The 144,179-nt window shown below is 36.0% G+C and overlaps 9 protein-coding genes across 13 annotated transcripts in view; 3 read left to right on the top strand and 6 right to left on the bottom strand.

Moving 5' to 3' along the window:
• The window catches only part of LOC129748223 (uncharacterized), a 26,687-nt gene extending 25,804 nt beyond the window's left edge, over positions 1-883 (bottom strand). Inside the window, exon 1 of the mRNA XM_055742747.1 lies at positions 167-883. Within this exon, the coding sequence (XP_055598722.1) occupies positions 167-843 (677 nt within the window). The 5' untranslated portion in view covers positions 844-883. The remainder of the gene's footprint in view (positions 1-166) is intronic.
• Positions 884-7,235: 6,352 nt separating this feature from the next.
• LOC129747900 (plasmanylethanolamine desaturase) lies at positions 7,236-97,401 on the bottom strand. Of its 5 annotated transcripts, none has more exons than XR_008737601.1 (8): positions 62,987-63,664; positions 35,087-36,059; positions 27,986-28,244; positions 16,149-16,360; positions 15,870-16,088; positions 8,385-8,554; positions 7,963-8,289; positions 7,236-7,903 (listed from the first exon to the last, which is right to left on the bottom strand). XR_008737601.1 is itself a non-coding variant. In XM_055742297.1 (8 exons), exons 3-8 carry the CDS (start codon positions 35,273-35,275, stop codon positions 8,199-8,201), a joined length of 1,140 nt encoding a protein of 379 aa, XP_055598272.1. In that variant the 5' UTR covers positions 35,276-36,059; positions 75,330-75,380; positions 97,152-97,401; the 3' UTR covers positions 7,236-8,198. The 5 variants fall into 5 exon arrangements, 4 of the variants coding, with proteins under 4 accessions (XP_055598272.1, XP_055598273.1, XP_055598271.1 ...); XM_055742297.1 differs by lacking the exon at positions 62,987-63,664 and adding exons at positions 75,330-75,380; positions 97,152-97,401 and having other exon boundaries at positions 7,236-8,289; XM_055742298.1 differs by lacking the exon at positions 62,987-63,664 and adding an exon at positions 97,152-97,401 and having other exon boundaries at positions 7,236-8,289.
• On the top strand, positions 49,369-50,001 carry LOC129741416 (tigger transposable element-derived protein 2-like). Its single transcript, XM_055733139.1, has one exon. It carries the CDS (start codon positions 49,369-49,371, stop codon positions 49,999-50,001), a length of 633 nt encoding a protein of 210 aa, XP_055589114.1.
• Positions 66,338-67,388, bottom strand: LOC129741417 (protein FAM200C-like). The gene is given in 2 exon segments (XM_055733141.1): positions 66,338-66,910; positions 66,912-67,388. Coding segments are annotated over 2 exon segments (1,050 nt in total).
• Positions 97,402-107,649: 10,248 nt separating the features above from the next.
• LOC129744954 (aspartate--tRNA ligase, mitochondrial) lies at positions 107,650-123,650 on the bottom strand. The gene is made up of 7 exons (XM_055737748.1): positions 123,427-123,650; positions 123,246-123,330; positions 111,475-111,545; positions 110,774-111,406; positions 110,164-110,712; positions 109,988-110,107; positions 107,650-109,923 (listed from the first exon to the last, which is right to left on the bottom strand). The coding sequence occupies exons 1-7, from the start codon at positions 123,499-123,501 to the stop codon at positions 109,315-109,317; spliced, it is 2,142 nt and encodes a 713-aa protein (XP_055593723.1). The 5' UTR covers positions 123,502-123,650; the 3' UTR covers positions 107,650-109,314.
• A 447-nt stretch (positions 123,651-124,097) lies between these two features.
• On the top strand, positions 124,098-127,743 carry LOC129744243 (alanine--tRNA ligase, cytoplasmic). Its single transcript, XM_055736669.1, has 3 exons — positions 124,098-124,329; positions 124,559-126,226; positions 126,303-127,743. The coding sequence occupies exons 2-3, from the start codon at positions 124,571-124,573 to the stop codon at positions 127,545-127,547; spliced, it is 2,901 nt and encodes a 966-aa protein (XP_055592644.1). The 5' UTR covers positions 124,098-124,329; positions 124,559-124,570; the 3' UTR covers positions 127,548-127,743.
• A 1,279-nt stretch (positions 127,744-129,022) lies between these two features.
• LOC129746316 (WD repeat-containing protein 82) lies at positions 129,023-130,350 on the bottom strand. The gene is made up of 2 exons (XM_055739917.1): positions 129,476-130,350; positions 129,023-129,417 (listed from the first exon to the last, which is right to left on the bottom strand). The coding sequence occupies exons 1-2, from the start codon at positions 130,173-130,175 to the stop codon at positions 129,173-129,175; spliced, it is 945 nt and encodes a 314-aa protein (XP_055595892.1). The 5' UTR covers positions 130,176-130,350; the 3' UTR covers positions 129,023-129,172.
• Positions 130,351-132,730: 2,380 nt separating this feature from the next.
• Positions 132,731-134,290, top strand: LOC129747138 (mitochondrial ribosome-associated GTPase 2). The gene is made up of 3 exons (XM_055741179.1): positions 132,731-133,031; positions 133,111-133,257; positions 133,315-134,290. The coding sequence occupies exons 1-3, from the start codon at positions 132,891-132,893 to the stop codon at positions 134,203-134,205; spliced, it is 1,179 nt and encodes a 392-aa protein (XP_055597154.1). The 5' UTR covers positions 132,731-132,890; the 3' UTR covers positions 134,206-134,290.
• Positions 134,291-142,304: 8,014 nt separating this feature from the next.
• The window catches only part of LOC129745271 (diacylglycerol O-acyltransferase 1), a 24,881-nt gene continuing 23,006 nt past the window's right edge, over positions 142,305-144,179 (bottom strand). The window contains exons 5-9 of the mRNA XM_055738242.1: positions 143,972-144,133; positions 143,623-143,769; positions 143,076-143,422; positions 142,848-143,014; positions 142,305-142,783 (exon numbers count right to left, since the gene is read on the bottom strand). Of these exons, the coding sequence (XP_055594217.1) occupies positions 142,459-142,783; positions 142,848-143,014; positions 143,076-143,422; positions 143,623-143,769; positions 143,972-144,133 (1,148 nt within the window). The 3' untranslated portion in view covers positions 142,305-142,458. The remainder of the gene's footprint in view (positions 142,784-142,847; positions 143,015-143,075; positions 143,423-143,622; positions 143,770-143,971; positions 144,134-144,179) is intronic.

The following is a 144,179-nucleotide window of genomic DNA, read 5'->3' on the forward strand; positions in this document are numbered from 1 at the left end:
TAAAAACTTTAAACACTATTTGAATTTAAGGAATTTAGAAAAAAAAAATCAACTAAGCAATAACAAAATTTAAACTGAAGTAAAAATATTTAAAAAAAATCACTACAAAGGATAGTTATCCAATTATCTACAGCACATGTCAAAAAACGAAGGATCAGCCACGTACAGTATTTCATCGAACTTGAGCTGCGATTTTTTGTCGTAAAACTTGTTCAGATCCATGAAATCCTGGTCCTCGCTGAACATTGGCATCAGAATTCTTTTCGGGATATCATACATTCCGGTCACTTCCGGCAGCGGCTTTGGCTGGTCCATTAGCAATTGCCTCTCCAGGTCAAACTGATTGTTGTACAAAGAATTCCTGCGGAGGCTCGATTTGCGAACCACGCCCTTGCCATCGACCAGACAGATGCTTCCCGCGGAGCTCGATTTTCGCGTATCGCAGACCAGCTCGAATCCGGTCATGTTCCCCAATTTTGCCGGTGTCAAATTGAACGTCAGTTTGCCATTGTTGTTCTTCAGCAGCAGAGCATCCATGCTGCCTCCGGTTCCGGTTGGTTCCTCCCCGCGGAATTCATTTTTCAAAATCACAACCGCCTCCACATGTTCTTCGCTGAGCCGCACGTAGCGCTCCAAATCCGGAACATTTTCTGCTCCATCGTCACTATCGTCCGACTCGCAGGATTGCGTCTGCCTTTGCTGATTCTGCTGCTGCTTTTGGTAGATTGCCGTTGATGATGATGCATTCAAGGGCTCACAGTTGTTAGGGCTGTCCCTGCCATACGAATGAGAACGAACACTTGAAGAAAAACGAGAAGGATTGCCGACTTCCGAGGGATTCATTCTGCACCGGCAGCTCTTGCGATGGCCGAGCTGGGCAAAATACTACTGTCCCGATGGCCACTTTCTGTTTTCTTTCTACTGGGATTATTGGAATTCTGTAATTCAATTAGCGGCTCGCTCAATGCAAAACGCATTTTTTTTCTGTTCCAACTGTTCGGAAGAGTATCGACTTTGGAAGAACAATTGAGTGCATACATATTTCTTCAATGAAATGTATTTTTCTATCTATTTCTTGAATTTTTAAATTTTAGCATAGCGGCATTTTAACTGGATTTGATTTGAAGTGCCTTTTTTTAAGAAAGGGTGTTTTGTGCAATCCGGATTAGGCACCCTTATTTCAACTAAGCGTTGGATAGCTTGGGAATGCAAATAATTATCATGGCGAAAAAACCAAAATTTTCAAAAATGACAAAATCGACAAAAATGACAAAAATGACAAAAATGACAAAAATGACAAAAATGACAAAAATGACAAAAATGACAAAAATGACAAAAATGACAAAAATGACAAAAATGACAAAAATGACAAAAATGACAAAAATGACAAAAATGACAAAAATGACAAAAATGACAAAAATGACAAAAATGACAAAAATGACAAAAATGACAAAAATGACAAAAATGACAAAAATGACAAAAATGACAAAAATGACAAAAATGACAAAAATGACAAAAATGACAAAAATGACAAAAATGACAAAAATGACAAAAATGACAAAAATGACAAAAATGACAAAAATGACAAAAATGACAAAAATGACAAAAATGAGAAAAATGACAAAAATGACAAAAATGACAAAAATGACAAAAATGACAAAAATGACAAAAATGACAAAAATGACAAAAATGACAAAAATGACAAAAATGACAAAAATGACAAAAATGACAAAAATGACAAAAATGACAAAAATGACAAAAATGACAAAAATGACAAAAATGACAAAAATGACAAAAATGACAAAAATGACAAAAATGACAAAAATGACAAAAATGACAAAAATGACAAAAATGACAAAAATGACAAAAATGACAAAAATGACAAAAATGACAAAAATGACAAAAATGACAAAAATGACAAAAATGACAAAAATGACCAAATGACAAAAATGACAAAAATGACAAAAATGACAAAAATGACAAACAAAGTTTAGCTTATTTGAAGCTTAATTGGCAAACGTGGAAAACAGTTTTCAGAATTTTTTTTTACTTCAGACTTAGTGAATGATGATTAACTGCAAAAATTTCATGTTGATCTAAGTAACCCCGTTGATCAAAATTCCCCCAGTTTACGGTGAATGAAAAAGAACTGCTTGCTATCTCAGTTGGATTCAATAACAATTGTTTCCGATATTTATACAGCAAAAAAGAGTTTTTTGTTTTATTGTCGTCAATTTTTCCGATACTTCAAGTAAGAAAATCCTAAAGCATTGTTCAAATAAAATATTCTTGACAGTGAATTTTGAATTCCATAGGCACTAATTGCTTCCTATTACTAAAACGATTTACACTAAATCGCTTTTGTTCTAGGAATTTCAATGCACTGATTATTCTCTGAACCACTCAAATATTTCGAACATCTTGATGCGTTTGTTGGGGTGTTAATTGAAATTTGAATTTGAAAGTTGATCGATTAATATGAAAAATCGTTCAAAAATTTCCAATAAAAAGGATTTTGTCAATTCAGATAAAAAAAAACAATGTAATGTAAGTTTTCGTGTAACAAACTCGAAATCATGAATACAAGTATTTTATTTTAAGTATTATTTTTTTTTTTTCAATAGAAAAAATTATAATTCATTTTCTCTTTTCAAAGGTAGCAATTAAATTCATCTTTCAACAAAAAAAAATTTCTTTCCAGAATCACATTTTTTTTATCTTAAATCGCAAATCCATAATGTAAGAGAATTTAAGTTACAAAAGACGAAAACTTTATTTTTTTTATGAAAAATATGCTGGAATTTTAGTTATGTTTATAGTAGTTCAAAAACCAGTAAAATTTATTGCATAAACAAAAATACCTAAGAAACAGTTTTAATAGGAAAACTTTGAAGTTTGGGAGCACAAGTTCAAAGTATCCGCGTGAAATAAATTGATAAAATTTTAGAGGTTCAAGCGAAGTTTTAAACAGAAAGGCAAACATTAAATTCAACAGAATCACTTACGTTAGTTGAGTGAACCAACATGCCGGGATTTAATTTTTGATAAAGAGATTCAAGAAAAAATGTTTTCTATGAGTTCAAATAATTCAGTCACTAGAAGTTCAGAGATTAGAAGAGTGTTCACGAAGCATGAAAAGATATGTAGCAATAATCAAGGGTTTAACTTTTAGAAGATTAGAACCTTTCATCAAATAATTTCGAGAATAGGATGAAAAAAAAATCGCACTGGTTAAAAGTGTTTCTTAATCATATACTTTAAACCAGGGTTGAGCAATCTTTTCAACTAACGGGCAACTTTGAAATTGAAATCACTAGCTAATATTTTGCAGAGCTTTATTGATTTCAATCACTTGAATTAAAAGGTATCAAAATAAAACGTCATTGTTTTATACCTTCATTAGTTTATACCGTTTTCTTAATTTAAGTCGATAAATACCAGCCGAAATTGATGAGGTATATTACTTAATCTTAGTCAGTGGTTATTTATTTCAATGATTTTTTATCATTAATTTAAACTTCTTTGCCAACATAAGATTTTCTGTGTATTAATATAAATCATTTGCCTAATTTTTTTTCTCATAAATTAAAATTATACTAAACCTTTCCACGGTTTATAAGACGTTAGAACTTTTTTGTGAGAAATATCCTTTTTTTGGTTCTTCGTGGTTCTATTTTTTGTCACTCCCTTTCAAAAGTCTTTTGGAGCTTTACCACAGTAATAACTAAAAATGAGAAAAAAAAATATGTTTTTGAAAGCGCTGTCTTTTCAAAGTTAGATGGTAAATCGATATTGAAATTCACTGATAAAGTTATGTTGTTTTTTTTTGTCAATGCGTGTTTTCGAGATGGTTTCCCACAATTTTAATTCACCCTGGAAGCCGTGATTTTCCCCCCTTTAGAAATAAAATGGTCTTAAAAACTACAACCTAAAATTATGCACATAATTAGAGAAATTTAACGAAAAAAAAATTAGGTTACAATGTACATTAACGAGTCTTTAAATGTGTATAGATTTCAAAGAATTTCAAATTTAGTTTGAATACTCATGAGGTATGATTTTAACGCTGGTTAATGAAAACTTATGATAATCATAAAGTTAATAAATTGACTGTGAATAAAATGACTCAATTTGTAGATGTTTGGTATTATATTTTCCGATTAAATTTATGGAAATAGTATCACGAAGAACCATGACAAGTTTTAGGAGTCAAATAACAGAATTTCAAGTATAGTTTTTGTCAAGAAATCAGAAGTTCTTTTTCGGCTTCTTTGAAGCTGTGTTAAGTCAATAAGGCATCTTAAATCGCTCACCAAAATGGCTTACCAAAATGTGGAAAGTTTTATCGAAAATATTCAAAAAAAAAGACTTGAAAATTGTCTCATTTTTCACACTACCAATTTGGAAGCCAACGAAACTAGCTTTTTTGCCCATTTATCAGCCAACTTTATCTTTGACAAAAGTCAAAATAGTAATCACTTTTCCACTATACATAATAATGCCTGTGCTCATCGGTAGTCTTCTGATATTAGATTGCCTTTGCCGACCTGATTAAAGATTTTGAATTCAAATGTAGTTAAAAAACATTCGGAAAATATATTCTGAAGAAACACCAATATTACGTTTTTGACAATCTTATGCCTGTAATAGAACATAATAAATGCTGAAATTGCCAAAAAAAAAAGGTGACTAATCCGATTTTTTCATCAAATTTAATCAAATTGAATTACTTTCGGATGAGTATGGACTGTTATTTCATGGTAATTGGCAACCTGTCGTAGGAAAAGCGGAGAAATAAATTCAATTTTAAAAAAGCTTCACGGGCGCAAAAACATGCCTCGAGAGCCACATGCGTCCTGCGGGCCGCGGCTTGCTCATCCCTGCTTTAAACCAAACCTCCAAACCAAAATGGATTTGCTAGGATGCAGAGGTAACTTCGGGCCTAAAGCACAAAATTTATCTTTCACTCCTTTCTACATTTTCCAATCTATTCACTAGGACGTGGCCGGCGTCATTATTGATGGTCTAAGAGAGAGTATCAGTTTTGCGCATTGAGAATGAGTTGCTAATCCCAAGCACCATTCTTTTGACCTTTGATCACGGTTTTCAAAATGCATTTATTTTGAAATAATAGGGAGAAACAAATCACTAATCGACAATGAAAGAATAATAAGATTGTTTATTAATAATCTTATTTTAAATATTGATTGTGAAGCATTTTGGGTTCAATGATTAAGGTGGATGTGAATAGTCAATCAAGCTACGCTTAGCTAATTTCAAACATTTTTTTTTTTAATATTAAACTGCTAAGCAGTACATTGAGTTTAAAAAAAACGGTTTTTTTCTTGCCATTAAAAACACGCTTGTGTTTTGTTAAGCAAAGCAAAAAATTTAAAGGTATTGTCTAGAATTAACGGAGTAATTGAGCTGTTCATTGTATTGGATAAAAGATTTAAAATTATTTAGATTATTATAGTTTGTAAAAAATCAAACGTTTTTCTGTCGGTGTGACAAAGACAAAGATAACAAAGATAACAAAGATTCTCATAACAAAATAATTAATAAAAAATAACATCAGGAGCTAATTTCCTTTTTTTAATATGCTTGTTCCTAAAAGTTTCCCTAATGCTTTAAACGCTGTGCTACTGTTTGATATTATTTCCCTTTGGCTTCAGTCTGCTCTTCAAGTAACAGTTCGGATTGACTCCCATCACCTTATCGTCTTTGCGAGACACCTACACCCAGAAATGCCAGTGTGCCTGATTTTTCAGGGTTTGCTTGATTTTTCAAGGCTCATCCTGACAATTAAGCCTTTGTATTTCCCTCATTTTTGAAAATAAGTCTGATTTTGCTTGCTTTTTATGAATGTGATGAAAAATGAAACTGCAGTAGATACCATTGCTGAAGTAAAAGTGTGAAGCGACGACCAAATAAAGGTCATCACTTCAAGCGAAATTTCTGTTACTTTGATGTGTCCTGATTTTTATTTCACCAGCCCCTGATTTTTGAAAAAAAAATTTGGCAACCCTGCCTACACCAATAACAATCAAACAATCGTTTTGAATAGAAAAGGGATGGAAAAAACTAGCCTTATAATCAGGGTTGCCAATGTGCCTGATTTTTTCAGGATTTGGCTGACCTTTGGAGGCTTAACCTGATAGCCTGATAACTTGATAAGCCTTCGTTTTTCCCTGATTTTTAAAAATATGCCTGATTTTGCCTGATTTTTGTGAATATGATGAAAAATGAGTAGTACGGCACTGCTTAATGAAGGTCAAAATATGAATTGATGACCTCTCTTCGACCGAAATTTCCGTTAAACTAAACCATGTATCCTGATTTTTATTTCTCATGTTCTCGAATTTTGAAAAAAAAATGTTGGCAACCCTGCTTAGAGCTTAAACCTCGAGACGAATTAGTAGCATTTGTCAGGTATGTTTCATTCAATTTGCTTCCACGAACGGAATTCTCTCCTGTCGTTCGTGCTCAGGAAAAAGCTTCCTGAGCCCGAACGGCATGTGAGAGAGATGAGATGGTGTGCCTTGCGAGGTATTGCATGACTACTTTTCATGCAATACTTCGCGGGGCACAAGCAGTTGTGTCAATTGAATTTATTGTTTATCAATGCCTAAAGACATACCCATGTTGAACAGCTAATAACCTTTTTCTAATTTCTAATTTTCTAATAAAATACGAAATTACGGTCTTCGACGAAGTTGTTCAGCGGAAAATTTCTCTTGAAAACTTTATAAATTGGCACAAAAACCATTAGCAAGCTCAGTTGTACAGAAGAAACAAAAGTGATGTTGATTTTTCAGTACAAAATATTCAATTTTCCCATACAAAACTAAAAGTCCAAATGTACTTATGTAAACGTTACTAAAAAATTCTGCAAAAAATCATGGATGAGTTTTGGACCAAAACAAAGCATTTGAGACCCCAGGATTTGAGAAATTCAAAAATGACCCCAAATCGACTCAGTCTAATGGTGTGTATCGTCCGCGTCACCGTGTCGTTTTCCCCTTCTTAGAGTAATTTGTGCTTACGATTCTAGCGTTGTGCGAAGGATGGGACTTACAATCGCTATCGTAGCATATCAAGCTTACAATTCTAATTGAAACGTTACGAAATTCTTTGCATTTTTCGGAAAGTATGTAGCTCACAAAAATAGAATAGCCAAAGAGAAGAAATAAAACAAAGTTTTTTTTTCAAAAATCAAATTTTATTATCCTGCTTAACCAATGGATTGCAATGTGACAGCAGCACACATCTGATTTTTGGTACAAGTTTAAATTATTTTTTTTAACCATTCTAACTTAAACTAATAAGCAACCTAACAATGTGTGTATCGCTTCGTGGTGTTGCAGTCAACCTTTGTTGGTTGGAACCTTAACTAGTTTGTACAGATGCGGTATTAAACAATGTTTTTCATTAATTTATACTTCTCTTGGGTACATTTTTGTTTTGTTTTAGAATTGTATGTCTTATAATATTTTGCACCAACGCGATGGCGTTCTTCTATTCAAGCACGCGCACTTCTCACACTCAGCTTTAGGAGGGGGAGGGAACACAATTTTGTGGTCTGCACAGTTTGTCGTTTCAGTTTTTTTTTTCCTAGAAGGTTCAATCATTCAAGCTCTAAAACGCCACCGCAACGCCTTTCTCGCACGTTTCGTATTTGCATCCCAGTTTTAAGCACCAGCAAAAATGCTTCAGCATGCATCATTGCATTTATATTTGTATCACTGGAATATTAGCCTTGCATAAATAATGCTTCGGTAAAGCTCAACAACACTCAGCCTGGCCAAAAACTTTGGAAATCCCATTTCGGGCGAATCTTTCTTTATCCTCGGCTTCGCCCGTACGTCCGTCTGTTTGAATTCGTTCAGCTCATTTGTAAATCCTACAGATAAAATGCATCAAAATATCGTATTTCTCGTCGTGCGAGCCAGAATTGTTTACCATAAAAACTCTTATCAACAGCCTAGAAATGTATGTAAATGTGCTCTAGTTTTAAATTGAGTCCAAACTGTTCCTGCTCGTATGAATGGATAAATTTATTCGAAGCCGAACCCTACGCCTTCACACTGCATCGCTGCTGGTAGAGAGCCTTAGAAAATCATGAACCCAGATAAGGCTGCACCCATTCGCCGGTAGATGTTGTGCTTGTTCTGGACCAAATTTTGGCTTGTGTAGGATCAAGTCCGCTTCTGTGCCCACTTCAAATCATCCGCCCGTGGTTTGTGTCCGAAACACGCCTCAATGACAGCCTCCAGGGTGGACCAAAACCTGAAAGTGGGTAGCAAAACAGTTAATTCGCTTCTATCTAGAGTTTGAACCGGACAAATTATACGACTCCCAATGGAAGAACGAACAAACCGTACCGAATCTTCTCCAGTGGCCAATTCAGCCATCCCGTGGTGATGCAAAAGTACGTCTCGTGGGGTGCCACGTGGTGAATCCGATGATGTCGCCGGGGCAAGATGATGTGATGGTTCTGCAAAAACAGCACCCACTTCGGGAGGCCCCAGTAGGTGTGGGACCATTTATGGATCTGTGAATCAGCGCAATTGAAGACAGTAAATATTGGAACAATCAGCAGCGCTAAGCAAATTTTGGTGTGGCGAGGTGATTTAATATGTGTTATTTTGACACTGATTGACACTGCAACGAAAACCATTAGTCATTAGTCTAAACAAAAAATAAACGAACGAAAGAATTATAACAAACATAAAAACGGACAAAAATCAAAACTCCTAAAATTTATCCACCTGCCATAGGGTTGCCACCCGTCCCGCAAAAGTGGGACATTTTTGAGAAATTTTGTGTGCCTGTTTACGCACCAGATACCCAGAGTGACCACTGAAGGCTGATTTTGGCGCTTTTTCCGCAGCGCTATCTACGGGTTATCGTGAAACTAACGGCCACTGCAAGATTTCGTTAACCCCGAAACCTCCGTCAAGGGTAAGTTCAAGTTTCCCGTGTAGAAAAATATTGTGATAACCCAATTATTTGTAAATAGTTATAAAACTATCTAAGACTTGTTGAGAAAACGACAATTGACATCGTAAAAAATTCCACTGATTGTACATTGCAAAACTACAGTATATTGAATGTGGCTTTAAATTATATAACTGTTTAGAACTGTAAAATCAGTTGAATAGACGAGATTCTTACAAAATTTTGTTGAACAATCTGTTTCAGTTAGAGTTTCTCAAAACCCTTCACCTAGCCGAATTGCCGTATTTATACAGGTTTACAAAAACTGAATAAAACAAAAGTAGAGGTGATATATACAAAATTTGTAAAGCAATGTTTTGTTAACAGAAGAAGCCTAATGAAAATCACAACAACGAAATATACCATTAAGTCACCATCTACAAAAAAATCCGGTGTCAGATTTTTATTTACTTTTTTCACAAATAAATCCTAAAACTTCCCTTTCTATGAAAAATTTAGTCACATTCGAGAAATGTCTTCTTTCCAAAATACCTAACCAAACTTGGATACTAGCCCTTTTACCGCCCACTGGAAGAGGTAGTTGTGAAAACAATATTTTTGGCTTCAAGATGATGCATTTTCCTGCAAATTTAGTACAATTTCTAACAAAGTGCGTTGGTTGACATAATAATGATTCTTGACAAACAATCTCAATCATCCGAGTCTGTTTAGTAAGAATAGTGTAGCTTTCCTGTTCTGTTGTTAAGTTAATTTTTCATTAATATTTTTTGGTTAAATTTCGAACCATTTTTTGAATATCACAGGTGTAATGGATTTCATCCATGGGTGAAATAAAACAAACGTGAATCCGCCACATCAAAATCAAAACATTTAATGAATTTACTCACACAGACATACGATATTCGACATGCCATAAAACGACAAGAAAATAAAAATGCCTTTCGCTTACATCAAGAATGTACTGTTCTTTCCCCATTCAAAATTCGTTTTGGTGGTGTGGAAAAGCATTGAAATTGACATATAAGTTTAGTTACAGTGAAATTATTTCTTACTTACTGGGCAGCGGTTAAGGAACATGATAAAATGACCCTTATTCAAAATTATAGTTTTTTGAATAATGGATTTATTTAGTAAACTAATTACTTTCGAAATATGGATTTAACAAAACTTTGAATCAAAAGATTTGGTTGAATGTCAAAGGTGAAAAAATTTCGGAAGCAAAGAGAAATGGATTTGAAACATACATTTTGAAATATTCCAAATTCAGTGCGGTTTTTCAACAAAGAAAAATAAATAAAAATAAATAAAAGATTTTAAACTTGACATTTCTCACGCGCACTTGTTCTCGTGTACGGATTAAGATGGGAAAAAAGTCTAAAAACATTGTCGCTTTAAAGGTTAATTTTCCAGTCCAGTCCAGAATTATGCCAAAATCTCGCGTGAAAATTCTTTACGAACCAAAATTTAAACAAACAGTTTAATTACGAAAAAAAAACAAAAACTTACATAAACTAGTCGCAACTTCTTCCCATTTAGAATATTTTTAGCCCGTACAACATATTCTATATGAGACCCTTGGAGCCAAAGGGGTATAAGTGACAAAATGGTCGTTTTTGAGTTGATGATGCCAAACCATTCTTCATATTTAAAACTATATTTGATGATTTTTTCATATTTTAAGAATTTTATTACCACACTTTTACATTCAAACGAAAAATACAAATTCTCGAAAAATATATGGAAAAGTGCCAAACACATCAATTTAAAAACGTGTTTTCTCTAAATAAGCTTTCATGCACTTATACCCTTTTGGCTCCAAGGGCTTCATAAGTGAAATACAAATTTTCAAGATGTTTTGATAACTGTTGAAGCAATTTTCTGTGAATTTCCGAGATGTTTTAACGACGTAATGAAAGCTCACGCGGGATGGTTATTACAGTTATTTTTTTGACATTTCTCACGCACATTTGAGCAGGGAAAAATACCCGGTCGATAAACACGGTCGTTTCTGAGGTTATTTTTCCAAAAAAATATAAGTTTTAGGGAAACTACCAGCATTATATCACGAACACTTCCAGCGGTAAATAGGATTAAAGATTTTATCAATACATTCATCACATTTAATTTTATTCAGATTTTTTTACATTGTTTAAACACGTTCCAATCAACCCAACGAGAATGTCAAAAACTTATTTCCTATCTAGGTACGAGCCAAGCAACAGTTAAGATAAATTAGAATTCAAGTTTTTCAATGAGTTATATGTAGTTTGCCTTTTTGGTCGCAGTCAACTTTTCAGATTAAGACGAACAATTCCGAACTTAATGAATTATTTATAACAGACATTATAATTTTCATACTGTTACTCAGCCGGATAAATTAATTTTGAAATCAAAACTGAATCTCAAAATTAATTGGATCTGAACTAAGGGCCGCTATAACCTTGCGTTTGTATTTTTTTTTTTCATCTCAATCGATCAACAGTCATTGTTTGTATAACATTAATCTCTTATTATGATACAGGAAATTAAAGTAAACAATTTACATTGAAGACAAAAACGATAATGAAAATATTATAGATAAAAGTTAAAATACTAATTAAAGATTCAATCAAGACGGGTTTCATTTGGCTTGTCAATTATCAAGTGAAATTTTTTTTCTTGATGAAACACAGTAGTTTCACGATGCCCCGACAGATAGCGTATGATTCTGGCCGACTTGTAGTTGTATGGATTCAAGCGCCTCTGATCAGTCTGGGTATCTGGTGTCTGCGCTATTTATCTGATGCTGTTGGCGACAAATTTGATGATACGATTCGATTTTCAGTGCACGTTCTATACCCAAACCATACGCGGTCCTATGGGGTGATCACCAAAAAAGCGCAAAGAAACGTTAAAAAAATACACGAAAACGCTCGTATTTCTTTAAAAATTAATAACTATTCCTAGTCGGTGTGCCTTCAATTTTTAAAATTTTCCACTCAAAAGAAGTTATTTGAATTGCCGTTATAGTAAGAAACTAAAGTGATCAGTTTTCAATAGGCACTCAGAAGCGTAAGACTTCTACTGATAGTCTAACTTTCTTATCTTTCCTTTAACATTGTAAGTTACAATTTGTAACAATTTTTTTTTTATGTTAAACCACTAAAATTCAATTTTTTTTTCACTGAACAGTGCAGAGAAGTTTAGTTTTATGAATAAAGGGTGATACGGTCAAAATTTGGTCAAGGGAAAACGCGTGTAAATCGGTGAAATCGTTTTAAATTTTAATACAAATTAAATTTCTTTTTTAAGTTTAATTAGTATAAAATTCAGGAAAAATATTCAGTTAGGCTTCCGCTTTTCCGATTCCGAATTGCCGGGCCTTACGATTAACCCCTGCCATCGGATTTTGTACAGCCTTGTCCACCTTCTTCGCCGCAGAAAGCCAGTTTGCTTTGAACTGCTGCTAGTCCTTAGCAGTTTTTTTGGTCTTCTTTAGGTTCCGCTTGACAATAGCCCAGTATTTCTCAATTGGGCAGAGCTTTGGCGTGTTGGGAGGGTTCTTATCCTTGGGAACCACCTGCACGTTGTTGGCGGCGTACCACTCCATGGCCTTTTTACCGTAATGGCAAGATGCCACATCCGGCCAAAACAGTACGGAACAACCGTGTTTCTTCAGGAAAGGCAGCAGACGTTTATTCAAACACTCTTTCACGAAAATTTTTTGGTCCCGGAAGCTATGAAAATGCTGCTTTTCAAGCCACAGGTACAGATGGCTTGCCAAACCAGATATTTCTTCTCTAACTTTGACAGTTTCATGTGCTTGAAAATATCTGCTACCTTTCCCCTTCCTTTTGCCGTTTAAAACTCCTGTCCCGGAAGCTGCTTGGAGTCGGCTTTAACGTAGGTTTCGTCGTCCATTGCCACGCAGTCAAACTTCGTCAGCATCGTCGTGTACAGCCTCCGGGATCGCGCATTGGCCGTCGTATTTTGTTTATCATCGCGCTTTGGAGTCACTACCTTCTTGTAAGTCGATAGTCCGGCTCGTTTTTTGGCTCGATGCATGGTTGTAGATGATACACCCAGCTTATTTGCGGCATCTCGGAGAGAGAGGTTAGGGTTTCGCTTGAAACTACCGGCAACTCTCTTTGTCGTCTCAGCGCACACAGGGGTAAATGAGCAAAAAAGGTGATCATAATTATTTTCGTCCAAAATTGCATTTCAAACAAAATAGTTACAAGCATTTTAAAAAACTGGTGGACTTCTAAATTTTATGAACGAACACGAAAACAGCAAGGAGGGCACAACTCGAGGCATACGGCCACGTATAAACGAAAACGTTACTAGTATTGATAGGTACTAGATTGGTTGCTTTGTTCATTTCGCTTCGTTGTGATGGATTTTTATGGAAGATTTTACGACTGTTTTTGGGGAAAAAACCTTTTATTAATAGGAAGTTTGCAAAACTTCCGCTAAAATCCGTTCCTTAATTCAAACATGATTCTGAAACTTATAACTTGAATAACACAATCCATTCATGAAATCATACCATCATTTTCACCATATTAATTGTTTTATCTCATTTGGAAGACGATTTTTCCTATTAAAATGTTCAACAAAGTTGTGTGGTTTTGCAATTCAAACAATTTGTTCTGATATATTAAGTTTCCAAATCATACACAAAAAAAGTTATTTAATAAAAACTGAAAAGTACTTATTAATTTTTTAAAATGCTTGTAACTTTTTTGTTTCAGATGCAATTTTGATGATGTCTTCGACAAAGTTTCTTAAAATTACATGATCTACAACTTTACTGAATATGTCAAGCTTCAAAACTAAGTATTTCAATAAATAATTTTTTATCTCCCTCCTTAGTAAGTTAATTACATTTTACTTAATGAAATATGAAAGATCATTAAATTTACATAAAATGTCTCGAAGACATCAAATGTCTAACGTGTACTGTTTGGCCGCAAATAATTATGATCACCTTTTTTGCTCATTTACCCCTGTGTGCAGCGGCTTCCGGTTTTTGATTTCCCCAAAATTTTGATACGCTGCTCTTCTTTCTTGGACGGCATTTTGACAACTGAAGAGTGAATTCCAAAATCAAAATAGGAGCAACATACTACACACACACACACACCTTCAAAATGAGGGATGTTCAGGTTTTTTAAATGCAAAATTGAAAGAAATACGTCAAGTTGATATTAGCTTAGCTTAGCTTAGCTTGATTAACTACTCACATCCACCTTAAACCGTAAAATCCGAAATGCATGGTTGAAGAAAATGTGTGCAGGACTTGTTCCAAAATCAAATTATGATAACAATCATTTCGAGTTCCACGATCGCTGGCGTGGCTCAGTAGAACAAGTTCCACATCGCCAATGGTTGCTACTCCGTGATTGACCGAGGCCATCAATTTTATTCAGAGGTCAAATGAATGGTGCTTGGGATTAGCAGCTCATTCACACTGCACAAAACTGATGCTCTCTCTTTTAACGTCAATAACGGCGCCGGCCACGTCCTAGTAGTCAATGGATAGGTTGGAAGAAAGAGAAAGGATGAAAGATCTAATTTGTGCTTTAGGACCGAGGTCACCTCTGCATCCTAGCAACATAATTTTGGTTGGGAGAGGGGTTAAAGGAATCGGTTGGGAGACACTTTTGACTAGTGTTACGGTGAACAATTAATTTTGTTTTCCTGACTAATAAAGTTTCTATAGAAAGCTTTCAGTTCATTAGCAGGCATGAGTATGTTAGGTTAAATGGTGATAAAAAAAAGTAAACGACTATTACCATGCATAAATATTAATTTTTAAAAATAATTCTTTTATATAGTCGCCTAATCCTATGGCATATCAAGTTGACGTTTAACCGATTTTTTATTTGAGAGCTCTCTATGAAAATCCTAACTTGAATTGCAACAAGTTAGGCGATGATGAATGAACATGAAAATTCGATAATTTTTTGATTGACGATATACACAGAAATATCATAGCAAAATTTACGATTAAAATGTCTATTCTATTCCATTCATATTTTTTTATTTATAGAGGATTTTAACCAACTTGGTCATTCGTCTTCTTTAGAAAAGTTTACATTTTTAACTTATGTCTAGAGTTTTTGGATGATTTTTGTACTTTTTAAAAATTGTAGTAGGTTGTCCTCGTTGAGCACGTTCAACGCCCTCGATACGTCATGACCAATTTCACAGTTCTGTCGTTCTGGCCTATATAATCTGCATTCTCCAATAATATGTGCAACTGTAAGTGGTTGATTGCAGGTGTTGCACGTGGTTATCCCTTTCGTGAAGAACTTAGAATGCATGAGCATGGTGTGTCCAATTCGGAGTCTAGTCAGAGCACGTTATTCTAGGGGGATGTTTCTATCTTTCCAGTGGTAGATTTGATTCTCCTCAAGAAAAGTTGCCGGTTACCTATGAAATACGTCAAGTTGATATTGACCAAATATTGACCGTATCACCCTTTAAAACGAAAAAATCCGGGCAAAAACCGGTTTTTTTTAATGATCCGAGCTGGACTGTTCCCAAATTTTGTATCAAATATCCGGACAAACCCGGATAAAACTGGAGAATCTGACAATTTAAATCATACTCAATAAATACACATCTAAATCGGTATCAATTTTAGTGAAAAGCGAATGCACCAACATCACGGTTTCAAGAAAATCGAGTTTTAAAGGTTGACAACCCCAGAAGCTCTCAGCAAAAAAAAAAAGTTTTCTTCATATTTCGATCACAAATTATCCATCTGACAAGTGAATACATTCAAAATGTAGGTCTTCGAACGTACTTTTTCATAAAGCCGATAACTGGTTGTCTTCCAGAAAATCTTTAAAAGCAACCGTAGCTCTTTAAAATCCTAACTCATTCGTCCCCTCAAAGAACAACTTTAGTCTTTAACCAACCTGATTGGTCATCGCCACAAACACCGAACACAGAAACAGGTAGGCATTCAGGGCGTACTCCTGCTGTATCTCCGGATTGGATCGGGTAAAGAAATTCCACGCCAGCTTCCCCAAAATCGGCAACGCCACCATAAAATTGTCTCCATTGGTTTCGATGAAATCATGCCTGGTGATGGACGTCGGATCGATGTGATGCTCCCGAAACGGACGCAGAAAATTCTAAAAGATAAATTGTATGTTGAAGTTGGTAATATAAGAAAAAAAATTATAATAAAATACCTTTCCAATAATGGGAAGTTCAACCGAACCCCAGGTGTCGGCACCCCAATGGACCAGTCCGGAACCGAAATCGGCCGTCAGGATTCCGAAAACCGCCGCCACCACCACCTGACTTATCCGTTCCAGGCAGAAGTGCTTCACTATGAGAAACAGATTCATGATCATCAACGTGATGCAGATGTAGACGCAAATGATTTCCTGAGTTCGTTTACCTGCGGACATAACAAATATTAATTAAGTTACTTATTAACCTTCACATGGGTACTGGATTCAACAAATTAAAATCTACAATCAAGAATGAGGAAGAAAATAACAGTGTTAAGAATCTGAAGTCTAGATTCAAGAACCGAAATTCGGCAGTCAGGATTCGAGAATCGAGAAACGAGAGATGAAAATCGTCAGTCGAAAGCTAAGAGAAGAGAGTCGAGAGTTCAAAGTCGAGAGTCCAGATTCGATAATCGAGACTTAAAAGTTGTTAAGAGCAAAAGAGTTCAAAGCCTTAAAGTTGAACATCGAGAGTGGAGAAATAAAAAGAAAAAAAAACATTTATAGAAAACCCAAGAGTCTAAAAAATAGTTTACTTTGTCTTAAAAGTTCCATATACTCTCGAAGTGGTTCAGGGGTCTCAAGAGTCATTAGTCTTGAGAATTTTCAGAGGCTACAAATTTTCAATAATCTCAATAGACTCAAGAGTTTCAAAGAGTCTCAAGAATCTCAAGAATTGCAAATTTCGGAAATGTCTCAGAGCATCTCGAAAAATTCAAAAGTTTAAAGAGTCTCATGAGCCTCAAGAACCTCGAGAGTTTCGAGATATAGCATAGAGTCTCTAAAGGCGTAAGAATTTCAAGAGCCTTAACAATCCCAAAGTTTAAAAGTCTCAAGAGCTTCGAAAGTTTCAAGGATCTCATGAGCTGAAAAGCCTCAAAAAATCTCAAGAGGCTTAACCTTTTACTGCATACGAGCCCATAAATATATGATTTTGAAATTGTTCTTTTGAACATTTTTAAGTTCAGTTCAGTACTGTTAAATTTATCAAACTGTCTGAATACAGCAAAAATATAAATTTCAAGAAGCTAAAATAAATTTATCTAATTTCTTACACTATTTAAACCACTCATACACATTTCAAAAAACTTTTTTTGCTTTTTTAGTAAATTTTTAAGCTAGAGTAAAAAGGTTATTTATTATTATCGGCAAAGGCTGTATTCTTAATTCATACAGTAGAAGTTGAGTCTTTAGGGGTTATAACAATTTCAAAAGTCTTAAGATTCCCAAGAGCCTCTGAAGTCCGAGGTGTTCAAGATGTTTCAAGAGTCTCTAAAAAATCAAAATTCTAAAACAGTGTAACAAAAGAGACTCAAATGAATCAAAATGCCAAAAGTCTCACGAGGCCTCACAATCTCTAGAGTTTTAAGGGTCAAAGGTCTTATGATTCTCAACCTTTCTACAGTTTCGAGATCCTCAAGAATTTCGAAGAGTCTAATGTGTTGACAGAGTCTTGAGAGTCTCAATAACCCTCAAGAGTATCAAAAGTCTCAAGAAGATGAAAGCATTGAGTTTCAAGCAAACATTGCTGAAAGTGAAAAAAGTTCCATATTCTAATATCATTAAGTTTAGTTGATTAGTGGAATACTTTGTTTGACTCGCTAGATTTGCGGAAATTTAACTGCTGCTTAAATCGCTATTTTTTTAAAGTATTTTGATCAAAAATTCTTTTACAAATGGTGTGGAGGGATGAAAAGTTGAAAAATGAGTGCTCGGGTTGGCGAGAAGAACGCTGACGAGGAACGTGTGGGACGAATGTGGGGGACAAATGTATGACACAAAGATTACAAAAAGATTGCAGTAAAAAGACAAAACATGACAATATGGTGACAAATTATGACAAAGTTATGACAAAAAATTACAAAACTCTGGCAAATAAAAAAAAAAGATTGTAAATACAATGAAAAAAAAATCAACACAACTCTGTTGAAAATATGACAAATGTGATAATAATATGACAAAATGTTTACCAAAATATAACAAAAAATGACAAATTATGGCAAAAATATGAAAAAAATTTGACTAAAATACCAAAAATATGACAGAATATTGGCAATCAAACTATAAAAATATGACACGTGTGGTACAAATTTGACAATAAAATGACAAAACATGACATAAAATTGTGATGAAAATATGACTAAATTGTGACAAAAAACTGAAAAGTATTAAAAAATTATGATCAAAATACGACATTAATTTTGAATGAAAAGGGTAGAAATTCAATTATGTCATCTAGTCAAAAATATGACTGTGTAAAAATATGACAAAGTGATAAAAATATGACAAATTTGGAATTTTTCAGATTGTTGTCATTTTTTGCCACATTTGTTTGTTATTTGTTGTCATTTAATTGTCAAGTTTTTATAAAAATTTTGTCATATTTATCAGATTTATGTCATTATTTAGTCTTATTTTTACCTCATTTTTCATATTTTTGACAAATATTTTTCGAATTTTTGTCTTTTTACTATTTAAATTATGTCATATTTTGTCTTAATTTTTACAAACGTGTGTCATATCTGTCAGTTTTTTTGTCATAATTTTGTAATTTCTTGTCATGTGTTGGATTGTTAATTTTTTTTTTGTCATACTTATGCCATAGTTATGATATATTTTTGTGATATTTGTCATATTTTGGTCACATTTTTCAAATTTGTCTTATCTGTCTTATTTGTCAGAGATTTCCGTCATGTTTCGTCATTTGATAGTTTTTTTTGTCATAATTGTTTGTCATATTTGTTAGGTTATTTTCAAATTTCAGTCATATTTGGCAGATTTACGTCATACTATTGCAAAAATTTTGTCATGTACAACATTTATCATATTTTTGTCATAATTTCGTATTTTTGGACCATATTTGTCAGATTTTCGTCATATGATTACCATATTTGTCATTCTTAATTACCATAAATTCAATCCTCAAGAAATTTATGTTCATCACCCTTCCCGTCCCCCCTCTGAATAATCGTATAGCCTTAGCAGTTTTTGGATCGTGTTTTCTTATCGAATACCAATTCAAAATTTGTATTATCTAATTTTGATCGCCGCGGAAATCTTATTTAATTTTGAACTGAGTTTGCATTTCTGCAAATTTATAGAAATTAAGTAGAATTTAATGAGAAAAAATATGAAACTGATAGTTGGACAGGTCAAAGCTAGAGTGTTTGGGTTGAAGAAACGAATAGATGTTGAAATAAAGTGAGCTATGGCATTGTGTTAAAGACAGCATTATAAACTACCTGTGTGATTCTCAGTTTCATTTTCTTTCTCATTAAAACATTCTTATTAGTTTCTATGAATTTGCCGAAAAGCCAATCAAACCGAATAATTAAAAAAATTCCATATATACCTAAAGCAAATGCCTCCTGGAATTACCAGCAACTTTCTCTAACACTGATTGAATGCTTAATCTTCATTCACTCATCGAAAACAGTGAGTGACAGAAATGCCTAAGCGAAAGACGCTTTCGTAGCAGGCGAATGAAACAAATTTGTTTGGGTTTACGAGTGAGCTTTCTACTAACTGATAGGCTGATAGATATATTCAAAAAGCTTGCCGTAACCGATCAGATGACCGAGCCGATCAGAAACTTTTGTTGACTTTTCTATTCCATTCATTTCAGTTTAAGTTTTTTACACTGATGGAAAAACACAGTCAATATCATTCGTGCTTTCAGAAAATTTGCAGCACTGGTCTCAAGAGTCTCAAATCTTGAAGAATTTCAATCTCATGATCTTGAGAGTATCGACGAGTCTTACGAATCTCAACAAATTGAAGAGCCTTAAAGACTTCTAACAGTTTCTGAAGTCTCAAGACCAGGGTTGGCATAATTCAACGGTCAACGGTAAAATGGTCCGTCAAACTTATTTGACTGTTCCTTAACGACCAGTCACTTCGTTTGCCAGTCATTCATTCCCCCACCCCCCCAGTCAATCGAAGCTAAAATAATAACCTAGTCAAGCAATCGCATTCAAACGACCGAAGACGAAAAAGAAACGCATTTATTATTATTGTTGCTCCTGCCAGCAAGCCCGTCTTCAGTTTTTTATTGCTATTGTTGCTCTCTGCCAGCAAGTCGTTCAATTAGTTTTACCTGCCGCCAGCAGCCGATCGAGGATGTGTAGGAGCTTCGCCAGTCGCATGACGGAGAAATGTTGATTGTTGTCGTGCTTTATCCGTCATGCGAGTAGTGAGGCTCCGTCAATTGAGTAAGGTGCCGTCCTCTCAAGAGTCCCAAAGTTAGCACTTCAGATTGCTGTTAGATGCCAAAATCGAAAATTAAAATGACTCATCTTCAATTTTTAATTTATTTTTATTTTAAATGTAAGTAAATCGAGTAAAATCCGAGATTTTTTCAACGATTTTTTCCCTTATTGAGCTAGACAGCACCATTTCTAAATTTCTACATTGAATATTACATATATAATATAGACTCTCAAAAATCTCGAAAAAAAACTTCTATTTTTAATCGAGCTGATGAGAGCTCAATGCATAAAACACCTTAACGTTTTAGGAATAATAAACCTTTTATAAGGCGTTACTAACTACCTTTGTATTTTGCATAAATATATTTGTTACTGTTATGATTACATGTAGGTAGCTGAATTAATTCCGTTTCAGAAAAGTAACAGGCTAAACACCAGCCATGGAGAAATACATTTGCATATCAAAGCACCAAATGTCATGCGACTGTTGCGCTCCTAAATTGGAACCTCACGAATCGTCAGCGTGGCGTCGCGTCGTCCACGTTCTCACGATTACCGTTTTCAATTCGAGTATGAAGGGAACGATTACGGCTACTGACCCTTTTTAGGAAAACTATACCGACATTACAGAACCATAGAGGCCAATTATCAGCACAGGACGACACCAGTATTGACCAGCAATTAAAGGCAATCAGTAAGTTTACCTTACAATTAAGTCCAACAAACTAGCGCAACTGACTGCAGTATGAAATATGCTGTTAAAGATCTGTTACTTGTGGTTTAAGCTTTGCATGGAACGGAAGGTTTAACACCCTTCAGTTCATTCGGTAGATTTTAAAATTTTAGGAGCAATTTTTAGTATTGTTTAGCTCTAATTCCATTAAAATTCCTCGTTCCTTTGCTACATCATTGTTGAATGAAAAGCTCCAACGCAAACTTACTAAATCCTACCACGGAACCAGATATGCAACATAATTTTAGTAGACATACTGAGTCAGAATCAACATTCTGGTGAATTTCCTGACTAGGATAGTGCACGGTTTGCGGAAAATGCTAAATTAAATTTCGCCATCTACTACAATCCGTCAGTGGGTAGGACACACAAGCATAACTAAACAACCCCGAGGCGAACCGCAGCCAACAATGAAATCCTACGGAACGTTGATGATGTGCAAGCAGGGCATCATTTTCTAAAACTGTACCATAATTAGAGTGGGTCTCGCGGTTCCATCCCTGCTGGAGTTAATGTTTTGTGACGAGAAGGATGCGATTACGACATACGTACATACATATATGCCACATGCATCCATTCATGTACTTGGACGTATGTAGTTGCAGACTGCATCCATGGGATTGAAGCGTGCGTGATCACGTGCTATTGAAGTGAGACAGTTATTTATTTTGCGGTGCACCAGTCGGTTGGCGCCCGTCTGCTTGGCGGTTCAGACTAGCTCCGGTTGCAACAGGCACTCTGCAAAATTGTTGCTTAACCGGCAAATTTGAAACATGCAAAAAGATTAAACAAAGTACTAAAACGGCTCAATGCACCAGCGACGTTTCACACGAATATGGAGCTTGAAATGCTTAAATTATCATAAAAAGTATTAGGAACTCGAGAATCTAAAAAAATTGAAAGGCACTTTAAACTCTATGACCCTTAAGAACTTACAAACTCTACAGACTTCTCAAAACCTTAGAAATCTTGAGACTCTGAAAACGATTTATATTCACTCTCAAGACTCTAACGACCTGTAAGACCCAGAAGGTTCTTATGAGTCGAAAGAGTCTTGAGATTCTTAAGAGTCTTACGGGTCTCAAGTGTCTAAGTGATTTAAGAGTCTTAAAAGTCTTAAGAGTCTTAAGAGTCTTAAGAGTCATAAGAGTCTTGAGAGTCTTAAGAGTCTTAAGAGGCTTAAGAATCTTAAGAGTCTTAAGAGTCTTAAGGGTCATATAAGTCTAAGGAGTCTTAGGAGTCTTAAGAGTCTTAAGGGTCTTAAGACTTTGACAGTCTTAAGAGTCTTAAGAGCCTTAAGACTTAAGTCTCTTAAGATTCTTCAGAGAATCAGAGTCTTGAAGAGTCTTAAGAGTTTAAGAGTCTTGAAAGTCTTAAGAGTCTTTAGAGTCTTAAGGGTCTTATGAGTCTTAGGAGTGTTAGGAGTCTTAGGAGTCTTAAGAGTCTTAAGGGTCTTAAGACTTTGCCAGTCTTAAAGGTCTTAAGAGTCTTAAGACATAAGTCTCTTAAGATTCTTAAGAGTATCAGAGTCTTAAAGAGTCTTAAGAGTTTAAGAAACTTAAGAGTCTTAAAAGTCTTAAGAGTCTTAAGAGTCTTAAAAGTCTTAAGAGTTTTAAGAGTCTTGAGAGTCTTGAGAGTCTTAGGAGTCTTAAGGGTCTTAAGGGTCTTAAGACTTTGCCAAGAGTCTTAAGACTCTTAAGACCCTTAAAACTCTTAAGAGTCTTAAGAGTATCAAAGTCTTAAAGAGTCTTAAGAGTCTTAAGAGTCTTTAGAGTCTTAAGAGTCTTAAGAGTCTTGAAAGTCTTAAGAGTCTTAAGAGTCTTGAGAGTCTTGGGAGTCGTAAGAATCTTAAGAGTCTTAAAAGTCTAAAGAGTCTTAAGAGTCTCAAAAGTCTTAAGAGTCTTAAGAGTCTTAAGAGTCTTAAGAGTCTTAAGAGTCTTAAGGGTCTCAAAAGTCTGAATAGTCTAAAGAGTCTTGAAAGTCTTAAGAGTCTTAAAAGTCTCAGGAATCTTAAGAGTCTCAGAAGTCATAAGAGTCTTGAGAGCCTTAAGAGTCTTAAGGGTCTTAAGAGTCTTAAGAGTGTCAAGAGTCTTGAAAGTCTTAAGAGTCTCAAAAGTCTGTATAGTCTAAAGAGTCTTAAAAGTTTTGAGAGTCTTGTGAGTCTTAAAAGTCTTAAGAGTCTTAAGAGTCTAAAGAGTCTTAAAAGTTAAGAGTCTCCAAAGTCTGAAGAGCCTTAAGAGTCTTAAGAGTCGGAAGAGTCTTGAGAGCCTTAAGAGATTTTTAAACAAAGTCCTAAAACGGCTCAATGCATCAGAGATGTTCCACACGAATATGGAGCTTGAAATGCTTAAATTATCATAAAAAGTATTGGGAACTCGAGAATCTAAAAAAATTGAAAGGCACTTTAAACTCTATGACCCTTAAGAGCTTCAAAACTCTACAGACTTTTCAAAACCTTAGAAATCTTAAGACTCTGAAAACGATTTATATTCACTCTTAAGACTCTAACGACCTGTAAGACCCAGTCTTAAGATTCTTAAGAGTCTTGCGGGTCTCAAGAGTCTAAGTTATTTAAGAGTCTTAAGAGTCTTAAGAGTCTTAAGAGTCTTGAGAGTCTTAAGAGTCTTAAGAGGCTTAAGAATCTTAAGAGTCTTAAGAGTCTTAAGGGTCTTATGAGTCTTAGGAGTGTTAGGAGTCTTAAGCGTCTTAAGGGTCTTAAGACTTAGCCAGTCTTAAGGGTCTTAAGAGTCTTAAGAGCATCAGAGTCTTAAGAGTCTTAAGAATCTTTAGAGCCTTAAGAGTCTTGAAAGTCTTAAGAGTCTTAAGAGTCTTGAGAGTCTTGGGAGTCGTAAGAGTCTTAAGAGTCTTAAAAGTCTTAAAAGTCTTAAGAGTCTCAAAAGTCTTAAGAGTCTTAAGAGTCTTAAGAGTCTTAAGGGTCTCAAAAGTCTGAATAGTCTAAAGAGTCTTGAAAGTCTTAAGAGTCTTAGGAGTCTTAAGAGTCTTAAAAGTCTCAGGAGTCTTAAGAGTCTCAGAAGTCATAAGAGTCTTAAGAGCCTTAAGAGTCTTAAGGGTCTTAAGAGTCTTAAGAGTGTCAAGAGTCTTGAAAGTCTTAAGAGTCTCAAAAGTCTGTATAGTCTAAAGAGTCTTAAAAGTTTTAAGAGTCTTGAGAGTCTTAAAAGTCTTAAGAGTCTTTAGAGTCTAAAGAGTCTTAAAAATTAAGAGTCTCCACAGTCTGAAGAGTCTTAAGAGCCTTAAGAGTCGGAAGAGTCTTGAGAGCCTTAAGAGATTTTTAAATAAAGTACTAAAACGGGTCAATGCATCAGAGACGTTCCACACGAATATGAAGCTTGAAATGCTTAAATTATCATAAAAAGTATTAGGAACTCGAGAATCTAAAAAATTGAAAGGCACTTTAAACTCAATGACCCTTAAGAACTTCAAAACTCTACAGACTTCTCAAAACCTTAGAAATCTTAAGACTCTGAAAACGATTTATATTCACTCTTAAGACTCTAACAACCTGTAAGACCCAGTCTTAAGATTCTTAAGAGTCTTACGGGTCTCAAGAGTCTAAGTGATTGAGGAGTCTTAAGAGTCTTAAGAGTCTTAAGAGTCTTGAGAGTCTTAAGAGTCTTAAGAGGCTTAAGAATCTTAAGAGTCTTAAGAGTCTTAAGGGTCTTAAAAGTCTTAGGAGTCTTAGGAGTCTTAAGAGTCTTAAGGGTCTTAAGACTTTGCCAGTCTTAAGGGTCTTAAGAGTCTTAAGACTTAAGTCACTTAAGATTCTTAAGAGTATCAGAGTCTTAAAGAGTCTTAATAGTTTAAGAAACTTAAGAGTCTTAAGAGTCTTTAGAGTCTTAAGAGTCTTAAAAGTTTTAAGAGTCTTAAGAGTCTTAAGAGTCTTGAGAGTCTTAGGAGTCTTAAGAGTCTTAAGGGTCTTAAGACTTTGCCAGTCTTAAGAGTCTTAAGAGTCTTTAGAGTCTTAAGAGTCTTAAGAGTCTTAGGAGTCGTAAGAATCTTAAGAGTCTTAAAAGTCTCAGGAGTCTTAAGAGTCTCAAAAGTCTTAAGAGTCTAAAGAGTCTTAAGAGTCTCAAAAGTCTGAATAGTCTAATGAGTCTTAAAAGTCTTGAGAGTCTTGAGAGTCTTGAGAGTCTTTAAAGTCTTAAGAGTCTTAAGAGTCTTAAGAGTCTTAGGAGTCTGAAGAGTCTTAAGAGTCTCAAGAGTCTTAAAAGTCTTAAGAGTCTCAAAAGTCTAAAGAGTCTTAAGATTCTTAAGGGTCTTAAGAGTCTTAAGAGTCGTAAGAGTCCTAGGAGTCTTAAGAGTCTTAAGGGTCTTAAGACTTTGCCAGTCTTAAGGGTCTTAAGAGTCTTAAGAGTATCAGCGTCTTAAAGAGTCTTAAGAGTCTTAAGAGTCTCAAGAGTCTTGAAAGTCTTAAGAGTCTTAAGCGTCTTGAGAGTCTTAGGAGTCTTAAGAGTCTTAAAAGTCTCAGGAGTCTTAAGAGTCTCAGAAGGCATAAGAGTCTTAAGAGCCTTAAGAGTCTCAAGGGTCTTAAGAGTCTTAAGAGTGTCAAGAGTCTTAAAAGTCTTAAGAGTCTCAAAAGTCTGTATAGTCTAAAGAGTCTTGAAAGTTTTGAGAGTCTTGAGAGTCTTAAGAGTCTTAAAAGTCGGAAGAGTCTTGAGAGCCTTAAGAGTCTTTGGAGTCTTAAGAGTCTTAAGACTCTTAGGAGTCTTAAGAGTATCAGGGTCTTAAACAGTCTTAAGAGTCTAAGAGACTTAAGAATCTTAAGAGTCTTAAGAGTCTTAAAGGTCTTTAGAATCTTCAAAGTCTTGAAAGTCTTAAGAGTCTTAAGAGTCTCAAGAGTCTTATCAGTCTTAGGAATCTTAAGAATCTTAAGAGTCTTAAGAATCTCAAGAGTCTTAAAAGTCTTAAGAGTCTCCAAAGTCTGAAGAGTCTTTAGAGTCGGAAGAGTCTTGAGAGTTTAAGAGTCTTAAGTGTCTTAAGGGTCTTAAGACTCTTAAAAATCTTAAGAGTATCAGAGTCTTAAAGAGTCTTAAGAGTCTAAGAGACTTAAGAGTCTTAAGAGTCTTTAAAGTCTCAGAAGTCTTAAGAGTCTCAGGAGTCTTAAGAGTCTGAAGAATCTTAGGAGTTCTAAGGGTCTTAAGAGTCTTAAGAGTCTCAAAAGTCTTAGGAGCCTTAAGAGTCTCAAAAGTCTTAATAGTCTAAAGAGTCTTAAAAGTCTTGAGAATCTTGAGAGTCTTAAGAGTCTTAAGAGTCTTGAGAGTCTTAAGAGTCTTAAGAGTCTTAAAAGTCTTAAGAGTCTTAAGGGTCTTAAGAGTCTTAAGAGTCTTAAGAGTCTTAAGAGTCTTAAGAGTCTTAAGAGTCTTAAGAGTCTTAAGAGTCTTAAGAGTCTTAAGAGTCTCAAGAGTCTGAAGGGTCTGAAGGGTCTTAATAGTCTTAAGAGTCTCAAGAGTCTTGAAAGTCTTAAGAGTCTTCAAAGTCTAAAGAGTCCTAAGAGTCTTAAGAGTCTTAAGAGTCGGAAGAGTCTTGAGAGTCTTAAGAGTCTTAAGAGTCTTAAGAATCTTAAGAGTCTTAAAAGTCTTAAGAGTCTAAAGAGTCTTAAAAGTCTTAAGAGTCTTAAGAGTCTTAATAGTCTTAAGAGTCTTAAGGGTCTTAAGAGTCTTAAGAGTCTTAAGAGTGTTAAGAATCTCAATAGTCTTAAGAGTCCTAAGAGCCTCAAGAGTCTGAAGAGTCTTAAGAGTCTTGAAAGTCTTAAGAGTCTCAAAAGTCTCAAGAGTCTTAAGAGTCTTAAGAGTCTTTATAGTCTCAAGAGTCTTAAAAGTCTTAAAAGTTTTAAGAGTCTCAAAAGTCTCAAGAGACTTAAGAGTCTTAAGAGTCTCAATAGTCTAGAAGTCTCAAAAGTCTCAAGAGTTTTAAGAGTCTTAAGTTGATCTAGGCTCTCGACTCTTGACTCTTGATCGTTTAATTCACCTTAACGAGCAATCGAACAATTTCGTAACATTTTGATAGTAAATGAAAACACAGCTAAAATATTCTAAAAACCAAAACTCGTCAAAGCAATGTTCCGAAAATCAATCAAAATAAACACTCAGGATGCGTTTCCTGTTGGATACATTCTGATTGTATAATGGGATAGCGCCTCTCGCAACTGCTTCGCCTGGCTGGTATGCAATCTCGATCAGCGCTCCTATCAGCTATGCAAACCGAGTCGCATCATTCAGAATCATCGGTTTAGCAAACATCGCATATCGGAGATGAGTAAGATACAAACTGATCCATTCTGAATGTCACTCACTCAGTATCCGCCTGGCTGATTAGAAATTGAAAAGACGGCGGAAGTGACAATCTTTCCATCACAAACACAACTACAGTATGATTTTATTCTTACTGTAGTAAAAAAAAGCTGTAAAATCAAATAAATTTATTAATTGGCTATGTTTAAAATCAAACAACATTTGCTAATGATCGGTTACATGTATCACTCGCTCACTGCCTGAACCATTCACTCCTGATCCTAGCCCAACATGATTCGCCGTATGCATCGCTCAATGGTGAGATTCCAATTTGATGATAGTGCTGCACTGTTTTGACAGCAAACATCGTGCGAGGTGATCTGTATTTTAGCGATGAATAGAAAGATCGATGATCGGATAAGTCCAGTAGCAATCAATAACAAAACCCGATCGCTGTACGTTCAGCTGCGAAGTGCAATCAGCAACATTCATTGAAAATGAATGAATTTCGGGACACTGCGTCATAGTAATGTTTCACGTGCCAAACTGCACCCCAATAAACATTAACCGGAAACCACTGAACCATGCAGTTTCGTTACTTACTGCTGCTGTACAGCTTTGCCAGCTCCTGTGCTCCCTTGTGTTGTGGTCCCCATCGAGGTTGTTGATGTTGCTGGTGCTGTTCACAGTCCGGTCCCCTCCTTTCGGTACCATGAGTTCCGTTGCTGATACTGCCGCCGCCGGTTCTATGACAGTTTTCGGCAGCTAAGCCGCCACAGTCCGCCGCCAGGATGGTGTTGGAATTGGGATCATCCTCCAGCATCGAGTTTTCCAGTATCTCCTGGTCCGTTTTGACCGGGGTCTGCAGGTGGAATAGGTTGGACGAAACAAATTTAGAGGCGGATTAGTTGATTTTTTTTCTCATAACAGCTGTGAAATAATATGGAATTCTGAATTTTTTTTTGGTTTGACAGTCTTCAATTATTCCTGAACAAAATAAATTCCCCTGGATTTTTTGCAGGCAGCATTCTTAAATGATTGTTGGCCACATTTTTTAAATAATGACTAAACTTCTATATTTTTTCGAGTCAAACTTGCGAAACAGTTGGAACTTTTGAAGCTAAATTAAAAAAGAATAGATCTTGTGACGTTATTCCAGCCTTGAATTAAATCTGATCCTTATCACGATTCTGATTCCTGATTAAAATTTGATCCTTCCAATTTGGAAAACTAATTGGAAAACTAATAAACTAATATTCTTGGCGAACTTTCAAAGCGAATCAAGGAAATAAAGGACTTTGGCGTTGTTTTGGATAGGCACATTATTGGGCTACACTTGAAAGGGCTAACCGAATGCTAGAATTTATCATATTTACGTCTGAGAATTTACAGATCCTGTCTGTCTGAGATCCCTGTACTGCTGCCTTGTCCGTTCAATATTGGAATCTAGTGTGGTGGTCATTTGAAGTTGTATGAGTAGCTCGTTTTGAACCAATTCAAAGAAAATTCGTGCGTTATGCTCCGCATGATCTACCGTGGGAGAACCCTTTAAACCTGTCACCTTATGTACAACCTTATGCCCTACTTGGTTTTCAGCCGTTGTCAGATCGTCATTTCATTGGTCAAGCCCTGTTCGTAGCGAAGGTTCTTCGAAATGAAATCGACTGCTCTTGGATACTTTCTCGCTGTTGCTCCAGAAAGTGCACTGTGCAGTCGTGACTGGCTTTCTTTGGAATCAAAAAGTATGCGCTATGGTAGTAAGACCCCATGCGGTCTGCAAAAATAACCTTTTTGCGATGTTATTCCTTCTTTGATTTTAATTTTTCAACTACCTACAACCTTCAAACGCCTGATTGAATCCAGCTTTCAAGATCAATTGAGAAACAAATAGCTTAAAAAGTTCTAAATGTGCAAAATATGTTTACCATAGTATTAAGTAAATTAAATTAAGACTTCAATGTCATATGGTTTTGTATGTACAAACAATAAACAATATCCTGATCTGTAAACCGAACTTGAACGTTTTCCTCATCCTGAATTCTGAAATTTGGTTCAGAATCATGTTCCTGCTTTGAAACTTGATTCTGACACTTGATCCTTTGTTCTGAAATTAAATTTGATCCAAATCCTGATCCTGAGTCTCAATCGATATCCTGGTCCTGTTTTCGGTTCGGTCGACCACAACCTTCCATCAGCTCGACGGCTCAACGCTCTTCCTAGCGATTTGACGACCCTTCATCGGTTTGACTACATTCCATCGGATTCCTGGCTCGACATCTCCGGAGGGATTCCCGACTCGACGCCACCGAATGGACTTCCGGCTCGAGCGGATTCCCGGCACGGCCACCTGCCATCGGATTCCAGGCACGATCACTTCCGAATGGATTCTTGGCTCGATGCCTCCAAACGGTCGCAGGCTCGACGCACTTCCAAACTGTGCTGTGTCGTCCTCCTGTCGCTGCTGCCGATTCCACTCCTCCTTCTTTTTACTATTGGTGAACACATTTGACGATGCATTTAAGACATCTTTGACTGAAACATGCATGGAAGAATTCGAGGCTTTTTCTTTCTTTGCCAGCTTCCAGATTGAACTTACTGGATTTCGTTTTACTTTTTTAAATGACCAATTTTACAGTGCGTACATCAAGGTGAGGAGGTTTCACGCGCAAAACAGTCGCTAGATGGCATCCTTCAGCCGCCGAAATTGGCTTGGGTGATTTTTGGGCGAAAAGTAAACAAGCCCTTTGTGTACATCTTGCCGATTTAGAATATCCAAACTTGAAAACTTTCCACACCAACTCGAATGAAACTCTCTCCCTACAGAAATCATCCCCCAAAATCTGAATTTTACCGCAATCAAATGGATATCAACATACAAAAACACTGCAGGTACGGGAATCAAACCCAGAGTTGAGATTGATAGCTATGTATATCAAAGTATATCCGAGACTTTCTACGAATGGAGCAGGAACAAATTATCCCCCAACAAAACAGTTCTAGCTTTAAAATTATCCCCCAAACATAAATCTGCCACGATGGAGGTATTCGATAGGATCAGATTTGCCCGTACAACAAAAAACACAAAAAACAGCTTTCCCCTTGAAGGGCGTATTGACAAGCTGTGATTTTTTCATAAACTTGAGTTGTCAATATTGAACATTGAACAGCGGTTTGGGGGAGGGGAAGTTTTCAAGTTTGTGTATTTTTTGAGATTCAGTGTGTACTTCTGTATTTTTTACGTCAATTGACAGATGAGGATAGCACAGCAAAAAAATTCTAAAAGTACACGGAATCTAAAAAACGGGTGATTTTTTTTTTCTTGAGTGTAATTGCAAAAAGATGTAATTTTAAACTCCTTTTGATGTACTATTAGACTTTTTTCAAAAATAGGATAGAAATAAACGGTTTTGATGTAATTTTACATTGCGTCATGCAAAAATCAACCGGTCAATGAAATTTATGTCACAAACAGTGTAAAGTTAGATTTGTTTGATTTAAAATTGAATGCAAATATTTAACTTCTGCCTTTTTATATTTCGTTAGTTTGCGCACAAAGTATACAAGTCGAAAATTTTTTCGGAAACGAGTCGATCAAAGGCGTAGCTACCTACAGCAGCACTTCTAGAGTCTTTTAAAGTCGTAAGTATACGTGAAATGAAGAATGCGGTTGAAACTGACTAGTTTTTTCTCCATTACAGCAAGGTCAGATTTGTGCTGACCGAAAGATCATGATGTTCCGGAACCATTCGAGGATACTGATGACGCTGAACTGTAAAAACATCCCCGTGCTGGGAATCATCGGATCCAACAACAATTCCAGCTTGACGCTTTCCGTGATGGTGTTTTAATTTTCAGTTTTGTAAATAAATGTAAATTAAAAATAATACTTGTGGGCGTATTCATTCAAAGACAAAAGCAAAAACCTGAATATTTGGCAAAAATATAAATATTTACGATAATAAATTTAAAAAATTACATCCCTGTGTATTTTTACACGACGGCTTTTGTGATTCGATCTCGTGCATTGATTTCAATCTAAATTTACACGCCTCAAAAATTACATCCTGGATAAAAATAAACCGTGATAGAATTTTACATCGAAATCGATGTTCCGTTTTCGTGCATCGTTTTCGATCTAAATTTACACGAATTTTTCTTGCTGTGTAGGTTAGAGCTACACGGTAAATTTAGATTATTCAGAGACTGAATAATTTCGGTTCAGCTGTCGCATTATGTATGAAGATGAAAACAACTGATTTGGAATCCATCAAAATTCTGAGTTGTTTTCATCTATTGGCTTTCAAAGTCTGGAACTTAGCGAAGACGCATATGTTTTCGAACAAAATAGATGAAAACAACTCAGAGAGTTCCAAAACTAGTGTTGATTGTTTGGATGCGATGGTCGGAGACCAGTTGACGAAATAATAACAATAATCAAGGTGAGTGCAACTTTTAATTACATTTACTTTTGAGTTAGAAATTAAGTGGTGTCGAAAGGATAAATAAAAAATTTAACAAATTTATCTTTTCTTCCAGAAATCTCTACGGAAGCCATCATTCACAACTGTAAGTATAATTTTCTCATAATTTTGAAATGTAAATGATTTTCACCAATGGTGTTTTCTTTTTCCTTGTCTTTTCAGATCAGTTCAAATTAGGCAGAGTGTGCTGGCGGGTTAGCGTATCAAGTGAAACAGCACGTAGATCCACCGGCTGGATGCGGTCAAATGGCCCGGTGGCACTAATTTTTTTGTGGTAAAAATAAAGCCGACCGGATAAAAATGTACGAATCCATCTTCTAAATACACCGCACAATCGTCTTTTTCTTTTTGAAATCAGAAATTCCATTTAAAACCGCTTCAAAATTTCATAAATTTTTGATTTTTTTTCATTCAGTCGATCCATGAACAAGCCTAAACCACCCTGAACAAAAACAACTCAGAATTCGTGAAAACCCCTACAACTCAGTTTTGAGTTATGCCGCTGAAATCAAAATTTGAGTTTTCCTAGTTTTTGCAAATTTTGAATTGTTTTCCTTCAAATCTGAATCAAGGAGAATTAGAGTGTACACCCACAGAAAATATCCTCGAAAATAGCCAAAAGACCCCAAACAGTCTCCTAATGCATTTTACACATTTAAATGGGAAATACTGTTTTGGTAGACTGAGTCGATTTGGGGTCATTTTTGAATTTCTCAAACCCTGGGTCCTAAAAACTTCGTTTTAGTCCAAACGATAACGTTTACATGAGTAAATTTGAACTTTTACCTACACTTATTTGTACTGAAAAACAAACACCATTTTTGTTTCTTCTGTGGAACTGAGCCAGCTGAACAACTTTGTTGAAGACCGTAACTTTGTATTTTATTAGACAAAAGAGTTATTAGGTGTTGAATGGGGGAATGCTTTTTGGCATTGAAAAAAAAAAATTCGAATGATATCACTGCTGGGTGCCTAGCAAAGTATTGCATGACTACTTATCATCCAAAACTTTGCTAGGCTCCAGCAGTGATGTCAATTGAATTTATTGTTTATCAATGCGAAAAGACATACCCCTGTTAAACAGCTCATAACTTTTTAGCCTAATAAGATACGAAATTACGGTCTTCTACAAAGTTGTTCAGCAGAAAATTTCCTTTAGAAAATTTATAAATTGGCACAAAAATCATCAGCAGGCTCGGTTCCACAGAAAAAGCAAAAATTATGTTGTTAGCTTTATTTTAAGCTGCCATGTAACCATGAGAAGAAGCCAAGTATTTAATGAAAAAAGCTATAACTATAGTCATAGCTTTAAAAATTAAAACTCGTTACATTAATTCAGGACTGCGTGAATCGCTTCCAAAAGTTTCATAGGGTGCCTTATTATGTCTAAGCACAATTTAAAATGAACAGTAAAAACATAATTTAGGAGCAAATTATGTTTGTTTCACTTTTATGTTCTCTATAGTCTTCTTTTACAGTTAATCAATAAAAAAAATTGATTTCAGTAAATCGTAGGAAAGTGATCGAGTTCTTGAAAGAAGACTTTTCATTAGTTTCAGCACAGACTGATTTGTGAAGATTTGGACCACTTCCCAATAAACATTTTGGCTGCTTAAGAAGCAATTTGCTGAACAAAAGCTGAGCTAAAACGTAATGCTGCTTCAGCTTACTGGTTGAATAAAGTCAAACTGTAATCATGTTTCAGCATTTCAAGTAGTCTCAGTGCCGCCAATGGGAGGAGTTGAAGAGCTGCTTCTATAACACTTTTTCAGCCTTTTTTCAACCATTCGCATTCATTGGAATTTGACAGACTGTGAACTGTGCTGCTCTGCATGATGGCGGTTTGATTGGGATTTTTATTTTCCTTATACGATGACATTTTTAATGATTTCTTATTAAGCTTGATTTTGAAATAAAGAATAGATTTTCTAAAAAACTGACTTTAAGTGCCCAAAACTGAAAAAAAAATCATTTCTCTCACACTTATTCAAAAAAAACTTCGGTTGAGAGGCATTTTGGTCGCTTAAGATTGACAAATTATCATCGCGTCGCAGACTTCATGATTGGTTCTGCGTACCGCGGCATGCAACCAACAAGCCGGAGGTTTAAAAGTCGGGGCAGTTGAAAGGAGAAAAAAAACAACACAGAGGGGAAAAAGTGAGTGCCAAACATCGGACTTTTTTTTTGGGTTGATCCGTCAATTGACGTTTAATGACGTTTGCTGAATATCTTCTCCAGATCAAGATGATTAAAGGCTGAAGACACGTAAATTAGTGAATTTTTGAGGCCTTCTTTCAGCCAGATTGCTGATTAAAAATTGAACCACGATATTTTTTCAGCTTTTATTCAGCAAAAAGTGCTTGTTGGGTTGATCGAGGCTTTCGGGAAATTTTCGGTTGAATCTGCAGGCTTCACAAGTTTTATCAAATAGGATTTGGTAAGAGTCCAAAATGTTTGAATCGGTCTTGCTTGAAGAAAATTTGGCGGATTCATCTCTCTCGATATGATCTGGACTGTGTTGGAGTCGTACCAAACCATCGTGTCTTTTAAGCTGATGCCAAATCCGGCCAAACAGTACCCCCCCCCCCCGACCCCCCTCCCCCCATAATTGACCACGTGGAATGTTAACGGCCCCTTACATGTCTGTAGCCCAAACTATAGCTTGGTGGATTCTCCTGTTTTAACCAACTGACTCAGAAAAATGTTGGGAAAACTACACCATTTTAGCTTGAAATTTTTGCGCTTTTCCGAGAAAATGCTTCTCATTTTCACGAAAATTGAGAAAAGAGGGGCTCACAGAATTTAAAGATAAATTGTAAACAACTACGCCCGGAAAAAAACAGCTGTTTAAACGTCATCCGGTATGAGCAGGGATGTATCAAAATCGTGCTTAGACATAATGGGACACCCTATGTTGCTTTTTTCGACAGTAGAATCCACGAGAAAAAGTTATGAGAGGTGTAAAAATTTATAAATTTGAAATTTCCATACACAGATTGCAGCAGTCTAGTGTCTACCTTGTAAAGTTCAATGCTTATTTAGATTTATAAACAAATTACACTAAATTTGAGCATCTTTCTGGGGATATGAAAAATCAGCCAAAAAATACTTTGAATTTCGAAATTATCCCTCTTATAAAAATAACTAGTTGTATGTAGGTACATATCTTAAAAACAGGTTTTTCTTTGTTCCAAAGAATCCTCCATTTGGTGTAGCTACTCACCTTCAGGAAAGTCGTTGAGATCATAATCGTGTTGGTCGGTGAAAGGCTAACTCCACTGCTGCTGCTGCTGCCATTTGCCGTGCTGCCCAGCCCAATTCCCTGATGATGGTGAAGGTGATGATCCCCGGTGCTAGCCATTTTCCCCGAGTCAATTCGTCGGGAACACGGAGGCAACGATATCAAATCCATACCTCTAGCGGACCATGAACAACTTCCGCCGAAACCAGCACTCTGAAAGTCTTGAATGCAACCAAAGAGCCAACCAACTACTTTGTTGAAGCACTGATAGCAGAGCAAGGATAAAATTTACACTAGCGAGCGAGCACACACAGTCACTTACACCTAGCCAGAGCCACACTTTCTCGTTTCACCCACGCAAGAACTCCTTAATCGTTTACGACCTTGCTGTGCTTCTCTCCAGTAGAGTTTCGAGCAACCATCACCATAGGTCATTCTATGCTTTGGCGCTCAGGTTGGTCGGAATTGGAAGGTTGTGACTTTTTATTGGATGTCCCTTCTTCACAAACAACAACGGCAGCAGAAACAACAACAAGTGGCAACGATTCGGAAACGAACCGATTTGCGATCACAGATAAGACCCCCTCCTTTAGCTAGTTCTTCTCTACGTTTGACCTTTTTTTCCCCAGCGACCGACAACGTGAAAAACTAACCTTCGATTCCCCTACCAAATGGTTGGACTTTGGTCATTGGATCGGGAAAGATTTCCAGGAAAGCGTTTTATTTTCCCTCCCCACCCAGTTGTAGTGCAAGGCAATCCTTCGTTGGAATCTCGTTTCAAAAACACATTATGCCGGATTTAAGGCCAATACAAAACGGGGGCACTCTTCTAGTCTTTAGATTATCACAGTTTATGGTCCTTCCGAGCGAGGTTCAGTCCAACGAGGAGAAGATTTATCAGCCCACTGCTGATGGAAACCGTGCGTTTGGAGATTTTTTGGGATTTGTTGACAACCTGCAAATGAAGAATAAAATATTGATATCGTTAGAAAAGGATATTTTAATCATTTTCTGCAATAAAATAAATAAATTGAGGAATTGTTCATTCACTCATCGTTTGAACACCCTTGATACAAACAAATAAAAATTCTATTGAACTGATTAAAAATTTAAGATAAAAAATATAAATTTCATGATCCAATACAAATACAGTTCATCAACTCAAACATAACTATCAACAAAAAAAATCCATCAAAATATGTAAAAAGAAAATAAACTTGCTTTCAATGTATAAAAAAGACATGACAAATAAATCAATCTGACCAGATGACAAAAATGACAAATATGACAAAAATGACTAAAATGACAAGAATGACAAAAACTACAAATATGACAAAAATGACAAAAATTACAAAATTGCAAAAAAGACAAGATGGCAAAAAGAACAAAATGACAGAAGCATAAAAAATTGACAAAAATTAAAAAACTGAAAAAATTACAGATGTAAAAAAAACCAAAATGAAAAAAAAATTACAAAAATGTCAAAATTGAAAAACATGTACAAAACTAAAAAAAAAAACAAAAATGATAAAAATTAAAAAAAATGACAAAAATGACAAAAATGACAAAAATGACAAAAATGACAAAAGTGACAAAAATGACAAAAATGACAAAAATGACAAAAATGACAAAAATGACAAAAATGACAAAAATGACAAAAATGACAAAAATGACAAAAATGACAAAAATGACAAAAATGACAAAAATGACAAAAATGACAAAAATGACAAAAATGACAAAAATGACAAATATGACAGAAATGACAAAAATGACAAAAATGACAAAAAAGACAAAAAATTGCAAAAATGGCAAAAATGACAAAAATGACAAAAAATGACAAAAATGACAACAATAACAAAAATGACAAAAAGACTAAAATAACCAAAAGGATCAAAATTACAAAAATGACAAAAATGACAAAATTGACGAAATTGACGAAATTGAAAAAAATTTACAAAACTGACAAAATTTTTTATATTGACAAAACTGACAAAAATGACAAAATTGAAAAAAATTACAAAAATGACAAAAATGGAAAAATTGACAAAATTGACAAAAATGACAAAAATGACAAAAATGACAAAAAAGAACAAAAATGACAAAAAAGAACAAAAATGACAAAAATAACAAAATTGATAAAAATGACAAAAATGACAAAAATGACTAAAAATGACAAAAATTACAAATATTAAAAAAATGAAAAAAATTAAAAAATGACAAAAAAGACTAAAATAACAAAAATGATCAAAATAACAAAATTGACAAAATTGACAAAATTGAAAAAAATTGACAAAATTGACAAAATTCACATATTGACAAAATTGAAAAAATTGACATAATTCACAAATTGACAAAATTGACAAAATTGACCAAAATTGACAAAAATGACAAAATTGACAAAGTTGACAAAATTGACAAAATTGACAAAATTGACAAAATTGACAAAATTGACAAAATTGACAAAATTGACAAAATTGACAAAATTGACAAAATTGACAAAATTGACAAAATTGACAAAATTGACAAAATGACAAAAATTAAAAAAATTTCAAATTTAACAAAATTGAGAAAACTGACAATATTGACAAAATTGACAAAAATGACAAAATTGACAAAATTGACAAATTGACAAAAGTGACAAAATTGATAAAATTCACAAATTGACAAAATTCAAAAATTTGACAAAATTGAAAAAATTGACATAATTCACAAATTGACAAAACTGACAAAATTGACAAAATTCACAAATTGACAAAAATGACAAAAATGACAAAAATGACAAAAATGACAAAAATGTCAAAAATGACAGAAATGACAAAAAAAATGACAAAAATGACTAAAATGGCTAAAATGGCAAAAATGACCAAAATGACAAAAATAAAAAAATAACAAAAATGACAAAAATGAAAAAAATAACAAAAATGACAAAAATGACAAAAGTGACAAAAGTGACAAAAATGACAAAAATGACAAAAATGTCAAAAATGACAAAAATGACAAAAAAACAAAAAAGACAAAAAATGACAAAAATGACAAAAATGTCAAAAATGACAAAAATGACAAAAATGATAAAAATGACAAAAATGACAAAAATGACAAAAATGACAAAAATGACAAAAATGACAAAAATGACAAAAATGACAAAAATGACAAAAATGACAAAAATGACAAAAATGACAAAAATGACAAAAATGACAAAAATGACAAAAATGACAAAAATGACAAAAATGACAAAAATGACAAAAATGACAAAAATGACAAAAATGACAAAAATGACAAAAATGACAAAAATGACAAAAATGACAAAAATGACAAAAATGACAAAAATGACAAAAATGACAAAAATGACAAAAATGACAAAAATGACAAAAATAACAAAAATGACAAAAATGATAAAAATGACAAAAATGACAAAAATGACAAAAATGACATAAAAAACAAAAATGACAAAAATTACAAAAAAAACTAACATAACCAAAATGATCAAAATAACCAAAATGACATAATTGACGAAATTGACAAAATTGACAAAATTGACAAAATTGACACAATTGACAAAATTGACAAAATTGACAAAATTGACAAAATTGACAAAATTGACAAAATTGACAAAATTGACAAAATTGACAAAATTGACAAAATAACAAAAAATTAAAAAATTGTCAAATTTAACAAAATTGAGAAAATTGACAATATTGACAAAATTGACAAAAATGACAAAATTGACAAAATTGACAAATTGACAAAAGTGACAAAATTGACAAAATTCACAAATTGACAAAATTCAAAAATTTGACAAAATTGAAAAAATTGACATAATTCACAAATTGACAAAACTGACAAAATTGACAAAATTCACAAATTGACAAAAATGACAAAAAAGACAAAAATGACAAAAATGACAAAAACGACAAAAATGACAAAAATGACAAAAATGACAAAAAAGAACAAAAATGACAAAAATAACAAAATTGATAAAAATGACAAAAATGACAAAAATGACTAAAAATGACAAAAATTACAAATATTATAAAAATGACAAAAATGAAAAAATTAAAAAATGACAAAAAAGACTAAAATAACAAAAATAATTAAAAAAAACAAAATTGACAAAATTGACAAAATTGAAAAAAATTGACAAAATTGAAAAAATTCACATATTGACAAAATTGAAAAAATTGACATAATTCACAAATTGACAAAATTGACAAAATTGACAAAATTGACCAAAATTGACAAAATTGACAAAATTGACAAAATTGACAAAATTGACAAAATTGACAAAATTGACAAAATTGACAAAATTGACAAAATGACAAAAATTAAAAATATGTCAAATTTAACAAAATTGAGAAAATTGACAATATTGACAAAATTGACAAAAATGACAAAAATGTCAAAAATGACAGAAATGACAAAAAAAAATGACAAAAATGACTAAAATGGCAAAAATGCCAAAAATGACAAAAATGACAAAAAAAAAATGACAAAAATGACTAAAATGGCAAAAATGACAAAAATGACAAAAATGACAAAAATGACAAAAATGACAAAAATTAAAAAATTACAAAAATCACGAAAATGAAAAAAATAACAAAAATGACAAAAATGACAAAAGTGACAAAAATGACAAAAATGACAAAAATGTCAAAAATGACAAAAATGACAAAGATGACAAAAATAACAAAAAAGACAAAAAATGACAAAAATGACAAAAATGTCAAAAATGACAAAAATGACAAAAATGACAAAAATGACAAAAATGACAAAAATGACAAAAATGACAAAAATGACAAAAATGACAAAAATGACAAAAATGACAAAAATGACAAAAATGACAAAAATGACAAAAATGACAAAAATGACAAAAATGACAAAAATGACAAAAATGACAAAAATGACAAAAATGACAAAAATGACAAAAATGACAAAAATGACAAAAATGACAAAAATGACAAAAATGACAAAAATGACAAAAATGACAAAAATGACAAAAATGACAAAAATGATAAAAATGATAAAAATGACAAAAATGACAAAAATGACTAAAATGACAAAAATGACAAAAATGACAAAAATGACAAAAATGACAAAAATGACAAAAATGACAAAAATGACAAAAATGACAAAAATGACAAAAATGACAAAAATGACAAAAATGACAAAAATGACAAAAATGACAAAAATGACAAAAATGACAAAAATGACAAAAATGACAAAAATGACAAAAATGACAAAAATGACAAAAATGACAAAAATGACAAAAATGACAAAAATGACAAAAATGACAAAAATGACAAAAATGACAAAAATGACAAAAATGACAAAAATTACAAAAATGACAAAAATGACAAAAATGACAAAAATGACAAAAATGACAAAAATGACAAAAATGACAAAAATGACAAAAATGACAAAAATGACAAAAATGACAAAAATGACAAAAATGACAAAAATGACAAAAATGACAAAAATGACAAAAATGACAAAAATGACAAAAATGACAAAAATGACAAAAATGACAAAAATGACAAAAATGACAAAAATGACAAAAATGACAAAAATGACAAAAATGACAAAAATGCCAAAATGACAAAAATGACAAAAATGACAAAAATGACAAAAATGACAAAAATGACAAAAATGACAAAAATGTTAAAAATGACAAAAATGTCAAAAATTACAAAAATGACAAAAATGACAAAAATGACAAAAATGACAAAAATGACAAAAATGACAAAAATGACAAAAATGACAAAAATGACAAAAATGACAAAAATGACAAAAATAACAAAAATGACAAAAATGACAAAAATTACAAAAAACCAAAATGATCAAAATAACAAAAATGACATAATTGACGAAATTGACAAAATTGACAAAATTGACAAAATTGACAAAATTGACAAAATTGACAAAATTGACAAAATTGACAAAAATGACAAAATTGACAAAATTGACAAAATTGACAAAATTGACAAAATTGACAAAATTGACAAAAATGACAAAAATGACAAAAATGACAAAAATGACAAAAATGACCAAAATGACAAAAATGACAAAAATGACAAAAATAAAAAACATGACTAAAACGATAAAAATGGCGAAAACGACAAAAATGACAAAAATGATAAAAATGAAATGAATGACAAAAATGACAAAAACGACAAAAACGACAAAATTGACAAAATTGACCAAATTGACAAAAATGAGAAAATTGACCAAATTGACAAAATTGACTAAATTGACAAAATTGACAAAATTGACAAAATTGACAAAATTGACAAAATTGACAAAATTGATAAAATCGACAAAATTGACAAAATTGTCAAAATTGACAAATTTGACAAAATTTACAAAATTGATAAAAATGCCAATATTGACAAAAATGACAAAAATGACAAAAATGACAATATTATATGACATGCATGACAAAAATTATAAAAAATGACAAAAATGACATAATTGATAAAAATTACAAAAATTACAAAAATTAAAAATTACAAAAATGACAAAAATAACAAATATTACGAAAATGTCAAAATTTTTCAAAAATGACAAAAATGACAAAAATGACGAAAATGACAAAATTGACTCAATTGACAAAATTGACAAAAATGACAAAAATGACAAAAATGACGAAATGACAAAAATGATAAAAATGACAAAAATGGTAAAAATGTCAAAAAATAAGTTTAAAACACGACAAAAATAACAAAATTATAGAATTTTCAAATTTGGCAAAAAATGATAAAAATAAACCATTTTGCCAAACCTTATGTCAAAACGTCAAAAATGAACCATATGATAATTTAAAAAAACATGAAAAAACATGATAATAATTTAAAAAATGTCAAAATATGAAATAATGCACCATAAGAAAATTGTAAAAAATGACATAAAAATGTTGAAAAAAGTTACGCAAATTTACAAAAATGTCAATATAAACCCTAATGACAAAAAGTAGACAAAAAATGGATTTTACAGCTTGAAACAAAAAATTTTGTTTGAGATATTTTACCATCTATGTGACATTCCTATCTTATAAATACAAAATGTATGCGAACATTATTGAAGGAAGTAATTCAAAAATGTTTCATTTTTTCCGCAGCTGTACATATGTCCATGTCAAAAATGATTGATTGATTTTCAGTATAAGTCTTCGACTACTTTCACCAAATATTTCTAATGCAATCCAGAAAATATAAGATATGCTACAGGTGTTATAATATTTAATCGCATCATTCTAGTTAATGTCAATTTTATAGGCGGTGTGCTACAAAAGATCAGAAGAATATATGTTATTCTACTTATTTATTATCAATTAGGAATCAATTATACAGAAATTTTTATCGCTGCAAACAAATGCTTCATCATTTCATCGAGCAGAAACCTTTCCATTCAGACAACAAGTTAATTACTTTTCTCCACACCATTCATCAAACAGGGGGCTTCAGCACATAAAACTGTCACCAGGCCAGATTCCGTAATGGAAATGTTTCTCCAGCAACATGTCCCCATTTGTGTAGCGACTCACCTTTCATCACCGGACAGAGCCTCGTGTCGGCGCGTTTAGAAAAATTAATGTAATTGCCGTTCATGACCACATCGTCACACATTTGTTCCTCATTTTTCCCTCCCTCGAGGGGCAGTCCCAATTCGGACCCATTCTCATAACCTAGTTAAATTGTGCTCGCACTCTATTAGAGTTAATTAGTTTTTTTTTTTTGCTTTTTATTCGGTTCCACTAGGTCACTGACTCACTTCCTGGCTCCTGTTTTCCGGCTTCAAAAAAACCAAGCGGGCAAACCAAAAAGACCATCCGAATGATCCGGTCGTTTTCCTCTGAGGTTGCCCGGGAATTCTAGAACAAGCCGCAATCGCTCCTGTTTGGGCAACACCCTATAGGGGCATAATTGGGGGAAAACCCTTTCTGGTTCACTTCTATCTCAATTGGGCACTAGGTAGTTTTAAACTGTAGACTTCTGTAGAACAGGACCAAGGGTTGAAGCACTTTTGCCGAGCAAAGAGCGCTAACACCAACAATGGTGTAGTTAGACTTATGTAGAGGTACTACGGTTAAATATTTTATTAACTTTGTCGTCTCATAAGTGACCACCACGTGGCCGAACGAAAGATGGGCTCTTTTACCAGAAAGGAGAGGGGCCGAAACAACAGCATGTGTGAATTTGTAAACCAACAATTTCTACATCTGTTTCGGTTATAAAAAAAAATAACGCTCTGTCCAGCAATGGTAACGATAACAGCTGAACCAGTTCTCACTACAAGGGTTTTCGTTGGAAATAAATTTCTTATTATCGGAATGAGGCGATTTGAATCCAGTGCGATGGTGTAAAGCGTGTCAGCAATCTTCCGGGGTAAAGTAGCGCTGGGTAAGAGTTTTCAATCAATGTAAAAAAAAAAATAGTTTTGAATGCGAAGAAGTACGATCCGTTTCAACTGAACGAATAATTTCAATATTAACCTCTATCGCGAAAACAATATATTTTTAATTAATAATAATTAATAAAATAAATCCAATTGAAAAAACATATTTTTGGGGTGGAAATTCCTACACTCATAGAAGAGGTTACAAAGTTTCAATACCGATCTGAGCTAACAATGTGCCGAAAATGCACTGAAATGAGCATTGCGCCAAAGATGGTATGATTGCTTTCCAGGCACAGGCTTAAAGATTCGAGATGTCGAGCAAAAATATGGTGAACCACTACATACAGTTACAAACATTCAAGCGAAACAAGAAAAACGTTTTATGGGATTTTCATCCTATTTTTAATTCATCCCAGAGACAAGAAAATTAAAAAAAAACTGCCGTCGGTGAGAATCGAGCTCACAACAATTTTTTACCTTCTTCTTGCTCATCCGAAAGCTTAACCAGTGTCCCGAGTCATCTAAAAAACCCACAAGTTGTTTGCCGGAGGTTTGAAACAAGTAAATGTTTTTTTTTCTCTGTAGCTTTCTTATGCCACCTCACTTTTCTAATGCCACCTCACAGAGCATTGATCCAATTTATTCGTTCATTGCTTCCATTCTTCTTTATCCTGTGATGGGATATGGAGGGACATGAAAACGTTTTTATTTTGTTTCCTTCAGTCATACGCAATGTGCTTGCGGTGGGAGGATAAAGCATGTGTTTTCAAATAGAATCATCGCCGCTGACGTTCACATCTCATGCCAATGGCGTTGAAATATTGAGAACTCATGATTGGAGTAAAGACTGAATGTTGGGTGTATGAGCGCACTTCATGTACATCTAAATTATTGATTAAAAACCCAAAAACTGTTAATATTAATGACTGGTTGGAATACCTCTAATCAAAAAAGTGTCAAATATTTGCTTTGACATTGACTCAATCAGATTATCCAAAGTAAATGAGATGTTTTGATCTTATCGACTAAAAAACTGTAAATATTTAAGTTGCTTCTTATCTTTTGCGTGCTAGCAACTCATGGACGGATCCAAACTCATGTTAATCATTATAGACACATCTGGCATAGATGTTCCTAAGATTTTAAATAAGATTCAAAGCTAGATTATGACCTGGAACTCCGGAAAATGATTATTCCGAATTTATCCTCAAACTTATCATGATCGTCGAAGAGATTCTGAGGCAGATCAGAACTTAAACTTCAGAAAGGACAGTCTCATAGCATGGATTGGATGTTAACAAAATTCAAATAGTCAGATCCACAAAAATCTACACAGAATTGCTAGACAGTGTACTGACCACATTTGCGGAAGATATTATGGATTTTAACTTTATATTTCAGCTTAAAATGCCATACCATGTCCCAAGAAAAAATTGGAAGGGATCTCCAAGAAAAAGAACCATTTTCCGGAGTGGCCAGGTCATAATCTAGCTTTAAATCATGGGTGGTCAAACCAAGACTCGCGGGCTACATGTGTCATACGGCTGTCTTTTTGTGACCCGCGAAGCTTTTTCCAGAAAGACTTAGTTATATTTAAGAGTTGAGATTTTTGAAGGTTTTTGTACCATTTTTAAATGAAGTTTTTCAAAATTTTTATCAAAACAAAAGTCAGAGAAAATCTGTACCTTTTTTTTTGTTAATTATCCAATATTTGACAAATGATTTCAAATGAACACTTTCGAATAAGAGATGTGTATTGCGAGAAATTTCCCTTCTTTAATAACCTTATTCCATTATTCTAAAAGCGATGAGACGTGAACTATTTTAAATTTTGATTGGTTTTATAAGAATAATATGATATTTTCAAAAAAAAACTGTAAAATTTAGCAAACAGTTATAACGAATATCAAAACACATTTATTTACGAATTATACAATTTATTTGTCAAAATTTAGTATTTTAGGCACTTGAAAGCGAAGAATCTTCTTCACTTGTCAGCTTTCATTGAAACTAACGAAATTTTCACTGTAAATATCACGGGAACATATGACAACGAACTTATGATATAACAATTTATGCAGGGTATCTTCAGATTTTTACCCAATTTTAAAATTAGCTCATTTTTTCAGATGGTACTCAGTTATCGCATCTTATTTATGATTTTTCACTTAAACTTTCACTATTAACTTTTTAAAAATATTTCATTTGAAATGCTTTTAACATTCAATTCGTTTTGATGTGCCATGTTATTAAATCTGCTGAAAAAAAACAAAGTTATGTGTATTTCAAATATAGTTTTTTTTTTGACGGAAAATTTTTTATAGGAAATACCTCTTCAAGTTTTAAAAATCTGTTTGAATAGTGTCATTTTTTTTTGCGAGGAAAAGTTGCTCAACTTAACAGGATACAGAAATCAAAAATCAAAATTTTCATATTTTAAAAAATTCTAAGATTATGAAAAAAAAAATTAAAATACTTTGTAATTCCTACGCTTTAAGAAATTTCTGCAACAAATTGACCCACAGAAGTTGAAACCTTAAATTAAAAACTAATAATATTTCACATAACTATTTCCTTTAGAACATTTACATAACTATATTCAATTTGGTCTGGATAAACACAGATGCTCTTTTAGTCTTAAAATGTTTCTTATTTAGTAATGAAAATAATAAACTGATCTGAGAAACGAACTCTCAAAATTTTTTTTAAACTATTATCTAAATCAATCCAAGTAGAAAGAGTAGAAACCTGTACCAGTTCTCATTAATCTGTCTTTCAAACATACCTGTGTATTTTTGAAAGAAAACTAATGAAAACAAAAATTAATTCATCATATCATCATTGAAAATCGGTTATTCATTTATTTGCTTTGAATAAGTTTATGATGTAAATGTTTTCGGCTTTTCAAGTCTTCATAAGATGTTAAAACGAGGTTTTACACTACATCCGACGTTTCGGAACAATTTATTTAGCCTTTTTCAAGGAATCTAGGAACCAAAGTATACATAAATGGCATTCGATTTTTTTGTTTTTTTTTTATAGTGTAACATTGAAAACTTTTACAGTATTGTTCCGATTTTGTCAGCCCCATCTTGAATTTAGAGCTGACAAAACAGGGTACCTGACAAAATCGGGAAAAAATTTTTCTTGAAAATAATTTCAATTTTGATTTGATAATTGTCCGTTTACTTGTTATTTCGATATGTTATGTCAATACCGTGATAAGAGGTGACATTTACCCCTTTTCTTTATTTTTTACCCTTCTTACAAAGAAAGGTATACATGTCGCTTGCAAAACCAACTTTCGATCCGAGGTCCGGAGAGCCAAGTGTCATATACCATTCGACCATTCGATCGGAACATGTCTGTATGTGTGTATGTATGTGTGTATGTGTGTATGTATGTGTATATGTGTGCATATGTTACAAAATAATGTCACACACGTTTCCCGATGACCGCTTGACCGATTTGAGTTCTTGAGGCGTCAAATGAAAGGTCTTGCAAATAGAAAAATGGAGGATGTTCAAGAACTCAACCCTAAGTGATTGTTTACAAACACCCTTCATACAATGGATTGTGTATATGCCTTTTGAAAAACCGTTGGTGCGTAGCTGCAGGATTGATATGCAATTGCAAAACAGCTGAATTTGTTGATCACATAAGTTAGATCACTTTAAACTTATTATATGATTGTTATATGATTATAATCACACTTTAAACTTAATACATCTTGAACCTATCAGCACGTGTTGACAGCTCACTGCTGCCAACATTACAGAAATGCTGCATGATTCAACAACCTCTTTCTGCTTCCAACCGCCGGTGAGTTAAGTTCTAAACGCCAAATAAAATCTGAATACTGTTTCCTAATACATACGTTAACCAATTTTTCCGCAGTAATATCGGAAACACCATCAAAAACCTTCGATATAGCTAACTTTAAAAACCGTCACCATTAATAGCTAAGCACTGTGTAGAGCAAGGTTTGTACTATCCAAAGTGCTTCAAATTGTATGATTTCAAAACAGATGGCTTTTTTAACAATTTACAGATGTCTCCAAAAAGAGAGGCTATTGAGAAAAAATACGAAACTCGCTCAGCCTTAAGTAAAAAGTCAAAATGCTTCGTAATCTTGAGGACAAGGCTGCGAAAAAAGCAGACATCGCGAAGAAGTACAACATCCATCCAAAAACCGTCAGAAAAATTCAATTGAATGCTGACTCCATACTTCGTGCGGCATCCAAAACCTCGTATCGTCTTGGTAAAACTTTCAAATACGTTTCCACAGGTGCGTATAAAAATTTGGAGGATGTTTTGTTTCTTTGGTTTCTTAACCAACGACGCCTGAACAAAACAGTTTCTTCGACCATGCTAATAGTCAAAGCTCAAACATTTGCTGAAAGTTGCAACGTCCCAGATTCATTTAAATTTTCACTGCACTGGATACATAAATTCAAAAAGCGCTATGGTAAAGTCTGCTTCATTTAATATTGGAACAAATTCTTTTGCTCATTGTGGCGCTCCTAGTGGACGGATTTGGAAACTTTTTTCACCCACGTGTCGGGAAATTCATTACCTTTCACCATGTATTTATGTCATAACACCAAACGATAGCATTTTGTAAACAACCACCATGGAAGCCGAACGGAGAGATCAAATTGTGCACAGTTTTCTTGAAAATCCATTGTTGTCGGCATCGAAGCTAGCTAAACAGCTTAAAATGCCCAGAAATACCGTATGGCGTGTTATCAAGCAGTACAAGGAAACATTGACGACGGCTCGGAAGCCGCATTCGAAGCGTCGGAGTGGAACTGTCGACCGGAAACTGCGTGGGAAAGTCATCAAGGCCGTCAAGAGGAATCCCAATCTTTCAGACCGCGATTTGGCCAATAAGTTCCAGGCCGCTCACAGTACGGTGCGACGAATTCGTCTCCGAGAAGGAATAAGGTCATTCCGAGCCAGCAAACAGCCAAATCGGACGCTGAAGCAGAACAATGTGGCCAGAATCCGTGCTCGAAAGCTGTACGACCAAGTGCTGACCAAGTTCGACGGATGTAAAGTCTGCTTCATTTAATATTGGAACACAAACAATTGCGTGTAGTTCAATCATTTATTAACGAATTCATAATTTGTTTTTCATACAAATGTAGCATTTTCTTTACTCTTTTATAAAAAAAATTAAAAAAATTATTCATTGCTGTTTCGAAGAAATTCTCGTACTCGTACTCGTAAGAAAACTGTGCACAATTTGATCTCTCCGTTCGGCTTCCATGGCGGTTGTTTACAAAATGCTATCGTTTGGTGTTATGACATAAATACATGGTGAAAGGTAATGAATTTCCCGACACGTGGGTGAAAAAAGTTTCCAAATCCGTCCACTAGGAGCGCCACAATGAGCAAAAGAATTTGTTCCAATATTAAATGAAGCAGACTTTATCTATATAAGCTTAAGATATGTGGGGAAGCGTTATCGAGCGATATAGGAAGTGTTGAGGGTTTTTTGGAGAACTTTCACGAGGAAATACTTCATCGAGAGCTTACTGCTCAGATGGTATATAATGCGGACGAATCGGGATTGTTTTTTAAAATGTTGCCAACAGAATCACTTGTTGGTTCGAAAGAGGCAAGTGGCGTAAAATTATTAAAGAGCATCACTTTTATGCCATGCGCCAATGTCACAGCAGACCATAAGCTCCCTCTGGTCGTAATTGGAAAATCTCGGAATCCCAGAGCCTTTAAGAACGTCAAACTTCCCGTAACGTACCTTGCGTCCAAAAATGCATGGATGACCAGGGACCTGTTCCGTTTCTGGTTTTTCAATGACTTTCCAATGACCAATCATTTTGCTTCTGGACAACTGTTCAGCCCATCATATGGATGACAAGCTGCAGAGTGATGATGGATTAATCACGGTGTTTTTTCTTCCACCTAACGTGACGGCAATTATCCAGCCAATGGATCAGAATGTGATCCAAAACAACAAGCTGCGATACAGGGAGAAGCTCCTACTGCATGTGATGACCCATGACAATGTCAATACTGATGGCATGGTGCATGAGGCCTGGATCGAATTAGGTGACGTTGTCATTCAGCAGTCTAGGAAGAAGATTGGCATAGTGATTGGCGATAAATTTGTGCACGAAGACAACATTCCACTGGCGCAGCTGATGTGTACAAGGAACAATCGCGATGATAGCATGATTGCCCATAATGTGGAAGAACGATATGCGAGCAAGGCATACACCGATGCAGAAATCCTAAACCTTGTTCTGGACGACCAATCAGCGACGAATGAAGAAGCAGAGCATCCTGAGGAACCAGACCAGAGTGCATCTCACATCACTGAAATGGATGAATCATCGTATGAAGGGACAACCAGCCATGCAGAAGCGGTGGGAATGTTCGATAAAATCATCGATTGGGCAGCCGAATCATCCCTTCCGATTGATGACATCATGTGTCTGCGTATTCTTCAGGTAGCTATGGTAAAATCTCTGGAAAATTGATGTTCAACCACAAGCAATGGAGCGTTTTAATTTGAAGTATATAATGGTACTTTTTTATGGACCTAATAAAAAAAATGTTTAATGCAAATGTTTAATTTTGCACCTTTATTTTTCTGAATTAAAAAAGAAAAAAAAATGTTTCATGAAAAACGACAAATCCACGTGGTTTGTGGATAGTTCCCTAAGGGACTATCCATAAGCCATGTAGACTCATTTTTGGTCATTTCAGACCCCCCCCCCTTCCCCCCTCGTATACTTTTGTCCATATAAAATTTCGAAAATTTATATGGAGCGTAGACTTTAGCCAACCCCCCCTCCCCCCTGAAGTCTACGTGGTTTATGGATGATCCCTAGGGCTATCCATAACCATGTGATCATAATGTGGTCAAGTTTCAACCTCTTTCCATTCGTTACCAATGAAAACTCTTATGAACCTTCAATCACCCCAACCCTTAAAATACCAACCCTAAAAATACCAAGTGGTTGATGGGTGGTCCTCTACGTGGGTCAGGACAACCCCCAAAAAACATACAGTGTTAAATGACTGGGAATTTAGTTCAAAAGCAGAAAATTTCAACTAAATTTAATGGCTGACAAAATCGGCGATAGACAAAATCGGGGGTAGACAAAATCGGGAGCTGGCAAAATCGGAACAATACTGTATAATGTAATTACCTTGCGACGGAATGTTTAAGTTTTCGTATTTAAATTTTTAAATGGATTAATGTTTGAATGAATTTGAATGAATTTTTAAAAGGAATTTTCACGCCAAAAATGAGTATTTTTCAATTTACTCAGCTTGAGAGGACAGAATTAAGTTGTTTTATAGTAAAATAAGTGTAATTTTGAAAGATCAATCAAATGGTATAATTTATACTGATTCTGATACTGATTGATGATACTCAATTCCTGAAGAGCATAAACCAAGGGGATGGCAAGCCTATCCTTTGTCATTGAATTTGACAACCATCAACGACAACGCGATTTTCTGGGCCCATAACAAATTTGACGTTTTGCTGTCAAGGACCCGGACTAAATGTGAAAACCTAGAGAACTACGAATGATGGCACACTAACACAACAATCGTTCTGGTTCCTCATTGGGTGAAATTTTGACTTTTTCAACTCCGTACTGCTTTGAGAGGAAAACACCCTAAACGTTTCTTCCGATAGATAGAAAAAAAAGACCAACTTACCATCCCCCTGGCATAAACCTCAAAAATTTTTGTGCGCTTATAGGAACCATTGTACATCAGTGTCGCTTCAGCCCCACAATACCCAGCAGGTGAGCGAAGGTGTTTTTCCCCTTTTCATAGGAATGCTGATCGATTGATAAATAATACATTTATCTGGGACTGTAATTTTCACACAATCAAAATTACGTGGCACAACAATTAAAAATCTTCATTGGTGATAACACATACCTGTCGTTTTATCTATAGAATTATAGAAAATATTTGTTCAAATGGAACGTTTGGAAAAGTTCAATTCCCGTATTAATAACTAGTTAATTATATTAATAATTTGCATGAACTACATCCCAGCTAACATGAAAACATAATAGAAATGTTAATCGACTATTCAGACATTCAGAATTACCATCGCAAAAACCATGATGTTGCGTTGATCATTCTTTTTCGACACGCTCTGCCAAAAAAAAGTTGAATCGGACAGCAGTAAGATAAGTCCGCAAATATGTCCCCAAAAAGTTGCGAATTTGCTGATTCGATATTAACCAGTCAAGCTATCTGCCGGACAACAAACCTAGAGGACTGGAGTTCAATCCTCTATATGAGTAATTTTGTTTCATTTTTTTTTTCAAATAGTTATAACCGTTTATTTTGCTTTTTTAGGGAAAATTAAATCATTTCAATCTTGTCATTTAATTTATATTGCCTCTACTTTTGTAGCTACATGTATGCTATTTGGGTGAATTTTAAACGATCACTTTTATTTATTTGTATAATTCTGTTGTTTCTGCGTTGTACCTACTAAAATGTTCTGTTAAAGTCTTACAACACATTATTTCAAATGAAAAATAAAACATCATAAAACTTTTTGAGATTTTTTTATTTAATTTTTTAAAGCAATAAACTTTGCAAAATAGGTAGAAATAGTCATATAGACAATGAACGAATTCCTGCTCAGAAATTCTGAATGTTCGTTAAAAATGATTGCACGTACCACTTGTGAATTAGGTCCTCTAATTGAAATAAAATCGTTCAAGAGTTTACTCGACGCTGTTAGTTAGTCCTACTAACTTAGTAAATAGGAATCAAGCTAACATAAACTTTTAAACAACAACAAAATAAACTTTTTTACAACTTGGTTTAGGAAAGCCCTACAAAATAATACCATTTTCCAAAGTGAATCCTGATCTTTGCCTTTTTCTAACTAACCAATCGCCCTTCCTTTGATACTTAAACATAGATTCTCAGACGTATAGACGGTTTCTATAGCTGTATATACCCTTGCTTCAGATTTTTTCAAAATAGCTTTTAAAAAATACTGAACTGGAAGGTTGATTGTTGATCCTAAAAAGTATCTTACTAACAACCCTTCCTTTATCCTTTATTGACTACTAGGACGTGGCTGGCGCCGTTATTAATCTTTTTTTAAGAGAGAGCATCAGTTTTGTGCACTGAGAATGTTTTGCTAATCTCAATCTCCATTCTATTGGCCTCTGCGCAACGTTGATGGCTTCGATGAATCATGGAGTAGCAACCTTTAGGAAGGTATACCTACATTGTTGTACATACCCACTCCAGGAATTGTGGGATTCGAAAAGCACACATTTATGAGATTATTGAAAGTGATATAAATATAGCTATTTGAATTCTGCGTTTCGAGCTCCTCAATTAAGGTTGGATATGAGAATTCAACTAAGCTAAGCTTAAACACACTTTTTTCACATCTATCTATTAAGAAACAGAATTTAGTAATTCGAAGATTCTTTATTTGAAAGAGTAGCTTAGAAACAAATCCTCTTCTTCTTCCTTTGACTCTCCCTTTGGCTCTAAAAAAACTTATTTGAACGCTGAAACAGAAATCAAACTAAGCTTTTGTTTGGATAGAAGTCAACTTTCAAATCTACCAAAAGTTCGTGTTTTTCAATTCCAAAAGACATACCCCTACTCAACATTTAAAAACTTTTTTACCTAATAAGATACGAATTTACAGTCTCGGTCGAAGTTGAAAAGCGCAGAACTTTCTTTATGCAATTTATATATTGGCACAAAAACCATAAACAGGCTCCATGAAAGAAGCAAAAACGATGTTGATTTTTCAGAACAAAATATTCGATTTTCCCATACAAAAAAGTTTAAATTTTCTCATATAAACGTTTACTTAAAAATTCTTCAAAAAACCATGGCTGAGTTTTCAACCAAAACGATGCATTTTAGTCCCCAGGGTTTAAAAAATTCAAAAATGACTCCAAATCGACTCAGTCTTATTTAATATTTTTATGTGATGCCAATTCAATAAAAAATTTACAAAGAAACCTTTTCTCTGGGGTCATAGGAGCATCAAAATGCTGTCGAAAACCTCCATTATCTTGAAAGTGATTGGATTCTTATTCTTTAACTCCAGAGAATGTTTGTCTTAAGAAATCGACAGGATTACCTTCAAAATAGTTATTTTATGTTCTTGAACAGGTTGTTCAGTTTTTTTTACTCCAAAGTTTTACGCGTTAAAACTGGTAAAACTTTCCATAGATTCAAACAACCGTTTACTGACATTTTTTTTTACCATTATTTCTTCAAGGTTAACTCAGTAAAAGTTCCAGCATACTTTGTTCTTCTGTTGAGCTATTGTAATTTGAATTTCGTTCTTCAATAAGCACGGAATCCGGCAATCGAGTGATGGGAGCCATGAGCGAAAAAAAAAACGAAACGAAAAACTTTCGAGCAGTGTCAAATTACCACCAACCGTGTGCGGTTGGCAAAAGTTATCCAAAAGAAAAATAACTCAACTTCTTATTGAGTGAGTGAGAAAGTAAGAAAATGGAGCAAAGGGTAGGGAGCAAGGAAATTGTTGTTTGAGGTTAACCATTCGATGGAAACGATGGAAATGACCAGAAAAATGGAACGCCTTTTTTCCATGGGCTGATAAATGGGAACCGAAACCGTTGTTGTAAGTTCCGAAAGTGAACTTCTGGGGGGTTCTCTTCTTTGTGTTTTATTTATGCCCTGTGGTTTGTTGAAATTTTGTTTGCATCTTACTTAGCCTGGCTTAGTGGCACCTCCGGCAAGGCCACACTTCGAGGGGAATCCTTAAAATAATTAGATTTTATGGTTACCTTGGGATACCGCAGCCAGCCAGCCGCATAGGTTGAGACGAAGTTTTTATCTTTTAATTGCTGTAATTGATTTATGTACACTGCAAACCGAATTTCAATACTTGATTTAGAAAAACTTTTAAAATTTGAAAAAAGTTTTAAGAAGGGCTCTCAGAAGAACCATCATTTACATACACAAAACAATCAAATGTTTTATATGCATTCATCTTTTGCTTTTCCAATCAAACCTTGAGATGTTCTAATGGATAATGAACTGGTTCTAATGGAAAAGTTCCAATGGGCTGCACAATTAAAACAATTTTTATCTTAAAAAAATGACAAGAATGACGAGAATTTCAAAAATGTTTAAATTCTCAAAAATGACAAAAATGACAAAAGTGTCGAAAATGTCAAAAACGTTAAAAATGTCAAAAACGACAAACAACACAAAAATCACAAAATGACAAAAAATGTCAAAAAAGACAAAAATTACAAACATAAAAAAAATGACAAAACTGGCAAAATTTAAAGAAATGGAAAAAATGACAAAAATGACAAAACTGACAAAACTGACAAAAATTACAAAAATAACAAAAATTACAAAAAGACGAAAATGGCAAAATAACAAAAAATTAAATAATGACAGAATTGACAATATTGACAAAAATAATAAAAATGACGATAACAACAAAAATGACAAAAATGACAGAAATGACAATACTTCAAGAACTGACAAAAATGACAAAAATGACAATAATTAAAAAATCACAAAAATATCAGAAAAGACAAAAATGACATGAATGACAAAAATGACAAAAATTACAAAAAATGACAAAAATGACAAGAATGACAAAAATGACAAAAATAACTAAAATGTCAAGAATGATAAAATGACAAAAATGACAATAATTAAAATAATGACCAAAATGACTAAAATGACAAAAATAAGAAAAAATGACAAAAATAAAAAAAATACAAATATGACAAAAATAACAAAAATGACAAAAATGACAAGAAAGACAAAAATTATAGAAATGGAAACAAATGACAAAAATGACAAAAATACCAGAAATGACAAAAAGACGAAAATGGCAAAGAAACAAAAATTTAAAAAAGAATTGACAATATTGACAAAAAAACAAAAATGACAATAACAACGAAAATGACAAAAAAGACAAAAAAAACAAAAACGACAAAAATGACGAATATGACGAAAAAGACAAAAATGACAAAAATAAAAAAAAATTGACAAAATTAAAAAAAAACTACAAAAATAACAAAAATGACAAAAATGATAAAAATAGAGAAATTAATAAGTGACAAAAATGTTAAAAACGACAGAAATGACAAAAATGACAAAAATGACAAAGATGTCAAAAATTAAAAATATATCAGAAAAGACAAAAATAACATAAATGACAAAAAAGACAAAAATGACAAAAATGACAAAAATGACAAAAATGACAAAAATGACAAAAAGTGACAAAATGACAGAAGTAACTAGAATGACAGAACTGACAAAATTGAAATCAATGACAAAAAAGACAAAAATGACAAAAATTACAAAAATTATAGAAATGACAACTGACAACATTGACCAAAATAACAAAAATGACAAAAATGACAAAAATGACAAAAATGACAAAAATGACACGAATTACAAAAATGACAAAATTGACTAAATTGACAAAAATGACCAAAATGACAAAAATGACAAAAATGACAAAATTGACAAAATTGACAAAAATTACAAAAAGACAAAAATGACAAAAATGACAAAATGAAAAAAAAACGACAAAAATAACATAAATAACAAAAAATTAAAAAAAAATGACAAAAATGACAAAACAATAAAAATAACAAAAATGACAAAATCAACCGAAATGACAAAAATGACAAAAATAACAAAAATGACAAAAATGACAAAAATTGCAACAATGACAAAAATGACGAAAATAACAAAAATGACAAAATCAATAAAAATAACAAAAATGACAAAAATGACAGAATCAATAAAAATAAGAAAAATGACAAAATCAATAAAAATGACAACAATGACAAAAATGAAAAAAAATGAGAAGAATGACAAAAATGACCAAAATGACAAAAATGACAAAAATGACAGAAATGACAAAAATGAAAAAAATGACAAAAATGACTAAAAATACAAAAATGGCGAAATAACAAAAAATTTAAAAAATGACAAAATTGACAATTTGTCAATATTTAAAAAATAAAAAAAAATGACAGAAATGACAAAACAAAACAAAAATGCCAAAATTGACAAAAATTACAAAAATAACAAAAATTACAAAAAGACGAAAATGGCAAAATAACAAAAAATTAAATAATGACAGAATTGACAATATTGACAAAAATAATAAAAATGACGATAACAACAAAAATGACAAAAATGACGGAAATGACAATATTTCAAGAACTGACAAAAATGACAAAAATTACAAAAATATCAGAAAAGACAAAAATGACATGAATGACAAAAATGACAAAAATTACAAAAAATGACAAAAATGACAAGAATGACAAAAATGACAAAAATAACTAAAATGTCAAGAATGATAAAATGACAAAAATGACAATAATTAAAATAATGACCAAAATGACTGAAATGACAAAAATAAGAAAAAAATGACAAAAATAAAAAAAATACAAATATGACAAAAATAACAAAAATGACAAGAAAGACAAAAATTATAGAAATGGAAACAAATGACAAAAATGACAAAAATACCAGAAATGACAAAAAGACGAAAATGGCAAAGAAACAAAAATTTAAAAAAGTATTAACAATATTGACAAAAAAACAAAAATGACAATAACAACGAAAATGACAAAAATGACAAAAAAAACAAAAACGACAAAAATGACGAATATGACGAAAAAGACAAAAATGACAAAAATAAAATAAAATTGACAAAATTAAAAAAAACTACAAAAATTACAAAAATGACAAAAATGATAAAAATAAAGAAATTAATAAGTGACAAAAATGTTAAAAACGACAGAAATGACAAAAATGACAAAAATGACAAAGATGTCATAAATTAAAAATATATCAGAAAAGACAAAAATTACATAAATGACAAAAAAGACAAAAATGACAAAAATGACAAAAATGACAAAAATAACATAAATGACCAAAATAACATAAATCACATAAATCTCATGAATGACAAAACTGACAAAAATGACAAAAATGACAAAAATGACAAAAATGACAAAAATGACAAAAATGACAAAAATGACAAAAATGACACGAATGACAAAAATGACAAAATTGACAAAATTGACAAAAATGACAAAAATGACAAAAATGACAAAAATGACAAAATTGACAAAATTGACAAAAATGACAAAAAGACAAAAATGACAAGAATGACAAAATGAAAAAAAACGACAAAAATAACATAAATAACAAAAAATTAAAAAAAAATGACAAAACAATAAAAATAACAAAAATGACAAAATCAACCGAAATGATAACAATAACAATAATGACAAAAATAACAAAAATGACAAAAATGAAAAAAATTGCAACAATGACAAAAATGACGAAAATAACAAAAATGACACAATCAATAAAAATAACAAAAATGACAGAATCAATAAAAATAACAAAAATGACAAAATCAATAAAAATGACAACAATGACAAAAATGAAAAAAAAAATGAGAAGAATGACAAAAATGACCAAAATGACAAAAATGACAAAAATGACAGAAATGACAAAAATGAAAAAAATGACAAAAATGACTAAAAATACAAAAATGGCGAAATAACAAAAAATTTAAAAAAATGACAAAATTGACAATTTGTCAATATTTAAAAAATAAAAAAAAAATGACAGGAATGACAAAACAAAACAAAAATGCCAAAATTGACAAAAATGACAAAAATGACAAAAATGACAAAAATGACAAAAATGACAAAAATGACAAAAATGAAAAAAATGACAAAAATGACAAAAATGACAAAAATGACAAAAATGACAAAAATGACAAAAATGACAAAAATGACAAAATGCCAAAAACGACAAAATTCGACATAAATATCAAAAAATTTAAAAAAAATGACAAAACAATTAAAATAACAAAAATGACAAAAATGACAAAATACCAAAAACTACAAAAACGACAAAAACGACAAAAATCGACATAAATATCAAAATTTTTTTTAAAAATGACAAAAATGACAAAACAATAAAAACAACAAAAATGACAAAATCAACAAAAATTACAACAAAAACAGTAATGACAAAAATAAAAAAATTACAATAATGACAACAATGACGAAAATGACAAAAATAATAAAAATGACAAAAATAACAAAAATGACAAAAATAACAAAAATGACAAAAATGACAAAAATGACAAAATCAATAAAAAAAAATACAAAAGTGACAAAATCAATAAAAATAACAAAAATGACAAAATCAATAAAAATGACAAAAATGACAAAAATTACAAAAATTAAAAAATGACCAAAATGACAAAAGTGACAAAAATGACAAAAATGACAAAAATGTCAAAAATTTCAATAATGCTAAAAATGTCCAAATTGTCGAAAATATCAAAAAATGTCAAAATGTAAAAAATTACAAAAATGACAAAAATCACTTAAATGACAAAAATTACAAAAATGACAAAAAAAAGTCAAAAATGACAAAAATGACAAAAATGACAAAAATGACAAAAATGACAAAAATACAAAAATGGCAAAATGAAAAAAAAGTTAAAAAAATGACAAAATTGACAGTATTGACAAAACTAACAAAAATGACAAAATAAAAAAAAATTACAAAATTGACAGAAATATCAGAAATGACAGAAATGACAGAAATGACAGAAATGACAAAAATGACAAAAAAAAACAAAAATGCCAAAAATGACAAAAATGTCAAAAATGACAAAAATGACAAAAATGACAAAATGCCAAAAACGACAAAAATCGACATAAATATCAAAAAATTAAAAAAAAAATGACAAAAATGACAAAATAACAAAAATGACGAAAATGACAAAAATGACAAAATGCCAAAAACGACATAAATCGACATAAATATCAAAAAAATGACAAAAATGCCAAAACAATAAAAATAACAAAAATTACAAAATCAACAAAAATGGCAACAATAACAATAATGACAAAAACAAAAAAAAATTACAATAATGACAACAATGACGAAAATGACAAAAATAACAACAATAACAAAAATGACAAAAATAACAAAAATGACAAAAATGACAAAATCAATAAAAAAAAACTTAAATGACACAATCAATAAAAATAACATATATGACAAAATCAATAAAAATGACAAAAATGAGAAATATGACAAAAATGACCAAAATGACAAAAGTGACAAAAGTGACAAAAATGACAAAAATTAGAAAATTGTCAAAAATTTTAATAATGCTTAAAATGTCCAAATTGTAGAAAATATCAAAAATAACAAAAATGACAAAAATTATAGAAATGGCAAAAATGACAGAAATGGCAAAACTGACAAAAATAAGAAAAATGACACAAATGACAAAAATGACACGAATGACAAAAAAAACAATAATGGCAAAATAACAAAAATTTAAAAACCTACAAAATTGACAAAATTGACAAAAATAACAAAAATGTCAAAATGTAAAAACTTACAAAAATGACAAGAATTACAAAAATGACAAAAAAAAGTCAAAAATGACAAAAATGACTAAAAATACAAAAATGGCAAAATAACAAAAAAATTAAAAAAATGACAAAATTGACAGTATTGACAAAAATAACAAAAATGACAAAATAAGAAAAAAATTACAAAATTGACAGAAATGACAGAAATGACAAAAATGTCAATAATTTCAAAAACGTCAAAATGTCAAAAAAGACAGAAATGACCAAAATGTCAGAAATTTCAAAAATATCAAAAATGACAGAAATTACAGAAATTACAGAAATGAAAAAAATTTAAAAAATTACATAAATGACAAATATTACAATAATAACAAAAATGAATAAATTGAAAAAAGGACAAAAATTACAAAATTACAATAATAACATAAATGAATAAAATGAAAACGGGTCAAAAATTACAAAAATTTCAACAATGATAAAAATTATAAAAGTGTCAAAAATGGCAAAAATTACAAATATGACAAATATGACAAAAATGACAAAAATTATAAATAAGGCAAAATTACATAAACTTTATAAATGTCAAACAGATTGACAATATTGACCAATCAATTTGAAAAAAATTGATGAAACTGAAAAGGTGGTCCAAATCGACCATTTTGGCAAAATATACAAAACTCACAAAATCGACAATATTGACGAAATAGACAAAAATGTCAAAATTGAAATTATTGACATTCTAAAGTTATGAATATTTTTAACATCTATAGTTTATTCGATCGATGTGTGTAGCTTTCGTTGCCGTATAGTATTTAACTCTAACAGTTGTAATTTGTCTTATTAATTTTTCAAGATATTTGCTAACTTCACTTCCTTTGAAATTTGCAAGATATTTTCAAGCAAACAATTTGAACTCATTTGAAATCAATAAAAGACAGCTTACTGTGTTAATGATAGTCATTTGAAATTATGATTTTTTTAGTCAATTACTTTTATTATCACCCATTTTGTAAATTAACTTTACAAATCTGAGATCCAGATTTCCACATAAAATTCCACAGAAACTCATTCCGATGGTTTACAATATTTTAAAAAATTTCTTGTCGTTCTTAAGAACTCTTTAGATTTAAACTGAAGTTCCAATAAAACATCCAAGTGAATTGCAATGATACCATGGTTCATAAAAATTCAAACTTGACGTCATACTACGGCAACAGCAAAACCTTCTTATAAGCAGCGAAAGGATGAAAAAATATTTTAAACATTTATGATCAGACGTTTGCAGTCTCCGAGAGAGGAAACAAACTAAATAGCTACCTAACCCTACTACATTCAACATTGAAATCCGCTGGAAAACCCTGAATGGTGAGCGACGTACGAACCATAGCAAAATATGTATGTACCTATGTATATGTAGAACATCGCCTGTGCCGGTTCGTCCATAAAGATCAAAAGAGCATTTACAGTAAAATGGAGTAAACAGGAACTAAGCAATGAAGCGAATAAAAAAATAGTTTGAACTTTTTTTTTCTATGGATTGAAATAGATAAAGATATTAAACAAAACGGAGATATTTTTATGATCAATTAAAATTTAAAGAATTTCGAAAGTTAAAAATAATATTATGTTCAAAATATAGCTACTAACTTCAACTTACAAATGTGGATTGGGGTAGCAATAGATGTATGCAAACTCATCTCAATCGGACTTGATTTAAGGGTGCCTCAACGTGCTCAAAGTTTCAGTTTTTGACTCTCAAAAATCACCTAAGGGGGGACCAAACTAAACCGGAAAAATCAGAAACTTAATTAATTATGCCGAATGACTTAGAATTGCATAAAATGTCGAGAGCTGATGTTTTCTTGAAAAAAAAATTTTAGCCAAAAGTCAACTTTCTGGGACATTTCTGGGAGTCCCAGAAAGTCGATTATTGACCAAAATTCGTTTTCGAGATAACACCGATCTCGACGTTTTATGGAGTTCTAAGGCATTTGAAAACGTTTTAATGCAGCTGAAATATGATTTCCAGACTAAATTATGCTAGAGACACATATGATTTGTACATTGGCCTATGCAGAATTTCATCCCAATCGGACTTGATTTAGAAGTGCCTCAAAGCGCTCAAAGTTTCAGTTTTGTAACGCTCAAATTCACCAAAAATGGGTTCTAAAGAAATCCGAAAAATCAGAATTTTGATTTATCGGATTTCATTTGATCTCTTTTTGGTGAATTTATGGAACAAAACTGAAACTTTGAGCGCTTTAAGGCACCCCTAAGTTGAGTCCGATTGAGATCAAATTTTGCACAGGCAATCTACAAAATGTTTACGATCAGTTTTCGAAATTTTACTTATCTTATTTAAATGCCACCCTAATGTTCAAGGCTCAATTTTTGGCAAGCAGTGGTTTTTTCCTTTAACTTTCAAAAACGTAGATATAAATATCTTTTGCAGAATTCAGTCTGAAAATCATATTTCAGCTGAATTAAAACGTTTTTAAAGCTATAAATTTCGTACAAATCAAGATTTTCAACCAGAAGTATCCAATTCATGGTCCAATTTGTCTGAGCTTACAAAGAGCGTACATAAAAAAAAGTAGTGACATAACTTTCTCCGTGTGACATTATATTCGTATCAAAACTTTTTCCATCTTTTGGAATGATTCACCTCAATTAACGGTATATGTTTTTTTTCCTTACTAAAGTGATGTCACGTCGCGCTTCTGTTGCGAGTTCAAGCTCTCTTGAATCACAGCTTTAAAGTTTGAGAATTTCACTGAATCAAAGCAATCGAAAGATTCCTTTTCATTCAATCACGGTCTTTCTACCAAGAATCTTCCGATTGCTTTGATTCAGTAGAATTATTAAACCAAGTAGACTAGCACCACACATTAGAGATTGAGAATATCGTTTTTCAAATTTGCCAAGCAATTCAACTACCAATGAACTTCAATTTGAGAAGTCCAAGGTGACATTTGAGGCATCGAAGTGTAGTTTTTTTTTCTTTTTAAGTCACACGACAGCCAAAACTGTTACGACTTCCGAAAAAAAACAATTGCACTTTTACCTTGATTTGAATACCATAATTCGTTGCAGTTGCTCGTGCCTATATCCAGCTGCCCTTTGCCGCTAATCCAAATGGTGATTTTCTGTTTGTCTACCGGTATCTCCCACAATCGGTTGTTTTTTTTCATTTGTGGAATCTAAATATGATTGCAAATCGAAGGTTATAACAATGAACCTGTCACAGAAACACCACCACCACCAGATGACTAATAAGGAGGAAAATCAACAATTCATTGCTGATGGCACTTTGTCATAGAACACTCGTTAACGTTTTTCTTTGTTTTTGTTTTGCTGCACGTGCCGTCTAATAGTTGCGGGTTCCGTTAGGAATTATATTTTTCACTCAACAAACTTTTTCACTTCTTTTAAATCACAACCGTTATCAGCTTCCATGTTAAAATTCGACAAAATTCCGACCGGACTGCCGCAAAAACTTCTGGAACACATTAGCCAACGTCTAATCGTTTCAAGTCGACTCTCTGGAGCCACCACTGTTAACCAGTCACACGAGCTGGTCTCAATTGGAATCGAGACGTCGTCGTCGCTGCCGTCACCACGTGTCGTTGTAGAGGCCTGTCGTCGTCGCCTTCGATGGCTCGCTCCATCGCAAGAGCTTGCAAGAGTACCTTCACCAACCGAAACCGCACCACAAGTGAGACGACGCGCCTGGAAGTCACGGAACAAAAAGCCCTATCGCGTGAGGCTTTGCTCCACTAAAGTAGGAACCTACAACGACGTCGTCCCTTTCGAATGTGCATGATGGACCCCTCCCGGTGTGTGGTGGTTTTAGTCCGTGGAAAGTCCACTGTTGCATACTTTCGGGGGGAAAGCTTGAGGGGCCCGGTGGATATCGATTCCGGACAAATGACACCCCTTTGGTGGAGGGCCTCTCTCTTTCTCATGGTGTTTCTTTTTTTTGTCGTTGGTCGCCATCGTCCAGTCCTACAAACACTCACAAACGGTGGCGATCTGCTTTGGCATCCTGTTGCCCCGGCGTTACTGCCGTCTTCGTTGACTGACTTAAGAGAATTACTTAGCCGGCATGTATATCCTATGGGAAAGGCAGTGACGCCGTTTGGTTTCCGGAGTGGTTTTGTGGGATAAAAGAATTATTTGTTTTGTTACTGTCTCTTGGCAACTTTCTCGAATCGAAAGTCTATTTATTTCTAAAACGACCTATTGGCAAACTCTACACAAACAAATCAGACTCTACTCCAATAATGAACTTCCTTCGAGTTGGAAAAATCTTTATAAGGTTCTATGTCGAACCGGCATTAACGAGATTTCTAATAACTGGCATTGCCTCTCAGCGCAACCGTATTGCATATGAGTGAAAGAAACAAAATAAAACATATCCCTTGTCCTATCACAAGACAAAGCAGGATAGAAACAATCAGCCAGCAAGAACATTTGTTTTTTTGTTTATTATCTTGATATCATCTGACGAAGGTGGACGTCTGAATGAATAACATTGTTGAATGACTATCGGGCGCTGAGTGTGTATGTAAACCGGCATTTTGTTTCCAACCGACGGCAAAATACCGCCAGGCAAGATGAGCTGTACGTGTGTATGTAAACCGGGAGGCAATAGAAAATAGTTTCTAGTTTTCCATTCTTGCCGAAAAACACCGGCTAAACAGCAGATGGCCAATGCAGTGCGATTTTTTGGTAATTGACCGTGGCAGAACCACAATGAAAATGAACTTTTGTTTGCCAACTGACTCAGACGGTGCACTGGGTAAGATAAAATGGACTGTAACGTAAGATGAAATGATGCCGTGAGTTCGGTTCTCTCTCTTTTTTTTTGTTTTTGATGGATTATGTTTTTTTTTGTTTTGCTAGCATGATTTTGCATGTGAGTTCGAGTCTTCATACCAGTAGTGATTTTTCAATCATATCATCTTTGGTACAGTACACTTTTCAGCGCATTTTCGTCGAAGAGATTTGTTTAAGAGGCATTCCATTTTTGCAACTTCTTCTATAGGTGTAGCTGTGGTTTCTGGATTAGGATTCAGGATAAAAAGCGAGATCAGAAGTGAAGTCTGGTTTCGGTTTGCCAGGCGTACTGGTTTCGATTCCCGGTATTGGCAAGAAAACTTTTGGGTTCGAATCCCATAAGTGGCCGACAGGAAAGATGTGTTCCCTCCTATAACTGACTACATAATAAAAATGTTCAATCAGTTGCCAACTGGCCAGGTATATACACGGATACCGGAATCAAGGTTGCCGAAAAAAATTCTGTGTTTTTGGCAAAAAAAATTCTCGAATTCTGTGATTTTTGTTCAAAATTCTGTGACGAAATTCTGTGATTTTGAGTAAAATTTTATGAGCGAAAACTGTAACACGAAAAATACAAAAAGTATATTAAAGCTGAAAATATTACGAATGTCTTATTAATTTAATAGTTCCTTTAATTTTAATTTTTAAAAGTAAACAATAACTTAAATGTTTTGCAAGAATTTGGATAATTTGAAAACACTTTCAAAATATGAATATTTAAAATGTCGTAAATTGTGATCACCTTATTTATTATCAACAATAGAAAACTATTCCTTATTGGTTTAATTAAACTTTTTTTTTTAAATTTCCGAATAAATCTTTTCATGTTCTGGAGTGTATATTTTAATGAAATGTTTTTACAATAAAAATAAAAGGGTTAAGATTTATTTTTGTTTATTTTGTGAAACATATTGACAATAATAACATTATTAAACTTTATTGGGACGAACGTACCTACCAGATGTTCTGATTCTTCCATGAAGTTTGTTGGTCAATTTAAATGCAACGCTCCCTCCATTCATTGACACGAAATGCTTTGCCTTAATAATCGCTTCCATTGATTCATTATTCAAACGATTCCTTGACTTGACCTTATTTGCGTTCCAAAGTGAAAAGACTCTTTCAACTGCGGCTGACGAATGTAGGATTATTTCAAAGTTAATAATAAATTTCCGAAGACATGGAAAAGCGTAGTTTCCGTCCCTACGCTTCATCTTCATAATAGGTAACCAGCTGTCCATTTTATCTGAAGTAACTTCAATATCTCCACAGTTTATTTTTGTTGACAGTTCTCTCACTTCATTATGAAGGTCCTGTTCGTCACCATCATTTATAAAATACGGAAATTGTTTAGTAACTTTTGAGGCATTTGATGCTATTTGCATTTTCGTAGGAGTCACTAAGGCAGCATTTTCCAAAATCGGGTCCTTAAAGTTGAATCTATAACGGATCTGATGAATCAGCTCAACATAATAATTGCGGCAAATTTTCCGGAATTTCGTTTTATTCTGCGTATCTAATCCATCCATTGCTTCATCAGCTTTTAAACCAATATATACTTCATTAAGTGGCTTCAAATGTTTCTCGAAATTTTTATCGAAAAGGCCATAATCTTGAACGATATAAATTTCGGTTGTTCAGCTTGGAACATTCTGTTGAGCTTATTAATGAGAGGCAATATATAAGAAAGAAACAGCAATATCGGTTTTGTTAAATCTGCTTTTAGACCATCCAAAATACGTTGGGCCGTTTGGTTTTTATTTCCGTTGGATTGCTTTTCAAAAAACTGATTTAATTCTTCAAAAAGTTCAAGGTTCCTATTAACTACAGCCTCTAATGAAAGCCATCTTGTCGCTGACGGGTGGAGGATTTTTAACGGTTTTACCTCCAAAACTTGCTGAATATTTTTAAATTCTGGCATTCTTTTTGGACTGTGCGCTAAATAACTGTAAATGTCTCTCATCAGTTGTTCGATGTAATCAGGCAATTTATTGCACGCGTAGCTTGCACACAATGCCAACGAATGGCACGTGCACTTAATTATGATCAAATTAGGACAATCCTTTTTTAAGAGACACATAACAGAATTTTTGGTTCCCATCATTACTGATGCCCCATCAGAAGCGAATCCTACAAGTCTTTTTTTTGTAATCAATATTATCTTTTTTAAATTGAGCAATCATTGCATCAAAAATTGTTCGGTGGTCGAATGATTTCAATTCAATGGCTTTATAGAAGATGTCCTTAGTTTCATGTGTTTCACTGTCGAACAAACGAATTACCATTGCCAATGTCTTGGTGGTCGTCAAATCCGTTGATTCATCTATGATTAAGGAAAAAATTTCATTTCGCATCCTTTGAACGATTTCATCATGTTGCGTGGCTGCAAATATTCCGTTCATGATCTATGTTGATTTAGTCCGACCTAATTTTAATCCCGATAAGACAACAGAATCAGTGTCAGCTGTATTCAATACACATGCTAATTTGTCAATTGCCGAATATGCAATGTTATGTTCTGCAGCCCAAGCGCAGAGCTTTAATTCTAGTTGAAGTATTCTATCGTTGACAGTGAAGCTGTCGATCGTTGAATCCTGATTTAGTTCTGAAATTTGGCCAGCCATTTCTCGATGTCGTCTGGTTTTCAAGTGTTTAAACAAATTTCCTTTACCTCCACGAGAAACATTAAGCTTATCCAGACAAACTGTGCAAAACGCAGAAAAAACGTCACTTTTGTAAGCCTCAAAACAGTTCAATTCTGGAGCATTGGTCCATTCTATCTTCAATTTTTGGACAAATGGTTGCTTAGTTTCTTTTTCGGTCTTAAGTTTTTTTCTATTATTTTTTTCATGTTCTTCAATCGAATCTGTTGAATCGTTGGCTGGCCGGTTAAAAACATCAACAGTTCTAGAAGAGCCTGCAAAATAATTTACTTTACCAACATTTCAAATTTCATAAATGGAGCTATCATTTTTTTCCAAGCATAATTGCTAGATTCTCTAACAATCAAACAATTATTTTGAACATATTAAATAGCATTCAATGTTCGACATGGAATAGTAAGAATGAAAATATGAAATAGTGTGATATTCGTCTTTATTGATAAAATAAATGTAGTCTATTAAAGAGCATAATTTCAATTCAGATTTTTTTTTTATCTTGCAAACTATTACTTACCAGGAACAGGATCAACACTTGCATCAGATGATTTTTCAACATTTCCGGTGTTGGGGTCGTTCACTGGTTGACTCGGCGAAGTAGTTGCTAGTAGAAGTAACAGTTTTCAATTATAGATTTAAAAAAAATCGGTGTTCAATATCAAACTCACCTTTGGAGAAATATGAGGCAATTGTTTTTCGAGACATTTCGGCGCACAAACTATTAGAATTGTCCAATTCTGTTAATCACGCTATTCGGCCACGACACTTTACCAAATGATTCGAATTCAATTTGAATTTGAAAATGACATCTAAAACGTAAACATCGACGTAAAAATATGCAAAAGGTATGCTCTACTCGCTAAACTTGTTAACCAAACCAATACACTCAAACGTGAAACTACTTTACCTCGCTGTTGCTGCTGCAACTTCAAATTCCGATGCTGGTTCATCTTGTATTCCGAACAACTGAAATTGACTCATTTGTGATAAGCTTAAGCTCGATTTCCAAGTCTGTGGAAAGCATAGTGAGGTTTATTGAAAATTCTGTGAAATCTGTGATTTTTCCCAAAATTCTGTGTTCTGTGACACAGATTCTGTGATGAAATTTTGCCCAAAATTCTGTGAAATTACAGATTTTTCTGTGATTTCGGCAACCTTGACCGGAATACCTGTTACACGCTCGTTTTTTTCTAACCATTTTCGAGTTTTTTTCATCCGTTTTTTTGGTTTTTCTCTTTGAACTTCGAAAATTGTTGTTTTTTAACCATAGTCAATCGTTAAATTTCAACCATTTAATAAATTCTGCAGTAAAACTTGCAAAATGGTTAAAAATTCAGCATTTTAATGACTGAAAAATTATCTTTGTTTTTGTTTTATTCGTAAATTTTGCAGCGCGTCAGTTGTTTCGGCTTAGTTTTTTCCTGCTTTTTTACGGTATCGCCAAGTTTACTACAATAAATAGGAAAATATGAGCTGCCGGCTCCAATAAAACAATTGTTTTGTAAGTATTTATGTGATGAAAGGTTATTCTTAATAAAGTCGGTATCTGATTATATCGAATATTTAGGTCAAGCGATCCGGTTCCGAGTGCTCGCCATGGAAGAAAATAGAATAGGCAAACCTCCTCCGCGACTTAGAAACTGGAAACAGAAATAAAAAATGCACAGCTGCCTGAAAAATCAGACCCGAAAACGAAAATTGTCGACCCGGATGCAGGATAACAATTCCAAAGTATTTCTAAAGGTAAGTTTTTAGCTAGAAAATGAATCTAGTTGGGCTTGTGCGGGAGAGTTATAGGAATGTTCTTCCTGCTCCCTGATATTGAGATAAAGCCCCCCAATAAAAACGATCCAATTTTGTGGTTGGTCTATGGTTCAGTTGAAATAGTTCGTACGAATCTGACCACGCAAGTTCCGATCGGCCTACACAGCAAAAAATTTCTAAAAGTATACGCAATCTAAAATACGAGTGATCTACTTTTTGACCAGTGTAATTCAAAACTGATGTAATTTTACACTCTTTTCGATCTATTTTTAAATCGTTGGTATAAACTTAATTTTGTATGATGTATGTTTACACGCCCTGATCTAAAAAATATATCTCAATATAAAATTACATCGAAAATAATGTAAAACATGACAGATCCATTGTTTTCCTTTTTTTTTCGCGGCATAAATTGTTCTGTTTTTATCCGAGATGGTGGTATATTGTACGAAAAGAAAAAAAATCCCTTCCGCAGTTAATTTTGTATTAAAACCGAACCAAATTCTTTCAGAATTACATTAAAAAATGGTAGGTTATAGTTATAGACGAAATGAAAAAAAATGGAACTTAAAATTCTCTTTCGATTGCAGGAATTGCAGTTGGTTCAAGAGCCGAATCAATGTTGAATGTTTCTAATGTTTAGGGGATTCCGATTACTATGCTGTTCCGGAAGGATTCAAGAATGCTGCCTGACGCTGATCGGCAAAACATCGCCCTGCTGGGGATCATCGGACACAACCACAATTCCAGCTGCCAATGATGGTGGATGTTTTTTGAGTTTGCAGTGTATCGGCAATATATGTTAAATAAAATGACACATGTGGCGTATTTATTCATAAACAACACCCAAAATCTGATTATTTAAAAAAGATTTGTAATATTAACCGTAATATGTTTTGAAATTTACATCATTGTGTATTTTTACACGACGGTTTATGTCATCCGTTTTCGTGCATTGTTTTCGATCTAAATTTACACGCCTCAAAAATTACATTGTTGAGAAAAATACACCGTGGTAAAATTTTATATCAAAATCGATGTTCCGTTTTCGTGCATCGTTTTCGATCTAAATTTACACGATTTTTTCTTGCTGTGTAAGACAACGCAGAGATAAGTTTCGGATCCAAATAAAGTTTAATTTATTTTCTCTTATTTCAGGAACGATGCGAACTTCAATAAAGGCTCATTATGTGGTATTTAGCACAGTTGATTGAAGAGTCATTCCGGAAAACCGATGTTGAATTCAAATTAAGCTGCTTTGTCTACTCCTGGTACAACTTTGATGGTGCTCATAAACTCTTCCTTCATGAGATTTATCGGAACGTGGAAGGACTGCCATAAAAAATTCGGGGTTTCGTAGTGAACCGAATGGATGCTACTTTCGGCTTAATGTAGGAAGATTGATTATTATATGTGATGCAGTTAATTAGTTGAACTTGATGGTCAAATAAATGCAAAATTAATATTTTTACGAAAACTTTCCATTTATTTCGAAAAGAATGAACCTTTTCCCAAAAAACGGTTATTTTTCAAGCATTATCCATATTTGAGAGCACGGTTGAAAAATAACCATAGTGCAAGTTCTCTCCGAAATCTCATTTTATGAGTTTTCACTGAAAACTCATAAAACGACTCGATCCACAAAACTGCCATTATGGTTATTTTTCAAACATTAATGGTTGAAAGTGGCCCAGTAGTAAACTAGCCCACCTGATTGACTCGTTCTTCCAAAAATATACCAACATTAGCACAATACATTCAGCCCATAACAGTTCATACGAAGCCATGGGGTCCGGGTATGGTGTACACGTTGCGTTGGAGATTTATCGAACATAATAATGTGAGAACATACATACTTAGGCAGAAACTGCGGTTAATTCCGCTCACCCATGGTGGATAAACAACATACATACATATATACATACATACATAAGTCTAGGATCAGATAAGAGAGGATTACGGTGGAAGAACTCCGCGAAATCGCCAAGTCTCTCCAGTCAAGGAAGGCCCCCGAACGGCATTCCGAACGTCGCAGTGAAGGTCGCGATCAGGGAGTTCCCCGAAATGCTCCGGACTTCGTTACAACGATATGTGACGGAACGGGTATTTCCCGACACGTGGAAGCGGCAGAAACTCGACTTTTTGCCAAAACCGGGTAAGCCTCCAGGAGACTCATCGGTGTATTGGCCAATCTGTGCAGTGAACACAGCGGGTAAGGTCCTGGAGAAGTTGATTGAGACCCGGTCCCAGAAGTACACTGAAAGTGAGGGCGGACTCTCGGAGAAACAGTTTGGTTTCCGTAGAGGACGCAGTACCGTAGATGCCATCCATCCCCTCTGTCATCGAGGTAGCGGACAGAGCCAGGCTAACGAATAGGAGAGGGCTCCTCTTTTGCGCGGTGGTCACTCTGGACGTGAAGAACGCCTTCAACAAAGGGACCCGGCATATCTGTATAGGCTTGTGGAAAGTTACTTCCACAATCGCCAACTACAGTATATGACCGGTGAGGGCTTACGAACACAAGAGGTTTCGGCGGGTGTTCTACAGGGGTCAATACTCGGCCCGGTCCTGTGGTACATCAGGTACTACGATCTACTAAGTATGAGCCTCCCATCGGGAGCTGAACTAGCGGTTGATGTAGTCCTCTTGGCGAGAGGCTTTTCAAGAGCGGAGGTACAGCTACTTGCAACAGTAGCTATCCAGGCAGTGGGAAGCTGGATGCACTCCAAGTGCCTGCGTCTAGCCCACCACAAAACCGAGATGGTGTTGATCACCAACCGGATTTCACCCCAAACAGGTACCATTGCAGTTGGATCGTGCGATATCGTGTCCAAACGCGCAATTAAGTACCTAGGGTAATGATAGATGACAGACTCAGCTTCACGAGTCTTGTCGACTTCGTGTGTAAGGGAGCGACCATGGCCACGGCCGCACTCACACGGATGATTTCGAACTCTTCGGCAATTCGCAGCAGTAAGAGGAGGATACAGGCAAGCGTGACCACGTCAAACTCGTGGTACATTGCAGCGGCGTGTTTGGGAAGAGAATGTATCCTGTAGAGACTTAGCAGGTTTTGCTAGTGGAGGATGTCTATTCCTACGACAATAAAGACGCATATGAGATCTTGTCAACGAGGACTCGATGTCCAACTGGCAGCAGCTGAGGGATAGCTCAGCGAGAGGAAGGTGGACCCATCGTCTGATCCTGCACATCGGGAGCTGGATCGAAAGAAGACACGGTGAAGTGGATTTCCATATGTCGCAAATCCTGACATGAAGTACCATTACCGATTTGGACATGTGGCTTCGCCATATTGCCCAGATTGTGGTGACGTAGAGGAAACACCCGAACACTTGGCATGCGGTATGCGGCAGAGGAACTGGATGCAACGGCTGTCCGTGAAACGCTGTAGGATGACTCCATCGACGGAAAGCATCAGAGTAGTGTGCGTCCGATCCCTTGATCGAAGCTACAAAGATAAGGCATCATCTTCTGCGTAGCGGAGGTCATGGGTGCGCCGTTGACGTGTGTGGGATATCCCAACGCCGGCCGGGGGGTATCCGAGTAGTGCCGATTCCTGGGGGGGGGGGGGTAACTGCGGGGATAAGACTATACCTTCCTCGTAGCGGACTTTGCAGGAAGAGAGTTAACCTCTGTTGGGGAATACCCACGGGTAGAGAGGCTCTCGATGCCGGACAAGCCTCTTGAGCTTTCAAGCTATTCCGTGACAGACGCGAATCGAGGACAAGCTGCTCTCGATCTGGCACACGAAGTGCAGAAAAAGTCGCAAGCCAAAAATCTGACCCCACCGACGCGACTGAGGGCTGTCGAGTTGTGTGCTTCCGATACCATGGCTTGAAACTACAAAGATAAGGCCACATCTTCTGTGTAGAGGATGCCCTAGGTGCGACGCTGGGAGTATCCGAGTAGAGCGGTTCCCAACGACCGAAGTTGCGGGGATAAGACTATCCCAAGTAACAATTTAAGTTTTATTAGAAACTGGAAGGACACTTCAAAACTTTGTTATAAAACAACGTTTTATAAACACCATTAAAACATATATAAAACACCTATAAGTGTAAAAGGGCCCACCTACAGGAGGTTCTGAAGTGCCCATCCGAAGAACCTAATACAGCCGTATGGACTCAAAAGGGTTTTACTCAAGGCTGTTTCTAGATAATCAGTTCTTTTCCGCACTGAACCAAAAATTCGATGAATTTTTTTTCCGAATAAGGGTTTTGAAATGGTATTTATTAAAATAAAATAATCTGACTCAGTACCTTGAAAAAATTTTAAGTTTTTATCCAGCCAAACATTCAAGAACGACTTTTATTATGAAACTATCGAATATCATAATCGAAATTTTCCCCATTTCTCATTGTTAAAGTTGTTGCGCTTCTAGTTTTATCGCTTAGTTTTTGGAAAAACTGCTAAATAAAAAACGCCCCCCAGTAATAAAAAGTAATAGTATAGCCTAATAATTATCATTTAATTATTAAATAATTCCGATAAATTTCAATGCCCATTTTTTGGTCTCTTATGACATTATTTCAAATGATAATTGGTACTAATGCCGTTATTTGTAGCATCTTAAAGAAAATATCGCTCTACAATGGAAATTTCAATCGAAAAATTAATCTGAAATTTTCGAAATTTCATAAGAAAATGGCTATTTATTGATAAGATTTATTTCACTTGAACAAGATAAATTATTCCGGCAGAATGTCATTATAAAACCAAAACATCTTGTCGCGGACTTTTTGTAGTGTTGTTACCTTCGAAAACTCCAAATGAATTTGTTCAAGTATAGCTGTCATTGTCTCATAAAAAAAAACAATCCCTCTATCCGGAATCCGAAAATTCCATAAAGAGGAGAAGAAGAAGAAGAAGAAAATTCCTTTTCCGTTAAGGCGCAGTTCTTGCAGCTTCCGATAGGGACCAAAAAGCTGCAAATATGGATCGCAACTCGCAACGCCTTGCATTTCCCAGGTAAATATGGTCAAGTAATATCTATAGGAGGAAGCACAAGCATATAATTAACATTATTATAGGTTCCTGGTAAAAGACTTCTTCGTTTGTTGGAGGAGCAGAACGTCTTTCGAACGGAAGGTGGTTGGAAACGGCTGGAAGAACAGAACTGTTCTGTTTATTGGAAATTGCACGTTTAAGATCCCAATAAACGCAGGTGTCCTTGCCTGCTGCTGACAGCAAATCTGGAAAATCGATGACCTAGTTGAATTGCAGCAGAATCGGAAGAAAATTCAATTAAACGCAAGTGTTATTAATGTTTATTGTGAGGTGTGTAAAGTGCAACTATAGTGATAAAAGGTGATAAATATAAAAACAATGCATTGTACAGTGTTTTTCTTTTTCAATTTTGCGGTTCTGGAAATTATTTGTACAGCTTTCTATGGGTTTTCGGACAGTGTTAAATCACAAAATCAACTTTAAATCAAAATCAACATCTCTAATTTGTTTTCTAACTGATGACGATTCGATAAGGTTGACAGCCTTTTGTTCACGGCTAGAAAAAATTTGATATGAAACCTTATCTATTGTATTTATTGGAAAGTATCCTTTTAGCAAATCTTGGCCATCAATGCCCGATATCCTCTGCCTTCTAAGCGATTGCCCATGCTATGTGCTATCGAGGCACACGAGAGAAAAAAAATCTTTATAATAAAATTTCTCCAGCGAATGAATGGATTCAAATTAACTACGATGTGATTCGCCACCAAAATTACATATGTTTGTTTACATTCTAGTCGAATGTGAAATGTCATTTTCCGTTGCCGTTTTCAATGCTGCTATTGGACTAAAAAGCTTTTGGTTTTGTAAATAGGTTTTGTAAATGTTGTATAGAGGTCTTCTAAACCGAAATATAAATGGATGAGAAAATTATCCTGAAATTTATATCAGTTTCATATCCAGGTTATGTAATGGTTCTGTAGCTATCCTGAAGAAAATTTATATAACGATCTTCTCAGAATACGCTTTACGGCTATTAGGACTTTCTCCATCCCATTAAAAAACCATCGTTTTTTTTATAAAACCTTCAAGAGTTTAAAATGTTGCTTGGGTATATTTTCTTCGCAGTGGAAATTGTTGAGAAAGGCTTATCTACGATCTGGAAATACTCACGGGTAGAATGGCTCTCGAATTTTCAGGAAGAAAGGTTGGCGTGGTCAGCCCCTGTAGAGAATAGGAACAATGAGAATTAAATTATTAAAAAAAATGACAGTTCAAAATATAATTTTGGGTGGTTTGAGAATAATGAAGTCTAATTAACACAACTAGTATCTACGTTGTCTGTGAACCGACGAGAAGAGATAGTCCGACAAATTTGATCAGGATTTACTACCACTAGTGAATCTGCACGATGTGGAGAGGTTGGATTGGTGCAATTCCCAACGGCTTCTCCGAGTGAAAAAAAACGAACGAGCCGAGTCAGTTGATAGAATATTGTTGCGACGGACGGACGTTAAGTAAGTTTCTTCGAAAGACATCCTGAATCGCCCGGACTGACTACGAAGGAAGGAAAAATCCACCGGACACGACAATGGCGCGGTCTACGCTCTCGAGGCGAGTAGTTGATGATGTGAAAAGATCTTTTATCCAAACGAATTAGCTGGAGGTCTGAGTGCTGCTTTTTGTGTTGGAAAGTGAAGTGTGGCGTGATTTGGAGCGGCATCTGAGAGGACATTTTGAAGTTTTTCAAAAACGGTATGAAGTGTTTTTTTTAAGCAAATGAACGAGACTGGATGCTGAATATTGTTTCGACGTGATTGTTCTCAATTCTTTTAACTTTCATGATACCTAGCGATCCTTATTGGCCTCGAGCGGCCCGACTTCGGCTTTTGGTGGCCTATTCACGACTCTGAGTGGTCGTTTACTTGCTCCGAGTGACAAGTATCAAGAATCTCGAGCGATTCTTGGTTTGGGCGTCTCCAAGTGACCCGCAATTGGCTCTGAGTGGCCTGTTCACGACTTTGAGTGGTCGTTTACTTGCTCCGAGTGGCAAGTATAGAGAATCTCGAGCGATTCTTTGTTGAGGTGGCCTCGAGTGGCCCGACTTTGGCTCTGAGTGGTCTTAGTCTCTGGCTTTGAGTGGCCTTTTCACGACTTTGAGTGGTCGTTTACTTGCTCCGAGTGGCAAGTATAGAGAATCTCGAGCGATTCTTTGTTGAGGTGGCCTCGAGTGGCCCGACTTTGGCTCTGAGTGGTCTTAGTCTCTGGCTTTGAGTGGCCTTTTCACGACTTTGAGTGGTCGTTTACTTGCTCCGAGTGGCAAGTATAGAGAATCTCGAGCGATTCTTTGTTGAGGTGGCCTCGAGTGGCCCGACTTTGGCTCTGAGTGGTCTTAGTCTCTGGCTTTGAGTGGCCTTTTCACGACTCTAAGTGGTCGTATACTTGCTCCGAGTGGCAAGTATAGAGAATCTCGAGCGATTCTTGGTTTAAGTGGCTTCGAGTGGTCCATACTTGGCTCTGAGTGGCCTCTGGCTCTGAGTGGCCTTTTCACGGCTTTGGGTAATCGTATACTTGTTCTATTTCTAGTATCAAGAATCTAGAGCGATTCTTGGATTAAAGAAAAAGTAAAACTATCACCATGATTGGCTACGAGTGGCTTCATTTGTGCTCTGAGTGGCATAAAGTCCGAATTAATTATGAAATATAACAATAAATTTCAAGATGATAAACGAAATATGATGTTTTAATTCGTAATAAGAGGATTGACAGAAAAATGAAAAAACGATGATAACATTAGAAGATAAGAAGAATAGAAGATGAGAAATCAGATGCGAATATAAAATGATAAAAAAAAAGACTAGAAAAAAAATTGAAAGGTTATAGCAGTATAAACTAGAAAATTGAAAGATGTATTAATAAAATTATTGAATAAGTTAAGATAATCAGATGCGAAGAAGAAAGAAAAGGTATAAAAAAAAAAAGATGAGTAGATGATAGATGAATTCTTGTTATAAATAAAATGAGTAAAATGAGGATGATAGAGCAAAAGTTGCGTTGATAAAAAAAAATGCACTTTAGAATGAAAGTATTTTGAGCTAGAAAAAGTATAACAAAAAATAAATAAAAAAGTTATGGAACATCAGATATTTTTGGAGACAAGATAAACATGGAATCAAAAGATGAGAGAATGGGAAGATAAAAAAATTAAAAATAAAATGGGACAGATGAAACAACGAGAATATGAAATGGAAAAGTTTATGAGAAAAGGAGAGTTTGAACCAAAAAAATACAAAAAAAAAAACAAATCAAACGATTACAAAATAAGATAGATGAGAAAAAAAATAGTAGTGAAAACGAAAATGATATTCAGGAAAGACCAGACGAAAATTGTTATATATTTGAGGAAGAAAAATTTATTAAGGATAGATGAGAGTTCTTTAAACGATAAAAAAGACTAGAAAAAAATTTAAAGGTTCTAGCAGCATAAATTAGAAAGATTGAAAGATGAAATAATAAAATTATGGAAAAAAAAAAGTTCAGCTAAACAGATGCGAAGGAGAAAGAAAAGGTATGAAAGAAAATATGAGTAGGTGATAGATGAATTCTTGTTATAAATAAAATGAGTAAAATGAGGATGATAGAGCAAAAGTTGCGTTGATAACAAAAATGCACTTAGAACGAAAGCATTTTGAGCTAGAAAAAGTATAAATAAAAAATAAAGTTATGGAACATGAGATATTTTTGGAGACAAGGTAAAAAATGGAATCAAAAATAAGAGAATAGGAAGATGAGAAAATAATAAATGAAATGGGTTAGATGAAACAACGAGAATATGAAATGGAAAATTTTATGTGAAAAGAGTTTGGCCCAATAAAAAAAGACAAAAAAAAAACAAATCAAACGATTACAAAAATAAGATAGATAAAAAAAAATAGTAAAGAAAAAGAAAATGATAGACGAGATTTATTATATATTTGAGGAAGAAAAATCTTTTAAGGATAGATGAGAGTTCTTAACGAGAAAAAAAAATGTGTTCGTTAGTGTAAAATTTTTTTAAGAAAATCAAAAGCTGCTGGAAAAATTAATTAAAGGCAACTCCGAAGAAGGATCTTTCGGCCACGATAGTAAGAATCTAAGTGATGAGACAAGGGGGAGATTCAAATAACAAGATGAGAGGCTGGCGAGGACAATGGCAGAAATGATTATAAAATAATAAGAAGAGAAAATGAGAAATGAGGGACGAAAGATAAAACGATACAAAAAAGTGACTAGAAACAAATAGACAGAGGGGTTGTAACAGCAGAAACAAAAAAGATAAAAAGATGAGCAGAAACGAAATAATCGGATGAGAAAAAGAAAGAAATGTAGTCAATAATAAGTTGAGAAGATGATAGACGTTTGGGTTAAGAATAGATTAGAAGTGAGGAAAATAATAAGATCAGAAATTGATTGGTATTAAATTGCATTATTCGTTGACTTTGTTAAGGTAATGAAAAAAATGAGAAGAGGGAGATTGTAAGATAAGAAAATAAAGAAAAAGTATATAATTTAAAGATATATATAAGAAGAAGAGACGAAAAAAAGATGAGTAAACTGATTTGAAGGGGAAATGATAGAGAAGAATTATAAAATTTTCATTGATTCAGTTTTTTTAAAGTGATAAGAAAAAGTGTACTTAAGGATGAAAGTATTTTGAGCTAGTAAAAGTTTAAAAAAAAGGAAAAATAAGGAAAAAGTCTACCAAAAATTGTAATTTGCTAATTGAAAAGTTAAAATAAAAGAAACGAATAATGTTAGCCAATAGGAAAAACCAACTTTAATGTCCTTTAATTTTTATAAGTGCTGTTGAGCAGAGATAGAAGTCACGATTCATAGTGAAAAGGTAAAAAAAAAAAATAATGGTTAAAACAGAAAGACAGAAGTGTAAAATTATATTAATTGATGACGAATGAATATGACATGATAAATAAAAAATGATGCGATAAACCACAATAGAAAAGACAATGTAACTGATTTTAAAATCGGATATTTACGACTAGATTTTAATTTAAAGGAGTTTCTGATATACATTAAATGTCAATGTTTGAAATAAAATACAGACTCCGTTCGTTTTTGGCAACATTCGATTTTGGCAACATTCGATTTTGGCAACATCCGATTTTGGCACATGTGCCAAAATCGAACGGTTTTTAGAATCAACATTACCTTTTAATTTTCCTTATAACAGGACTAATTTAATTTAAACAAACACAATAAATACGTTTTTATGTTCTGAATTAGTGATAAAATGCAACAATAAAAACAAAAGTTTTTTTTTTTTAATTATAAAGTACTCAAAAATGACAAAAAGATGAAAAATTCAAAAAGTTAAAAAACAAATTCTAGCAAAAGACTGAAAATGACAAAAAACAACTCAAACATGATGGAGAACGACAAAAACAGCAAATATGACAAATTAAAACAAACATTATGAACAAAACAAGAAAAGCGGAAAATGCTTCAAAAACATGATGAAAAAATTTAAAAATGACTACAAATGGTCGAAAATTGAACAAAAATAACGTGTTTGATAATGATTACAGTTATTTTGTAAAAATAACTGAAAAAAAGTTGAGAAAAAAAACCGTTCGATTTTGGCAACATTCGATTTTGGCAACACAAAATGTACGGGCGTGTTGCCAAAATCGAACGGGGTCTGTATATATCAAACAATATTTTTTCTATTTAATTGATTTATGTTTTTTGGCAAAAATTTAGAATGAAGAGTAGGCGAGGAGAGGGATGTAGAGAATAGGAACAATGAGAATTAAATTATTAAAAAAAATGACAGTTCAAAATATAATTTTGGGTGGTTTGAGAATAATGAAGTCTAATTAACACAACTAGTATCTACGTTGTCTGTGAACCGACGAGAAGAGATAGTCCGACAAATTTGATCAGGATTTACTACCACTAGTGAATCTGCACGATGTGGAGAGGTTGGATTGGTGCAATTCCCAACGGCTTCTCCGAGTGAAAAAAAACGAACGAGCCGAGTCAGTTGATAGAATATTGTTGCGACGGACGGACGTTAAGTAAGTTTCTTCGAAAGACATCCTGAATCGCCCGGACTGACTACGAAGGAAGGAAAAATCCACCGGACACGACAGCCCCGAGTCTTTATGATAAGAGGTCTGGTCTCGAGTCGCAAGAGGAGAGATCAGGCCTTTAATCAATAAGAGAAGGGTTATAAGTGGTCACCTCGAGTCACTACGAGGAGAGATCAGACCTCGAGTCGCGTAAGGAGAGATCGGACCTCGAACCGTGCGTAGGAGAGGTCAATCTCGAGTCGATGCGAGAAGTGGTCGGATCTCGAGTCGTTAAAGGAGAGTTCAGGTCTCGAGTCGCGAAAAGGAGAAGTTTATGTGGGAATCTTGAGTCATTGTGAGAAGATGTCGATTCTCAAGTCGTTAAAGGTGAGTTCAGGCGTCGAATCATAAGGATTAGAGGTTTTGATGGAAGTGGTCTCTTTAATAAGCATTGCCTTGGAGCACACAAGCCTCCCACTATTGAAACATAATTTAAGGAGCGGGAAGTATACACGGAGTGTATCACGAGTCTTTACATTGTACCCTTTGACCCAGAGTAGCAAACCGGGGGGGGACGCGGTGGTTCGCCGTGCCTTGTAATACAATCCGTAAACCGGGATTTACCACCTGTGGTTACCAACTTGAAAAAGGACATCTTGGTCCTTCGGATCAAGGTAAAAAAAACAAATTCAAATCCAGGATTTTGATCCTGTATTATAATCAGTATCAATCAGGATAAATGAGCAGAAAAGATCAAGATCTAGGATCTAGAATCTGACATCATGACTCAAGATGCGATTTTAAGAACATGATCAGAATCGAAATCCAGACTCAGGATCCAGGATTAAGATTTGGAGTCAAGGCCAAAATTAGGACACAGGAATTGGAATCGTGAACCAGGATTAAGGTTAAAATCAATATTCAGAATCGGGATCAGAGTCCAGTGTAAAGATCAGGATCCGTGAATGAAACGAGATTATAATCATTGATTAAGATTTAAACAAAAGTCCAGCATCAGCATCAGAGAATCCGAGATCAAGATCCAGAATCAGGATCAGGATCAGGATCGGGATCAGGATCAAAGTTAGAGTAGGGATCGCACTCAGTGTACTCAAAACCTGCTCCAAAACAGGATCGATTTCAAGTACCATAATTTATGTTGATGTGATAAAGATGAAATCGTGACCTGCCACAAAAAAATATGTTAACTCTACTGTCGTGGATTCTTTAAAAACTTCAACTAAAAAAACGACTTTTGAGCTTTCAAAAAAATATGGTTGGATTTTTATGTGTTTATCGATTCACTTTCCTAGAATAGAAAATCTTTTTAAAGTAATGAATATGTTGCTTGTGATATAGCTCAGTTGGAAAGTCAGTTGTTTCCTTAGCCGATGTCCGTGAGCTCGAACCTAAGATTAAACATCGACCACAGTTATACCGGATAAGTTTTTCAATGACTGTTCGCCAACTGCATCTTTGATATAAAGCGCAAATGACATAAAGATTATAGAACGACTATAATCGAAACAAAAAAAAGCTTATGAATATTTCTCAACGACAACATTTTTCGGAATTTTTCGTACACCAGTGGATCAACTGGCAATCCATTTATTCACTCCTCAACCATGGCTGTGAGCGGATCCCGAGGTACCATTATCGAGAGTTGTAATCATCAATTACTACTGCTACTGCTGCTGAGAATTTCCAAACTGGTCCCTGTGGATTCAACAAGGTGTGTCCTGGCCGATTGCTCTCTACCAGAGATGAAACCAGCCCACCAAAACTGTTCCATCAGAAATTTCTTGCAACATCCAACGCATTTGGAACGAATGACATCCAGCCCAGGAGAAGGGACTCTTGCGCATTTGATCGGCAGCACTGAGCATATGAAATGTATTCGAATTAAAATTTTCCGGACGTATCACATGTACGAGCAGATGCTGTATGAGACGCTGACTATTGAATCTGATTGTGGACGTATTCATAAACCCTACTCGTTAAATTTTGTTATAGTAACCGAACCAAACGGTATGCTGAAGTGTTTAGAACGGAATGGTCCATTTTTTAAAAAAATGAACTACTGCTACCCTTTCAAGGATCATATCAGATTGAGTGCCGTCAGTGGTACTGGAATCAGGCTGGAAAATATAGATCCCAAAACAAATTCGACGCTGTTTGGTTACAGCTTGACACGGAAGTTATCATTCTTCGAATGCGATTGTAAGCGTTACGGGAAAATTTCGACGGAGTTGAAAAATTGTAACAAACTTGTGACGGACTATCAGGTTGCCGTATATCTGGCTGTGGTCGTTGTCATCAGTTTGGGATCAGTGATTATCTTGATCAAAATCTACAAACGAAAACAGTTGGTGGGAGCACATACTTAATGGTTTTGAGATCAATTTCAGTTAATAAAACAAAAAATATATTTAGTCCTCAAGATGTTCAACGTAAAAAGAAAAGTGGTTCAAACGATACAATCAACAATGAAATTTCTTGGACTAATTTCATATTTTAAAAAAGTTACTAATTTAATAAAAAAAAATACTACTACTGGTTGGCTGTAGTCTACACACTTAATCTTTTCTCCTGTGATCGAGACGATTTTGTCCTGTATTTTCAACAGCTGAAATTACAGGACAAATCTCGGTACAGAAAAAGTGCTCAGGGAAACAACTGTCAAATCTACCTGTGAGTTCGAAAAAGCGTTCTACCGGGATTTTCAGTTAAACTAGAAATCTTTTCCCTCGCTTTTTATTTATTTTTTTAAAATTAAAATAAATCCCAATGCACTATTAAAAAAACAAAAACAATTGTTAGGCAAATAGATCGAAATTTATTTTGAAATGTTTATCAATACTTTTTTTTTCATTTTAAAGTATCGTTTTGCTATGTGGACACATCATAACCTCAACCCAAAACACAGGCGGGACACTTAATCTGTAAATAAAAAAAAATATTGTTAATATATTCACGGCATCGCTGGTTGACACTTATGCATACCAAGGCGCCGTGCGAACCTGGCATTTAAGACCTTGGGTTCAGGGGTGGTGGCCTATAAGATCCCACACCGGGGGAAAGCATCTTGCGTCCGATCAGCCTCATTCTCGAAAGCTGCAATCATGAACTTTGCTGGAACCTGGTCCCAGTTGCACGTTGTTCCGTTCTCTGAAACAACAATTTTTCTTTCGGCCAAATGTTCTGCGCAAGTACACCACTAATTCAACACAACAAATGGTAAATGTTACAGAAAATGGCGAGTTAAAATGTTCCGCGGTAAAAAAGATGACCGAAAAAAGTAATCACGGAAGAGAAAATACAACTGTCTTTTCTCCAACGTCACGGAGGAATCCCTTCCCGGATTCGGACGACTTCCTACACTCAAATGAGAATTCTTTCGAATTTCAGGATCGAGTGATTGTCAAGAGATTCGGTTAACTTTTTTCCCGTGGCCCAGAAAAACTCTTGTTTTTTTGACAGTTCAAGTGTCATTTCGAGCCGTTTTCCTGTAATTCAGATGATTTTGTCCCGAGTGGAATAATTGCAATCTTAGTGTGTACAGCCTGTAGATATATAATTTTTTGCCATTGTCCCAGATTTCCTGAAATTTGATCAACTTTTTACACTTGCCGATAGTTCCGGTTACGAATCCAAACAAGCCATGGAAGATTCGAGTTGTATTCGACGCAGCAGCCAAGGTCAACGGAGTTTTACTCGGTTTGTTTCTACTTACGGATCCCCATCAGCTAAGGTCCGTGTTATCAGTCCGAGAGTTCGGCGTTGGAGACATTCGAGAAATGTTATTCCAGGTCGCCATGAAGAAGCGTGACCAGCAAAGCCAGATGATTTTGTGGACCAGTGTTGCTGAGAGTGGAGATCCCAAGGTGTACGTAGTGACGGTGATGACATTTGGGGTGGCATGTTCTTCAAGCAGTGAAGAACCGAAACGCTGATTGATTAGAGGCGCAGTATCCTGGGGTGGTGCAGTGCAATAAATATGAGTACTACGAGGATGACATGCTGATATGCGTCGAAACTGAGGAGGCTGGCTTTCAAATTCCAGTGGAAAGTCTACATAAGGAGCCTACGCTGCAACTGCCCATTCAAGTTGGCATCGGCAACTTCTTGATCTACCTCAAGATTCTGCTGCAGGAGATTTGGCGCTCTGATTTTGGCTGGGACGACGTGATGAACGCACGACTAACCGAAAAGTGGCTGACGTGGATCGAAACTCTGCCGAATGTCCGACAGGTCAGGCAGGATTCCTCGTTGCTACCGTACTACGACATCCGCTGAATCCAGTTATAACGTCGAACTCCACATCTTCTGTGATACAAGCGAGAATGGAATGGCTGCCGCAGCGTACTTCAGATTCGAGGAAGAAGGGAAGGTGGAGTGTGCTCTGATCGGATCGAATACTGGTGTGGCGCCGTTGAAAATTCTAAGTCGCAAAGGCTACCCAATCCCCAGTCTAAATAGCAGTTGTTGGTTCCGTGAACCAGACTTCTTGTGAAATCCCGAAAGTGCATGGCCCTGCGACGGTGGAGATCAAGGGACAACCATGGAGGAAATCCGTCCTAAGGTGCTCCATCATGCAGTTTCCATACCAACAATCGACTTCTAACGCTTCTCAATTGTGTATGTACAGTTTTACTTTCTGAACATCCGCAGGAGGAAAGAGAAAGCGCCTTTGGAGTTAGGCGCGCTAACTCAGAAGATGTTGAAGCTTGCAGAAGATTCGATCTACCGGTTCGTTTAATGACAGGCCTATCCCGACGATATTCAAATCCTGCTGAGCCACGCGGCACGAGTAAAGTCATAGCAACGTTCCATGGCACAAATCTTAATGCGTACATGTTTAATAATTTTTCCTTGGACGGCTTCGATGCTACTGGATCAAAACTTGGAATTTGGTCTCCAAACGAGCGAAGCAGTTTCCAGAATAGAACGAATTCACGAATAGTAAATGGAGGGATCGTAAGCAGTATGGATCACGAAATTGCTTCGAAATCCTTGTAATAAAGCAAGCTTAACGTCCAGGATTAAAATAGGATTCAGAATCAGAACCAGCGCCCAGAATATGGGATCGAGGATAAGGATTGGTATCCACAAACAGGTGTCAGCATCTGAGAACAGGTGATCCGGATATGAGTCAAGGTGCAGGCCCTTAAACGGGAATCAGGATCCAAAATCCACGATAAAGATCAAGATCTTGATTAGAGTTCCAGGAGAGACTTGGATGCAGGATCGGGATCAGCATCAGGGTAAGTGAGAAGGATGGAAATCAATGATCCAGAATTCAGGATCAGGATCTAAGAATCGGATTCAAAACCAGGACGAGAATTCAGTATCGTGATGAGGCAGAATCAAGACTTAGAAACCAAACTCATGAACCAGGATCAGGGTTGAAGTTGGGATCCAAAATCAGGAACCGAGTCCAGTATCAAGAACGAGATCCAGAAGCTGTTATGTGATGAGAATTCAAAATAAGAATCCTAGATCAGGGTCGTGATCAGGGTCAATATAAAGAATAAGTTCCAGAAGAAGAATTGGAATCAGAGCTGCAGTCGGGTGTTCTTCCAAAACCTCTTCAGTAAAATAATATTCCACTGAAATTGGCAGGAGCATGGCAACCGTTCTTCAATTTCTCGGACATCCCACAGGGCAGAAACATATATTTTTAACTAATGAGTATTTCTCAACGACCATAATTGGTTAAGATGGTTTCGTCTTCCATTGAATCTACTGGTAAATGATTTATTCACTCCTCAACCATGGCCAGAGACGGACATCGAAGCCCCGTAGTCAAAAGTGGTAGTCAACAATTTGTGCAGCTACTGCTGCTGAGAATATTAAGATTGGTCCCAGTGGGATCTTCAAGGTGTGTCCTTTCCGATTGCTCACTACCAATGATAGAACCAACCCATCAAAATTGTTCCATCAGAGATTTCACACTAAATTCATTATACGTGGAAAATATTACATCCAGTGAAAGTGGAGGAACTTTCCCGCATTTGATCCGCAGCACTGAGCATATGAGATGCATTAAAATAGGTATTTTCTTGAGTAATCATAATAATGGGCAGATATTTGATTACCAAATGTTGACCTTTAGTTTTAATTGTGTGTACCCTTGTTCATGTATGTCCTACGAATTATATTACGAAATAGTCACCGAGCCAAATGGAATCCTTAAATGCTTAGATGGTAATGGAAAAATTTCTAGAACATTGAATAAGTGCAACCCTTACAATGATCATCTCAGATTGCGCGCCATGAGTGATACTGAAATGTTGGTGGAGAATATAGATCCTCAAACAAATTTGACGCTCTCTAGTGTAAGGTTGAAACATAAGTCCACCCCCGAATGCCGTTGTAAGCTTTACAGGATTTTGAGCGAGTTGGAAATTTGTAGCAATCATGTGACGGAATATCAAGTTGCCGTATACTTTGCTGTAATCGGTGTTATCAGTTTGGTTTCAGTGATTTTCTCGAAAAAAATCTTCCACCGAAAACATATGGTTCAAGCGATTACTTAACGATGCTGAGATCATATTTCAGTTGGCTTAGAAAGCAAAACAAAATGTTAACCGGATTCTTCAGATGTTAACGGGTTCTTAAAAAATGTTTGAGAAGATCAAAAAAGTTGTGCAGTGTCTTGTTTCTGGGTATTTTAATACAGGTCGTACGTCTTTGTACATCGAAGATCATAGAGTGGACAATAAAGCTAAGAGAGCTTGAAAGCTGGCATTTTATCAATAAGCCCCTTTTTGGTGAATAAACTGTTGTAAAACTCTAAAATAGTTTTTTTTAAACGAAAGTAAGTACCTTTTCAAGTAGGCTAACGGCTCTGACTCTTATCCAGATAAGCGTGAAAACTTAACAACGTGGAAGGTTTTTGAGGCATATATCGTCAACTGGGGCATCATGCCAAACTTTTTAACTTCAATGGCTTCTAAAATTCTCAATGTCCACAGATACCACTTGTACATCAAAAGTTTTAAGGTTGATAAGACATCAAACTGACGTAGTCAGGAAAAATAATGGTTTCACCAGTTATTTTTAAATTTACAAAAACATGCGATTCTCCCCCTAAAGCATCGATCATCCAAAATCTGGACGCACTGTTTATTATACCATAGCGCTCCTAGTTGTCGGATCTGGAATGTTTTGACAGTACTTTCTTTGGAAATGTTTTCTCTATCAGTGCTGAAAATTTCATAATGATTCGTTTTGTTCCATTAAAGTCACACGTAATGGAAGCCGCGAGGCGAAAATTAATTTTGGACACCCACGTCAAAACCCGACGTGGTCTGATTCAAAAATCGTGAAATCTGATTTTGGGTGGCTTCCTGGCCAAAAATTTTACAAAGCCACTGGTTCAAATTCGTTTTTGCCGATAAGTTGGCAAGAAAGTGTTTGATCTGGCAAGGTATTTGCAGCTGCGGACGAAAAACCCCGGTTTTTGTGAAAAACAAGACCATGGACTCCGAAATGTACAAGGAGGAGTGCCTTAAAAAACATTATTTTTCGTACATTAGATCTCACAAAGGACCAGTAAAGTTTTCGCCAGATTTAACATGCTGCCACTACAGCTAGGAGGTACTACAGTGGTATTGGGCCAACGGGTGGATTTTGTCGAAAAGGACATCAAAACATTTTTATTTCGTTTACATAGCTCCGAGATAGACCCTTTTTATTGCGTCCAGATTTTGCGTGATCCATGCTTTACCAGGAAAAAGGGGTAGGTTGGAATCAGCTTTGTTTTTAATGAAAAATCAAATGAAAACTTTTCAAAATTTACAGATTTCGATACATTTGTGATATTATAACACATAAAGCACCAAATGCAGTAATTTGTGCTTTTGTTCGAATCAAATTTTACATTGTTGCTGTCGAAAATGATTTTAAAGTAAAAGCACACATTTTTGGGTGAAAAATACTACTAGAAATCTACTAAGGAGTGTATTCGCAAAAAAAGTGCAACATCGATGGAAATCGATGAAATTTTCAGACAGCTACCTAGCAATATAATGTGTATGTGTTCAAAATTTGGTGACAATCTGTCAAATGGTTTTTGAGATAGCGTCCAATTTTCGACCAAAGTTCTCATGGTAAATTGCTAAAAAAAAGTCCTAGAGGACCCAATAGTGAGCTAAAAATTTAATAAAAAGTGAAGTAAATTGATTCCATGAAGCGAGAGGAACAAGAACAAGGTTTTTTCAAGCTCGATCCGAATATATGAATAGATAAAAAGGCAAACTATTCTGACTGCTTCGTTGAGCTGACTTATAAATAGGCCTGACTTCATTGCTACAAGGTAGAAAAGCTGCTCATCGCTAAAATAAACAAAATACGGTGATCAAATCGTACGCAAAATATTTGGACTGCAGAATCATAATCCGGGATCAAAGTTGACGTCAGGATCCAGTAGAAGAAATCGAGTACATTATCGAGATCGAGATCGAGATCCAGAATCTAAATCGAAATAATGATGCAGGAAAATCATAGTCTATGATAAGAAACCAGAATCAAAATCGAAGATCAGGGCGGGATCAGGATCAGTATAAGGATTGGGTCCAAAAGCAGAATTGGAATCAGAACCTGGATCAGGTTCCTCAAAAAGTCTTTTATCCGCAGGTAAATGTTCTACAAAATCCATTCAAATTAAAAAAAAGTACGACTTTGGTTCTCCTTCGTAAAGTAACGTTGAACCATTCAGTAATAATCGATTAACGTTGGCAAAGGCGTTTATTTTTAACTGATGATTTTTTTCCCTCATATTCCAATGAATCTACAAAAAAATGATTTATTCACTCCTCCACCATGGCCTTGGACGGACACCGGAGTATCGTTGCCGGAAGTATTTCTCCAAAGTTGCTACTGCTAGTGCTGCTGAGAATGTTGAGCTTGGTCCCGGGGGATTCGACAATGTGTGTCCTTTCCGATTGCTCCTTGTCAATGATGGAACCAGCCCACCAAAATTGCACCATTAAAGATTTCGACCCAGGTTTAATGTATGTGGAAAAAAAGTCATCCAACCAAGGAGAAGGAGCTTTTTCGCTTTTGATCAGCAGCATTGAACATATGAGATGTATTCAAATAAGAATTGATTGGCTAGTCTTCAGAAAGACACCAAAAAAAGAGGTGTTAGTCATTGAATTTGATTGTAGAGGTATCGGTTTTAACTACAAATCATATTATGACATAGTCACCGAACCAAACGGAATTCTGAAATGCTTCAATGGCCCAATCCAAACCACTTTTTGCAACCCTTTTGACGATCATCTTAGATTGAGTGCCATCAGTGGAACTGAAATGTTGGTGGAAAATATAGATCCCAGATCAAATTTGACGCTATTTAGTGCAAAGTTGAAAAAAACGTCAACTTTAAAAGATTGCGATTGTGAGGTATACAACAAGATTGTAATGAGCTGGGAAAGTTGTAGCAAACTTGTGATAAAATATCAAGTTGCCCCATATCTAGCTGTGATCGGTGTCATAAGTTTGGTGTCAGCGATTTTGTTGAGAAAAATCTGCCATGGAAAACTCGCGGTTCGAGCCATAACTTAAAGATGTATCGTGTGACAAACATCTATTTGCATCCCCCTGTGACACTAGTGTGTGTGAAAAATGTTTCAACTAGAGGTTGAACCCCAACCCGTTAACTCTTATTTGGCGCTAGTGTGATGTCGAAAAAATTTCAGGGAAGCCGATAGGATCTGAAAAACCCACTAGATTTTCAAGATGATTATTAAAAAAATGTGTGTTTGAAAAAAAAAACCGTAACAAAGCTGTTAAAATAGAAAATAAAGCTATCGGAAAGAGAGCAAAAGCAAGTATTTTAAGTTAAGCATTATTTGAAGGATGTGTTTAGGTTGGTGAATGAACAAAAAAATATCCTTTGTTTAATTCGAACGAAAATCCCACAATATTTCCTGACACGATTTTCCTAAATCTAACTTGTCGAAGAGTGCTCATGAGCTTAATATTAGGGTACGAGAAATATTCTTAAGATAGAATGAGTCCCCTCCCTTCTTCCAGTGAGGAGATAGGAATAGGGGAGAGGGCTCCGTTACAATTATTAGCGTAACTGGAAAAGTAATCGTATAAATGGAATTCGACACGGGAAGATACTTGGGTACGAGAAACGTTTACATGATTATTTGAGACCCTCCCATTTTCTAATGGGGTGATGAGAATGGGGAGGAGTTCTTCCATATATTTTTTGTGTTACCAAATAAAAAGGCATGTGGAAACAAATTGGTGGTCCGATCTAGCCCAAATTGTACATGGGACCTTTTGTTTCATAAGTCGGCTAATTTGGGCAACTCTTGTCCTCGTGCTAAGATTACTAAAGGGCAGAGGTAGGCATTAAAACGCTATTCGCTAGTTAGTTCGCTACATTTTTGTTGAATATTTATTTTTTAACTTTATTTCTGAAGAACTTACGGCTCAAAAAACTCTATCACTTTATAGAAAATAACATTTATCAGCATTCCTGCTTGAATAATTGCACCTAGTAGAGTTTGTTTATCCATTTTTTTCAACTGAAATCCCGTAAGAAAATAAATTTGTCGACAAAAAAGTAGCGGACTAATTAGCGATTAGCGATTTAACGCCAGACACTGGAAAAAAGCATGTATCAGCATTCCATAGCGCTTTAATGCCGAACACTGCTAAAGGGTGATACGGGCTCTTATTCTGCGCCTCGAGTGACGTGACGATAGTCGAGTCACCCAAGTCACTCTATTCCAGCAGTCGGTTTAGGTGAGGAACGTCACTTCGGATGAGCTTTGTGAGTTCTTACCCTATTCTCGTAGTCAGCGTGGGTGAGAATCGTCGCATTCGGGTGACGATTTTAGGTGACAATTGTTGGTACCTTTTCAGGTCGCGCCGAGATAGAAATTCAATGAAAAATTTATGAAACAGGGAATAATTTGGCTCTAAAAGTTCAACAACATTAAAGTATGACCATTTTAAAAACAATTTTCACGAACAAATCTAGATTCGCTGAACTAATTCGGCAATCAATAAGGATTGTCGGTACCTTTTCAGGTGGTGACGAAAAAGAAATTTAACAGAAAATTTATGTACACGGGAATGAAAGGCTCTAAATAGTTTATTAAATGATAAAGAATGATAGTTTTGAATATGTATGATTTTTTTATTTATTGAAATTTTCTTGGGCGCAGCCTCGAAGATGGCGCAGTCATGTTGTAAGTTTTTGTCCAGTTCTAAGATTGCGAGCACTTTTCCAAATCTAAAAAACAATAAAATCCATTAGTAAAGAATCAGTAAGCCACAATCAACTAACTGTTCGGATCGATAATTTCCGGCATGCCACGGTGGTAACCTCGGTTGGGGAAAATATTTAAACCGGCACCATTCGGAGCCGTCGGCATCTGATTTTGTTTTTTCGGCAATAATACCCAAATCCGAACCCAGCTTTGATAAGCGAAATTTCTACTTACGTCGCACAAATCGTCCGTTTATCATCCTCAAGCAGCTTGCTGTGACCGTACCATCCGATGATGGCCATTTTCGAATCGAAATTCTAAACCGTTACACAAAAAACTAATCCGGAAAATCCGAAGCGAAAGCAAAATAATCAAAACAGCACCAGCTAAATTGTACCATTTTGACAGATCTGTTCATTCGGCCACTCACCTAGAATAAACCTCTGTCACTTTACCCATATCGACTACGGGAATAAGGTGACATATCTCACGGTGACTCCGAGGTGAGGTGACAATTATCACGTCACGCGCGGCGCAGAATAAGGGCCACGGTCAAAATTTGGTCAAGGGAAAACGCGTGTAAATCGGTGAAATTGCTTATTTAAAAAATCAAATTAAATTTCTTTTTCAAGATTAATTAGTATAAAATTCAGGAAAAATATTCAGTTAGGCTACCGCTTTTCCAAATCCGACTTGCCGGGCCTTACGCTTAACCCCTGCCATCAGATTTTGTACAGCCAGCTTGTCCACCTTCTTCGCCGCAAAAGCCAGTTTGCCTTGAACTGCTGCTCATCCTTAGCAGTTTTTTTGGTCTTCTTTAGGTTCCGCTTGACAATAGCCCAGTATTTCTCAATTGGGCGGAGCTCTGGCGTGTTGGGAGGGTTCTGTTCCTTGGGAACCACCTGCACGTTGTTGGCGGCGTACCAGATATTTCATCGCGAACTTTGACAGTTTCATGTGCTTGAAAATATCTGCTACCTTTCCCCTTCCTTTTGCCGTATAAAACTCCTGTCCCGGAAGCTGCTTGTATTCGGCTTTGACGTAGGTTTCGTCGTCCGTTACCACGCAGTCAAACTTCGTCAGCATCGTCGTGTACAACCTCCGGGATCGCGCTTTGGCCGTCGTATTTTGTTTATCATCGCGATTTGGAGTCACTACCTTCTTGTAAGTCGTAGTCCGGCTCGGTTTTTGGCTCGATGCACGGTTGTAGACAATACACTCAGCTTATTTGCGGCATCTCGGAGAGAGAGGTTAGGGTTTCGCTTGAAACTACCGGCAACTCTCATAGTCGTCTCTGCGGCTTCCGGTTTTCGATTTCCCCCCGATCCAGACTTCCTGGCTGTCGACAAACGTTCCTCAAACACTTAAATTACATTTGTAATGGTTGATTTGGCAACTTTTAGCGATTTTGCCAGCTTTGCGTGCGAGTAGCTAGGGTTTTCGTGATGCGCGAGCAAAATTTTGAAACGCTGCTCTTCTTTCTTGGACGGCATTTTGACAACTGAAGAGTGAATTCCAAAATCAAAATAGGAGCAACATTCCACACACACACACACACACACACACACACACCTTTAAAATGAGGGGTGTTCAGGTTTTTTAAATGCAAAATTGAAAGAAATACGTCAAGTTGATATTGACCAAATTTTGACCGTATCACCCTTTACCCTCAATCGGCTGACGTGTTAGTGACTTAAGCTCGTCATCGATCAACTTTCCCGACCAATGCGAAGCTTTTTTACTAATGAATATTTCGCAACGCCCCAATCCTGTATAACCTCTTCTCTAGGGAATTTTTTTTTCGATTATAGTCGTTTTACCATCTTTATTTCATTCGTGACTTTATCAACGTTGCAGTTGGCGGATCGTTATTGAAAAACTTATCCGGTACAACTGTGTTCGATGTTTTGCTCTTGGGCTCGAACTCGCGGACATCGGCTTAGGAGACAACAGACTTGCCAACTGAGCCATATAACAAGCCCGTTTCACTAGGGAAATGATTATATTTCATATTTCAATAAGTTCAGTAATTGTTTATTTCATTCATTTGCGCTTCAACCATGGCCCCTGGTAGAGATCGTTGTCTCGTTGTTGGAAGTACCAATCAATGTGTACTGTTTCTACTACTGCTGAGAATATCGAAATTGGTCCCAGTGGTTTCGACCAGGTGTGTCCTTTCTGATTGCTCCCTAGCCGTATCGGAACCAGCCCATTTGAATTGTACCATCCATGATTTCAAACTACATGAAATGCATGTTGAGAATATGACATCCGGCTCAGAAGGAGGGGATTTTCAGCATTTAATCAACAGCGCAGAAAATAGATGCATTCGAGTGATATTTTCCTTATCCACGCACGAATATGGGCAGCTGTATTGGAGAATGTTCAGCATTAAATTTTATTGCCAAGATTTGACAATGCCTTACGATTTGCAATTTGAAATTGTCACCGAACCGAATGGAATCTTGAAATGCTTAGACCGAAATGATCCGGTTCTGAGGCTATGGAACAAGTGTAGCCATTTCAATGATTATCTAAGATTGAGTGTAATTAGTGGAACCGAGCTGATGGTGGAAAATATCGATTCCAAAACGAACGTCACGCTGTTTAGTGCTAGATTGAGGAAACTTAAAAACCCTCATTTGATACCAAACTACGCTCCTTGCGATTGTGAGCGTTTCAGGGCGATCCGCGAGAAGTTGATGATGTGTAGCAAACATGTGTCCACCGAATACCATGTTCCCTTACATCTTGTTGTCTTAGTTGTCATCGTTGTGATCAGTTTGATGCTGCTCATTTGCCGGAAAAAGATCTGCAACAGATTGGTTAGAGTGTCTGCTTAACTCTTTTCATAAAAATAATGTATTTTCTGTTGTCCACTGGCATTAAAAATAAGGCTAATTTGGTGAAAATATGGGTCCTTCATGGGCTTGTGACGTGACGTGACTTGTGAAATTTCATCTCGTTGTGCTGACTCTTGAAACCCCTTCATGTTTGAAATTTCAGGCTAGGCGAACTGGAATCGGTCTGCGGAGCTCATCCGAACTTAAGTTTCAATCCTTAAGCCAAGATTAAGTAGTGAAATTTCGCTTGTCACGTCACCCGACTCGTAGAATGTCTCCAATGTTTTTATCCGATCAAAGGCTTAAAAATTGATGTTATAATATCGACCTTTTAAAAATCTTTAAACATAAGTATGTACGGCTACTATTGAATAATTATTCGAAAAGCTAATTATGTTATAAAGATGATAAGTATAAGGTCTTTGTCAATTTCCTGAATTGGGCACCACTCCAACTAATTCTCCGTTCCTCTTTCCGATCCAGGGCGAGCAATAACCTCTTGTCCAGTAGAGCGATCGAACTCTCTCTTGCTCAAAAGAGCATTTATAATTTACTAATCCAGTTTGGGCACCACTCCAATCCAGGAGCGGGATTATGGAACTCAAAACAATCGAGTTTCGTTCGATTCGACCGACTTTGGCATTACCGATCTTGAACGAGCTCGATTCGGATGGAACGTTTCGAGATGATCTACTACCTGGTTTACTCGAAATCTAGTACGTTAAAATTTACAACTCGAACGAGATAGGTAATACCGATTCTAATTCGATTTGAGTTAAAACTCGAAACTAGTATCTCAAATCGAATAGAATTCATAATTTCAACCCAGGTCTCGTCCCTCCCCCTTGCTGAACGCCAAAATCTTTCCTGACTGGATCTCACAACGTGGAATGCCAGACGGCCCGTTTTGAGGACTTACCCGAGATTGATTCACAAGTGACATCATCGATATCTAGTTATTTCAGAAAGCAGTTGTACGAGTGATTGCTACCGCTGATGATGAAAGGTTGTCTCTTGATAATGTTATGGCTATGAAAGCCAGAGGTACATCTAGGATGCCACAGTCATCAATCTGAAATTGACTGATATAATTTTTGAATTATGAAAACATGTTTTTATCGATGGTAGTTGGGTCTTTGTACCGAAAACTGGGTGATAATAAAATCCTGATATTATCCTGTGTTTAAGAGTAATCAATAAATTGTTTTTTTTTAACATTAGTTTGATCAAAATTTTAAACTGTTACCTACTTTTTAAAGTTTCAGTTACTCGAAAGTTTCCCCGCCACCACTGTTCAGCAAAAAAAATTGTTGAATCCCATACTACAGAAACTTGTTCGGTACAGAAGTAAACAATGGAATCGGTGGAAAAACTTACCACAACAAGCGAGAGCGGCGACAACGATGAATTGCTAATAAATTATTCAGCGGCACACCGTTTTCCACTTCCATTCTCGTGTTTTTAGTCTCCCATTCTGATCAGAACCATAGCCGAAGGACGTGAAAATTATGCTTCCCCGGTCAGGTTCTCAACTACCGCAGTAACGGCGATTTGGCATGGTGTTAGTCGTCATGATACTGGGGACGACGGACGTTCCCAAAATATGAGCACTCGGTCGGGTCAATTGGGGTTGTAGTAATATCACCAGTAACTAACTTGTAACTGGCCCATTGAAATAAATTTTCAATGATTATTGCAGGTTGGTATGATTCCGAAGGGGAAAATAAATTATATGTAGGTAAGTCCTGGACGAAATTCGAGCCAAATTGTCGCGCAAAGAGCCTGAAAATTGAATTACAGTAAAAAAAAACCCGGTATAAAAATGGAAAACTGTTTTCGCTTCAACCTTTGTCAAAACCCATTATTTAATAAACGTTTTCCCAGAAGCTCAAGCAGAAATATTGTTTCCGAAAGGAAATTTTGTGAATTTTGCCATTATAACGATATTTGTCTCTTTTGCTTTTTAATTGTGTCATTTTCGTCGTTTTTGTACTTTTTGTAAATTAACTTGATAACTTTTGTAATACTTAGAAATTTGGTCATTTTTGTAAATTTTGTTATTCTTGTAATTTTTGTAATTTTTGGCATTTTTTGTGGTTTTGTCATTTTTGTCGTTATTCTCTCTTTAGCACTTTTGTCATTTTTGTCTTTTTATAATTTTTGTCATTTTAGTGTTCCGTTCAATTGCCAGCAATAATGGGCAATATGTATTTTCATAATGGGAACTTGATCTAGAACTTTTTGTTATTCTTATTGTCGCAGATGCATGTATTCTTATTCCAAAATGAAGGGATATACTTATCAACTTAAAACTCGAAATATTGGCAATGTCGCGATTCCGATTCAAAATTTGAATTATGATATCTCAATTTTCATTTAATTTTACCTTCAGTTATGGAAAAGTAATCCCAAAGTAATTTGTAATTGTTGGCACTTCAAATGAAGCCTAACCGGTGAAGAAAATGTGATCACCATCCCGAGTTGATTTATTGCCGTCCTTAAGATAACAGTTTAGTGAGGTTGTTGATTGCTTGGTTGTATAAGTTACTTAAAATATATTAAAAGTTCAACCTAAAATTAAATCAAATGATTGTAGTAAATATTTCGCTAGAATAAACGTGTAATCTAATGCACTTCCATTGCAGTTTCTAGTTTAATAGACTAAGTTAACCACCAGTATTTCACCATCATTGAAATGAGTTCTTTTTAAAAATCAGTGTTCATGTTCACTTGAACTTGAGCTAAATTTTATTCTAATTCCATTGATCCAAAGTTGGGCAAATTCATCGATGTGTAAAAAATAAATTCGATTACTTTTTAATATTGATTAGTTTAAGTTATTACCTGTTGAGAGTTCCTTATTTTTTTTAAACAAGACACGAACAACCAAGCACTTTTTGGGGATAAAAATAGGAACGTCATTACCCACTTGCCCAGCAAATGTTTCCAAATCACTCCAAACTGTGAAGATTCACAGACTCAACACATTCCACATGGTTTCGAATTTCACCAATCAATCGCTTCAACTGGTCGACAAATTCGTACACACAAATCTGAACCCCAAACACTCTCAGCCTGAATAGGCAGCTCGACGTGAACTGAAGTCGCCCCTGTTGGAAATGACTTATGTGCGACTTTAGCCCTCGTGTTGGTATACTTCTGGCTGATTCATTCAAACGACCAAAAACTGGAACCATAACAAGGAACGAAGAATAAAGCACCGTGCTGTGGTAGCCGAAAAAAAAACGAAAATCGAAAGTCACCTACCTCACCAACCCACCACAAAAGCCACCCAAGTTCGAAAAACCGCTACCCAATTTTCCATGCTGCCGAATTTCGTGAATGACGATGACGACGAACGGCCTTTGATACATATGAACTGTATCTATATACGATATTCGTGTATAGGCTACCAAGGATCGAAGCTTTATGGCCTACAGACATAGCAACACTTCCAGAAAGCAAGGACGCGACGCAATGATGGTGATGCCATGCATAAGCCTAGCTAGCTTGAACACTATGTTTTCTTCTGCTTTTTTGTCATCCGTAAATAAACGGAATCCCTATACAGGGGCAAACCTAGCACGTTAAAGATCATGGTCACACAAATCGTTTGGCGGAAGGAAAAAACCAATTGCTACTGGAAAACCTTAACACAATGTTTCGGATGTATAATTGCTTTCACGGAAAAACGGAAAAAGGTGTGCGCTTCGGAATTATAACGAGCAACAATCACCCTACACGAAGTATATTTATCGTAAGCTTAACTCCGCTTATAAATAAGCCAGCAATCGTTACAAGAACTACCATCGCGGATTACAGCGTAACTTCAAGTCCTGCCCAAAATAATTCTGGAAACACTTGAATAGTCAGCGGAAAGAACCTGGTAAATACTCATACCCAGATGTTTCTGAATGACATTACGGCGAACTATGATCATGGAATTTGCGATCTCTTTGCCCAAAAGTTTTCAAATACCTTCACTAGAGCTTCAACATCCCCAGTGCATTTGGCTAGTGCTGTCAGGAACATTCAGGAACGTTTACTTCTTTTGTGCGTGAAAGCTTTGCTGGAAAATCTCAAACTAATGTTATCTACACCGATCTGTCAGCTGCAGTCGACAAGGTGAACCACGGAAATGCCATTGGAAAACTTGACGCTTAGGGTTCGGTGGTTCTTTGCTTGGCTGGTTTCGCAGTTATTTGAATGGGCGCGAATTGCCTGTTCGAACGGGAGATAACTTTTCCAGGTAGTTCACTGCCTTCTCCGGTGTGCCACAAGGAAGCCATTTGGAACCGATTATTTTTCTAATCTATTTCGACGACGTGCTTTCACTCCTCGATGGCCCAAAACATTGCTATGCTGATGACCTTGAACTGTTTTACACCGTAAACGACTACGACGATATCAATTTTCTGCAAAATCGGTTCAACCTCTTCGCTAATAAGGCATTTCCCACTTGCCAGACGAACAAATGATTTTTAATGATTACATTTTCTCGGCATATCGTGGTATGGTAAACATAACAACAACATTACGCATGTTCAATGACCAGTTATTAACGAAATGAAATTGGCAATGTAATTGTAGTGGTTTTACAAGCCCAACTTGGTGAGGGAAATATAAATTCTTTATTTAATTAATTGTTGATTCATAACAAGTTAAGACATGAAGATATGTTGATGCTTTTAACTGAATAAGTTTTTAAAAGAAAGCATTGAACAGTGCTTATCATCAAACATCAAAATGGCGACCAGTTGGTGTTTACATTTTTCAAAACAAAAACAAAAAGTTACCCTACCACAATCTGTCTCGGGAAATACTCTATTGGTGCGACATCAACTGCTTGGCATTGAATCATAGTAAATGTGCAGTCATCAGTTTTTCTCGTAAGCGGCAGCCTTCAATTGCGGAATACTTCTTTAGAGAACATCCCATCGCATGCGTTCTAGTTGGAGCAGATGGGGTATGCTTGACGACGCCTGGATGCGACGAAAGAAGCGCGGTAGCACCCACCCACAACTGGTCGATTCTATCCCTTCCTGCTTGGATGGGCTTTTAGTTCAACGCGCACCTGGAGCTTCGGTAAAAGCCGGCCTAAATGATCAAGCCTCGTGTATAGTGCGGTGTCATGCACACATTGCTGAACAAACTTTTTTTAATTTTTTTTTGTTTCGATTATAGTCGTTTTACCATCTTTATGGCATTCGCGACTTTATCAACGTTACAGTTGGCGGATCGTTATTGAAAAACTTATCCGGTACAACTGTGTTCGATGTTTACTCTTGGGCTCGAACTCGCGGACAGGAGACAACAGACTTGCCAACTGAGCTATATCACAAGCCGGCTGAACAAACGATTTTTTTAGGTTTACACAGGATTCCGGTTTCAACGATGAGCGGTTAAAAATAACTGCGCGCTATCACTGGCAGCACGCGTATCGGAGGATTGGTCGTTTTGTTCACCAAACTGCTTAGGCCCGTGCGTGATGCACCAAGAACACAAGGCAGATCGATCGAAAACGTTGGAAGCTGGGACACCAAAGCTGGACAATCCAAACAACAAACGCGCGGGTTGCATTTGCGCACACAGTCTAGATCGGTGATGCAAGTTTAGATTTAGATCAACATATATTGATATTTTTTTTCCTAAATAACGTTTAGTCACAGACAAACAGACGGGACACTCCTTTTTCATTCTTCGCAAAACTAGCTGAGAAGCTAGGAAATGCCACCACCAGATAGCGCTGCTTAACTTGTTTGAAGATCACAATTCTCATCAAGGTAGCTCTGTTTATTGTGTAATATTTGTTTAATATTCCTTAACGACCTAAATATATACCTCAAAACAAAAATCCTTTTTGAAGGCGTAAAGAAGGAAAAGCGAGTTTGAATCGGATGGCGGTAGCTGCATTTGTGGTAAAGGGGGATACGGTCACAATTTGGTCAATATTAACTTGACGTATTTCTTTCAATTTTGCATTTAAAAAACCTGAACACTCCTCATTTTGAAGGTGTGTGTGTGTGTGTGAAGAATGTTGCTCCTATTTTGATTATGGAATTCACTCTTCAGTTGTCAAAATGCCGTCCAAGGAAGAAGAGCAGCGTATCAAAATTTTGCTCTCGCATCGCGAAAATCCGAGCTACTCGCACGCAAAGCTGGCAAAATCGCTAAAAGTTTCAAAATCAACCGTTACAAATGTAATTAAAGTGTTTGGGGAACGTTTGTCGACAGCCAGGAAGTCTGGATCGGGGGAAATCGAAAACCGGAAGCCGCTGAGACGACAAAGAGAGTTGCCGGTAGTTTCAAGCGAAACCCTAACCTCTCTCTCCGAGATGCCGCAAATAAACTGGGTGTATCGTCTACAACCGTGCATCGAACCAAAAAACGAGCCGGACTATCGACTTACAAGAAAATAGTGACTCCAAATCGCGATGATAAACAAAATACGACGGCCAAAGCGCAATCCCGGAGGCTGTACACGACGATGCTGACGAAGTTTGACCACAGAGAACCAGAATTCGGGCTGGAGCCCCAACCGTGTGTAAAAATACCAACCGTGATTTCAAAATAAACGACGAGATTTTTGCAATTTAGCTAAGAGCCACCAGATGTCGTTACCGGTACTTTTATTTTTTAAATTTTTTCTACACGCTCAGACGATAGTACCTTCAACGAATGAAAAATGCGCTCAAAGCCAAATTTATTTTCAGTTACTCAATCGGGTATTAAAATAATTGTATGGTTTTTCAGTTTTTGGCCTGTGTTTGTTTTTGTCGACAGAAAATTCACATCAAGACTAAATTGATTTTTTTTTATAATTTAGAGTAAATTTAGATGATGAACACAAATTTAAAAATTCGTTCAGTATTCTTTTTTCTTTCACAAAATTGTTATCTCGGTAGGATTGGTGAACAATTGGCGCATGGTGTTATAGGTTGTCGGTAATTAGTATAATAGAAGGGGGAATATTTGAAGAATTTATAAAATTTTTATATCAAGTTGCTTTTAAATGCCTATTGCTATTCCCTTAAATTCTTAGGATTCTTAGGTGTCCGGGTAACCTCCATGCAATTAATTTGCTCTGTCTAAGAGGCCAAATTCGATATTAAGAAGCTATTCCAATTTTCGGAAGTAGGTACTGAAGTCCTATCCTACTGAAGTTCGAACAAAGATTGGCGGTGATACTTTCGATTAATAAGATTTGAAATGCTTCGCTGTGAGTGAAATTTGATAAAAAAATCTGATCCTTAACAAAAAGTGAAGTTTATCCATTGTATCATAAATTAACACATCATACAGAAATCCTGCGGCAAATGTTGACTGAACTATTTTTTTCAATTATAATTCATATTAAAACAGACACATAATTAAAATCTTATATGAACTATCTCCTCAAACAACTAAATAATATTAGCTTTTTTTCTCAAACAAAATCAGTGGCCCAATACAAAACGAGTACCAAATGAGGCAACATTGCCAAAAGAAAAAGATATCGTTTAAAGAGCATATCTGCTGCAAATTTCATTATGTTGCTTTTTCTGCACCCCAAAAAAAGAAAACTAGCTGAACTCTGTTTTGGTGCAACCTGGAAGTAAATTTCGGGTTATTTATGTTCTGAGTGTTCTCAACTGTTGACAAAAAAAAATCGACAAAAACAGCTGAGTCACTTAGCTAAGAGCCACTAGATGGTGCTGTTTTTAGGCCAATTTTAACGGTTTTAAAATGGCCGACGATTCAAATTCTTACACACGGATTCGACACATATTTGTTCGGGGCCCGTTCTCTGGTTCTCTGTGGTTTGACTGCGTGGTAACGGACGACGAAACCTACGTCAAAGCCGACTACAAGCAGCTTCCGGGACAGGAGTTTTATACGGCAAAAGGAAGGGGAAAGGTAGCAGATATTTCAAGCACATGAAACTGTCAAAGTTCGCGAAGAAATATTTGGTTTGGCAAGCCATCTGTACCTGTGGCTTGAAAAGCAGCATTTTCATAGCTTCCGGGACTGTCAACCAAGAAATTTACGTGAAAGAGTGTTTCAATAAACGTCTGCTGCCTTTCCTGAAGAAACACGGTTGATCCGTACTGTTTTGGCCGGACTTGGCATCTTGCCACTAAGGTAAAAAGGCCATAGAGTGGTACGCCGCCAACAACGTGCAGGTGGTTCCCAAGGACAAAAATCCTCCCAACACGCCAGAGCTCCGCCCAATTGAGAAATACTGGGCTTTTGTCAAGCGGAACCTAAAGAAGACCAAAAAACTGCTAAGAACGAGCAGCAGTTCAAGGCAAACTGGCTTTCTGCGGCTAAGAAGGTGGACAAGGTGGCTGTACAATATCTGATGGCAGGGGTTAAGCGTAAGGCCCGGCAATTCGGATTTGGGAAAGCGGAAGCCTAACTGAATATTTTTCCTGAATTTTATACTAATTAAACTTGAAAAAGAAATTTAATTTGATTTTTTAAGTGAACGATTTCACCGATTTACACGCGTTTTCCCTTAACCAAATTTTGACCGTATCACCCTTTAGTCAGTGTTCCGAAAATCAATCAAAACAAACAGTCGCCGCCTTAAGAATACGGTTCCATCTTCTGTATCGTTTCATGGGTGCACCTCGAGCAGTATCAGAGAATCAGCTGATTTGTTTGCTGAATTTTTCAGCAGCGTATACAGCACCTCAACTTCTGACTGTGCTGATACCTATTTTCGAAATCTGCCGAACTACGACGTCAGGCTACCGCAACCTCTATTTACCGATCAGGAGGTGCTAAACGTTCTCAGTACGCTCGATCCATCAAAAGGTCCAGGTCCAGATGGAATTCCATCTTCGTTGGTTTCGAGAATAGCTGTTTCGCTTGCAACACCGCTTTGTCTAATTTTTAACCGATCCACCTCAGAAGGAGTTTTTCCTAGCCGTTGGAAAATCGCTTCAATTTCTTCAATTCATAAGCCTGGAAATGCTCATCATGTGTAGGGATACCATACGTACTCTTTTAAGAGTACATGTACTCTTTTTCGATCGAGAAGTGGGCGTACTCTTCTTTTTGTGAAATTTCACCAAATGTACTCTTTTTTTGTTGAAAGACATTTGATCAGAAAATTCTATGTATATTTTCCATTTTATGAGATTGTTTCAGATTTAATGCAAAAACTACGAAAGGAATACAGCTTACAACAAATTACTTTAAATCTTGTTTCAATTAACATGCATATTTAGTCGTAATAAAGTGAGCGCGAAAAGCGCCTTTATGTATGCAAACAATAATCAATATATACACAATTAGGTAATATGCTTAAATGCGCACAAATCTCAAATAAGGATTGTAAAGGCCAATAAAAAAAAACTGGAAATGGATTGTTTTATCGTGTTTGTGGTTGCTCAGCATCAGCAACATCTAAATACTGCTATCTCTTCGAAAAATCAAACTTTTGCATAACCGCAATAAATTGACAGTATTTGATTGAATTGAAATATCTCTGAATATTACAGTAGTACCCCATTTATTCAAGGTAGTAGAAGTCTTCTTAGAAAATACGAAATATGTACATCCTTTTACTTTCTTTTGCATACCTTCCGGGCGCGAAGCTCGATAATTAAATTGATCTTGTATCAATCTGATGGCTTGGAGCTCAGAAAACCGGAGTTATATCGTTTCTCTTGACTTTTTTGGGTAAAACATCTAAATGTACTCTTTTTGGTGTTGGGGGATCTGGTAACCCTAATTATGTGGAGAATTACCGGCCAGTTTCAATCCTCTGCTGTTTTTCAAAATTGCTTGAAGTTTTGATGTACGAAAGGCTCTATTCAGCAGCTACACCGTTACTTGCCGAAGTCCAGCACGGGTTTATCCGGAAAAGATCGACGTTGACCAACTTGATGTGCTATGCCAGTGAATTGTATGCTGCAACTGATAAAAAAACTGCAAGTGGACTCAATATATGTCGACTTTGCCAAAGCCTTCGATAAAGTGCCGCATATGGTCGTGATGGAGAAACTTAAGCGCTACGGTTTTCCAGAATGGGCAACCAAATGGTTGCATTCATACCTGTTACATCGTCATGGATTTATAAATATTCGTGGAATTCATTCTACTAGTTTCGATATGCCATCTGGTGTTCCACAGGGAAGTCACTTAGGACCGCTTATCTTTGTGATTTTCATTAACGATCTGGCAACTTTCCTTCAATCGCCAAAACTAATGTTCGCAGATGATTTGAAAATCTACAGGATCATTGACTTGAGAGTGGACTGTGCTGCGCTTCAAGAAGACATCGATAGACTACTCGCATGGTGTGGAAAACATGGGATGGAAGTTAACGCCGATAAATGCAAGTGTATTAGTTTTTATAGAACCAGAACCTCCGTGGTCTTCGAATACGCTTTTGGTGGCACACCGCTTGAAAGAGTTGTCACCATTAAGGATCTAGGAGTAACCTTTGATCAGAAGCTCTCGTTTAATCAGCACATCGTGACAACAACAGCTTTGCTTGGCCTTTGCTATGCTTGGATTCCTGCGACGAAATACTTTGAGCTTTTAGGACCCATACGCTCTCAAGACAGTGTTCTGCTCTTTAGTACGAAGTGTCTTGGAATATGCGGCACCAGTTTGGGCACCCTACCACTCTGTTCATATCGAACGGATCGAACGAATTAAGAAAAAATTTCTTCGTTATGCACTGCGTCGACTGCTCTGGAGAGACCCCGTATGGCTACAGCCTTACCCAAAGGTGCGCACTTCTGTCTATATTGTCTCTGAGTCAAAGAAGAACATATTTGCAGCGAATGTTTGTATACGATATCCTGACGAACACTGTTGACTGTCCACAATTGCTCCAAAGCTTGAGTTTGCACGCCCCAGCACGTCGTTTGCGCAACCAAACCTACGCTACCTAGAAGCAGAACAGTTTTTGGACAAAACCACCCGCTTAATCGATGTTGTCAGGTCTTCAACGATGTGTCATACTTGTTTGACTTCAATGTATCAAAATCAATGTTCAAATGTGCAATCCGTGACGTTCCCTAGCTTTAATGTAACTTTAATTTAAACATAAGTTAATATTAACACTCAGTCTGCATGACAGCAGTCAAAGACTTAAATAAATGAATAAATAAATAAATAAAACACTCAGGATGCGTTTCCTTATGGAAACATTCTTTTTTTTTTTTGTCTTTATTTTAAGAGACTTTCAGCCTTTGGCTGGTTCGTCTCTGGAAGAAGTTTATTCTAGTTTACATATCATCAAACAAATAAGATTCTTTAAAGAAACAAATTAGTTTTTCCTCTTCTACTTCGTCGTTTGAAAGGATATTCCTTATGGACACGCCAATCTGGTACGCCTCTCTGGGTCCTTGGAGTTCAGGACATTCGATGAGTATGTGTTCCACTGTTTGCCTTACGTTGCATAAGTCACACATCCTTGCTGGTTCCCCGGAGACATAATGCCGATGAGTATACCTCGTGTGCCCAACCCGAAGCCTCGATAACAATACTTGTTCTTTCCTACTAGCTCGATCTTTCCATTTCCTTGGATCAGGAAACATTCTGATTGTATAGTGGGATAGCTCCTCTCGCAACTGCTTCGCCTGGCTGGTATGCAATCTCGATCAGCGCTCCAATCAGCTATGCAAACCGAGTCGCATCATTCAGAATCATCGGTTTTGCAAACATCGCATATCGGAGCTGAGTGAGATACAAACTGATCCATTCTGAATGTAGCTCACTCAGTATCTGCCTGAATTATATGAAATTCAAAATTATTTTTTGCAGGACGAGAAAAATCAAACAGTTGTGCGGGACACCATAAATTCTCAGTAATTTTAACGTGACGGACGACAGTTTAATAATTAACTTGTAAAAATTGAAAAACATGGCGAAAGTTAACATCTTTCCCTCACAAACACAACTACAATTTGATTTTTATTATACTGATGTTGAAAAACGCTATAACAACAAATAAATTTATTAATTTGCTATGTTTCAAATAAAACAAAATACGCCAATGATCGGTTTCATGTATCACTCACTCACTGCCTGATCCATTCACTCCTGATCGAAGACCAACATGATTCGCCATATGCATTGCGCATTGGTGAGATTCCAATTTGATGATGGTGCTGCACTGTTTTGACAGCAAGCATCGTGCGAGGTGATCTGTATTTTAGCGATGAATTGAACGATCGATGATCGGGTAGGTCCAGTAGCAATCAATAACGAAACCCGACCGCTGTACGTTCAGGTACGAAGTGCAATCAGTGATTTTCGGAACACTGCCTTTAGTCTGTGATTCAACCGTCTCCGGAGTGCTGGAGCGTTTCTAGGAGCGGTTGAAATTGGACCACGGCAAAGGAGCTGGAAGAAAACCGGGACCGGAGAATAAAAAGACGGAGGAAAAGGTTAAGCGGATGATTTAAGCAAATCCTAACGTCTCAAGCCGTGATTTAGCTAAACAGATCGGCATGTCACAAAGGATGCAAAGAAGAGAGCTGGACAACATACATACAACGTACAGAACTTCCCAAATCGCGATGAGCGGTTCGACGGCTAAAAGTCGGGCACGAAAGCTCTAATTGAAGATGCTGACAAAATATGGCGGCAGTGTGATAGACGACGAAACGTATATAAAAGCCGATTTTAAGCAAATTCCGAGGTTGGAGTTTTTCACCGTTAAGAGAAAGTTCGATGTGTCGGAGTTCGCCTCCAAATATCTCGTTTGGCAGGCCATCTACTGTTGCGGACTGAGGAGTGAGCCTGTCGTGACAAAGGGCACAATAAATGGCGAGATCTACAAATCTGAAAGAAGCGCCTTTTGCCGTTTTCTTAACAAAGACAAGATATGCATGTTAAGAAAATTGAAAAAAAAAAACTGAGAAACTGGTACTGGATGGTACTTTTGATTTTTGAAGTAAATATATGTATAAAACTAACCTAAAATTTTTATTTGATTCTAAACATAATAAGGAAATTGGCATGTCATTTTCGGTGTCGCAATAGTTTCGCGTTTGCCATTTAATTATAAATGAAATTAAAAAAAAACATCAAATCACCTTTAACAAGTTTAACTCGCGGTAGAAATGTTTTTACAGGGTTTTTTTGATAACATCGAACACAAAGAAGTTTATAAAAATTTGTTGTTCATTCTATTGAATTCTTATTCTGTTCTTATTTTGAAATCAGGTATGGACTGTTCGGATTCGAAACAAATAAAAAAGTTTAGTTTTATGTTACCCTAATTTTCGTACCTACACGACACCTCTAAACCAAACTAACCCTCGACTCGGGTGTTACCTAAAATTAGAGCTAGTCAGCACCGGTTGATGAAGTGATAAGTCACGACGCAAAAAAAATTACCCCTGGCTAATTCATGCTGGAATCGCGTGCAAGCTTTGGCTTTGGGTTTCATGTTTATTATAACCGGGCCGAGTTGGTACCATGGTTTTCTCGTGGAGGTAGGGGGTGTAAATGTAACCGCCAGCGAACTAATGCCGTCACTACTTACTGTTTCTGCTCGAAATGTTTTGTTTTCTCAGAAACGCGGCTAGGGGTATACACAAATTTTTCATCGGCCAACCGGAAACCTCCAGCTATCACGAAGAGATTTATGGTTTAGAAGGTTTATTTTTATCCTGTCGATATGATGATAAAAAATCGAAAAGCTAGTTTGTATTAAAGTCAAGTAACTTACTCAGTTTGTTCTTTGATAAAACACGTAAAACAATAAGAATAAGATGGTTAAATAGTTTATTCACTATACTTATACCGTATTTGTTTTCACCACCCGAAAGTGTTGCACCATCCATGCTGAAAACGAGCATGAATCGAGTGTTGCACCCACCTTTGTTGGTGTACGTGAAATCGGCAGTGTCAACAGAAAACATCAAGCTGTCAAAAATCCATTACAGCTGGTATTTGTTTTCGTTTGACTTCGAAAATTGAAATGAAATTTACTTTAGTTGATCATTATCTTTAAATAATATGAAAATTTTAGCATGAATTTATTATGTTGAATTGTGAAGATTTCAGATTTATTTTGCTTGGTAGATTCGCATGTGGCTCTGATGGTAACTGCAATACCGGCTGATTCTGGGTGGTCTATGTTTACTGCTGCTAGACTGCAGTTACCCCAGCTTGAAGGTTCCGATATTTTGAACGTTTATTCCTCGCAAATACCTCGAGTACCTATTTCCGTTTTCAGATGACAAAAGAAAAATTCTTGGAAGTCAAATTAGCGAACTCCGATCGTGGAAGTCGGGGGAGAAAATTTTGCTAACAGACCGAAACGAACGAAATTCAAGCTCCCAATGCGGGTGTAGTCTCGAACTACCGTTTTTGAAGGGCAACGGGTGGGAATCCGGGACTTGGCGCAACCGAGCATCGTCACCCTAAGGCACAGCTCGAAGCAGAGTAGCTTCGATGCAGCTGAACGCTTCTTGCTGTGGAGACCAACTTATAGGACCCTCCGAACAAGAAAACTTTTCGGTTTGGGCGATTTCACCAGATCTTTGGGTTGGCCTTTTTGCACTCGGATTTGCTGCTCTTTTTCGGCATCGCCTGGAACCGATTGCAGCAAACCTTCTGGGCACATTTCTTCTTGGGAGCGTTGTTTGCTTTGGAACGTGCCATCCAGGTGAAATTCTCCGCCTCTGTTGGAAACGGCACTGGTATTGAATCCGGAACAAGTTTGCGTTCTTCGGGATAATAAAGAGAAAAAAACAGTTCGAACGCAATTTTGCGGTATAGAAATAAACCAACCAGCTGATATTTGTTTACATCGGGAAGCACGTGCTGTCAAAATTCATGATAGTATTGGTGAGAGCGCAAGCAACACCGAATATTTTCAGAGTGTTCCACCGTCCACTTTATGGTGCACTACCAGTGCACTACTCTTCATGAAAACGAGCATGAAAACAGCAAAAAGTGCACTACCGGTAGTGCCCCGGTGCACCACCACTTGAAAACAAATTCTCTATTAGTTTGCAAAATAATTGAAAAAAACAGCCTAATGATTAACTTAAATATTTTTTTCTGCACTGGAGCTTTCTACTTTTGGCTCATTAATCACCTGTATGTGATACATTTTTTTCTCTTCTTCACTAATCGGTACCGGTGCCTTTGACAAGGGATCCTTACCGTCTAGCGATTTAGGAAAGGCTATAACATCCCGAATGGATCTCGCGCCACACAGCAATGCAATGTACCGATCCAATCCGATGGCAAATCCTCCATGAGGTGGACATCCACACTCAAGTGCGTCCAATAAATGCTGTAGATGTGAATGCTCAATCTTCAAAATGTCATCCAGAACCATGCGCTGTAGCTGGGCGTTGTGAATTCGAACAGATCCACCCCCAACTTCAACACCGTTCCAAACCAGATCGAACGATTGGGACCGGATTTGGTCCAGCTGCGATTGGGATTTAAGCAGCCGTAGATCATCCGGATGTGCGGTAGTAAAAGGATGATGAACGCTATCCCATTGGTTGGACTCTTCATTGAAGGCAAACATGGGAAAATCGACAACCCATAGGAATTTTTGTTCAGTAGGTTTGCGTTCAGGTACTAAATTCTGTGCTTCCAAATCGGCGTAGAACTCCAAACGAACTTTACCCATCATTTCTTGCTGAAAAATAAATTGATTTGTATAAAATGAATAATGAATGTAATACATATTTTGGTATACTTACCACATCCGATTTGTTTCCGTAACCTAGGAGAAGCAGACTTTCTGGCTCCAAGCTCATCTGCTTAGCCAAATCCGATAGAGTGCTACCCAAAAGTTTTGCTTGTGGAGAATCAACCCAATCCTTAGGGACAATTTTTATTCAATTTTAAAATTAAAAAAAAAATAGGACATCCTTACCTCTTTAATAATACCGGAAACGAATCTGCATTTTTTAAACTCTTTCGTCAGCTTCTTTACAACTTTTTTGAAGGCACCAGATTCAACGTTATGTGGAGTTGTAGCAACGATTGCATAGGCTCCAAAGTTCGAAGAATCTTGTCCCGAATGTAGCATTTCGTTCTTCATCAAAATATCCGTTACATTGTACAACTCGAATCCAAATCTCATATCCGGTTTGTCACAGCCAAATCGTTCCATTGCCTCTCGGTATGTTAACTTTGGGAAGGGGATCTTGAGAGACTCACCTTTCAGAGGCCACGAGCTAGCCAGGACTTCTTCCACCAGAGACATAATTTGTTCCCGTTTCGTAAAGGACAGCTCGATATCAAGCTGGGTAAATTCTGGTTGACGATCTGGACGAGTGGCTTCATCACGGTAGCAACGGGCTATTTGAAAGTACCGATCGATGCCGCCGGACATCAGCATTTGTTTGAACTGTTGAGGACTTTGCACTAGCGAGTAAAAATGACCCTTTTTACGAGTTGGCACGACAAATTCCTGGGCTCCCTAAAATCAAATTATAATTTCATCAAAAATAATCCTAACTTCAACTATCACGTTAATCTACCCCCGGAGTCCTACGGAAAAGAGTCGGAGTTTCCACTTCTACAAAACCGCAGCTGTTGATCATGTACTCACGCATCTTCATTATTATTTGGGATCGCAACCGAAGATTTTTCTGCAAATCTGGATTCCTCAAATCGATGTAACGATGCTCCATGCGAACGTTTTCTCTTGCTCTGTTATGCTGTTTGATATCCATCGGCAAACGCTTCCGGGCGTCATTCAGCACCTCGAGCTTAATCAGCAGCACTTCAATTTCACCGGTAGAGTCCCCAGCTCTACGTTGTTCTGGAGGCCGCATCATAACCGTTCCCTCCACCCGAAGAATGCTTTCGTAGGAAATGCTAGACAGATTCAGACTGGGAGCAAGATTTTCCGGTACCACTACCTGAGTGACGCCGTAACCATCTCGAAGGGTGAAGAACTTGTTCAATCGCGAAAATTGCAACCATCCACAAAGGGTCACGTGTTTGCCATCATCTGAGGATCGAAGCTCTCCGCAGTTGTGAGTCCGACTGGTGTAACGGTTGATGCCCGAAGCGTTTTCCAAAGGAGCTGGATTGTTCCATTTTGAAACAACCGTAGACAGAATCGATGAGTGACGTTGTGTAGACTGATGTCTCGTCATGGAACATTCCTTGAATCGTTCAAAATTTGGTCAATCTTTTTCGAATTCCTTAATACACACATTTTAGAAAGACTCACCACTTTAACGTTAAGAATCGTATGTATGGAACGACAGAATTTGCGAATTGATGATTTCCAGCTGGTACATACTGAAAGAGTACAATTTCATAGGATTATCTACTCGAATTCACTAGCGAATTGTATTAAGACAAAATTTTCTTTAACCTGAATGTTCGCTTAAAAAATAATTAAAAATATGTGCGATAGGTCAATCAAAGTTTTTCCCTAACGTTTTGTATCTAAACAAGTGTTCCAGAAGGAGCCCAACAAAGGCCAACGTTTTTCTTGTATTCTTTTAATAATATTTTTAAGCAAACCTATGTACAAATAGCGAAGACAGATCCTCAGCACACAGACATTCTCAAAAATCCTTGGACTTTGATTAAGTGGAATTTAAAGATGAAAAACTGATGGATTTCCAGGCAAACATCAGTCAAAATTTCATATTGGCTGAATAAAGGAGTAAAGAATTGTAAGGATGATTCAACAATGCAGTAATTTACAGCTGCCGGTCCTCAAGTATTCCGGCACAAAGTTTATTTGGATATTTCATTGAACACTGGAAATATTACAAAATTCTGACCATAAGCGATGGAATCGCTGCCGAGTTTGGGTGATGGTTTTCTATGAGTGAAAGTAGCATGCACCATTTTTTCCTAAGTGCTAGATGTTCTTATGTACACCCATAGAAGAGGTTGCAAAAATCCAATGCCTATTTAGCACATCTCTGTGCCGATAATGCGCTGAAATGTGCACTGTGCCGAAGACGGTATGTTTGAAAAACCGTAACTGGCATAAGGACTCGGCTCCCAACCAAAATAATGACCACTACATTCAAGCAAAACAAGAAAAACATTTTATGGGATTTCTTTCCTATTGGATAGTTCATCCCAGAAACAAGAAAATAAAAATTAAAACCACAGTGCCGTAGTGAAAATCGAACTCAAGTTACCAAATCTATCGTCATGCCAGTCCGACACCTTAACCAGTGCACTATTCGAACTTCATGCAGGACGAGGGATATTTGTCATAGGCTTTATGTCACCGATCAATCACAAAAAAAACGCACAACGGCGGCTTCCCGGCGTTTGGTCTCCTTTCAATTTATTCCTTTGTCTCGTGAAGGAAACGGGAAAGGGAACGGGAGTGAAAGAACGGGAAACCCATTGAATGAGAACTGTGCTTTGCTTACTGCCTGCTATTACATACACACGCTACATATACACAGCTGCCAAAGCCGGGCAGCTTGGCCAGTGGAAGAAATATTTCTGTTGTTGCTTTTGCTACACATGCGCAGCTTAGCCAGTGGCTGTTTGCCAGTGATTGAATTGAAGCAATGTTGTTGTTGTTGCTTTTACTACATACACACACACAGCTCTACCGTGGTTGTTTGCCGGCGTGGCGGATTGAATTGAAGGAATATTTTTGTTGTTGCTTTTGCTACATTCACACGCACAGTGCTCGGTTCGCTGGCTGCCTGGTGTTGGCCGGTATTTATTTCTATCCTTCTTCGTCTTGTGATGCGATATGGAGGGACGTGAATTTGTTTTTATTTTGTTTCTTTCAGACATACGCAATTCGGTTAACTTGGGAGGTTAATGCCGGTGGGAACAAATCGAATCAGCACCGGTTGCGTTATCTTCTTGTACCAATGATGCCTTGTACCAATGATGCCGTCATTGGCACAGAGGCTGAATTGTGGGTGTAAGTACGAAAGGTTTTATGCGGCAGCTACTCCGTTGCTTACCAAGGTACAGCACGGTTTTATTAAGAAAAAATCAACGTTAACCAGCTTGATGTGCTATGCCAGTGAATTAAATGTCGCAATTAGTAAAAAACATGCAAGCGAATTTCATATACATCGACTTTACAAAGCCTTCGACAAAGTTCCTTACATTCTCATGGAAGAAAATTTGAGGCGCTATGGATTTCCAGAGCGGGCAACTAAATGGTTATACTCTTATTTGTAAAATCGTCAAGGCCTGTAAATAATCGTGGAACTCACTCAACTGTGATCGAAATACTGTCAGGTGTTCCAAAAGACGGTCACTATTGGGATTCTAATCTTCGTGCTCTTCATAAACGACCTCGCTTCTTTCCTTCAATCGCCTAATTCGCCTTATTTTTTTTATTTATTTATTTATCAGATTCCAGGCTTCAGCCTTTGATCCTAACTAGTTACAATACATCTATGATAAAAACATCTTAAGACTATTTTTTATTTGTTCTCTGGACATAGTCAGTTTGATTACATCAGTATGTGCGTTGTAAAGCGCCATCATTCATTGATTCATTACGAGCGTAATTAGGTATTCGATTTGGAAGCTGAAACGGTCTCACGTTGCGCAAACTGCTACGTCCTTCATTTGGAGAAATTTGTGATATTAAATATGGGGAAAAGTACTTTCCACTGGTCAAGTCCTTTAACCCTCATCCGCATTAGAGTGTCATTTTGACACTATTTCAAGTTTGAATGCTTGTAACTTTTTTCAGAAGCTTCAAAAAACAAAAATTTCTTCGGGGACCCTAAATGAATTCAAAAGTTCTTTAATTTTGCATCTTTACTTTATTTATGGACGAACCCTGGAAGCCTGGACAAAAAAACTCCCTTTTCCGACTTAGAGTGTCATTTTGACACTCCAAAAGTAAAATCCATTTAAGTCGTTTGAATTATTATGAACTCCATATTAAACTTATATCAATAGAAACCTTGTAATGTCAGTAAAATATGTTTAGAACATTATATATAGCTAAAGCTTCTAGTTTTCTCGTTATTCAGCATGAAAGAAAGAAAATCCGAAAAAACATGCCTCAGGAAAACTGCTGTAGTTCATATATTATACGTCCAAAAAAATATTTGCCTTATACATATGAAAGCTGAAGTTAATGTCTACATCATGGAACAAATAAATATTTTTTGAAATTTTTTTTAATGAAATGGTCACAAAAAGTTCAAAAAAGTGGTCTTAAAAACCTACTTTTCATTCGATTGCTAGTAAATACTGTTTGAGCGATGGTAGAGTTTTATAAAAAATATGACTACAAACTTTATTGAAATTCTAACATTTAGCTGTCTTTAGATTTTCGATGCAACAAAAATTGAATTTACTGGAATTTTACAAAGTTGACTACTTTGCGCGATTTTTTCACTAATTGAAATTTTATCTGTTTTTGTGGTCCACCATCAGGTTGTACCCGGATTTTAAGTGCTTTCTCGCCGTTTGAAGCAATCAAAACTATATCCATTGAAAAGGGAATTTAATCTACATTCTAGTGATCCATTGAAAAGGGAATTTAATCTACATTCTAGTGAGGTGCAACATATTATGCTGTGAGATTTAACAAAAATATGAAAATTATAAACGTAAAATCATTTCTGAATTTCTAGAACCACAAGCAGCACGTCCAGCAAAACGTGTTTGTTTGCTCTCCGAGTAGGTACGGTGGGTGGTGATTTGAGCAGAGAGCGAAGCCGACAGACGAAATAATGATGCGTGTCGTGCGTTTCTTGGTTGGAAATATTCTATTGACAGGAGTTCACGTTTGCTTGTCACGTAACGCTCTAGATGGTACTCTTGAAAGAGTAACTAGCATAAAAGACGTGGAAGTAACCTTTGACCAAAAGCTTTTGTTTATCCAGCATATCGCCACTACAACAGCAAAAGCTTTCGCTCTGCTTGGATTGCTCCGCCGCTTAAACTTTAAGGACTGTGGAATCCCGGGGAGCCCGTTTTCAGGGTGCTCTTGAGACTGGTGCACAACTAACATCATCCAATCCTAGTTACTTAAGTGGTCAGTTGTACAAGCAATTGCTATCCCTGATGATGAGATGGTTGTCTCTGCATGCCGCAAAACTTGAGAAAGGAAAACTTGCAACGTTGTCCGAAAAGTGAATCTCAACGTGACCACACGAAAAAAGAAATTATGCCAAATGGCTTTATGCCAAATGGCCTTTATGCCAAATGGCATTTATGCCAAATGGCTTTAGACCAAAAGGCATTATGCCAAATGGCTTTATGCCAAATATCATACTCCCCCCACCACGGTGTTGCCTGCTGTCTATGACATCGTTGAGTCGAAGAAGAGTGTACCTACAACCTACACAATTTTTTTGTCTACGATATCCTGGCAAATCATATTGACTGCTGCTTGCAACTGCTTCAGAGTCTTAGTTTGTACGCTCTCGCTCGCCGACTGCGCAACCAACCCAACTTTTGGATACCAAGAAGCAGAACAGTTTTCGGACAAAATAACCCAGTAGCAGGGCTAGGAAGTTGGTCACTTTTTAGTAACTTTGTCACTTTTTTCAGGCTGGTCACTCCCAAGTAACTTTTTTTTTAAAAATTGGTCACTAAAATCACTTTTTTTTTAATAACTTCCTTACAACTGAGTTTAGTTTCTTTAATTTTTCTACTCATTATATTGTTTCAAGACATGTGGTATGTAAACATTAGTTTATTATTAGTTTATTCGTTTATTATTAATTTGATAGGTTTCTTTTCTTTCCTTTCGAGAAGTGTGGAAATTTACAAAACCTAAATTGGGAGAATTGCTCAGATTCAGTATCTGAATAAGGGTTGGGCTTAATACCCGCACGTTATCCTCTTGACAATCCTATAGCATGTTTTACCAAGACTTGAAGTTTTATTACTTTTAAAGCTTGAATTTGTTAAAATATTAATTATTATATTAGTTCTAATAATTTAATAGTTATTATATAGTTTTATTATATTTGTTATAAGCAATAAAACGTGGAAAAATTCATGTTTTTACTGGGTAAAACTAATATAATAAGGCCAAGTTAAAAAAAAATTATGCTATCTATGCTATTATCATTGAATCAAGCAGTAAGGTCTGCAGTGAATCACTTCCAAAATGTTTCATTTTTGTAGGTAATTTTTTTTGAGTTAGTTTTAAATTTGAAAAATAAAATAAAATTTGAAGATTAATCTCGAAAAATTTTTGAACCTTTTGTCAATTTTTCGATAAGCTTCTTTGAGTCATTGTCAATCTTCTGTCCACATTTTGTCGTTTATCTATTTTCAACCCTTTATCATTGTTCTGTCACTTTTTTATGAGGATTTCCCAATTTTTAAAGACAAGACTCTTTTAAATTTCTGTAAATGTTAATCTTAACTAAGAGGTATCATCTTGTATCGGGTATCTTAATCTTAACCCAACCTCAAGTCAATTCTTTGAACTTTTCGTTAAACATGTGCTGGTTTTTTATTTGCTTTTGTAGATTTCTCACATACAACAATTTCGTTTAACATTTTTGGTTTCTGTAAATTTATTTCGAATGGTTAACTTTTTCAATTTAATTTAAGACTTTTTCAACTCATTTAGTGACTTTAAAAAAAATCTGATTTGGGTGTATACACTATACGGTATACTTTGAAAATATGTGGGTTTTTTTTTCAAAGAAAATGGATAAACTCGAAGTTCCTGTCGGGTTCCCTCCAATTATTGCCTTAGAATTAAGGATTCTGCGGTCGCTAACCTTATATTATCTAAGCTCATTTAAAATGTTCCTCTTTTGTCCAACATATTGCTTTTCTAAAAGTGAGACCAAGGCATTTCGAAAAACGTTTTTCAATAAACTGAATTGTCTTAAATTGTTTTATTTTAGTTTTTAAATTAATCTTTTAGTTAGCTCTCTACTCGATGTGGTCTCTAATTTTACCCTAATTTCACTTGAAAGTATCTATTTTTCCCACATTTTGACAGATTTTCAGAGTTTTCATCAAAGAGAAAAAATAACTTTTTGCTTTCATCGCCCATTGCTAAAAAAGCTAAAATTAAAATAAAATATTACAAAAAATTACAGAAATAACAAAACTGACACATCTGACCGAAAGGGAAAAAACGTATAATATGAAAAAAAAAAACAAAACAACAAAAATTTTAAAATTGCAAAACAGCAGGAATTTAAAAAATGCAATTACAACAAAAACAAAAAAAAAATGAAAAGACGAAAACTACAAAAAAGACAAAAATTAAAAAGACCTAAAATTCCACAAATGACAAAAAAAGAAACAAAAGACAAACATGACAAAAATGGTAAAAATCACCAAAACGCAAAAAATTATAAATATTTTAAAATTAACAGAAAAAAAATTACAGAAATAACAAAATGACATATCTTAATACTATTTGATTTTTTATTAGAGACGTTTTAACCAACTTTTGGTTATTCGCGTATCTAAATACTAAAAATGACAAGAACACGAAATGAACGATACAAATGAAGAAATGAAAAAAAAACAAAGCTTACATAATCACAAAAATAATGAAACAAATAAAAGTGATTCAAATTTGGCATATTAACAAAACGACCAAAAAAGTGGCAAAAATTACTGGCAAATCACGATAAAAATTACAAAAACGATCAAAAATAACAATAATGACAAAAAACACTAAAATACAAAATTACCAGAAATACAACAATGACAAAAGTGACAACAGGGAGGAATCATTCTAAAGGATGAAAATCCCGGAAAAAATACAAAAAAAACACAACTGTCAAAAAATAACAAAAGTGGTAGAAATGACAAAATTGGCAAAAATGTAAAAAAAGACAAAATTGGCAACAATGATAAAATGGAAAAAATAACAAAAAGTGACCCAAATTACATAAATAACATAATAAGAATAATTACAGAAACGACAGAAATGACAAATAAAAACAAAAATTACAAAATATACAATAAAATCAAAAAATAACAAAAGTTCTAGAAATGTCAAAATGACAAAAACAACAAAAACGATAACAAGGAAAACAATAGAAAACAATACAAAAGATAAAAATGAAAAAATTAAAAATTGCAAAGATGACAAAAATTACACAAATGACACAAATTACAAACATGAAAAAATGCCAAAGATGAGAAAAACAACAAAAATGATAAAATCGTCTTAAATTAAAATAATGACAAAAATGCCAGATATGACAAAAATAACAAAAGTGGCAAAAATTACAAAAAAGAAAATGGAAGTAAGACAAAAATTACCATAAAGACGAATAATGGCAAAAATAACCAAATAAAAAAAATGAGTAAAATAACAAAAATGGTTAAAATTATAATAATGAAAACAACATCAAAAAAGATAATATGACAAAAATGTAAAAAAAAACACTAAAAAATTATAAAATTACAAGAATTACAAAAATACAAAAATGTCTAAATTGTCAAATGACAAAAATGAGAAAAATAAAAAAAAATAAAAAATGACAATTACAAAACCAACTTTTATAAAAAAAAAATTACAAAGATAACAAAATTTATAAAAAAAATACAATAAAGGCTAACATGTCAAAATTGGTAAAAATGATGAAATAAGAAAATAAGAAAAATAATTACACAATAGACAAAAAAGACAAATATGATAAAAATAGGAAAAATTTCAAAAATGGCAAAAAATACAAAAATGATAAAAAAACACAAACATTGAAAAATATGACAAAAATAGCGAGAATCACAAAAATGACAAAAAATGGCAAATTACCAATATGACGGGGTAAGTGGGGACGATGGCTGTTAATACAATACTGTGAACTATTTTTTCGAACTTTCAATGACGAATGTTAAATTTACTTGTAATCTAACCAATAAATGTGAAAGAGATACGGTTTCGACAATAGCGGGTGTTTACGTTGACTTTTTGTTAATTTTCTATTTTCAACTACGATGTCGAGTTGATGATCGAGTTGGTCTTTTTCAATCGCAAATTTTTCGTCATCTAGCTGGCTCTTGACGAAAAACTCTACATTGAAGCAATCCTTACATACGAAACAACCAGTTAGGAAAAGAAACGACGGTTACAAATTAAGAAGCGTGGGGACGGCTTAGTACATACTTGATGTTTACAATTTTTTTTTCAATTTTCTCTCCTTTATTCAATACAATTTAGCTTTATTTAGCATTCGGATCATGAAAAGTACTTTCTTTTTATTTGGAACTAGCTGACCCGGTGTGCTTTGCTACACCTTTTGTAAAAATTTATTCAAATTAAGATATTTGTAAGCATTTTTTAAATCAAACCTCATCATAGTTCAGAACTAACAACTTTAAAATGAGAGTTGCAGCTGGAGTTCCGAATTGCAATTAAAAGATGGTATATATTATTTACTGAAACTTGATCTCTAAATTTGTTTTTTTAAGATCTGAAGTTTGTACTCTGTTTCAAGCTTCATAATTACTTAAACGATGTCAAAATTTATGGATTTTCCAACTTTCTTCCCATAGTGGGAAGTTTCGAACTTTCATAAAAACATTCGTTACATCTATTTTTGAGTTATGCCAAATATCCGTAGGCAAAAAACCCTCTTTTAAATACGGTCTCTTCTTTGAAAAGCTCTTTATCTTAAACTTACATGGGAGCTCTTCCATCTTTTCCAATTTTGTCCCCCACTGCTTGAAGAAGGTATGCTTTCTAATTGAAAGAAAAAGTTTGCATATTGGAATTTATTGCCTATATTTATTTTATGGAGAAAGAATTTCGAAAACCGGTCAATAGCGTGAATCGGAAATTTTTTTGAATATATTCCTGATATTCTGTATTATGAGCATTTCCAGCTCCTGATTAGCTTTATATGGTGTATTTTTTCAAGTTGAAAAAATATGCTATAGAAATTATATAACCATTTTCAAACAGCACTTGTAATGGTATGAAAATTATCGATTTGAAACAGTGCAATTTTTTTTAAAATAAATTTATTAAAGCAAAAAATATGAATTTAAAAAAAATGAGATGCATCACTAAATAAATTCTCAGCGTTTTTTATTTTCCGTTTTGAAGTCAAATATTCAAAAATGTTAGAAAAAAAAATATATGTAAACATTTGTCCCGTATGTAAATGCAAAGCTTATTTTTAGATGCGTCAGATGCGTTTAAAATGGATTTAATACGTATTTACTTTTGTTTATTTTATCAAGTTCCATTGATATATGCAGTATTCCTGCAGTATAAATTTACGTTTGTTACTCCACTTTTAACGAACACTGTTCACAGCAAATGATCTTCATTTACAAAGAAATTTAAGATTTGTAAATATCCGTTTCAGTTTCAACATCCGGAAGACCCCTTCTTGTTTTTCCAACATATTGAATAATTTTGAAGATGAATGTTTCAAAAGTTCGACGTTTGCCCTTGCTCCATCGTGTAAGTTGTTTTTAACACTTTAAGGGTATACTAAAAATTTCTCATAAAAATTTTGCTTCCAGTTGAATATCAGTTCTAGAGTCTCACTTTAAAAAAAAGCGGATCAAAAGTCTCTTTTATGCAGTCATGTAACACAAAAACCCCTTTTTTTGTAACAGAGAAAAGTTGAACGTTTGAACATGCTTTATTTTTCAATTGTCCGCAAAGTGTCATACCATTATTTCATTAGCATCAGAACTAAATTTATATTTTTAGACAACAAATGCTACCTACACAGTATTTTTGCAAATCTTTCAATTGGTTTTGATTCGATTAATAAAATACCAATCCGTGTCACATCTAGGCGTCATTTATTTTTACGTGCTGTGTACAATTAAGCAAGAAAATCACATCTGGGTTGCATATCACCCCCACGTGCATAAGAAATACAGGTACTTGGTTGAGAATTTTTATCTTGTATTGTAATTACTATTAAGTTATCATTAGGATCTACATATGATCCGTTGATTTTATATTCTAATAAACTTATATTAGCTAGAAGGAGAAACAGGCGCCTAATTGTTAAATTTTTCCAGCGATCAATAAACTTGCGACGACGTTTGCTTGACCATAGAGACGAAAAACAAACCCCTCAAAGGAAAGAAATCTCCTAAAATGGATGCCATGACTTTTCAATTTCAGATTTTGGGAAAAAAAATCGATCAGCAAAATGTCAATCTGGGTCACACCTAGGCGTCATTCATAACCATGTGCTGTACAAATGAGCAAGAAATCAAGTAGAAAAAAAATCACATCAAGGCTTCATATCGCTATCCCTTGCATTGAAAATATGCTTGGTTGAGAAATACGCGCCAAAATATTCCTACTGATCAGTATGCTATGCCTGGGTTACTATTCTTTTGCGACGCTGGCTCGCGACGCCTCGACCTTGGAGACGAAAAACAAACCGCCCAAAGGAAGAAAAAATCTCGAGAAAATGGATGTCATGACTTTAATTTGTATCGAAAAATTACATATTTTGTATGGAAGCCCCCCCTCTCTTAAGTCGGATGGAGTTTTGAATATTACAGAAACCATCCCCGGCCTCAAAAACCCTCAGATGCCAGTTTTGACGATGATCGGTTCAGTAGTTTCCGAGTCTATAGGGAACAGACAGACAGACAAACATTCATTTTTATATATATAGATAAGTACAGTACCGTTCATAATTGTATAGAAATTGGAAGTACGCACACTGTCACGTCTACTTTTTACTCTGATGATATTTTTTGATCAAACTTTCTGCGTTAAATAGATCAACTATCACAATTCACACTGTTATATCACAAAATTTGTGCTTTCTGGAGTTTGTGTGACCTGAGATACAGTAATTCTATGAAAATCGGACTTTTTGGACTTTCATCATTCATAGTGCAATATCTCAGAAACTACGCTACATTTTTTATTGAAATTTTGCAGAGTGATTGTTGAAATATAAAGCTAGCATGTCTGATGGTTTTGAAAAGTTCTATCGATTGGATCAAAAGTTGCGTGAGTTACAATATTTCAGGCATGAACCTGGAAATGCGATTTCTATAGAATTTTCGACGATTCATGAGAACAATATTGTTTCCATCCCATTATTTGTCAACCAAGAAAACACAAATTTGTTGAATATTTCCTGAGAAATCAAAGGGAAATTCTACCGTCCCCACTTACCCCATAAAGCGGGGTAAGCGAAGACACCAGCAATCCATAACAATTTACGTGATAACTTTTTTCGCTTTGCGTCTATCAAGCTCATCTCTTCAGTATTTGTAAAAAACATGTTCTGCATCACATTGATCGCTTAAAGTTGAACTATATGAAAAACCGTCCCCACTAACCCCGGTGTACCTTATATGTATTGTCCAAAAAGGCTAAAATCACAAACATAACAAAAATGCAAAAATGACAAAACCGAAAAACTTTGTCAAAATTTCCCACAGATTATTTTACTATTTCAATCCACACAATTTTTCCAAGGCCGGTTTAAGTAAAGTAACCTACTGTTAATTTATGATCTTATCAATCCTTCAAAGTTTAATCCAAATCAAACTGAAAAGAACGATATTCATTCTTGAGCTTTGATAGTGCTGATAAATCTGAGCTTATGTATTAAATATTTATTTAAAAACCCTTTTTATTGATGTTTGCATAAGTCCTAATACTTTTTTCCAGACTTAAATTAGTTATTCCAACTTTATAAAAAAAATTCGCTGAGTCTGCTTACTGATGATTTGAACCGGAGCTTTTGAATGAGAATTGGGTATGCTAGAACTAATAAATTTCTAGAAATCTGGCCATGGTACTAAAGTGTTCATTTTTCTTTCGGTTTGTAAAATTTGTAATTTGTAAAATGAATGAAAAAGATGGGCTGACGTTAAATCAATAACAATTACAATTAAGTACAATTACAAGAATTCAACGTACGAGAAAATCGAGACATTCCCAAAAAAAAACATACAGCTTATATAAATGCAAATCCAATTTACCTTTATAGACTTTTTCTATACTTAACCATAAGGATTATTAATATTTTTCAAATATGTTGAAACTTACAAAAAATGTTGATAGTAGGTAGCTAGTAAAAATTTTATATTACTTACCATATTGATTGATTATTCCATTTCGTATCCGATATGGATATGTCTCACGGCTGATGGTGCTTGCTTCTCGCAATGAAATTGATCCCTTAAATTATATTTAAAATGTTAGTTTTTATTGATATTATTAACGAAGTCGTTATTAGTTTACTCAATAAAATTACAATTACTATCAAAAGCAAACCTTTATCCTTGAAAACCCGGCAACTATTGAGCCGCGATTATAACCAAATAGGTGTCGATGAATCATTGCAGACATATAGATTTTAGTTTATTGGACTATTCCAGGTGACTCAAAATGTTGGTAAGCCAATTTCGAAATACACTTTTATTGAATAGTCCACTTATTCACACCGAAATTATTGAGAGAATCATTAAACAAAATTTGATCAATGCCCCTGATAAGCGGAGACTTTCGAACAAAATTTATTATTAAAAAGTAAGATTTTTTCTCACAGTGCATGAAAATTATAAACAAAATGGGCTGCGTTCACAGAGTAATTTTCAGACGTTTCCCTCTTCCTTGAACAATGATGGCAGTTTTACTGAAAATTAAATAAAAATCAAATTTAAAATATTTTTTTGAATTCGGATCTTCCTTTTATATTGCAAAACGCCGATTCCTCCTGCAGCTCCAAGGACAATGAACGAAAATAAATGCTACTTTGTAAAGCTTAAGAGAAAATTTGTAAAAAAATAATGTTTAAATGAGAAGATATTGAAAACCCAAACATTCTTCACAAATCTAATCCAATATTTCAAAAGAAATTCAAACGGCAACTTGTTTTGCTGCGGCGATTTGGAAGGAAGGGAAAAACACCGCCAAAAATAAGAAGCAGGCACTCTGCCATTTCTCTTTCAGTTTTCTCATTCGTTCGGTGCAGTTGGCAAGTTTCCTGACTGCGGTACATTCGCTGTCTTGGGTACCAATTTCTGAAACGTGGATATTGTCTCCGGATAAAAAAACGGTTCTACTTTGTCCTCGAATTTAGGGGTGTTGTTGTGTTTCCGGTTTTGGAGTTTCCTGTTTCGTTAATTTTGAAAAGTTTATATTTGAATTTGTATTTTTTTTAAATAGTTAAACAAGGTAAGTGATATAACCTTAGTACCTGAGTACAAGTTGTAGTAGGCATGATGAAATTAGAATGCAAGTCTCGAGCCGAGAGTAATATAGATTGCGTGAGTCAGTTGAGTGAGGGTAGAAGGGATAAAAAATGCTACGACGGATGCAGTCTGCGGGGTGTAGCTAAAAAAGTGAAAGTGTTATTGATTTTTGTTTGGTAGCTCCACTAAAAACCAGTTTGTTGCCCTTTCAGCTTTTCGACACCATGGATACTACCCTGACAGCCAAGCAGATCCGGAACGTTTTTCTGGACTTTTTCAAGGAGAAGGAGCATCTATACGTGCACTCGTCATCTACGATTCCGCTGGACGACCCAACGCTTTTGTTTGCCAATGCTGGAATGAACCAATTTAAGCCGATTTTCCTGGGGACGGTTGATCCGAACAGCGATATGTCCAAGTGGGTCCGGACGGCCAACACGCAGAAGTGCATCCGTGCTGGAGGTAAACATAACGATCTGGACGATGTCGGCAAGGACGTGTATCATCATACGTTCTTTGAGATGTTAGGGAATTGGTCCTTCGGGGATTACTTTAAGAAAGAAATCTGCACCTGGGCGTGGGAGTTGTTGACTGATAGGCTGAAGCTTCCTAAGGAGCGGTTATATGTAACGTATTTCGGGGGACATCCGGAGGCTGGATTGGAACCGGATCTAGAGTGTCGCGAAATCTGGCTGAAGCTTGGAGTAAAGGAGGAACACATCCTGCCCGGAAGTATGAAGGATAACTTCTGGGAAATGGGTGAGACTGGACCCTGTGGTCCATGTTCTGAGCTGCATTTCGACCGTATTGGCGGTAGAAGTGTCCCAGAGCTGGTCAACATGGATGATCCAGATGTTCTGGAAATTTGGAATCTTGTGTTTATTCAGTACAATCGAGAACAGGATAGTTCTCTCAAGCTACTTCCCAAGAAACACATTGATTGTGGCATGGGATTTGAGAGATTAGTCTCGGTCATTCAAGATAAACGCTCCAACTACGACACCGATGTGTTTGTTCCTATATTCGATGCCATTCAGAAAGGAACAGGCGCTCCAGGTTATCAGGGTCGTGTTGGGGCAGATGATGTCGATGGAATCGATATGGCCTACAGAGTTCTCGCCGATCATGCTCGTACTATTACTATTGCTCTGGCTGATGGAGGTTTCCCAGATAACACCGGTCGAGGATACGTTTTGCGTCGTATTCTTCGACGTGCCGTGCGTTATGGAACGGAAAAGTTGAACGCTAAACCCGGTTTCTTTGCCACGCTTGTAGACACGGTAGTTTCCCTACTCGGCGATACTTTCCCCGAAGTCAAGAAGGATCCTCAACACATCAAGAACATTATCAACGAAGAGGAACAGCAATTCTTGAAAACGCTTACCCGTGGTCGCAATCTTCTAAACCGTACGATCGCCAAACTTGGTGATAGCAAAACCATTCCTGGAGATGTTGCTTGGCGTCTATACGATACCTATGGTTTCCCAATCGATCTTACCCAGCTGATGGCCGAAGAAAAACACATGGTCATCGATATGGAGGGTTACGAGAAGGCGAAACATCAGTCCTATATCCTATCCCAGGGCAAGGAAAAAACCAAGGTTGCTACCGTCGACTTGGATGTGCATGCCATTTCGGAGCTGCAGGAAAAGAAGTTCCCTACCACGAACGATTCCTTCAAGTATCGTTACACCGCGGACACGGAACCGATGGCCGAATATAAATTTGAGCCCTGCGACGGCAAGGTGCTGGCCCTGCGCTACAACAACGCTTTCGTTGAGGAGGTTCAAGCCGGGCAGGAGTGTGGCGTGATTCTGGACAAAACTAACTTCTACGCGGAAAGCGGCGGTCAAATTTACGATCAGGGTTATTTGGTAAAGGTAGGTGTCGGCTTTTTGTAGATTACTCAAACTTTTAAAATAAATTTCGTATTGGTCTTTACCATGTTATTTTCAGGTCAACGACGAAAGTACCGAATTCAACGTCAATCTGGTTTACAATCGTGGTGGCTACATCCTGCACATCGGAGTCGTCGAGGGAATTTTGCGTGTCGGTGATGAAGTGCACTGCCACATGGACACGGTGCGACGTCAGTTGACCATGAAGAACCATTCGGCCACCCATGCATTGAACCATTCGCTGCTGCAGGTTCTCGGACAGGATACTGATCAGCGTGGATCTTTGGTGGTGCCGGAGAAGTTGCGATTCGATTTCACCAACAAAGCCGCCATGACCGTCGAACAAGTTGCTGAAGCCGAGCGGTTGACCCGGGAAGTTGTTAAAAATAATGTCAAGGTTTACGCTAAGGAATCAAACTTGGCCGTTGCCAAGTCCATTCGTGGGCTGCGTTCCGTTTTCGACGAAGTCTATCCGGATCCGGTTCGAGTAATTGCATTCGGAGTCCCGGTTGAGGAATTGGAAGCAAACCCAACGGGAGAGGCTGGAGTTAAAAATTCGGTAGAATTCTGTGGCGGTACTCATCTACAGCAGTCCGGTCATATGTGGGACTTTGTGATCACCACCGAGGAAGCTATCGCCAAAGGCATTCGGCGAATCGTTGCTCTTACTGGACCGGAAGCTTTGAAGGCTATCAAAAAGACCGAACTGTTGGAAAATGAATTGAACCTGTTGAAGGCTACGATTGAGGCTGATAAAACCGCAAAAGATTCGAAGGAACATGTCAAGAAAATTATCGAACTTAACGAAGATGTTTCACAAGCCGTTATTCCTTACGTGAAAAAGGATGAAATTCGCAATGTTTTGAAAACGTTGAAGAAAACCTTGGACGACAAGGAGCGAACAGCCCGTGCAGCAGTCAGCACTCTCGTTGTCGAAAAAGCCAAGGAACTCTCGCTGGCCAACAAGGAAGCCACTTTCCTGGTTCACCGATTGGAAGCCTTCAACAACACCAAGGCCCTCGATGCTGCCCTCAAGGAGGTTAGGAAAATCAATCCGGAACAATCGGCCCTGTTCGTTTCCTCGGATCCGGATTCGAAAAAGATTTTCTGCTTGGCTTCGGTGCCTAAATCAGCTGTCGATAAGGGTCTCAAAGCCAACGAATGGATATCGCACATTTCACCGAGCATGGGAGGAAAGGGGGGTGGCAAACCGGAATCCGCCCAGGCCTCCGGCGGAAACTTCGATAGGGTTGAAGAGATTCTCGAACTTGCACGTACTTTTGCTGCTACGAAGCTGTCATAATGGGTGATGTTTCTGTTGTAGGCGTAATCGAAAATGCATTTTTTTTTTCTCCATAATTTGTTACGAATTTTCTTAAAATAAATTAATTTATCATAACGTCGATTTATCGCAATGTCATTGGTCACGCTTTGCATCGGAATTATGATTTAAAAACGAAATAAAATTGCTTTTTGGCAATTGATGAGCTTTCGATGAATCCGAACTTTCCTTTTTCTTTAAAAAATCATTAATCTTATCAGAGTATTCACTACACAATTGTGGCATTCTCGAAATACCACAACTTTACACAATGATAACAATGTGACTTGGGTAGAGTAACTAGGAAATCTTATTAAAACTAAGAAGCTGGATTTGACCATAAAACAATTTTCGACAGGATACCACAACGTGATCTTACCGTTCACATGGAATGGAGTAAAAGATTACTCTAATGTGAAACGGTAAATTAGGCTGGAACAAATATCAATTTCTTCTTTTGTCACATCACCCCCCTCTTCGAAATTTCCCAAAAACCCGAAGGGGAAGAATAAATAAAGTTTGAAGTAAGTGGTACCTATTTTATGTAACTTACGAAAAAAATTCAAATATCCAAAAAAATTACAAGATCGAAAAACAATTTTGAAAGATGGGAGTAATTTCACATTTTGTATTCTTGATTTTTTTTTTACTTTCCGATAAAAAATTACGTGCCAAGATATTTTCAATGCAATTTTATTGCATACAAGCTTTCGTGCAATTTTTCATATAAATTGGAATAAATTTTTCTTCGCATTATTTTTATTATCCGCGATGTTCAAACTTCGAGTGACAAAAGAAGGATTTGAAATTTGTTCCGGCCTTATACAGCATTGAACCATCAATGTAACGTAAACCAAATTAAGTCAATAATTATTAAACCATGCTAAGGTTAACCAAATAGAAAGTCAAAACAGCTTAGGGTCAGAAGTATGAGCTTAAGTTTGAATGCTTAAAGACGATGTCTATTGAATTTTATTTCGAATTTCCATTAGTTTATTACACTCTTATTGTTTTTGCTTTCAATCATGTTTCTCTTATTCTCCAAGTTGAATATTTTAATTCGAATCTGCTTGTTTCGCGGTATTTTTGAATCCTGAATCCTAATCTAAGTTCTCCGCGTTGTTTCCAAGTTCATGTAGACCTCATTCGAATATTATTCGTTCTTACATTGAATGCGAATCCTACTTTGAACTTTATATAACTATCTGTGTGATTGTTCGAAAGTTGACATACCTTACAACTTTAAATTGACTGAAAACATTAGTAAATAGTTTGCCTGTTAATTTCATTAGCATCTGGAAGAACTACGATTGGATAATATAAACCCTAGCTTGATTTGTATTTTATTATGTAAGGTACTCGCTTTAATTTTTCTGACTTTGTTCATCAATATTTTTTGTATTGCGGTGGAAACGAAAAAGAAAGTGGGATATTTCTCTCAAAGCCGACAAGAACGGTTCCTACCAGAAACTTATTTTATTCTTCAATCACGAATTACGGCTCTCAACTTAGCGTCTAAAAAAGTTCAAGATTTGTGGGACCTTGCGAAAGAAACTTAAAATCCAGGTATTACAATTACATACACCCATCGTGGTCGGTTGTTGAAATTAGGAATCTTCTGCCGTAGGCAGCCAGAAGGCCATATTGGTGCAGGCCGATGCCAGCATCATAAACTTCGGATTAAACTGGACACACTGGATCGGACCCGGATGATCTCCGTTGAGCACGCAAATTTTGTACCCGGTATCGGCATTCCACACATGCACCCGCCCATCAGTGCTCCCGGAGAAAATGAACTGCGAATCGGGACTGAAAGCTGCCTCGATTGGGATACCTTTGTTGTTGAGGTGACCTTAAAGCAGATACCGAACTAAGGATAAAAAGTAAATAAAAGTAAATCAATTACTTACCTGTGAATGTTTGAAGAGGCGTCCCGTGGAAGGCATCGATCAGCCTAATGATGGACCCATTAGTGCTGATCAGAATCGTCTTCCCGTCCCGGGAGAACTTCAGCCCAGTCCAATCGCATTCCTTTTCCTGGTTCAGCTTGAATGTTACGAATGGGCCCTTATCAAACGATCGCAAATCGTACAGCTTGATACTCTCAGAATTAACGCCGGCAGCAAAAATTAGTCCCTCCGGATCGTACGCAGCCACCGGACGACCATTCAGGTGCATCACACCCTGGCAATTGGGAGAACGTAAATCCCAGAGGCGCAAGGTTTTGTCTAACGATCCCGACAGGAAGGTGTCTTCTACCGGGGAAATATTCAACGAGATGACCTTCTTCGTGTGCCCAGGGAAATACCGCAAATACTTATTGTCGTGAAGACTCAAATACCGGATTGTGTCATCCACTTTGGTCGAACTGTGAATGGCCGTATTGTTGGCGTGTGTGAAGTGGATCAGATCTACACCGTACTTTTTCGAATTCACCGTCCGGATCTGAGTTCCCTTCTCGCAATCGTACAGCACTATCTGGTCGTCCTCGCTGCAACTGATCAACATTTCCCCATTGGTCGAGTAGTCGATAGCGTTGATTTTGTCGGTGTTCTCCCGGAACACTTTGGCTACCTTGAAGCTTCGAACGACCGAGTCGATCAGCTTCATTTTGATTACGGCCGACAGCTTGGCGATTTAGGTTTGGCCCTCTGTGGACAGAGGACACTCACTTATTTCACAAAAAGGGTAAACTAGAATTACAAATTGCAGAAAACGATTGACGCGGTCTGTTTTTGCTTCGAGGATGCGGCGTTTCCGATTTTTGCTTCGCCAAAATTGAGAAAAAATCTCGAAAGAGGAACGAAAAAATGTGTGATGGCGCGTAACGTCTTATAAGCAGACGACTTAAACTTTGCGAACGTGCTCCAATGCAAGGTTGGCAAATATGAAAACTGTATATATTTTCCCATTTTTGCGCAAAATGCTTGCGGTTATTTATACTGTATTTGTTTTCTCCACTCGTGGAGTGTTCCACCGTACCCGATAAAAACAAACACAAATCCTCGCCAGTGTATTGCTACCTCGCTCACTCACACGCTCTCTCGCAACACTGGCAAAATTATCGGTGGGCCACCGTCCGTAAGCAGAACTCCGACAGGTCAAAACCAGTGCAACACCGTCCGAATAAACAAACAGTTTGACAGCACCTAGTGGTGCACCAGTGCAACACTAGTGCAACACTCGGCATAAACAAATACGGTATTAGTTAACTAGTTAACTAAATTTAGTTCAGTTTAGTTTAGTTTCTTTATTCAGTTTTATGTACACAACATTTACATTTTTTATTTTAAACTCCACTGGTTACTCCGTGAGATCCAAATTTTAGAATTTTTGTTCAAACTTAACGCGGATAAAATATTGGTGGAAAAATTTTGCAATTTAGACCATGTTTGAAGCTATCAAATGTTGTGTTGAGGTGAAGTTTCGGAGGTTCTCTTGAGCAATCCGGGGATTAGTAACACTGCTAAAAGCTATATTTTTCAATTAATACATAGCAAGTTGAATTCATTTAACTTTTACTTACATTGGCTAACCTCTAAGTTGTTCTTTTCTTCCTCAACAATCTAGGAGGGAATCGTGTGAAACGATATGCTATCTGCGCAAACAGTGTAAATTCTTGAGTATAATAGCTAAAGAAAATAGTATTCAAATATTTTTACTCACGATCGCAATCGTCCAAAGTAATCTAACGATTCCTAATATAATAATATATTTGGTAAGGGGATAAATCACACCAGTTTATTTACTCTCTGCTTATCCAAATCACGTTAAGTTGATTCTACTTCCGTCAATGTACTTGACGTTGGCTGTCACCTAACTGCTCTCACTATCCCTAACGTTCGTAACAATCTTATTGGAATTATTATGCTGCTGTAGGGGCGCGGTCAAAGTAGCGGTAACATGTTGAACAGTTGATTATGCAAGCTTGGATTGCAATTTCATCACCATATAGATCTTTTTTGATGGTTTCTTCAACTCTTGTAAAAATTTGACCCAAGAATAGATCGGTGTTACAGCTGATGCTAGTGCACTTATTACGCAAATTGAAGTTTCAATAATCTTGCGAAAAGCACATCATAAAAATATCTTGAATCTGAACATCTACATCTCATATACTTTTGATTGCAAATATGGCACTAACTGTTATTTTGAATCGAACGTTTAAAATCTATTTATAAAAAAAATAATGGTTTTTTTTTGTTTGTTTGTTCACGCTAACTTTTGGCTACCCCTTAAAGGCGTAAAATTGACCCGTTATTGAGAACCCCCACGATCTGTCAAATAAAGGGTCATTTTATCGGATCAATATTACCCCTTATTTCGAAAAGCTCGATTCCCTTCAAAAGGGGTTGTTTTGGATGTTGTCAAATCCGAAGCGTTATTTTTTGACTGGTAAACTGCACGCTAACTTTTGGCTACCCCTTAAAGGCGTAAAATTGACCCGTTATTGAGAACCCCCATGATCTGTCAAATAACGGGTCATTTTATCGGATCAATATTACCCCTTATTTGGAACAGCTCGATTCCCTTCAAAAAGGGCAGTTTCTGATGCGTTACATTAACATCGTTGTTATTCGTCCTCCAAATTGGTTATAAGCAAGATTATGGTAAGTGTTTTATTTAAAATTAAAATAGTATTCCTTCAGAATTTAATTCATTTATTTTATTTTTCAGAAGAATAATGTTCCGGAGGAGCCAAACACGGACAAATGCAATTCAAATGCCGAATCGGATTCAAGTATCCAAGCGGGGAAACGGAGGATTGCATTTTATTGTTATGTGAAAAAGTAATTCTACAAAAAATCAACCTTAAATAAATGACAATAAACGAAATGACACATAACATTTGGTTTAAATTTATTTCAAGAATCAAATTTTCCTTAATAGAACCTAAAACCAGCATACGCATGCGTTTGAAATAAGGGGTAATTTTCATCCGCTACGAGCGTTTCAAATAAGGGGTAATTTTCATCCGCTAGAAGCGTTATCAAGCTGAGTACCCCTTAAAGGGTAAAGGGGCTTTATCCGGAAAAAGGAGTTCTCCCAGTCTTATTCAATAACGGGTCAAAAGTATTCGTTAAGGGGTAGCCAAAAGTTAGCGTGTTGAGCACCCCTAATTTTTAAGCACCGAGCTCTGTGAACGCACTATAAAAAGGGCAAATTTTGTCTGATCGATGCATCGGTACAATTTTACCAGGCTAATTTGAATTTCGTAAACATTCGAATTACAGCATTGTGTTTAAAATTTACATTGAAATTTATTCGTGTATATCGCTGAAATATTTATAGTAAAATTTCGGATTTGATTGGTATATTCAAAAGATGTTTGCTCCCTGGCTTAGAAGGTTAGCGCCACTCACATTGAGGACTGGTTCTGCATTGTTTCCGATGCAGAACGCCCATTTTTCCCAACGTGTTCCCATTGCTTTGCGTAGCAAGAAAGCTAAATCGGACAATCCTTCGGTAAGTACATGGGCGACAAATATTTGAGAAATAAATTAAACATCCTTAAATCAAATTCGATTTTTGTTATTGTTTGTAGACGCAATATTTTGTCGACTGTAAACACGTGCGAACGGTGGGCGGAAAGGGCGGAGATGGCTGTATCTCGTTTCTTCGATTGTGGTGCAACGAAAATGCCGGTCCCGATGGAGGAGATGGTGGTCATGGGGGACATGTTGTGTTCCAGGTAACAAGAACACCGTGTAACCGGAGACGAATTTTAACATTTTGCATTCTATTGTAGGCTACTTCCGACATTAAAGATCTGAACCACGTAACGACACTGCTGAGCGCTGATGCGGGAGACAAAGGTCGCAACAAGGATTGTCACGGTAAAAATGCCAGTCACACGGTAGTTAAAGTCCCACTGGGAACAATTATCAAAAGCGATTCGGGGAAAGTCGTTGGCGATTTGCACAGCGAAGGAATGATGTTCGTAGCTGCTAGGGGTGGATCTGGTGGAAAGGGTAATCATTTCTTCATCAGTGATCTGGAGCAAGCTCCGCAGGTTGCAGAATTCGGAGCTCAGGGAGAAGACAAATCCTACATTCTGGAGCTCAGAAGCATGGCTCACATTGGATTCATTGGCTTACCGAATGCCGGCAAAAGTACGTTACTGAGAGCGATTTCCAGGGCACGACCCAAAGTTGCCTCGTATCCGTTTACCACCCTCAAACCTCATCTGGGTATGGTTCAGTACGACGACTATGAACAGATAGCAGTGGCCGATCTTCCTGGGTTGATTCCGGATTCCCACAAGAACAAAGGTCTCGGAATACAATTCCTGAAGCATGCTGAACGATGCAATATTCTCCTTTTTGTGGTTGACGTTTCCTCGGACGAACCGTGGCTTCATTACCAAACGTTGATGCATGAGTTGTCTATGTTCAGTGAAGAGCTGGCCGAAAGACCAAAAATGATTATAGCGAACAAAATCGACCTCCCGGAAGCGGAGAAAAATCTTCAGCTCCTAGAGCATCACGTAGACGTGCCGGTCATACCAATTAGTGCCAAAATGGGTACCAATGTGGCCGAACTGCTCAAGGAAATTCGATCCGTTTACGACGGAGTCCGGCAAAAAGAGAAAGAACTCGGTGAGCCGCGGAGGTCTGATGCGAACGAAGGACTGCCTTGATTTGTGACGCTGAATTGGTTTGTATGCAGTAGGACAAACTGTGATTTTAGACAGGTAAGCGAAAGAAATATAAGTAGTAAAATCACTTCCCAAAATGTTTTTGATCTAGAGAAATCACCTTTGTTTTATGCTCCTTAAAAATTGTGGGTGTGTGAAACATGGAAGCTTCATCACATACAGGATAAATATGAGAATTTGAGGGATGAATGACATCCAGATGTTAAAATCCTAAGGACCAAATAAATATAAAAAAAAATATTATGAGAACGTTGGATAGAGATCCAGATTTATTTTTAAATACTTCCAATTGACTCCCGATCAGATCGGGAAACTTCATTAGCATTTAGCGAACAAAATAGCTGCAAAAAACATCGGTATATTACGCCTCAGTTTTTGGTTTGTAATCAGTTCGCGGTATTTAGCATAAGTTTTTCTATAGTCAGGCCAGAAGGTTTTCCCGAAAAAGGTTGCCCGAAGAAGGTTTCTTCAAAGAAGGTTTGTGGAAAGTTTTCCCGAAGAAAGTTCCCCGAAGAAGGTTTTCTCCGAAGGTTTTCCCGAAGAAGGTTTTGCTGAAGAAGGTTTTCTCGAAGAGTGTTTTCCCCAAGAAGGTTTTCCCGAAGAAATTCCCCGAAGAAGGTTTTCCCGAAGAAGGTTTTCTCCGAAGAAGGTTTTCTCCGAAGAAAGTTTTCCCGAAGAAAGTTCTGTGGAAAATTTTCCCGAAGAAGGTGTTTTCCAGAAGAAAGTTTTCCCGAAGAAGATTTTCCTGAAGAAAGTTCCCCGAAGAAGGTTTCCCCGAAAAAGGTTTCTTCGAAAAATGTTTCCCTTCTTCTTCTTTTTACTTGAACAGCTTCAGCCCAGAGTGCCTCCAGTAGGGTGGGTGCATACTGAGGAAAAGTAGGCAAGGGGTACCAAAAGTTTCTCATTGGTGGGGGGTGGAGACGGTGCGCTTTTTGACAGCGAATTGTTCGCCTACCATGCCTACGATTACGATTGCCTGTCACAAGATGGACGATTCCGTGCATTGGTATAAGAACACACCTACCTTTACCCGCCTTGCTTCAGCCCTTCAGCTCAGCCGTTCGGGGGTAAGGGCCAGTAACTAAGACTATATGCCCTAAAATGTTTCCCCGAAGAAGGTTCAGGCAGGCTTCCGAAAAGTACAGCTTTGCTATGACAGCTTTTTTCTTGCCAAACAAATACAAACAAACAAAAATAAAAAAAAATAAAAAAAAAATCTGCTCAAAGCATGCGTTGCCGAAAGTGTTGTGCTTTAAGCTGTAGCGAACCCAACCGACAGTTCGATTTTCATCCCCCCATCCTCCTATTTCGAAAATAATTTCATCCTAACTGTCGGCTGCAGGGCGTGACAGTTTTTGCAGGACTGTCACGGGTGACTGTCGTGCCCATACCGTACCCATGCCCGATCGTATGCGCTGCTGCTCGGATCGAATAGATCGAACGAGCCATATATTCACACCGAGCAGCAGCATACGACCGAGGCGTAACGCGATGTGTGGTGCCGGTGCAGGTTAGGCGGAAAGGGGTGGGGAGGGTGATTGGGGTGATCACCACCCGCAGTAGATTCAAGCAAAGGGAAAATACGTTCGTTCGAAATTAGCTCGGCTCGAGCGAATCTCGGCTACAGTCGGACGGAGTGAGTAGTAGGGGAGGAGCGGGCTATATGCGCATATGAAGCAGAAAACTGATTTAATCAAATATCACATCGAATATGTGTACAAAAACTATATACACGTGTGCAGGCATCTGTTTTCTATACATTGGAGTAATTTTTATGTTAAAATTTTCTTCTTTTTCCAAGAAAACGATTTTATTAAAAGTGTTGTCTAAAATGCCAAACCTCAAACCATGCGGGCTAAATGCGCCTATTTGAGTTTTGAACAAAATTTCTGTTTATTGGGCAATATTTCCGTATAATTTCATTGAAACTGCTAGAAAGTAATAATTTCCGTACGATAAAGCTGAAGTTTTATAAAAATCTATGTATATTATAATTTTATGGAATAAAACAAAAGTTAGGGTTGCCATACTATGGAGGCAGTTCATCCATGAGAAAAACTTTATCAAATCTGTTTTTGGATCTTCAATTCTCTCTTAAGATTTTATTCAGAGCTTAGATTTTAAGGTTCAATGATAAAAATCATTTATTTATTCTATTTAACCTGTTATTTTAGGATGGATGCATTTTACAAACATGATGAGGGCATACAAAAACACTCTATTATTCCACTATATAATCATTATTAAACCTCCACAAAAGCTGAAATATGTTTAATTTCTTAAGTTCATTTGAGTAAGAAACAAAAACCATCCTAGTTTTTGTTTTAAGCTTCTTTACGTATAATTTTTAAAAGTCGAAATATTACATCAAAATGTATCAAAACCTTGTATGATTTTTTTTTTTTTGATTTTATAAATTCATAAAATTCTTTCTGCCTCATGTTCTAAACGTATCACCCTCAAAATGCATTGGTCAGATAAGCTGTCTAGTCAGCCATTTCATCAAACAGCCGTAGGGTCATTTAACCCGATAGGCCCATTTAGGAAACCTTTCCCCTACTGTCATGCGAAATTCAACGCATTGAAAACTGTCACGAAGATTTTCCCAAAACTGTCACGAAGCTTAAAAAACGTTCATACCCACGAACAAACTCTCGCATGAGGTAAAACAAGCCATCGCTGTACATCGCCCGACCGCTCCTTTTAAAACTGTCGGGGAAGAAATATTCGGGAAGCTTTCATCGAGGTGCATGTGCGACATTCGCAAGAATACTGTCGTTCGCCAGTACTTTTCGGAAGCCTGGGTTCAGGCAAACTTTCGAGGTGATATGAATTATTTTGCTGCCGAAAGTACTGCACGAAAACACCACAAACATCTCAAATTGATGAAAAATACGAGATCCCACTTGGTGCAGTTTTTTTACATGGGAAGCACGTCAAAAGGCGAAACCTGTTCAAGCATCGTAATATTTTGTATAAGTATAACTAAAGTCTGCTTCATTTAATATTGGAACACAAACAATTGCGTGTAGTTCAGTCATTTATTAACGAATTCATAATTTGTTTTTCATACAAATGTAGCATTTTCTTTACTCTTTCATAAAAAAAAATTAAAAAAAATATTCATTGCTGTTTCGTAGAAATTCCCGTACTTTTCCCGTAATACGGCACATTAGGCGGCGCACACCCTTTTCGTCCACCGTTTTGGCAATTTGATTCCACCAGTTCTTCATTTGAGTCATGTTCCTAACAAGTTTTCCCTTTGCCTTAAGCCTCCGCTTCGTGATTGCCCAGTATTTCTCTATCGGCCGGAACTGGGGGCAGTTTGGGGGGTTGAGGTCCTTCGGTATTACGCTGACCCCGTTCGTTGCGTACCATTCCATAACCCTTTTGCTGTAATGGCAGCTTGCGAGGTCCGGCCAAAACATTACTGGACGGTCGTGGGCACGAATAAACGGCAGAATCCGTTTCTGTAGGCACTCTTTTTTGTAGACTTCTGATGTCATTGTCTTGTCAGTGAGAAAGACTTTGGTTTTCTGTCCACAACTGCATATCCCCTGCCAAATCATGTACTTGCGGGCGAATTTATCCTCAAACACGAACTTAAATTTTGCAGGTACATCCCCCCGAGCCGTCGCCGAATAAAATTTTTTACCTGGGATTTGCCCAAAGTCCGCCTTCACGTAGGTCTCATCGTCCATCAGAATACATCCGTCGAACTTGGTCAGCACTTGGTCGTACAGCTTTCGAGTACGGATTCTGGCCACATTGTTCTGCTTCAGCGTCCGATTTGGCTGTTTGCTGGCTCGGAATGACCTTATTCCTTCCCGGAGACGAATTCGTCGCACCGTACTGTGAGCGGCCTGGAACTTATTGGCCAAATCGCGGTTTGAAAGATTGGGATTCCTCTTGACGGCCTTGATGACTTTCCCACGCAGTTTCCGGTCGACAGTTCCACTCCGACGCTTCGAATGCGGCTTCCGAGCCGTCGTCAATGTTTCCTTGTACTGCTTGATATCACGCCATACGGTATTTCTGGGCATTTTAAGCTGTTTAGCTAGCTTCGATGCCGACAACAATGGATTTTCAAGAAAACTGTGCACAATTTGATCTCTCCGTTCGGCTTCCATGGCGGTTGTTTACAAAATGCTATCGTTTGGTGTTATGACATAAATACATGGTGAAAGGTAATGAATTTCCCGACACGTGGGTGAAAAAAGTTTCCAAATCCGTCCACTAGGAGCGCCACAATGAGCAAAAGAATTTGTTCCAATATTAAATGAAGCAGACTTTACACTTTCCAAGAAAACAAGGATTTTTGTTGGACTTTATAACTGTTTGTTTTTTACTTTGGTTCAAAAAGTCGATATGAGTCGATATAAGTGAAGGTAGAATTTTGATAATTTGAAACTGTAAACATTCACGTGTTGAATTTAAAAAAGGATCACATCACAAAAATGCATGAATGACGAGTTTTGTGAAAATGCAGCTGTCATTTACTAGTAAATGACCTTAAAATTATCGGTAGTTTTAAGAGACAAAAAAATTTTGAGTACTTTGTTCAGAATCTGATGAACATTGAAAAAAACCTCAAGTAAATTTGTCCCATCGTAAAAATGATCGCAAGTCGGTCTCATCGAGAAAATCATCACAAGTCGGTCCCAAAGTCAATAATTATAGTGATAGACGACCATGTAGTGTGCTTTGAAATATAACGTTGATACTGTAACAGTTGTGCAGCCTGCAGTTATATTGGATATGATTCAGATCAACCCGGTTGTTACAGCAATTTCTCGCATGTTATAAAAAAATTGAAATATTTTTTGCTATTTTTCCGAACATTCTATTTTAAAATTTTAATTGTATAAAACTATAACGCATAAGCGGTCTTTATTTACAGTCATTATCATACCCTACGTTAAGCTTTCTAAATTTATTTTTTAACGTATCCGGCCGGGAAAATTCGATCATTTTTACCCAAAAATAAGGCAATCTCCTGGGCAATGCAGGGTGGCCAGCGAACCGGGAAACCCGGGAAACCCGGGAATTGAAAATGGGACCGGGAAAACCGGGAAAAAACCGGGAATTTTAAATCAAAAGCCGGAAAATTCTTTATGGATAATTTTTTCCCTATATAAACCAATTGAATTCTAAAATTAAATCATATTTTAATTTTTTTCTCAAAAGCGATATAAAATTGGGATCAAAATTCCATGGGGAAAATGTGGACTAGAGTCAATAAAATTTCTTGAAAAATCGAGACCACTCAGCACATACCTTTTATTGCTCTGAGGTGTTCGAGTTCTGAGATATATTGAGATTTTAGAATTTTTTTTTTGTAAATTTACTAATTTTTGACATTTACAAATTAATATTTTTTTTTATAAGCGTCAAAAGCGCGAAGAACTTACGTATCTTTCATATGTTCCAAAAAATTGTTTTTCTCAAATAAATTCAATTTTTAACATTTTAGAGCCGGGAATTCATAAGATTATGCGGGGAAGAATGCGAGAAAACAGAAAAATTCAAAATGAGTGGCCACCATGTTACATGGCTCATTAATAAAATGCTTAATAGGTAGAACGAGATACCAAAAGTTTGTGTGATTCTTTGACATTTTGCGCTTTTACTGGCAATCGCATACATTATTGATTAAAAATTTGAAAAATACAGATCGTTTAAATATATGAGCTAAAAATTACATTATGATATTATCACAATAAAAAATCTTTTAAAAGCAAATTCAAGCCTTAGAATAATTTTCAAAATTTGTGTTAGAACTTCAAATTTAAAGTTTGAATTACGATATTCAAATTTTCTGGTTGGATTGCAAATTCAGACTCAGAGTTAAGATTGACATGCCAAGTCCAAAGTCAAGCTCTTAGAACTCAGGCTCAGGCTCAAATATTCAAGACGAGAATCAAATCAATATTTTAGAATAATAGGAGGAATCGAATTTAGTGGATTTTGTTCTCAAAATTTCAGAGAAAAATATTAAATTGGAATATCAATCAGTATTAATCAGGTAAAATTTGAATCATAAATCCAAACTTAAAGTTGTTAGGTTTTGATTTATAGATCTGTAATTCATCGTTGATGATTATATTTCAAATTTCATAATTCAAAAACCAAGGCCCAATAATCAAATTCTGTGTGCGATAAAGTGATTTTTAATTGGAACATCATCGTTTTATTTAACTGAATCGAAAAAGTGTTGTCAAAATTATCAAAAAATCAGAGTTTTGCAGCAGATGTAGAACGATTCTTCATAGATTGGTATATGTACTTAACTCAAAGTTGGTGATTTTGGCATGATGGTGATTTGGGATGAGGGCCTCAATTATATTCTTCTATAGAAATTTCAACAAACATTATCGTTATCAGAATATTCTTACGTTTGACATTGAAAAAAGAGCTTATTTTAGTTTTCAAAAAATCCTTCTTGTCACATTCATGTATTTCAAAACTGAGAAAATCATAAAATCTCGATTAAAAAAAACCGGCTATTTGAAAATGGAAATCTGCTGGCCACCCTGGCAATGGATTTCTAAATTTTAAACTCAAAAACCGGGTAATAACCGGTCAAAATCCAGGTATTTTCCTATAAAAGGCAAGAGAAAAGGTTAATTAATAAACACATGAAAACAGATTTTTTACCAAGACACATCAACGGCGGGCGTTCAAATCTAATTTTACTATTCGAAAAATGTATGCGAAGCTATTTTATTTTATATTCGAAGTAATTCGTCCCATTTTCATTTTCATCATTTTTGAGTTTATCCGTGGAATCACCTTAAAATTATCGGTAGTTTTAAGAGAATATTTTTTTTGAGTACTTTGTTCTGATGAACATTTAAAAATACAGCAGCGTTATAAAGAAAATAGATTAGGTTCAATAAACACGCTGTAAAATGTAAATGCGACAAACGAGAACTAAGAATCATTAAAGCTGAACCTAGCTTTTGTCATCGATAAGCAGCTCTGAATCCAAAGATATTCGAAAATGTCGTGATTTGAGTCTCCTTTTGCTGTTACGGACTGCCTGAAATCAGCGTTTGTGTTGATAGCGCTCATTCAAAATTCGGAGCTCGTATGAGTAACATCGCCCACTTTTGAAGAAAGGTTCCCGCGAAGAAGGTTTCTCCGAAGAAGGTTCCTCCGAAGATGGTTTCCCGAAGAAGGTTTCATGAAGAAGGTTTTCCCGTAGAAGGTTTTCCCGAAGAAGATTCCCCGAAGAAGATTTCCCCGTAGAAGGTTTTCCCCGAAGAAGGTTTCCCGAAGAAGGTTTTCTCCAAAGAAGGTTTCCCCGAAGAAGGTTTTCCCGAAGAAGATTTCCTCAAAGAAGGTTTGTGGAAACCTTCTTAGGGGAAGGTTCCCCGAAGAAGGTTTTCCCAAGGAAGGTTTTTCCGAAGAAAGGTTTCCCCGAAGAAGGTTTTCCCGAAGAAGGTTTTCCGAATAAGGTTTTCCCGAAGAAGGTTCCCCGAAGAAGGTTTTCCCGAAGAAGGATTCCCCGAAGAAGGCTTTCTCCGAAGGAGGTTTGATCCGAAGAAGGTTTCCCCGAAGAAGGTTTACCCGAAAAAGGTTGCCCGAAGAAGGTTTCCTCAAAGAAGGTTTGTGGAAAGTTTTCCCGAAGGTTTCTTAGAAAAATGTTTCCCTAAAGAAGGTTTCCTGAAGAAGGCTTCCCCGAAGGTTTTCTCCGGAGAAGGTTTTTCCGAAGAAAGTTTCCCCGAAGAAGGTTTTTCCGAAGAAGGTTTTCTCGAAGAAGGTTTCCTTCGAAGAAGGTTTTTCCGAAAAAGGTTCCCCGAAGAAGGTTTCCCCTAAGAAAGTTTCCCCGAAGAAGGTTTTCACGAAGAAGGTTTCCCCGAAGAAAGTTTTCCCCAGAGAAAGTTCTCCGAAATGAATAATGAGCTCTAAACTTGAGCACAATGGATAGCGGTTCAGCCCAAACGCTGATTTCAGGCAGTCCGTTGCAGCGAAAGAAGGCTCAAATCACGACAATGATTACTTACTGAAGTAGAAGACAAACACTTTTCCAATAACAACATTATTACACAAAAATAAACATTTATTTTAAAAGACAATAAACGTGTAGAAAAAAAACTATCAAATCTATCAAATGCATATCATAACATGTGATGTATGGCGTTCCAGGATATGTGATTGTTCCAGGCCTTTTTCCTTTTTTTCGAATCCGATGATTGCGCTTCTCGTGTAAGAATTGTTCATATAGGTCATTTAGGACAACAGCACGTCGTTGTAGTTCGTAATCACATAGTCGTGATAGTACATCATAATTGCCAGCGGCTGCCCGAGAATGATGGAAGCCCACACGACCATGTTGCCCCACCGGGGTCCGTAGTATGATTCCATAAATTTGGACACGTACGAAAGCGGAATTTGTGCCATCATGCCCATAAAGGCCCAGATTTTGAACGTCTTCAGTGGCACGCTGACCAGGTACTCGTGGAAGAAGGCACTGATGAAGAACACGATCACTGATGCCGCCATTTTGGAGTAGCCGAGATCTACTACCGGGATGTAGAGATGTCGCACGCACCATCTGAGTGAAAATGAAAAAATACTATAAATATTTGTTGTAAAACAAGGTAAACCGAACGGCTTACTTATGAACTGGCATGTTCCAGGTTCTCCAGAAGGTGTCGATGTTGTTGGCATTCCACCAGTCGCTGTAGAAGTTCCGATCGGCAAACCGTAAAAGTTCACCCATGAGATTCAAGAACGAATGGAAAGTTAAGTAGAAGAAACACAGCCACATTAAATGGTTTGGAATCTAAGGAAGAATAATTTCTTTAACTGATGTTGGAATTAAAAATAATCAATAAGAAAGTTACCGCCAGTTTAAGCAAACGTTCGGTGGTTTTTGTTAAGTCCATGTTGGAAAAAGGAACCAGCGAATTCCGGACGGACGGAATCATCCACTGTTGGAAGAGGCCCATCACGATGTGCACCCCGATGACAACCTCCAGTAGTCGTTTGATGAGGAATCGTTTCCGGATCCGGGACATGCGGGGGAAGTTCAACTCATAGCACAGGGTCGGTGCCAACAGGAAGTAGAACAAATCCTGTAGATGAAGATTGTCCGGATAGTGTACCAGATCCGGTACGGATTTATCCTTCTCATCTGGACAGGGTGAGACGCCATTGCCATTCCCGTTGCGCTCGCTCTCGTGCTCATGCTCTGTTGATAAAAGTAATCAGTCACCATCTCTTAATGGGTTGTTCATGTATTACAAATCAATTTAGTAACGAAACGCTGATAAGACACTTGACTTAATGGAAACCAGTAAGTGAGTAGAAGTCAGTAAAAAAAAATTAAGGTCACCAAAGAGTTAATTTTAAGCCAAGAATAACTTTCGCAATGAATAATCAGGTACTTACGTAGCTGCGCTATCGAGATACTTTGACGACGACCGGATCGGCTACGACGTTGTTTGTACTGATTTCGGCACCACACATTCACTTGGACGTAACTCCAAAGCTTCAGGAACAGGATACAGTAGATGAAGCATACGGTCATGGCGCCAACTAATGAATAATTTAAATTAAAAAAAATGGAATTCAAACATATATAAGAATAATCAAAAGTCACTTGAAAGTCCCTTAAACTGAAAAGCCTTATTCAGCCAATATTGAACTTTTATAGTACAAATTAAATACATACAGAATTTTGAGTAGGTAACAAGCTTACAAACTAAGAATTCGGATTAAAAATTCAGATCATGCTCACCTAAACTGAACGTCGGACCTTTCACGTGGATAACCACCATCGGAATCAGGACCAGGACCAAGATGTTGATTATGTGCACAACCATTCCGGCCGTTTCCATCAGGATTTCCGCGGCCATGCCTTTCTCGACCACCAAACATATCACAATCGGAACCACGGAATCTGAATTTAAAAAAAGATCTTATAAGTTTTATGCCAAATCAATTAT

The sequence above is a fragment of the Uranotaenia lowii genome, chromosome 2 (genome assembly GCF_029784155.1).
Source record: "Uranotaenia lowii strain MFRU-FL chromosome 2, ASM2978415v1, whole genome shotgun sequence".
Taxonomy (NCBI): Eukaryota; Metazoa; Arthropoda; class Insecta; order Diptera; family Culicidae; genus Uranotaenia; species Uranotaenia lowii.

Excerpts from the sequence above, each read along its gene's own strand:
- LOC129747900 (XM_055742298.1), bottom strand. The coding sequence starts at position 35,275 with ATGGATTTGATATCGTTGCCTCCGTGTTCCCGACGAATTGACTCGGGG. Across the intron at positions 28,245-35,086 it reads TCTCAACGACTTTCCTGAAG|ACCCCGGTCAAAACGGACCA; the intron begins GTGAGTAGCTAC and ends TTCCACCTGCAG. Across the intron at positions 16,361-27,985 it reads GGCAAAGCTGTACAGCAGCA|GTAAACGAACTCAGGAAATC; the intron begins GTAAGTAACGAA and ends TTATGTCCGCAG.
- LOC129741416 (XM_055733139.1), top strand. The coding sequence starts at position 49,369 with ATGGATGACAAGCTGCAGAGTGATGATGGATTAATCACGGTGTTTTTT.
- LOC129744954 (XM_055737748.1), bottom strand. The coding sequence starts at position 123,501 with ATGTCTGCAATGATTCATCGACACCTATTTGGTTATAATCGCGGCTCA. Across the intron at positions 110,108-110,163 it reads TTTCCGGTATTATTAAAGAG|GATTGGGTTGATTCTCCACA; the intron begins GTAAGGATGTCC and ends ATTGTCCCTAAG. Across the intron at positions 109,924-109,987 it reads ACGGAAACAAATCGGATGTG|CAAGAAATGATGGGTAAAGT; the intron begins GTAAGTATACCA and ends TTTATTTTTCAG.
- LOC129744243 (XM_055736669.1), top strand. The coding sequence starts at position 124,571 with ATGGATACTACCCTGACAGCCAAGCAGATCCGGAACGTTTTTCTGGAC. Across the intron at positions 126,227-126,302 it reads ATCAGGGTTATTTGGTAAAG|GTCAACGACGAAAGTACCGA; the intron begins GTAGGTGTCGGC and ends TGTTATTTTCAG.
- LOC129746316 (XM_055739917.1), bottom strand. The coding sequence starts at position 130,175 with ATGAAGCTGATCGACTCGGTCGTTCGAAGCTTCAAGGTAGCCAAAGTG. Across the intron at positions 129,418-129,475 it reads GCCTCTTCAAACATTCACAG|GTCACCTCAACAACAAAGGT; the intron begins GTAAGTAATTGA and ends ATCTGCTTTAAG.
- LOC129747138 (XM_055741179.1), top strand. The coding sequence starts at position 132,891 with ATGTTTGCTCCCTGGCTTAGAAGGTTAGCGCCACTCACATTGAGGACT. Across the intron at positions 133,032-133,110 it reads CTAAATCGGACAATCCTTCG|ACGCAATATTTTGTCGACTG; the intron begins GTAAGTACATGG and ends TATTGTTTGTAG. Across the intron at positions 133,258-133,314 it reads GGGGACATGTTGTGTTCCAG|GCTACTTCCGACATTAAAGA; the intron begins GTAACAAGAACA and ends ATTCTATTGTAG.